General features: G+C 38.7%; 1 protein-coding gene across 10 annotated transcripts; it reads right to left on the bottom strand.

Moving 5' to 3' along the window:
* Positions 1–2,231: 2,231 nt before the first annotated feature.
* On the bottom strand, positions 2,232–94,450 carry Slc4a7 (solute carrier family 4 member 7). 10 transcript variants are annotated; one of them, XM_027389363.2, is made up of 26 exons: positions 94,225–94,450; positions 67,642–67,723; positions 63,352–63,498; positions 52,736–52,874; positions 51,880–52,040; positions 49,505–49,693; positions 46,493–46,888; positions 43,086–43,201; positions 40,838–40,995; positions 38,309–38,396; positions 36,188–36,334; positions 33,269–33,375; positions 31,169–31,343; positions 28,097–28,230; positions 26,728–26,973; positions 24,901–25,006; positions 23,420–23,581; positions 22,808–22,921; positions 21,442–21,603; positions 21,040–21,291; positions 17,576–17,644; positions 16,132–16,305; positions 12,958–13,089; positions 10,047–10,123; positions 7,773–7,880; positions 2,232–6,244 (listed from the first exon to the last, which is right to left on the bottom strand). In XM_027389363.2, the coding sequence occupies exons 1-26, from the start codon at positions 94,270–94,272 to the stop codon at positions 6,163–6,165; spliced, it is 3,771 nt and encodes a 1,256-aa protein (XP_027245164.1). In that variant the 5' UTR covers positions 94,273–94,450; the 3' UTR covers positions 2,232–6,162. The 10 variants fall into 10 exon arrangements, with proteins under 10 accessions (XP_027245164.1, XP_027245166.1, XP_027245165.1 ...); XM_027389365.2 differs by having other exon boundaries at positions 49,544–49,693; XM_027389364.2 differs by having other exon boundaries at positions 46,520–46,888; positions 94,225–94,449.
* Between the last annotated feature and the right edge of the window lie 27,446 nt (positions 94,451–121,896).

The raw sequence follows: 121,896 nt of genomic DNA, 5'->3' as shown, positions 1-121,896 counted from the left end.
AGGGTCAAAACACAAGCATGTGACCTTGACAGTGCCCTTCAGTATAGGACCCTACCAACTTAAGTATTGAATTACTGGGGTTTGGGTAACACAGCAAGAGCATCAGGAGTTTGCAGCCAGCCTGGGTTACATCAGACACTGCCTCAAAAAACTACATCAAAACAATATTCAACATACAAAAATTTAAAAGTACAGTTCTACACTGGAAATGAAAGCTATAGAGAGGAAATGCAAAGCAAGGCAAACACAGCACTAAACTTCAGGACATGAAACCCTCAGGGCTGATTCTACCAAATAAAAGCCAAAAGGGTCTAGGGGCTGTAAGGCTGGGGTATAATAGAAAGTATTGTAAGTTACTAATTACCAAACAGGGAATCAAAGTGACTAGCTGAAGATTGACTTGTCTTTAGTGGGATACCAAATGTGCTTCCTTGTCATTCTACTTCCCCGTAAGTGTGAAAGAATATTTTGACTTTCCCTGATGATTCATCAATGTTTGCCCAAACTCTGTGATAGTCCATGACCCCAAAGGCTAAGGCCAAGGACAGGTGAGGGCCCTGGAAGGACCCAGGCTGTGTGATGTGGATCCATGATTCCATAGGTCCAAGCCTGACGTATTGTGTATTTTGTTACACAGCTGAATCCTAGGACACTTACCCATTTTTTGTTGTTCTTTCTTTCCTTTACCATCTTGAAGTGAATGTCTAAACTACATAAAGTAAAAGGTATTGAGTCCTAGTTATAGCCTAAAATATGCAGGCTGAAGAGAGGGCTCAGTGGTTAAGAACTCTTGCTGCTCTCTCAGAGAATGAGAGTTCAGTTCCCAGCATCGTCCAGCATGGATGTCAGACAGTTTACAACTGCCTGTAATTCCAGCTCAGGGAGATCTGACACTCTCTCTTCTGGTCACAGTGGGCACTTGCACACATGTGGCACACACAAACACACATAAATAAAACATGAAACCAAAAGAAAGGTAAATTAAACCTACACCAAGATATTTAGGATCAATTCGAGACAAAATTGTATCATAAAATTTCTGAAAATATCAGGTGTGTCCAATCTGTGGCCCACAGGACACAAGCACTACAGGATTGACATCAATGCAGCCCAATACAAAATAGTAAACTTACATTATGAAAAGAAACTTTTGTATTTTTTGGTGAAGGGTGGGGGAGGTAACTTGATACTTGACTGTATGGTCCCCAAGTATGTACTTAGTAGATAATATAGTGTCCCAATATCAAATGGTTGAACATACTTTCAACACCCTGGGCCTATTAAAAGCTCTCTCTCTCTCTCTCTCTCTCTCTCTCTCTCTCTCTCTCTCTCTCTCTCTCTCTCACACACACACACACACACACATACATACATACATCTGGCTTAACAAATTTACAATGAGACACAAGAAGGGTCTATATGTGGAAAACAGGAGCAAAGTGTTACATGCATCGGGAAAACAATCAAAATCAAAATAAAATTAGACAAAAGAGAAACAGGCCTTGAGCAGAGAGGTCAGCGTTATCACGATAATGATAACAGAACACACAGGACAAGTATCCAGGTTGAAAACAGAAGGGAAACTTGGACCAGCTTCGGAAAGGAACTTTACCTTCAACATTTCCTAACTATAAAAATATCATTATAAAATCATTGTGCTTTTCCTTCTCCTCTTCTTGTCTTTCTCTTCTTCTACACGAAGGACTGGGAAGCAGGAAGCAGAAGCCACTCACTTCCCTTCTTCCTTGTCTCAGTTTAAGGAGAGAAAGACTTGTAGTTCTCATGTTCCCATCCCCTTGCCTCTCTCCTACCCAGCCCCCTCCCACAGTTTACCCAGGAGATCCTGACTATTTTCCTTTCCTGGGGCCCTCCATGCATCCCTCTTAGGGTCCTCCTTTTTTACTTAGCTTCTCTGGGGTTGTGGATTGTAGCTGGGTACATGAACTGGCTTTTTGGAGCTCACTCCCTATGGAGGATTACCTTGCTCAGCCGGGATGCAGGGCCGAGAGGCTTGGCTCTGCTTCAACTTGATATAGCAGACTTTGTTGACTCCCCAAGGGAGACCCTGCACCCTCTGAGGACTAGATGGCAGGTGGGATGGGGGGAGGTGGAAAGGAAGTAGAAAGGGAGGGAGGGAAAATTGGGGCTAGTATGTAAAATGAAAAAAAAATTAAATAAAAAAAAGACTTGTAATTCTCCTAATAACAGAGTAAAAACAACAGCCAACAACATGCTATGTAGACTTTTATTGCTCTTTCAACTTTCAATAACATCTATAAAAAATAGTTTTCTCTAATAATTAGGAAACAAATGTGAAAGGCAGGAAGGTTCACATTATAGACTCTGGATGAGACTTGTACTTCAGGTAAATGAAAAATATCAAGTCTACAATTTGTTTAATTGACTTTGGATTTTATTACAAAAGAAAATACCATTGCAATTATAAACACCATAAAAAATTGTAACTGTATTGGGAAATCACACCAAGGTATCAAATATTATATAAACGGACAATAAATCTTAATTTTAATTTAAGCCTAATATAGTAAACAATGGAAGACACCTTACCCCTACAAAGCCAAAAATTTAGAATAAACAAAGGAACAAAAAGAAAAGCTACACAGAAGCAATCAATGTGCAAAAAATATGATTAAAAACCACAGAACTGGGGCTTAAACTCTAAGTATAGGTTAAAAATTTAAAATACTCTTTACATGATTTTATTTGAAAATTTACTTTCCAGAAAGTTAAAAGAGACCTTACAATTAAAATGATCAGATCTTGTGATTTGAAAATTTGAGCATAGTTTAGTCTTTAAATTTACTTTCTAAAAATAAATAATTGTTGGACTAAACAAAGACAGTTCACATGTTTGCACTACAAATGAAACGAATGTTGAAACCTACATGAATAAATTTCAGACATTAAACACAGCTGAATTAAAACGATGTACTGATGGCTCAGGTATGGCAACCAGAGCCTTTCATGGGAACGCAGATTCTGAGCTGCTGAACTGGCAAACTCATGAAATTTAAAACAGGAAGCTCTGGTGTGACACCGCACTGTCAGAGACCATTCTTTCTGCAGAACTGTGAACCTGCCTTTGTAAAAGGAAAGCCAGAACGCTTATATACTCAGGCCACAACTTTCAGTGTATGGAAGAAACAAACACTTTGGGGAATGGAGAAACAAGAGATAGTGATTCTCAGCAGTAAACAAATCATTATAAATACATGCATTAGCACACAAAAAACATTTCATCCTACATGTCTTATAGAAAGCTTGGCAAGTCTGAACATTGGTATGTACGCCACAAGTTTAAAAAAAGTTGAGAGTTAAGAGTGTTTTCATACACATACACGAAAACTCACACAATGTTTAAAGACCTTGGACTTCACTTTTGCATATCTATTATTAAAATATATATGTATATATATATATATAGAATCACCCCTTTAGCATCATGAAGCTAGTTGACTGTTTTCTCAAAAGCTCCTACTTTAGATTGAAACAGCAATAAAAAGGAAGTAAATTTCAGATAGGTAACACCAGGATTTATTATAGTCTCTGTAAACACACATCTATAAATAAATAAAATATGGTGGAGGGAAGAGTATCCTGAGGTGGCTCCATGGCCATGGTGTTCAGTAGCACTAAGCTCTACTATGAAAATCAAGGCATCTAAGAAAGTGCAGGACTTTTCTCTGAATTTATTTTGTGAATGGATATGTACAAGTTTAATTATTTTGCACCTTGAGGTAAATCAGTACACAGCAATTACTACTGCTCATATACACCTATTTAAGGCAGCATTTAAGAATCAATATATATAGTAAATTATCTCTCTTGCTGTCTTGCAATGAGTGTTATTCATGATTGTTATTTCCAAAAATAGCATGTGTAATGTAACCATCTGAAAGAAGCAGTTAATTCCCTCTGCTCTTCAGAGGAGTAGTCATATCAGATCACTTTGTAAGTCAAGTAGTCAAAAGAAAGGAGAAGCCATTAATAACCAAAACCACAGTGAAACACTTAGATGCAAAGGATTTTTTTATGTCATTTTTTTTCTTCCTGGCACTAGATAATATATACATACACATACATGTTTATGTATACATATAAAATTATATAAATCACAGGAAGATTATGATACCAGGTAGTTTCAGTTTAAATTTTAAAATCACTTCCTGTAAAATAAATTAACGCTTTGATGTCCAGACAAAGGAAATGATATGAGGAAATTTTCTTGTTTGGGCACATCAGGGGGGTTATAATTAGCAGCAAATGGGGACTTTGGAAATCACTACACTGCTGAGTGAAGAGGAAATCACTAAAATGGAGGTCACTAATGACCACAAGCACCATGGCAACACTCCCCATCATAGATTAAGGGAGTCCAACAGAACTCCTCAGATAGTACCAGATGGTGCGAGCTACTATTTTAACTAGAATCCAACATGTGATTTCTGATGAGAGAATTATACTAAATGATACATAGTTTAGAATGAATTGAAACTACTTGCTAGAAATATTTGCTTTGGGCAATTCTATTCATTTCTTCATATTTTTGTATGAAATGACTAGGGAACATCAGAATTTCCTTAAAACATTTGTCCTAATTTTCATGTCCTCATCCCCTTCAGTGATCCTGGGTCTTCTCACTGTTTCTGTGTATTATTTATCCTCCTGTCCTATCATTTTCATAGCCCCAATCATTTCATCCCACAGGCTGAAACAGTATTTATTTATTCTGTGGGGAGCTAAGAGTATATAAAAGATGACAATTTGCTACATGTTTAAAAGGCAGGTCAGAAACACTGGAACCCCAATGCCATCATAGAACAGGAACAATGCCATAGATCTGAACTGCACAGAAAATACTTCCAACTTCCTTTTAAAATGTAAATATGGCAGTGCTTTATATCCAAGATGTAAGTTAGTCACTGATTTCAGGTAATAAACAGAATAGAATGCAAGTGAGCACCAGATACCTACAATAGGAACAATTGACTCTGTATTTGTTACTGTCTCAAATATTTATATAATATGCAAGTATCACATCAATTAGAATAAATAAAATATCTTAAAAGGAAATTGTGGCTACTAACCTATTAAATATATTGCATACAATAGAAAGAATAACAACAGATAATGAAAGGTAATTCTCATAAAGGGTCACTGATTACACGCCCATTTAAAAGGATGCTGACTCTTTATTACTACTTACAACAGAAAGATATCTGAACCTGATGTCACTAGACCCCTTTAAGTAAAAGACAGCAAAGACAGGGAACAGTGGGACTCTGGGTTTCTAGAAAAGTATGAATACTGGAAAAGCCTTGCTACAAAGGTAACAAAATTTAACTACTACAAATGGGAACTTTATAGCTTCTAAAACTCAAAACATTATGAATGGTGTGGGTGTTAAATTAGAAGTCACATATATTTTGTTTATTTGTCCATCAGAATGGAAGCCCAGATAAGTTTTAAACTTTAAAAGTAACTCCTAAGACATAACGTTCCTACCTAGAAAGTCTCCAGTAATTTATAATCACCTCTATGTTCATCACCTGCGAAATATGATGGACAGCTACATGAAGGAAGCTCAAAGAGAAGCCAGGACACATGTCATTTTCCCACAACAAGGGCAGACTCCTTATTCTACCTATAAAACACTACCAAAAGGGAAATAATAATCTTTCAAAATTCAGGTCAAAATTATAAATATATAATCTAAGTATGTATTACTTAAGATTGATATGATTGCCACTGACAAAGAGATTTAAGAAAATCAGATTGAATACAGTTTTCCACATATTTCTATTGCATAACAGAAAGGCTTTACCCCCAAGAAAATAAATATCTGAAGAGTAAAAACCATGTACCTCGCTTCTAAGAGACCATTTCATCAATACAGTCTCCATGGTGCTCACAACAAACATCAGATGCTGCTTCAAAGAGCCCCACTGTCACGCAAAAACGGCGTGACATGCAGTACTGTTATACACAATAGCATGGCACATGTGCATTATATATATACATATACATATATATGTGTGCATGTGTATATATATATATACATATACATACATATGTATATATATACATATATACACACAGACAGACAGGCATATATCTCTATATATTCCTTTTGGTTTGACTTTACAATGAAGTCTCGGCATCCATGTATTTTTTTGATGGTTCATCTTCGAAATTTATTGTCACACTCACAGGCTTTTCAGGGCTGTTTAAAACAAACAATGAGAAAAAAAATTATTTTTAAAAAAATCAATCCTAAATTCTCAAATGGTCAACAAGGAATATCTACAATATATATATGAGCTGCTTGCTAGCACCAGCTTACAACTTGCTATTACATCCTGGCTACTTTTGCTTCTTCGGCAATCTCATATATGAATATAATGTAGTTTGATCATACTCCTCTCACTCTTTGAACACTTGTTCCCACTCTTGTTCCCAATAAGTTACTTTTGTAGCATGAGTAAAGCCAGGATGTTGTCTTTACTCTAATGTGATTTTGAATAGATGATGAACCCACACTACAAGTTTAATATAAAACATGTACTAATATTACTATATGGCCTTTATTTTCACCATAATACTATTAATCTGAGTCAAGGGTGCTGGCAGAATGTGAATAGGAACTCAGCGTGAAGTTTAAAGAACTAAAGTCCTAGAGGCTAAAGACAGAAAATGAAGGAACATTGAACCTTAGAATTAGAACTCAAAAAACAAAGATCAAATATATGATGAAGTGTTGGGCATGGGGCATACAGCATTTGGGAGGCAGAGGCAGAGGCAGAGAGGCAGAGAGGCAGAGAGGCAGAGAGGCAGAGAGGCAGAGAGGCAGAGAGGCAGAGAGGCAGAGAGGCAGAGAGGCAGAGAGGCAGAGAGGCAGAGAGGCAGAGGCAGGTAGATAGATATCTGTTATTTCCAGGACAGACAGAGCTACATAGTGAGTTCTAGAAGAACCAGGGCTACATAGTAAGACCCTATGTCAAATAACCAAAATGAAAAGAAAGAAAAGATGACAGTTAAGTAGAATACAGGTTTTATAGAAGGAAAAGGAATAATTAAACACTTATCACAAGGTAGAAATCAGCCAAAAGAAAGCACAAATTTATTTATTTATTTATTTATTTATTTATTTATTTATGTATTTGCCTGCTTACCTACCTACCTACCTATCTATCTACACCAAAAGAAAGTATGATTTATTTATTTAGGCCAGAATCTTGTTTGTAACCCAGGCTGGCCTGGAGCTCACTACATAGACTACATCAAGCCTCAAACTTGGGTTCCTCCTCCTGCCTACCTCCTGAGGACTGTAATTACAGGTGTGAGCCACAATGCCTGGCAGCATTAATTCTTAGTAATTATCTTTCTTTTTACATATTTTTCTTTTCATTTGAATATAAAAAATTATACTCAATTGAACCATTAATTATGAATATATTCAATTTATGAATATAATTACACTCACAAAAATATATATGCAGTTTTGTAGAATATATTTTTATTATAAAATAGTAAAAATCCTTTTCTGAAATACACCATTGTAAATTTAAAAATAATAAAACATAATCACAGGAAAAACAATCACAACCTGCATCAGAACACAATTCAGACAGTAGAGCAGATGGAAGCTGGGAGTGGATTGGTTTTGTCCAATACATTAGGTACATTAGGTAAATTAATATGAATGAGTGAAAACTGGCAACAGTTACAAAGGCATAAACAGTTATAACTACCTCGTGTTAGGTCTGGTTACTTTGGCATTCTCAGTATTCATGGAAAGTGCCTTCCACTGGGCAGTTTTGGCCATTTCATCTGATATGTTAACAACTGAAGGGTCAATACTGAAGAACAAATACACTTTGTGGTTAGTATTCAGTACTTGCAAAAGCATTAATGTTGTCATTTTTATTAGCATCATATAATTTCTTGTTTTCATCAATTCAAAATTGAGAAAACATTTGCCATGCACTTAAATTATGATCTAACAAAGTATTATAAACTTAGAATTCTATCAAGTCTTCACAGAAAACTCCAAGTTCCTTTACAATCAAAATTAAGCAGGACTGATTATGTTAGCAAAATCTACTTCAGTTTGTAGTTAGATAGTTCTTTATCAGTATTCTAGACACAACACCCTCTGATCATCTAGGCTGTATCACTGAGATACCATAAAAGCCAATTATTGTGTCTAAAACCCTAAAAATAGACTTAGTCAAAAACTTTTCCAATTTGCACTCTCATAAAGTGAAACTACATTATATAACAACAACAGTCATTTTTCTTTTGCAAATCATTTTTTATGCTAAAAAACACAACTGAAAATGAAGCTCTGAACGTAGCAAAGATAGCACAAAAATGATTCTACCAATTTTAGCTAGATATTCTCAAAGTTTTAATGTCAAGGTGTTATTTCATCAGATGTATCAAAATCAGAGAATAACACTATATTTTCTATAAAAGTCAAATGTAACATTTCTACATTTTTATGAAATACTGTAAAATGACTCCAGAACCTCAATCCAATAATGGTTATATCCACAAATAATGTGGGCTCAATGTTATTGGTCACAAATAGTATGAACATTTCATAGATAAAACTGCAATGTATCTATTAGCGCCTACCTACTTTTTAACCAAAACCATTCATGCAAACAAGTTACAAACATGAAGATCATACTGGATTACATGAGTGAGGTGGGCAATGCAAGCATTTAGTCACAGCTATCAGGAGGCAGAGACTGAAGCAGTAGACCATAGTAAGCCTGAAGGCAGTTGGCAACTCACTATGATCCTATCTCAGAATAAACAATAAAAAGTGGGTTGGGAACTGGGCAGCAGTGGCGCACGCCTTTAGTCCCAGCAGAGGGAAGCAGAGGCAGGTAGATCTCTGTGAGTTTGAGACCAGCCTGGTCTACAAGAGTTAGTTCCAGGACAGCCTCCAAAGCCACAGAGAAACCCTGTCTCAAAAAAAAAAAAAAAACAAGAAAAAAAAAAAGTGGGTTGTTGTGCTTGCAAGTTTATGCCAACTTGACACAGCTAGAGTCATTTGAGGGGAGGACACCTCAGTTGAGACAACATCTCCATAAAAATCATCTGTAGGCAAGCCTGTAGCCTGTATATGAGGCATTTTCTTACTTAGTGACTGATGGGGAAGGACCCTACCTTTTGTGGTGTGGCCATCCCTGGGAAGGTGGTTCTGGTGCTCTAAGAAATTTGCATACTGAATAAGTTATAAGGAGAACAAGCTCTGCATCAGCTCCTGCCTTCAGTTTCCTGCCCTGACTGCCTTGAACAGTAATATGGAAAAGTAAGCAAAATAAACCCTTCCCCCTCCAAGTTGCATTTGATCATCATGTTTGATCACAGCAATAGTCACCCTGAGTAAAAAAGTTGGAGAAGTATCTCAGTGGGGGATGGCTAGCTAAGTATGCAGTGAATAAAAAAGTTGGAGAAGTATCTCAGTGGGGGATGGCTAGCCAAGTATGCAGTTTCCAAGTTCAATACCAGATACTACAAGAAGGACTTAAATTACATTAAAATAACAGTGTAATAGTAGGCTATGTTCAAGTGACTAATACCAGTTGCTTAAAAAAAGTTCCACCTCTGTTCACACTTTAATCATGTTTAAGTTAAGAATGCAGCTGGTCATGGTAGCACACACCTTTATTCCCAGCACTCTGGAGGTAGAGGCAGACAGATCTCTGTGAATTGGAGGCCAAACTGGTCTACACAATGAATTCTAGGCCAATCAGGGCTAATAGTGAAATCCTGCTCAAACAACCAAGCACAGGCCATTAAGATACAGTGGTATGACAAAGTCAATGCAAAGTCTTGGAATGGTTACTAGATTTTCACCATGTAAGCCAAATGTCCAAGCCTTCCAACCTGCCCTTTTGTTTACCCTAAGAAAACATTTACTCACCATTATTTCAAAGAAATATTAATGCTTTATCTATACTCTTGACACATGTAAAAACTGCACTGTACAAAATAAAGCTGTATCTTACCTGTACTTTAGGAGACTTCCTCTTTCGAATGGAAGGTGCACAGTATCCCCATCATCCTGAAGCATTCGCTCAGCTTCCTTTAGAATACAGACAATAAGAGATTACTTTCTCCAGAATATCCCCAGGAGGGTCTGTTACCAAGAATACCTTAAAGACTTGGAAAGCCAAACTGACAGCATGAATTAAAAGAACTACTAGTAGAAATTTATTCCCCAAGGTATAACCTCTATTTCTGAAAATGAATAATTAATGCTGTCTAAAAACAGTATGACCTAAGTCTGAGTACTAGTTATATACAGCAAAGAGGAACAAATTGACATCCCATGTCTCATCACAGGACATAGTAAAAGCTCGCCTATATAGGAATAGTTTGTCAGCCTCAGCAACACCAACAGAGCATACATCATTGTGTTAGGGGAAGATCTGTGGACACAGGACATTTCTCAAGTCCAAATGTAACTTGTGCTAGTAGCAAGCCCCTCCAGGTGACAAAAAGGTGTCTCTGACACTGAAGATGTCCCTTGGAAAGGACATCACCCTGGGCTGAAAACCATCTCAACAACAACAACAACAAATGGACTAAAATTATGACCCATTAATTATCTTTGTGTCTGGAGGCAGACACAAAGAAATGTAAGAGTATTCAAGTTCATCTCATCTCCCTATTATCAAAAATCCCATCATTTACTACTGACAATGCACCCAGATTTAAAACTGCTACACTAATTTCCCAGCATTTCTTTGCACCTCAATGGGGAGACCTTGAATAAGCAACTTACTGACAGTTTTAGAAAGAAGCCTGAAAACAGAATAATGTTCATTTTGCCATCTGTGTTTCCCCCCCTGCTTCTGTTTTATCATGATAGCTGGGGTTAATTGGCTATTCTTTTCCACAGGGTGAATCTGAAAATGGAGACTATATGCTTGGAACAGTAACATGGAATCCCTGATGACTCTATAGAATCACAACATAGATGACTTAATTCCAAGAGTTTTTCAGAAAAAAAAAAAAAAAAGATTCCTGGACTTTTAAAATGCATTTTCACCCTTGTTCTTTATATTTATATGCTTCTGGACCAACTAATACAAAAAGTAAGCAATCTGACCTGCTTATTTTGTGTTTTGCAGATAAATATCTTACACGAAGAAAAACCACCAAAAGCTTAGATGTTTATGCATGCATTATTAAAGAGAACAAAACCTTTTTATTTTAAAATTAGAACCTGATTCAAATAATTACAATGACTATCCTCGTTATAATTCTGGTTGAGAAATACACCTATCCTATCTATATTTAAGTAAGACTATGACATTTAAAAATGAGTAGCCAGGTATGGTACACAGATGCATCCCAAGCACTCAAGAGTAGAGAAGGCTAAAGAAGAACAGGCACAAGTTCTAGGATAGACTCAGCTATATAGTGAGGCCCACCTCAAAAACAAAACTGTGAAGCTCTAATGCCTGATTTTCAAACAAAATTCTGAACAGGAATTGTGCCAGCTAGTTCTTTAGAGTCATCAGAGAGAAGAGGCCTCCATTGAGAAAATGTCTCTATAAAAACCCAGCTGTAAGCAAGTCTATAGGGCATTTTTAAATTAGTGATTGATGGGGGAGGGCCCAGCCATTGTAGGTGGTGCCATTCATGGGCTGGTGGTCCTGGGTTCTATAAGGAAGCAGGATCAGCAAATCATGGGAAGCAAGCCAGTTAAGCAGCTCACCTCCAAGGCCTCTGCATTATCTCCTGCCCTGTGTGAGTTCCTGCCCTCATTGCTTTTGGTAATAAAGTTCCTGCCCTCATTGCTTTTGGTAATGAACTGTGAATGAAATAAACCCTTTCCTCCCTAAACTGCTTTGGTCATGGTGTTTCATCACAGCCATAGTAATTAAGGCAGGAATACAACCAACAAGACCATATTTAGTTTCTACTTCCTATTCAGTAAAAGCACAAATGTAGTTAAAAAACAACATCAAAGCCAGAATAAAGTTTTTGAAATACTCCTCATATATTGCTTTATTCATTTACTTATTTATTTTTGGTTTTCCAAGAGAGGGTTTCTCTGTAGCTTTTGAAGCCTGTCCTGGAACTGGAACTCACTCTGTAGACCAGGCTGGCCACAAACTCACAGAGATCTGTCTGTCTCTGCCTCCTGAGCACTGGGATTAAAGGTGTGCACCAACACTGCCCAGCCATTTATTGCTTTTATACAGCTGTGCTCTCTCACTGAATCTGGGGCTAGGCTTCCTGTCTAGCGGTGATCACAGGTACAAATAGCTACACCCAGCTTTTTAAATGGGTGCTAAGGGCTGTGAACTCAGGTCCTCATGCCTGTGCAGCAAATGCTTTTACTTAATGAACCATTTCCCAGGTTCCTAATAGAGTTTTAAACATATTTAAACTTCATTAGTGTGTATGTCAGACCACTAAAATACTGTTATTGTGCTACACGCTAACACACCCAGTATATTTAAAGTTAAATCAGACATAATATTATTGTGTCATGTTTTAGTACTGTTAGAAACTTCAATTCTTAGTTTTTAGTTCATAAAATATGCATTTTTCTTTTCTTGATTTTCTGAGGCAGGGTTTCCCTGTGTAACAGGCCTGGAACTTACTCTGTAGACCAGACTGGCATGAACCTCACAGAGATCTGCTTGCCTCTGCTTTCTGAGTGCTGGGATTAAAGGCTCAAGATACTACCACCTAGCCAGAATATGCAATTTTTAAAAAGTTTTGTGTCAGAGAGAAGCAGTACTTTGGGTATGGTTACCTATTCCTCTGCCTCATCTCAGTACAACAGAATAGTTAGCAGTACTTGTGCTTTATAATGTTGCTGAAGGATTAAAATACAGTAATGGTAACAGTATCTTTGAGATGGTACAAAAATCATTAAACAAAGGATTGTCTTTTTACCTCTTTTTCTTTTTTCTTTTTGTCATCTTCTTTCTTTTTCTTACTTTCTGGCATGAGATCATCAAGCCAACTGAGTTCTCTCTTTGTGAAACACAGATCCATAAGCTTACGCACAAAGACTAGTGCAAGAACCTGAAGAAGATGAGTGAGAGAAACATAATACATACACTGAAAGAGGAAAGCAAGCGTTTGCTAAAACTTATACATAATAGGAAATGCTGCATTCATTTTGTTTAAAAATTAGTTTAGCAGTAGAACGGAACAGAGTTACTTATTTGCATCTTCCAATTGTATACTCAAAACAAAAACAGCACATAGGAATACAATAAAAAAAAAAGCCATTCTGCCCCTCAATAAAGATTTTTACATCATATAAATCCCTATCATGAAAACAGCTCTGCAACTCTTAGATAGTTCATTAGAATAGCTGATCCCAGGTCTGAGCTTCAGTTTTTCAATGAGCTGAGAGGAAAGGGTGTATGTGAACTTGCTATCCTATGATAGCTGACAAGAATGTGCATGCTTGCTGAGCCTGACTGGCTTTCCATTACTGTTGCTTGCTTTTTTTTTTTTTTTTTCTTTCTCTTTTACTGATTTCCCCTCATTTTAAAATTAACTTTTAACTTCGTAGTGTACTACTTAGTTTAGTAGAAACCTTCCATTACTTTGTGTCTCACATATATTTTCTTCTGATTCACAACTCTATTTAAAATGCCTGCTATCATGAAAACACTTCACATGGCTAAATAAATTTACCCTTCTTTTACCAGTAAGTTTTCCCATGTTCTTTAAAAGGTCTATCTAACCACTGGGATGGAGATACATACCTAACCTTTTTCCTACAACTTCATTTTACCTCTCAAATTTTGAGTTCACTTAGGATTTCTTCCTTATTAAGATGTTACATAGTAGTTAATTCTTTCAACTCCATATACTAAACTTTCTGATGAATGAAATGACCACCTTTAATGAAATAATCTGCCCATGGTATTCCACTTGCAATACAGTTATATATAAAGACAATCTCTGGTCCCATTAGTCTATTTCTCTGGTTTCCTCATTCATTGCTATGCCAGTTCCATATTGTATGGACCTCACAGTAGTTTGCAAACTTGGTTGCCCAGAGAGAATGATGTAAGCACAGAAAAGTTAAGTAGTCAGCAAAACTCCATTCCTAATTATACTTAACTAACTTCTCATTTTCTGTAACTTGCAAGTCTTGATTTTTAACAAAAATATAATTTACGTATAGTAGAGCAGGAAACAGTTGGATGCACATAACAATTATACACATGTAACCCACACTCACAAGATACACAACATTTTTTGTGAACCACGTTTTTACTGATTTATCGGGTTTACAATGATACCACCTCCATCCTGAAACACACATCTACAATACTTGGACTGATGTCCTTATAAAATGATTGTGCCATGTGCAAACACAGGCACAGGAAGAACATGCTGGGACAATTTAGACTGTAGCTATGAAGCTGGAGGGAAAGAAACAAGACAAGCAGCTAGGAAGAGGGACTCCCTGCAGATATCAGAAGGCCTTCCTGTGGCCACAATCTCATTTCACACTTTTAGTCTCCAGAATTTGTAATAATTTTTGTAGTTTTAAGTCACACATATTGTGAAACTTTATAAAAGAGCTGCAAGTAATTGCAAGTACTATTACAAAGCTTTTTTCTTTAAAAAAAAAATCTGTTTACCTTTTTATTACAGTTTACCCTTAGACATTTTCTTGATTTTGGCCACTACTGTACAATTTTTATTTTCCAACACTACTTTTGAGGTAGATATTATCTACTACTTCTGAACAGAGTATCTGTTTTTATCCAGATACTCTTAATTCCTTTTGATGCTAAAGTATCATTATTTGCTTTACTATGATATATGATGCTAAGAAATAATGTTGAGCATACATATTAGCATTTTAAGCTGATTGTATTTAATCGTACGAAAACACCATAGGTCTTCACAATTTCAATCGGTTTTGGTGCTGAGATTTTACTAGTGTTTCTTGGATTTGGAATCACAATCAGTGTCTTGAGCTTTAAAAGTTCTTTAACCTGAGCCTGGCACTCTCAGATACTTAGCCCTTTTGCTTGGGCTACTTGTGAAAATTCATACACAGAATGATAATAATCCACTTCCTGTAAATGAGGAAGTGGCAACTCATAGGTCCTAAGTCAAACTTGGGCCACCAGACATTTTTGTAGAGCTCATGAACCAAGAATGGTTTTTATAGACAACTTTTGGAATAATACAGAGAATAAAGGTTTGCTTGCTTTTTCCTTCTTTATTTTCAGTGCTAAGAATCAAACTCAGTCTTTACACATTCTAGGCAACACTACTACTGAGTTACACCCCTAGTCTTAGTAATAAATGTAGTGTTGACCTTGAACCTGAACTGAGTGAAATGTCCCCTAAGTAAAGGAAACACTTTTCTTCTCATTAGCAGGCCTGAATTTTTTTTAAAAAAGTACTATTTCTTAAGTTCATTGAACATCTATAACACAAGGGCCAATAAGTATTTTCCTGTAAAAGGCCAGTTAGTAAATACTTTAGGCTTTGTAGGTCAGGAGAATATTCTGAGGGTACTTGAATAATCCAAGAGAGAAATACATTTCTTTGTGGTAAAATTATAGTCCATTTGGATCTTTTGTGCATCCATGGCTACATGTCTTTTCTTCTTAAGCTTTCTAAATACTTTATGCAAAAATAGCAATACTAAATGATGATTTAATGAATTATATGGATTGTGTCCTATTAAAATCCTCTATGCATGTTGTAAGTTCTCAACTTCTTCATCTGTCAGTGTCTAGAAAAGACACACCGCAACATCTCATGTCAAAATCAAGATGTTTTGTGGTTGCTTCACTTTATACATCTCCCTATCACATTTGTTCTATGACTGTCCTAAGTTCTGTAGTTACACAGTATTGCAAAATAGAGCCCTATAGTCCAAGGAATAAAATATTAAAAATAAGCAACTTCACAATACAAGATACCCAGATGCAAAGTACTAGTTATAGCTAGAAACAGTTCATCTACATTTTAAAATACTTTAGTTAAAGGAGTTATTTTTTCCTCAAAGTCAATTACAAATATTATCATGAAAATGATAATTATATTATGAATTAGTAACAAAATAAACTGAAAATTTACCATCATGGGGAAAACTACTGCAGCAGCAGAGGCTTTGATTACCCACAGTAGGACGAGGCAGGTCAGCTGGATGACAGTGAACACGTGCACCTTCCACAGAGGGACATAGCGGAGGTAGATCAGGTCTGGCTGGTGCTTGGCAGGCATTCCAAATAGTTTGATACGGTCAAAAAACTACAAATGTAATGAAGGAACAGAGCAGAACTTATCAACAAAAACCATTTTTGCTATGTAAGAAATTATAATTTTTAGGATTTGTGTATGTGTGTTAAATGAAATTCTAAGTTCTTTGGTATGTTCTGATAACACAGAAGAATGTTTCGAGAAAAAGTCTCTAAATCCAAAAAGAAAGGAGGGGTGGTCTATACTGGTAATCCTACCATTTGGGAGACTGAGGCAGGAAACAACTGTTCAAGCCAGCCTAGGAGGCTTGCCCTGTCTCAAAAACAAAGAAAATATTTTACTTTGTATGATCAAATTCCAAATACACATAATCTCTTTGAACTGCTTCCATTACGCACAATTAACTACTAACAGTATTCTGAGGTTTCTTCAAGTTTAACACCGCTAAGGCTATGAAGGTAAATCCCCAATTCATTCATTGGATATTTCTGAACTTAATTTCCTCATTTATAAACTAGAAGTAAAATCAACCTACCCATCTCACAAAACTGCTATAAAAAGTCAAGTGAGTGAGATAGTATCATTTCTTCACCATGGGAGACATGATTTAAAAAAAAAAAAAAAAAAAAAAAAAAAAAGATGGCTTTGGGAAGTGCTGCCACCTCTGTTACCACCAGTGACTATGGACACATTGTGTGTGTGTGTGTGTGTGTGTGTGTGTGTGTGTGTGTGTGTGTGTGTGTGTGTGTGTGTGTGTGTGTGTGTGACAAGAGGTAGCCACTATGGGGCTGGCTCCCTGTGCTATCTACACATTTTCTACTCAGGTCTGTCTGTCTAATACTGAGTACATTTTAGCAGAATGTTTGCACAGAGCACAGCAAGCACTGACTCCTGCTTCCTTAGCACAGAAGCCCGACTGTCTCAGAGTACTGGTTTATAAAGCAGGAAAAGGCTCCTCCTCCCCTCCATCAGCCAGCATTTTAAGACTTAGAGAAAACAACTGATGTACTAGGCCTCATTATGACAACACTTTTGTATAACCTTTCTTTCTTAATGCTCAAAGTGGTCTCCACTTGAGATAAAGATCTTCCCATTCTGACCCCTGGATCCTCCCCCCTCACTATACTAGCCTTTCCTGAGCAGGGATGTGACATTTCATTGGGTTTAAGTCAAAGTAGGTGAATTAATCATCTCATTCTTTAAAGTAAAAACAGAGTGAGCAATGATCACTCAGTAAATGTGGATTTGATATAACCAGGCAAAAAATAGTCACAAGTACAACTTCTGCAATTTTTAAATAGTCCCATTATTAAATACTTGCCTGAATTCCTTTCAATGATGAAACTCCCATATAAAGGAAAACACCATATAGAACTGGCATTGGGATAAACTGTAAATAAAATTAGTACAATTAGAACTCATTGTACTGAAATAATTTTACAATAATAAGTATACAGAACATGGATGTATGGTGACAGAATTGAAAGTTCTCTTGTGATAAGGATTGGACCAACATTCTACAGGAAGGAAGAAGACAGGTATATTGTTTATACATTTGAGAGTCTGTTGATCTCAACATTGTTCATAGATAGTACACTCAAGTATGAAGAGCAAAGGGCAACAGCTTAGTTTAAAATCTACTTAACTTTTTAAACAACACAGTCTTTCGTGCTTCAGCACAGCCATCAGCTTGCTGTGTAATTAAATTTCTTTAAATACAGAACATTCAACAAAGTAGCTGACAGACTGCCAGTCAGTAAAGTGTCAAGTTACTTTTGGCAGTACCAATGCAGCAGAACCACATTTACTAATAAAGTCCTTAAAACTTTGAAGGATGGAGATAACAAACACCCATCCTAGCAGGATTTCTAGCAGAAATCCTGGCTTTGTGTGTAAAATTAAAAGATATTTTAAATAGCTATTATCAGTTTTAAAATGACAGCCATAATACAATACAATACAACTACAATAAGTTGGCATAAAGAACAGTATTTGTGTGGAGGTACGCTTATCTATGTATACGTGGATGTGAGCTGTGTGGTGTTTTCCTCTAACATGTTCTACCTTAAAAAAAAATAACAAAGACAGGGTCCCTTACTAAATCTAGAGTTCACCCATTAGGCAAAAAGAGCTGGCCAACAAGCTCAGAGGATATACGTGTCCGGGGTGATAGCATGACAGGATCTTTAACCATGGGTGCTGGAGATCTGAACTCAGGATTTACACGTGTACAATAAGCACTTTACCAACCGAGCCATGCCCAAGAACACATTTCTACGACAGATTACTATTTCTAAAACAAAGTGAAATTCAAGACAAGCACTGCTGTACATTTCTGTAAATATCTTCAGTGGTTGCTTAAGAGGAATCAAGGCGTCCTGAGTTTTTCAACATGCTACAATATCCTTTTCTGAATGACATACATGAAAAAACCCTGCCTTTTGCAGTATGTAGCCTTTGTAATGGAAGGCCCAGGTAATGCCAAGGACTACAAAAAGTTCATGGAGTAGACTTTGAATATCTCTGTTCTAGGGAAAAAAAAAAAAAAAAAAAAAAAAGTCGCTATAAACATAAGTGTAAAAATATAATTATAACTACATTCAAGATTCATCCCTTCCTTCCTTCCCTTCCCCTACTTCCCTTCCCTGTGTGTGAATGCACATGTGTACTCAAGCACACATATGGAGGTCAAAAGCAAGACCATGTGGGTTCTGGGAATGAAACTCCATTTTCAAACCTGGCATTGGCACATGCACTTGCTAACTGATCCATCTTGCCAGCCATTTAACTGTGATGCAGACTCAAACTGAGCCCAACTTGGCCCAGAGGCTCACTATGTAGTCCAAGCTATCCTCTAACTTACAACAATTCTTTATTAGCCCTACTCCCACCTTATCTCTGACCAAATGCTAGGACTATAGACAAGAACCATCATACCCAAATACTACCAGAGTAAGTTAAACAACAAAGCTAAGCTCAGTAAGTCAAAGCACTTGCTACGCAAGCCAAACAACCTAAATATGGTTTGGAACCCATCACAGAAGGACAAAAACTGACAAAAGTTGTTCTCTGACCTTTACCATCACTACACATGTGCACCTGTATTTGTGTACATACACACACAATTTTTAAAAAATTTAAATCACAAAGTTGAAAAGAATTGTCTCTGAAGAGTTGCTTTTGAAAAATGAAAAACAAATGTTGAGATTGTTTCATTTTAGGGTTCTCTGAATGTTTGAGTTGAATTTTTCTATTTATGTGCAGTATTTAACTCATTAGATATTTAGAAACTATAGGGCTGGGCGCTGGTGGCACACACCTTTAATTCGAGCACTCGGGAGGCAGAGGCAGGCGGATCTCTGTGAGTTCGAGGCCAGCCTGGTCTCCAGAGCGAGTGCCAGGACAGGCTCCAAAGCACACAGAGAAACCCTGTCTTAAAAAACAAAAAACAAAACAAAAAGAAACTATAATAAGACTTAAAGGGCAATTTTCAAAGAGATGCAATGAGCCGTCACCCCCAGAAGACTACAAAAAACACTTCTCTTATCTCCAAATTCCTTTAAAATACATTCAGCACTATACAACTGCCCATTTACCTATCAATTTTATTGGCAGAGTGTGGAGTCTCACAGGAAGATAATACTATACTCTATTTATTGCTATCCCCTGTGTCAAAGGGCACTGAAAGCATCCACAGACTCTTGGTACTTTAAACTTGCTACTAAAAAGTCCACGAAATAAGCCCAAGGAATTCCAACAATAAAAAAATATCATTTTAAAGCTAATACACATAGGTTTCTTCTAGTTTACAGTGGTGACAACTTTTATTCACCCATTTTCTTTATAACAAAAATAACCAAAACAGCAAAAACAAACATGGAGTTGGGTTTTTACACAATAAACAAACAGTTTCAGATTAGATATTATGCCACATAATTATTTTCTAAGGGCTATATTTTGCAGGGTATACATCGGTAAAATATGGATGTGAGAAAAATGTGTTCAACTTTGGTAATCTGATGGAAGAAGTCCTTCTATGTATATGTTTGTCTTATTGGTTGATAGATAAAGCACTGTTGGCCAATAGGAAAGCAAGATAGGTGGAACTAGGAGTCGAGGAGGATTCTGGGAAATGTAGTAGAGAAGGAGTTGCCATGTGATCCCCAGGGAGACAGGACACATAAGGCTGGCATCCTTGATAAGTCTTTATAAAATATATAGATTAATAATTATGGTTGATAATGAAGACTAAACTAGCAGATAAGAATTCCTTGTCATTGGCCTGCAGCATTGTAACTAACATAAGACTCTGTGTGTTACTTGGGAGCCATAATGTGGTAGGGAAAATCAGGCAGCTGCTGGAAAGATTTATCATTACAGTAATCTTGTTTTTATTTTTTTCTAGTATTTACTTACTACTTTTATTTCATGTGCTATATCAAGAAAAAATATAATAAATTCAATAACAGTACTTTAAAGAAACCAAAACATTTTTCTCGTATTGTTTCCAATTACTTCCTGTACTATGTTCTAACCACATGTTGATTAACTCCTTCCAACTGTAGGCTGTAACTGATGGATCCACAGGCCAAAATTCATTAATCTACATGTTTCCAATAAAAAAAAAAAACATTGCCAAATGATATTTCTAAATTTGTATGGCTATGAAGTTACAGGGGGAAAACTGATTTTATATATTCTATAAATATTTCAATGTTTTATTTCTATGCAATTAAGTACGAATGTTAAGGAAGATTTTTAGAATGCTACCACAAAGGGTTTTACCTTTAGAACTGAAGTCATGAACACAGAGAGGCCCATCAGGATAAAAATCATCAGCCCTGTAACCCGCTGTTCACGAATCCCCAGAAACTTGGGCTGTTCCCCTGGAGCAGAACATTCGGACTCTACTTTTAAGCTGTTGACATGACTTATAGACAACACTGTCGCAGCCACAAACCATGGCAGGCCCATGATAGAGCAGACTCCCAACATGACACCAACCATGAGCAAGTCAAGGTGATAGCCAGCTCCTTTCTAAAGAGGGAAATGAAGACTGTTAAGTCTAGATTGTTCCTTTATATTAAAATTCCAAGTTAATTATAAAGAAGAAAATAAACTAATTTTCAAATAGTCTTGTTATTACAGAAAAGACCCCAAGCTCTTAAAGAAATCTGTGAGAATTACCTTGAGTTTGTGTTCTTTTCTATTGATGATTACAGCTGTAATCTGTTGATCCATAAAGATGAGAATGGTACAAAGGAGAGCTGGAACAGCTGCAATTAGTAATGTCCACCAAGGGTTATCTCCCAGGGGGCTTATGATCCAGCCCCTACTTGGATCAGTAGGCTATTAAAGTTTAAAAATAAAGAAAAATGTTTTATTCGATGAAATGCCAAGGTTCAGAAAAGAAGCTGAATTAGGATGTGTGGCAAAGTATTTGCTGACAGTCACAGAAACTTCATCCTGTGTCTACAAGCATGCCCTTGCCCTGGGACCGGCCCATTCTTCATGTGGAGCAGCACCTATCCCCTCTTCTTCAACTCAAGACCATTTTGTAACTTATACACAAAGACCAAAGTGACTTGACAGTCGGGACTTCAAGAAGCCCTGAAGTTTCCTTGACTCCCCGCTAAAGTTCTAAGATGACTGTGTTGCTGAATAAGCTTTCTGGAGAGAAATATACAAAACAGAAGCAGGAAAGAGAAAGACCACCGCTCCAACTGTTTCAGGCCCCTAAGCTGAGTCTCCAGGTCAGGAAATGAAGCTAGATTGTTCCCACCAAACCACTAGATGACTAGACATGTGAAAAGTGTGAGACCTGCTGAGCAGATCACACCTCACCTGGGCAAGCCCAACTGCTGAAGAATTATAAACAGAGGGTTACTGTTTAGAGACTAGCAGTTTGGGGTTTTTGTTTGTTTGAATTTCTTTATTATGGATAGACGAGGCATTGCTAAGTAGCCTATACTGGCCTGGAATGTAGTCCAGTCAGCCTCAAACTCACAAGCCTCCTGTTTCAACATCCTCAGTTTGAGATTAAAGGCATGAACCACAGTGCCCATCTTAGAGACTGTGTTTTGATGAGGTTTTGGCATACAGATACAGGACAAGTAAACTAGAATGACATTTTAACATGAACCTATATACATCACAAATGGTGAAATATACTCTCTTGTATCAATTCCTAAAGCACCTTGGGTTAGATTCCTGAAACCAGTGGTCATAGCAAGGTTGGTACTGAGTCACAATTAGCACAAAGCAATTACGGACAATAATACAGCACTTTATCAGATTCAAACACATTTCAGTGATGGAATATCACACTGATTTTTAGAGCAAACACTGTAAACATGAATTAGAGAATTTAGTACTCTGGAAGGTAGAAGGTACTAAAATTTAATTTTATATTTGTCAATGCAAAAGGTAAATTGAGAACTGCAGTTCATGAGAGCTCTTGCCTAATTAGTACAAGGTCCTATGTTCAAGCTCTTTCCTCACTAAGTGGTTTGGTATTTCCAAAAAACCAATAACCACTTGTTTTAACACTTACCTCAAACTTTTCAGGAACGTTAAGTTTAGGAGATGGAATTCCTACAAGGTAGTCAATTGCAACCATTATTACTATTGTGAGAAACACAGCAAAGTCACTGATTGTTGATCGTACCTACAGTAAAGAAATTATATTAACATAAACACAGAATTACTCTTGTACTTTCTAAATAATTCATGTACTTTCTTCATAAAACATGTCCCCAATACATGGATGAGGCTTTTAACAATAGTTTAATATATGTCTACATTCACTTAATCCCAAAAACATAAGAAAAAAGTCACAACTAACTTACACTTTCTCACAGTACTATCTTCCTCCTGTGTGCTCAGATATGCAATATATATATATATATATATATAGTTTTGTTTTTGTTTTGGTTTTTGAGGCAGGGTTTCTCTGTGTAACAGTCCTGACCATCCTAGAACTCATTCTAAAGACCAGGCTGGCCTTGAACTCACAGAGATCATCTGTGTCTGCCTCTGATATATTTTTTTTGCTGAAAAGAATTTATTTTATAGCATAAAACATTAACTTTAAATAAAAAATACTGCTTTGAAATAAGCCAAAAGAAATGAAAACATAAATATTACCAAAATTCACCCCAGTTACCTTGGTAGGAAAATAACGCTTGGTCTTGAACTGCTTGAGAAATGAAGACAGAAAGAACGTCGTGAAAAAAAGGACAACACACCAGAAGAGCACATCAGGAACATAAGGCCCATGAGGACCACAGGCTGATCCCACAAACATTCCATGGAAGGCCTTACACTCCTGGAGGGGTAGGAGAGGGAAGGAGATGGAGATTTTCAAGTATCCAAAAGAGTATTCATGAACATGGTTCAATGTAAGATATCAATTTTATGCTCTACTCAGAAAGCTAGCTACTGCTAAGCTAACCACACCACATCATCAATTAGAGATTATGATATTCCCATCAAAGTCACCACAGAGTATTACACCAAGGTTCCCCTTCCTTTCAACTGAGAGAAAAGCTCACAATGAGTGCTAACTGTGAAATGTTTCCTCTGAATCCCTACAGTCCACAACTGCACTATCCTACAGATGGGTGAAATAAAAGCAGCAGACAGAAAATCACTTGTGCAGTTTTGATAAATGCTGAATGGAGCATGGACAGAACACTGCCTTATGCCTTAAAAGAAAACTGGAGCTGTGCATGGTGGCATACATCTTTAACCCTTATCTCTTTCAAAGGGAAGCTGAAGGACGGGGAACTCAAGGCCAGCCTCTGCTATTTATAATTAGATGGCAACCTGGGATAAATGAAACTTTACCACTCACCCTCCCCTAGAAAAAGCAGGAAAAATTAATGACAACCAACTTAGCTCTGACTGGATACCTGGGATTAAAACATGGCCTTTCATGAGCAGTAAAGTGCTCATTTTAAAAGTTTAGTGAAAACACCACACTCTGGTCTGGTGCTGTAGCTCAGCAGTAAAGCACTTGCCTAGCAGGTGTGAAGCCCTGGGTCTAGGGCAGTGGTTCTCAACCTGAGGGTTGATACCCCACAGATGTACAGATCACAGCCTGCATATCAGATGTTTACATTATCACTCCTAACAGTAGCAAAGTAACAGTTATGAAGAAGCAATGAAATAATTTTATGATTGGGGTTGCCAACTGTGTTAAAATGTAGAAGCAGCATTAGGGAGGTTGAGAAGCACTGGTCTGAGGCTTTACACATCACTTAAAAATCAAACAACAGGCTGCAGAGACAGCTCAGAGGTTAAGAGCACATTTACTCCAAGGGATGTGACATCTTCTGGCCTTTGTGGGTGCCTGTACTCATGCACACACCCACACAGATACACATAAATAAAAAATAACAAAACAACATATTCTGAAAACAATCTACATATTCATTCTCAAGAAAAAAAGTTAAGTACGATTACAAAAGACTAAAAAAAGCTGGACATGGAAGTTCACATCTTGACTCCTAGCACAGGGGAGGCTGAAAGAGGAGGACTGCTATAAATCCTAGGTTGCAGCGTGAAACTACTAAAATAAACAAGACGAGATAATATCCAGGTTCCCATGGACCTAAAATATTGTTCAATCCCTAATATACTTACGGATACAGTGAGGTTTCCCCAGAGAATACTGTCTGCTGTCACATTCTTTCTTTTCCACAGTTCTATAGTTTCATTGCTAGGGTTAGACGGCTCAGCACATATACATCTGAGAATTCAGAGCAAGATAAATTGTTAAAAATCTTACATTTAACTTTTTTTTTTTTCAAGTCAACTGCACAAGTTTGTAGCTTTTAACATCTCAGCATTTTTTCCATGTAGCAAGAGTAGGGAGTAGCAAGTAAAACAGCAAGCAGAAGCAGGGTACCCCAAGTCCTAAGCCATGGTAGTGTTTCACAGAGTGTTCCTTGTCTTAAAAAACAAAACAAAACAATGTGTTTGTGTTGGGAAGGGAACATCTGTAAGGGCAGTGGAGCTGGGAGGGGGATAAAGGTGAAAAAAGAGGGGGAGAGGAGAAAGTGAAAATATGTCACAACCAACCAAATGGAGTAATGTTTGGGTGACATTAGAACTAATACAACTGTCCGTGACACATTTGCTTAATAAGACTAGTTGGATATAATATTTGGGAAGGATAAAAAGACACCACCATGTTTACAGTAAGACCATTTACCACTAAGTCTTATCCCCTTGGCCTCCACAGCACTTAACTGCTGTCTCTTGATGCCCCAACAAGACCCACAGGACCACTGTACTAATGCTCAATTTTTATGATCTTAAAACTCATTCTAAGGATGGATGGTAGCACAAACTACAATCCCAGCACACTGGAGGTAGAGGTAGAAGGAATAGGAGTTCAAGGTTATCCTTGACTCGTTAGGCATCCTGAACAAAAGAAAAGGAACCCTTCCCCCCTTGTGGTGCTAGGATTGGAACCCAGAACCTTGGCATGATAGGCTATCAGTAACTACATTCTCAGGTGTAAGACTCATTCTTCAACAAATAAAATAGTTTTCATGGGGAAGAGATAGGAGATGCTTAAGATCAGAGAGTTAAATCCAAGTCTAGAACTATTTCAACTACCCACTTGTAAATGTCAAAACATTACCATTTAAAAGCAAAGATACTACACGATATTGGGCATCAAAGTGTCTAGCATTTTCAAGTAGGCCAGGGTCACAAGGTCATTTCAGATACCTTCCTACTTTGTCCATCAAGCTAAGACAGTACAAAAAAGGTAACAAGGGGCTTTAGGCAAGGATTGAGGCAAGGGAAGAAAATAGGGATCTGTGGGTTAGGGCCAAGAAGGATGGCCTATCTGTCTTTTGTTGTTGTTTATTTTGGGTTTATCTGCCTCTTTGTAGCCCAGCCTGCAATCAAACTTACTCAAGGTTTACCTACATGAGCCACCACACCCAGATTGCCCTTTCTGTGTTTTTGTTTGTTTTGAATGCTATTACATTTATTTATTATGGGGAAACAGGGCATGCCACCACACTTCTATAGTGGTCAAAGGACAATTTTTAGAAATCAGTTCTCTACTTCCACCATATGAGTCCTACAAATTGAAATCAGCACTCGGGAAGCAGACCTCTGTGAGTTTGAGGCCAGCCTGGTCTATAGAGCAAGTCCCAGGATAGGCTCCAAAGCTACAGCTACAAGCTGTCTCAATCAAACAAACAAACAAACAAACAAACACAAGATTGCAGAAATAAGAAAGATAAAAGCCCAGAAGGAAAAGATAGAAGGGTTAATTTAAGAAAAGAAAATCTGGCTAGAAACAAGCCAAGCTAAGGTCGGGCATTCATAATAAGACCCCATGTGTGATTTATTTGGGAGCTGGGTGGAGGACCCCCAAAAGAGAAAAAAAAAAAGCCAAAAGACTAAAAAACATCACATAACACATAAAGAAGAAATAGAAGCACTTACGTGTAACTAGTCAGTTCATCCAAGTTGTTGTGCATATTAAATGCATATATTTCCCCTAAATGAAAGAGTTTCTCCAAAGCTTCATAGATGAATATGATACAAATGAGAGCCGCAAAAGCTTCTTCTGTAAACCGAGTAATGTAACACACAAGGCTGCTTGCATCTGTTGCAACCAATACAATGCACAAGAAAGAAGTCCACAGACCAATACTGGTTCTTAATGATAGATAGGAAAGCTGATAATCTCTGTTTAGAAATATAGATAGGGACATGATCACCACAGACATACAGAACAGCATTTGTACCTAAAGTTTTCATAACAAGCAGTAAGAACACAAGCAATACAGGATTCCTTTAAAAATATCAATTACCAAATCGCTAAAATACTGATTAGATTAAGTTCTTTGTTTTTCTGCTTCAACTGGAGACTTGGTTATTATATTAAAGTTTACAGTAAAAATATGCCAAGCAGTAAAGGTATAAAGCCATTAGACTGTACATTAGCAATCAGCTATATCAAACAAATGACTGGTTAAAAACAACTATGGCTGACTTTCTCTGAAGATGAAGAATCCACATGTGTCAGAAAGGTAAAGGCATTGGCCACCCCAATATCTTGCCATCACTATTTCTCCTTTACCTACCACTATCCCTACAAAAAAGTAGTTTCTTATTTTTAATTTCAAGTAGGGGATACTTTAAGTCATTTCATTCCCTACTTAATAGTCAATGGAGCATGCCATATCAGAATTAGAACCAGCTTAGTCAATGAGCAGAGAATCAGAGCGAGAGAATTACAACAATCAAATATTCAAATGGCTATGTTGTTTCAAATTAAAATATTCAACTGCACATTTGTCATATAGGGAATGGTATTGTTGATGTTGAACTCAAAGTCTATTGGCTACAGTATGCCCATACCGAGAACAGCCTAGCCATAGCTACTAAAGCTGTACTCTGATAGCTTTGAGACCTTATTTCTTTACACAAGACTACCTGGCAAAGCCAGCCTGGGTTTTCAAGATCTACTTCACTCTATCCTGTATAAATAAGATCTACATTTCCCCCAACAAACAGTTCAGATAAACATTTTGCTGGTTTAATTTTGCTAGCACTAAGTATTTTTATTGCTTCTCAAATGATTTGCTTCTCAATACTTAAATCCATTAAATGAGTATTGATAGGTAATCTTATTTTGCCTCATTTCCACATTACTGAGGAGTAGTAGGAGCCTTGGTAGGACAACCATATAAAGTACCAAAAGATACTGAAAAATACACACACTGTTAACAAAGCTAAATGTAGTTCATAAACTGTACAATATAACATATAATTGACAGGTATGCAAAACAGGATAATTGTTACTTACCTACAGAATTTAAATAAAATCTTTTCAAACACTAGGACTGGACCTGTGCTCCCCAGTATTGTTAGAGGTTGCCCAGCAAACAATGAATAGGCAATCCCAGTTAATGATGCTCCAAAAAGAGACTCTATTGCACTCTGTTCAAGGGAAAATGAATAGAGGCAACACATCAAAAAATGATCTCTAACATACTACAGCATCTGGAAAACATAGACACTAGCCAAGGAGTTACAAATGTATCAAGTACATCAAGAAAATGGCTTTTTTTGCATACTTAATTGAACTTTTGGCAATCATCCTTAAGTGAACATTCAATAACATAAGACACAAGGCTCAAAGGGAAAAAAAAAACAGGACTTCAATTTCATCTGTGGTGTTTTATTTCTAAGCTTGGGCAAGCAGAAAAGCATGTGTGTTATTTTTACTATTTATATGACTGAAATAAGTATTTCTCATTCTAAAAATAAAAAGCACATTAAATATTCAATATGGTGATTTAAACAGAATCTCCAAATAAGTAAAACTCTGTTTTCTAAACAAAAGCAACTTTCTATTTTTTGAAAATTAATCTAAAATGACAGTCTTAATTGATTTACTCTAAAATGATATAGGTAACATAAAGTAGTGGGGGGGCATTCTGCAAAAAATTCACAGAAATAATGAGTATTTTATTTTTAAAGTTCACCAGAATGAGAATAATGGAAAAACAAAAGCCTCAGAGGAGCTCTTAGTAAGATACAGTAAAGTTTTATTTCACTATCAGCATTATAGCCTAGCTAATGAGGTTAGATGGTGAAGCAATGACAATGCACAATGCCACTAGACAAAGAGTAGGATCAGAGAGAAAGGAAAAGAATTTACCATTCTTAAGCATCAAGGCCAACTGGGGTGTGCTATTCAGAAAGGAGAAAGCCCAGGATTGGTAAAGGAAGACAAGAAGTTGTAAGAAACAAAGCCCCTGAAACAAGAGACAGCACAACAGCTGGCAAGGACAGGGCTGCCCTGGAAGTCTGGCCAGTACCTGGAATGCAACCCTGAGCAACTTGGTAGTCTATGAGCTCTCATTTTTAAATTGGGGTGATGATAATTAGGAGAACCCCACTAGTGTTTATGAAGGCACTCACTAACCCTGTCTGTTACCTAGGGCATATCACACAAAGTTAGCATTTCTCACCATCAACCCTAAAGGCGTCTTCCAAAACAGAATCATAAAGTAACAAAATAAAACATAATTGAATCAATGGCAACATGAAAAAACAAGCATCCATATTAATAATGTATATTAATCATAAAGAATAAATTTGTTTTCTCTCTGAAAAATAGGGCTTCACTACAAAACACTGGTATGCTATCACCAGCTCCTTAGTTATATTAAAAGATGTGCATTTTAAGACTGAATTTATGATGAGCTTGAGTTAAAGGTAAAAGCATATAAGTGAAATTAGGGAGGGTAAGGGGGAAGCACAAAAACTGAAAAGAGGGACATCACAAACTCAAATGGAGCAGGTGAACACAAACTATAGATCTCTCCCCAAGTTGTGGGTTAAAAATGTGGACACTGCCACCAGAAACTCTTTTACCACTCCCACACCTACAGCCATAAAGCCCCCAAACTACCTTTCCCTACTATGGAAGGCTTACATCCATACTCTTCATTCTAAGTCTCCCACTAACTTGCTGGACCACTTTACTCCTTCTATTTAATAAATCAGCTGAGTTTCCACCTTTCCTATGCTCCCTATAACTAAATGGCAATTTCATCCTCATTGGCATATGAATGGTCTCCTGCAGCTCTGAAAGTAAGCTCCTAAGAAGTCCATTTCTATAGAGTCAATGGAAACACACACCTCTGTAAAATGCTTGTTTCCACTATTTCTGTCTCTTCAATTCCCCAGCTGTCCTTTCTCATTTAAACAGTCTAGGGAACATGAGCTACCATTTCCTATCTATCTTTCTGGTTAGGCTCCCTCTGCTACATTTGTCTCTCTTCCTACTCCAGTGCAAAACACATTATCTCAGGTACATGCTGTCAAAGGGCAGAAGAAGACAGGAAGTGACAGTCCATGAGTCAAGCAGCAGTATTTCCAAGAGGTAATAGCTAAATCAAATTTCCACAGTGGCCAGCAGAGTTACACGTACTATTTTTGGCAGCATAGCAACTGAAAACATGTATGAACAATGACAAAAGGAAAAGGTAAAAAGGAATCTAAGTGGTAAAAAACAATTTCAGAATTAGAAATTTTCATTTGTTCAGAAAAAGATAATGACTTTATAAATGAAATGTCACCACTTAGATTTAGCTATTGTTTTAACCTTTTATCTGTAAAAATAGAAAATTTCTTTCAAGAGTAAATTAAAGCAAACTTCAGAAATCAAGAATTATAAATCATGTCACTTAAATGCCATTAAAATATACTTATACTTCCCATAAAATGACATTCAAGATGTTATGAAGCACCAGTTCCTACCACATTATTAGCAAGTACAGCAAACAGGACTCTACATTCACATGGGGAAAGGGAATCAGCACCCAATTACAAATAAAAGCTTTGGCGACTTTTGCATAGATTAAATGGCAAAATGAAAATAAACATAACTTCAAAATTCTATCCTGTCTACAACGTTTGCTGCTTCAAATGATCTCAGTTCAGTCACCAGCTGGGGCTGAGGAGTTAAATATAGCCATAACTCTAACCCTATGGTAACTAACAGGGGAGGATCCCCATGGGTAAATTTCCCACCCTAACCCACCCAGAGAAGTTAATCTCCCCATAACCCACCCACTACCCCAGAAGACAATGGAAGTCTTACTCAAGTTTATAACCATTTCATCAAGCAAGGTAGGATAAACTGTTTGTTTCTTTGTTTGTTTTTACCTCAACTGTGCATCTTCTCCTGTTCAAATGGCTTCCCCATGTTTTCCACAGCAATTACCTTTGGGGGAAGTCTGCTTTGGGACAGGTTAATGCTGTGGGGAGATTCTTCAAATACAAGCACGAATATCGAGACAAATGCATACAGACACTTGCCTCTGAGGAGCTGGGAGCCTGGCCACTACCAATCTTTTGTACTCACTATTCTGCCTTCTGTAGCTTCTCCAAGCAGCCCTCCAAAAGTGATTACAGGAGACATACAGGCACAGTATAGGAAAAGAATCGAGGCCAGGCACTGCAGACTTAATGCATCCTTGAAGTCACTCAAGAAAAAAGGTGCTTTCCTTTTGATGTCAAGTATCAAACCACCAAAAAGCCTAAATAGGTGAGATGAAACTCGTCAAGCTGTAGACTAGAGGATTCTAACTAATTCAAACTAAATCTATTGGCTACATAAAATTGTAGGTGCTTACTGTTTTGCCAATAAAAATTTAAATCATGGTATAACTTATAGAAGATACACTCATTGACTCTAATGAAATGATGTCAGAGGAAAGATAGATCTCATTAAGTTAATGGAAACATAATATATCATGGATTATATGCTCAAAGGTTGCAAATGACTTTATAGGGGTAATTGTAACTTTGAAGGAATATATACAAGTAAATATACAATGTACAAAACCTAACCAGCCATTCATGTAAATGTGCAACTGCAAGTCTATTCTTTGTCTGTAATATAGATCTGAAAGGCAATGGACAGAAATACAGAGAAAGCAATTATATCCTACACAGTCCTTAGAGTGAATGTAGTAGGCTAAGCTTTAATATAGAAGTCAACTAATAACTATTTTTAACTCTTTGATTTATTTATTTGAGTACTTCTGTCCAGGTGGGGGGGGGAACCCTTAAAAGCTATTTCAGTATATATATATATATATATATATATATATATATATATATGTATGTATATATATATATATATCACATGTATATTAATAAAACTAAGAGGGTTTAGTGGGAATAAAAATCTATATTTACAGTAAAACATCAAAATGATACCATTTTAATTTTTAAAATTAGGCTTTTAGATATATTTAATTTGAAAATATTCCAATAAAATATAAGCACACCATGCTTCCAGTTAGCAGAATCCTACCTGTTATACAGAAGGTACCAAATAAATACTGCTGAACTGAAAATTCAGAACAATCTTATGACTCAGGAAGTGGGTGATTATGTATATACCATATGCAAGAAAATAAATATTAAACTTAAGCTTTTGAGGGTTTGAATGCTTCAAGCTTTACCATTCTAATTTTTTAAGCTAAATACTAAAATAAATCCTAAAGGTATGTTGATAATAGAAGTGATTCTATAATCTGCCATAAAAGCAATCAGCTTTTGATTATAAAGCTACCAATGACAATGTAGAAAATAAATCCCCAACATCAAATAAAACAACCGATTACTTAATAGGTGGCAAAGGAGGCTCTCAGGTGCTTGAGATGGATAGGCATCTAACTAGGTACTTCTATCTCTAAAGTACTAAAGAAATGGTTACAGCCCATAGGAGACTAGCACTACTGGCACTATTCACAAAGGCTCCTACATTTCACTAGTCATTGGTTGTGAATTTAAGCTCCTCTAAAGTCTGTGTAAATATAGTGTCTGTTTTTTTTATCAGAGATTTGACTCCGGGTCCTTCAGTTCCACATGACTACCAGTAACCCATGCAATACCAATAGCTTTACTTCAATACGGTATGTAAATGCTGCCACAATCATCTATTACAAAGGATTTTAAACATATTTTATTACATTTTACCTGGCAACATTTCTATCCTTTACTCTAGAAATTAACTTGCTGATTTCTCCATCTAATTTTACAGTATTTAAAAGGTAATGTTCACATAAGTTTTAAATCCATGCACAATGTATAAAAATCATCCACTGTATTTCCTCTCTCAACTCATAATTCTTTAACTAGGAAAAGAATCTGTTTTTTTTCTTCAGAACTTTTTGTAAAAGTCACCAAAAACCCACATACTATAACATCTACAATTTTGAATAAATGTCCCACTATTTTCATTTTAAGGTAACGATTGGTATATGTTATTAAACTATTCTTAAAGCACATGAAAATTAATGTCAGACATCTTACAGAAAATGCATTTTTACAAAACCTAGAAGAAATAATGTATAAGATTCAGTTCCAAATATCTGAGGAGTTAAAAGAGAAGTCTGTTGATGCCTTTCCATCAAATCAATGCCTAATCCCCCAAAGTAACATCTGTACCTACCGTCCAGTCCTCTGCAGCTCAGGCCCAGCATGATGAGCAGCCTCGTTAGGAGGCTCAGTAGACACAGGAGCAGATCCATTAGGAAACACAGGAATCTTCCTCTTTTCCTGAATTCCACAAAAATATACTTTCAGAATTCAATTTTCAGAAAATTGACAAGGTATCTGAGATAGTTTGAGGGAGTATTACAGCTCATGACGACTTTACACAAGCATGCTTGGGAAAAATGTTTCCTAGTATAACCTAACATTTAATAACATTCAAAAATAAGATGTAATTTAGAATTTACCATCAATTTCTGTTTAAAATTTAAATTTACAATGAGCTTTCTGTACCTTCTAACATCAGTGTACTATAAGATATACTCATATATACCATTTCAAATTCCTGTTCTGCAATAACTATTGTTTTATTTTAGTTAAAATTTCCACTTCTGTGATAAAACACCATAACTAAAAACAAATTGGGGAAGAAAGGTTCAGTTCATATGTCCTGATCGTAGTCCTTCATGAAGAGAAGTCAGGACCAGGAACTTAAGAGTAACAACTGGAGAAGAGACAACGGAGGAACACTGTTTACTGGCTTGCACCTCATGGCTTCCTTAGCCTGCTTGCTTGCTTTCTTTCTTTCTTTCTTTCTTTCTTTCTTTCTTTCTTTCTTTGTTTTTTTTTTTTTTTTTTTTTTTTGGTTTTTGGAGACAGGGCTTCTCTGTGTACAGTCTGCTCCAAGACCACCCAGCTAAGGTGTGGCACTACCCACAGTGAGCTACACCATCACACATCAAGTATCAATCAAGAACATGCCTTACAGACTAGCCTATGGAAGTACTTTGCCATGTAAGATTCCCTCTTTCCTGCATAACTCAAGCTTGTGGTAAGCTGACACCAGCCAGCCCAGCTAGGAAAATAGACATTCTCCCAAAGAAGCATATTTTTCACCAAAATATTTACAATAATACAGATAACTACCAAAGAACCAATTTTACATTAATTTCAAAGATAGTACTTTCTCCACACACCTGCACTGCCAGCTCTCAAGAGGCTGAGGCAGAAAGCCTGAGTTCAAGATCAACCAGGGCTATGTAAAGATCCTATACTTCAACAAAAAGGGGGTGGGGGGACCAGCAACATTTTCCCTACACTAACAATTTCCTTAGAAAAATAATACAGGAATTCCTTCAGTGTCCTCATATGTTATTAAAAAATCAATAAAACCATTTCTAAGATATAGGACCATCTCCTCCATGTAAAAATAAAAGGAGTATTTCACAGGTTACCTCAAGAGAGACCTGGCTAAAGAAATACCCATGTGTAGACATGTAGACAAGCACATAATGGAAAGAGGAATGGAATAAGCAGAGAGCAAAAGACAGACACACTAGACATGTGTGGTTCTAAGTGCTCCCCTGAAGTCTAAGGCTCCCATGGACCCAATACACAACACTTTATTAACATAGAGTAGCTAAACTTAGATTAAAAAAAGTAAGATCACCACTTGAAAATGTCAAAGCTAAAACCAACGCAAAAGGGGAAACACAAAACATTATAGAAGCACAAGAATATAAGAACAAAAGACTATACTACATTATCATCAGGCAATGGCTCTTTCTTACATAAGATTCTAGTATTTGAGACACTATGGCAGGAGGATCACTACAAGTTTAAGTTAGTCTTGTCTACATACAGGGTTCCAGGCTACCTACTCAAAGCCATACAATAAAACATTGTCCCAAAACAAAAAGCAAAAAACCAAAACAAAACAAAATTTCTTTAATTTTTTTTAAACAACAAAATTTAAAGGATGGGGCAGAAGAGATAGCTCAGCAGTTGAAAGCACTGGCTGCTCTTCAAAGGATCTGTGTCCAGTTCCCTGTATTAACATGGTGGCTCACAATTATGCATAACTCCACTTTTGGGTTACTTGATCCTGGATACCAGTCATGCATGTGATGCATTTATATGCAGGCAAAATGTAAAAAAGGAAAACTTTAAAAGGAAAATAATTAAATATGTTAGGCAAAGAAGGAGAAAATAAATCTTTACTGAAGGATAGTGGAAGTAAAATAAATCAGATAAAATACAGCAGTAAAAAACCCACATTTAAAAAAATATAAAATAATTTTGGAACTACTCTTCAAAAAATGTAAGAAATAATTTATCTATTAGGCAAACCCAAGATATGTCAGGATGTAACTCCACAAACCAAGAAAAGTTTAACAGATAAACTTTCCAAGAAATTTTAAAATCTGGGCAAAATGAATGATATACCAGGCAAACTGAATCAGAACTGACCTGAGAAAGAAGAAAAGCTCACATGAGTCAACTTTCATAAAAGAACGAAGCAACTTGCTCAAGTCCACACTGGGCAAGAGATGTAGCTCAAAAATGTATACCAGAAATTTCCCAAACTTGCAAAAACAAATTATTCCATATTATTTAAAGCACTCAAGAACCATCACCCCAAATTCATTAATTTTTTGTGTTTGAAACAAATGTACTAATAACAGCACGTGAAGAGAGATTTAAAAAAAAAAGTGTGTACATATTGATCAACTTAAAATTATGGAAATAACCAAAAAGCAGGCAGAGTATTAACATTCACATGTCCAGGTACAGATAATTATCAGACTGACCACAAAGCTGACAGGAGACAAACATCTTTTTGGGATAAGAGCACATAAAGGACATACTAACACAGGGACATCCTCTCTGATCTACCTCTCATTTCTACTGCTTTCACTTTCAGTGCCAGGATTCAAATCTGGGGACTCAGGCATGCTGACAAAATATACCCACCAAGTCACATCCACTGTAAATAGTTATGACTTTTGAGTCATAAAAATGTATAACTTACATTTTTTTAATACAAGTTTTTAACTTAAAAAAGAAAACAACTCCAGAAGCATATCTAGATTCTTACCTGAGAAGGAACACTTTTTGGTGGTTCTATGCGTATGGAAGGATCCCACTCTCCTGGAGGAAGGACAGTTACTTGATCTAAAAATTCATCAATTCCAGATAAGAGGTCATTTCGATCTTTTGCTTTATAAGCTACATCATGAAAAATCTAAGGAAAAGAAGATACTGGGCATAAGGATTTCACAGTGGAAAGGAAGATATACCTGTATTAAAATTCACTTTAGACACAGAAATACTGGGCTAGAGTAATACTGTTACCGTGGTTAACAGCAAGCATGCAAGCAGAGGGCACACTCTCAGTTTCCAGAAAACACTGCTGGTGACTCAAAACTGTCCATAACTTCAGTTCTGAGGGATATGACACAACCTTGTGGACACCATGGGACCTGCCCCCACATGTGCACATACCTGCCTCTGGTGTGCACATGTACATACAATGTAAAATAAATAATAAAAGTAACACAAAATCTCATCAGCTGCAGGCATTCACCTCACCTAGCAAGAGTTAGCCCATCATTAGTATTAACATATCAATCAACAATAAACAACCAAAGAAAATGATACATTGACATAAAGAGAAATAGAAATTCATTACAAAGATAAAAATCAATTCACTACAAATTAATTCATTACAATAATATCAGGTCATTCTATTTCTGTCATTAAAGTGTTATTTACCCTGAAGGAATAATTATAGACAAAGAAGTTACTTTGTTTAATAAATATAAATATTTATTGGTTATCTATGGTTTGCTAGGCACAAAGCTGTGTACTAGAAAAAAAAAAAAAAAAAAAAAAAAAAAAGACACCTTTCCAGGCAGAACAGAGAGTTAAGTAATTACACAGAATGACAAACTTCCAAGAGGGAAAAAAAAATGTTCAAACAAGGAAAAAATTAAGCAAAGTACAGAGTGGAAAGCTGACAAGAGAAAGACAGGCAGCCAAACAAAAATGTTGCTGAGAAGTCTAATAACCCCAGCAACATAAAGCATAAGGAGGAGATGTGAGTTTGAACATAGTCCAGGCTACACATCAAGACTTTGTCCAAGAAAAGCTAACAAACCAACCAAACAAAAACAAAACAGAAGTGATATCTGAAAGGAAATCACAGCACAGGTAGAGTGGTTAGGGTGGATGGTGAATCAGTACTTAGGAAGATGAACTCATAGTTGTAATGTACAGGGGTACAAACAGCAAAAGTTATCAGAGAAACAGAAAGGAAGCTGCTTTAGCCAAAGCAAAGTGAAGGATAGGCAGTATCAGGATGCAAGCTTGGAGAAGTGTGTAAGGTCCACTGACAATACCAGGAAAGGGTTTGAATCTGAACTTAAAGCAAATGTGGTGCTTCATGCCTTTATACCAGCACTTGAGAGACTAAGCTAAGAAGACTGCCAAGAGCTAGGCTAACCTGAGCTATGTAGCCAGTATGAAGAATGTGTGGGGTTATATACAAAAAAAAAAACCTTTAAGTAATGAGGCTATGGATACATTTTGGATAGGGAGATGTTAGACCTGTATGTACATATGTACATGTTATTACTGTCAATATAAGGAAGAAACTCCAAAGATAAAAATCCATTAAATCAACTGCCACAGTAAAGGTCAGAGTCTAAGCCAGAGAAATGGCAGTGATTATAGAAATCTATGAGTAGCTGACACAGATCAGATTCAGATTTACAGGGTTTCTGGTGCCCGACATAGATGTGTTGGAATGTCCAGCAAGCACTGCTAGAAGCTAAAGCGGAAGTCCTCATAACTAAAGAGTTTACAGCCAAACATGATATCACAAAACCGAGAGAGAGAAGTAAGGAGAAAGAGCAGAATTTCCAAGGAAACCTAAAGAAGCAACATCCTGAAATCTAGGACCTAATAAATTTCAAAATGTCAATGTAGTCAATGAGGTCAAAGTAAAGAATAGCAACAAAATAGATGAAAAACTACCCACTATTCCTGAGAAATAGGTATTAAAACCCTCAACAAATAGATGTGTTGTAAGAGTAAATATGAAATAAAACAGCACATACATCAAAGATAATTTTATAAGCTCTACTATGAGAAAAAGAAGGACTATAATTGTATATTCACTGTCTAGCGCAAAGGGATTTGACTGTATTTTAATTACCTCATCAGTCATGAGAGTGGCTATGGATCTGCCAATTTCATGGTATTGTGAGGCCTTCCCTGCTGGGCCCAGTAACAGAAACAAAAACCTAAGAAAAGATTAAAATATGCAGATTTTAAAACAAACAACATATATACACAAATACAGGAAACTTTTAAAAATGATTCTATTATAAACACAGAAACAACACTCAGACCTTTGGTATTACCCAAAAGAATCAAGAAAATAATGACAATTCTATTCAAAACAGATCTTAACTGAGTGTGGTGGGCAAGCCTGCTATTCCAACACTTGAAAGGGGGAGGCAAAGGGGATCTGAGTTCAAAGTCATCCTCTCAGCTCAAGCTACAGGAGATCCTATTTTCAAAAACCAAACCAAAACAAACAAAATTCAGATCATAAAAGGCATTCACAGTTAACTCTACCAACTTATCCCTTTCCCAGCTTCCTTAGTGCAAAACAGTTACTAAGGAAATGTTTTTCATTCAACTTTCCATCTTTTATATCTTTCTGGATTAAACAACTAACTCTGGACTAAACTGACAACAAAAGCAAAGTTGAAACGATCTTATTAACAAGTCTCCCAAGGTCACCCAGGCTGACCTCAAACTCTTTGATCAGTCTTCCGAGTGTTGGGTTACAGATTTGCAGCACCACACTGATTTCTTTTTTGAGGATTATGTATCCCAAACTGATCTGGAACTTACCATATAGCCACAGGTAACCTTGAACTTTGGATCCTCCTGCCTCCCGGGTGGTGGTGGTGGTGGTGGTTGGTGGTGGTGGTGGTGGTGGTGGTGGTGGTGGTGTGGTGGTGGTGGTGGTGGTGGTGGTGAAGCACACCTTTAATCCCAGCACTCAGGAGGCAGAGGCAGGCAGATCTCTGTGAGTTCCAGACTAGCCTGGTCTAAAAAAGCTAGTTCCAGGACAGCCTCCAAAACCACAGAGAAACTCTGCCTTGGAAAACCCAAACAACAACAACAACAACAACAACAACAAAAAATAGATCCTTCTGCCTCCACTGCAACCTCCTCCACCCAAGTGATGGGATTATAAGTGTGTCCTACCACACCTGGTTTATGTAGTGCTGGGAATTGAACTAGGGCTTTGTGTATGCTAAGCAATCTCTCTACCAACTGAGCCACATCCCTTGTCCTACACTGATTTCTTGAGAGTAAGGTTGAATCAAATAATTCAGAATATACACACAAAAAATATGCAGTCTGAAACTATTTTGGATCAAAGTGTTAACACTATAAATATGGCATCTAGTCAAGTAACCTTTCTGGGAGGAAAAAGGATTTGCAACTTCAATATCAGACCTGTTACTATTTTGGTGTTAAATAAAAAGTACTTAGTTGTATCTTGTTAACACTAGAGCATATTAATATTTTAACTATCTTTGTAGGTTAACATACAAAATAATGGGTTTCATCATTATCTCCTCAACCTTATCTAAAAATTAATATCCTTATCTAAATACTTATCCTCCTGCTTTATGAAAATTTACATATGAAGTAATCAAATACTTTTCCTCACTTATCAACACTGTATCATTAGTGAAAATGAAGTAAATATATACAAAATAAGTATACCTCCATCAAATTCCTATTAATTCTTATCTTAATTACTGAATCAGTCATGAGAATACATTATCAACCACACCTCTTCATGGTACTGTGGAGCCTCCCTGCTGAAAAATTCCCCTAGAATGGTGCACATGCCTGAAGCTCAGCACTCAGGAGGCTGAGGCAGAAGGATTGCCAATGATAGGAAGTCAACCTTTGCCACACAAGTGACTTTATATCTAAAACAAAACAAAACAAAAAACCTTCAAACAAAAATACAGTTACTGTCAAAACAAGTCACATTTGCAGTTAAGCTTCTGATACTAATGACCTGCAGAGATGTCCTTTTCATGGCTCATAAGCTGATTAACACAGCTTGTAATTATTCTTTATGGTCTCAATCCAGATTAATTTGTACACTCAATGTATATGAATGGAAAATCTCCATCAGGCCAGAACAAAGAATTTTGCATGTATACACAAAGGATGGGCATGTCTAAAATGACAAACTGGGGCTTAGAGCATAGCTCAGGACAGAATGAGAACTGAACATGAACAAGCTCCCTTCTGAGTCCCCAGCACAAAAATGAATCTCAATGACTGGCTTTGTAAAACAAAAACTCATAAAATAAACTTCTTATAAAGATACAAATAAACAGCTATTTTCACACAATATTATTACAGTGGGAGAAGGTGACTCATAGCTACGTTCTCATCATTTGGGAGTGTAAGGAGGAATCAGAGACCAGCCTGGGCTACATAGTAAGTTCCACGTCAGCTGCAGAATGAAAGGAGGTAAGAGCTAGAGGAGGGAGGGTAATTTACACTCTAATACTCAAAAACATTTTGGCACAATGACTGAATATCAGTAATCAGTAATTAAACAGTGCCTCTATTACACAAAGCAAGTATTCTTTCAGTGGGTCCATATGAACAGTTATGAAGGAGAACTGCTTTTTACCTAGTGGGCACAGGGACCTCTGTCAACCCGGAAAGGAGAACTGCAGGAGCCAGTCTCACAAATGCAATGATAGGTCTCTCCAAAAAGTCCACTTCTCCTACCAAAACATTGGAAGCCTCAGCTCCTGTGGGAATTTTCCTCATGAAATTCATGTCAACCTATTGATAAATGAGTAATTTAGAAATATGATTACTTAGAGATGAATGAAAGAATAACTTTAAAACTACTACTGCCAACCAAACCTTGTGATCCAAAAGATGTATAAATGCCAAAATTCCCACAGATATAAAGAATGGAGTAGACAAATACAAAAAGTACAGGCAAAATTCGTCATCTATTGTTTTAACTACTACAATCTTTATTACTATATTATCAAACAAACTTGAAAGCTTTTCAATGAATAGACTATTCATTAAAAACTGGTGAGGACATACAGTGAACAAACTAACAATGGCTCATGAAATTATACACAGTGCTACAACATATTCATTGAATGCTTTTCCATTATTAAGTCTTATTGTTTCATATGTCTTCATAAATTCTCCTTCAAAAAAAAAACCTACCATTTCCTAGTATTTTCCTTAAATGGAAAAAATGTTATTTTCAATGAAAATCTTGATTAGTTCAGACAATGTGCAAGGGAAACTCAGCTGCCTGTGTATAATTACAAAACAGTTACAAACATGACACCAGAGTAGGTGAAGCTCTCATTTATACACAGGTTCACACAAGTTACTAAACGACCACTAACAAGACTATCTATTAAAAGATAAAACCAGCACTTACAGAGGGCCTCTTGAGTCCCACTCCCAGTGTGCCACAACTACAGTGCCAGGAGGCAGACTCCTGCCCAACAAGAGACAGGGAGGGTATACAAGAACAGGCCAAGTAAAAAAGTGAAACTGACAGAGGAACAAAGATCAACTGCAACTGCCATGCCTAGACAAGATCCACAATGCAAATTATATTTACTTATTCAGCCACAAAGAATAAATTCCAATTTAGCTAGGAACACTTTCTGATGATCTGAAACAGAGCACTAATGAAAAGAAGATAAGTTAGAAAAGACAACTGTAACGGCCTTGAATTGTTTGTTTTTAAAGACAAGACTTTGCTATTTAGTTGAGGGTATTCTAGATCTCACTATGTAAGCCAGGCTAGCCACAAACTTGAGATCCTCTTGCCTTGGCCTCTGGTTAACTAGGATTATAGGCATATGCCATCATTCCTAAATGAACACTTTTTCCAAATAGTCAAAATCCCTAATGGCCAGTCTTTCTATAATGTGAGAATACAAAGCTCCACAAAACTACAAATCACTTAAGCTTTTTTTTTTTTTTTTCAGTAAAGTGTGCATGATTTGTGGACACACTATGAAATAGAATAAAAAGCTTAAAAAAAAAAAAAAAATGGATCCTGGCCGGGTATTTGTGGCACATGTCTTTAATTCCAGCAATTGAGAGGCAGAGGCAGGCGGATCTCTGTGAGTTTGAGGCCAGCCTGGTCTCCAGAGTGAGTGCCAGGATAGGCTCCAAATCTCCACAGAGAAACCCTTTCTCGAAAAACCAAAAAAAAAAAAAAAAAAAAAAAGATCGTGTTTGATACTTAGAACAAAGCCTTAGAAATAAGATGTAGAAATGTTAATGTTCCTTGCATTAATAGTAAAGTAACAGGCAGCAAACTAGTGTACTTCCTTTCCGAATGCAGCTGTCACTCGAGCTTAGTGCTTAAAAACAAGGGGTCTTTTTGTGTTGTTTCTGTTTTCATCTTTATTTCAATGAATTACTCATTAAACAAAATAAATTCATAGGAGTTTGTTGGTTTTGATGTTTAAACCACGCCTCTATCTACCCATATTTCCCAGTAGCATTCCAGAAGGTCCTAACTCCATTAGTCAGTAATTCTGGGATGCGGTACAACCCAGGAGAAGGCTCTGTCAGTGCTGCAATGCTGCTCCCAGTAAAACCTCTTCAAAGAGACCCAAGTTTCAGGGTATCTATGATAAGGTACAAAGACAAATTCATCCTGTTTACAGTGTTTTCATCTCAACTGCTAAAACTGAAACTCTAAGCATGTAGTTACGAACTAGGAGCCTATCCCAGTTTACGTCCTTAACACCTCACAGGCATCCTATGCCATGTGTAAACACAGTCTACTAAACAATTACTGTAAGTGATAGCCAAAGCAACACATTACTAGTTATTTTCTCAGTGGGAAAGCTACTGAAAATTTACAATTAATGAATTACCTTGCTAAAGTCAACAGTACTATTTTCTCGGCTTCCTCCACTTCCATTACCTTTCATTTCACCACTTTTACTATTGTCCAAGTTCCCAGGAGCAGACTGTGGAGAAGCCAAAATCCCTGTATTTAAGAAAATACAAAACCCAAATTAGCAAGGAGAAAATCCACTGTGTAGCCTGATTCTGCTCATGTCCTTAAAGCGATGGTTTATTATGAAAGCAAATGTGAGGTTAAAAAGTGCCAGATGTTAGCTTCATACCAGCAACATGAATTAGAACACATGAACAGGATAAAGTTATGTATCTTAATATTTACAGCATTATAGAATATACACAGTAGCCATTTAAAAAGAAGTGAGTCAGTGTGGAACTACAGAAGATTTGAACTAAGACCAGTCTTATGACTACAAATTCTTCTAGGTAACACACTTTGTGAGTATCTCTAGCTCTTGTGAATTGTATTGAACTTAGTGAGGTTTAACTTCACCTAAAACACTCAGATCAGTACCAATATGAATTCTTTGATAAATTACAAGTATAATTCAGAAAATTTAAAAGCTACTTTTAATCTTCCTTAATCATGTTCCCTTAAGAATTTTGATTTTTCTTCAGGAGTACTTATATCTAATTTCTACTGTCATTCTTCCTAAGAAACCTAAGGCATAAACAAGTTTTCCCAGTACAAAGATTAATAGTACATAATCAAAGAATTAGGGCTAAATAATACTCATCTCTTATTGTAGCCAAGTGATTGAATAATTCACTCAACCTCCATGGTTCCGACAAGTCTATAAATTAGCATGTGACTAACATGGTTGTTGTTTGCAATATAAATGATGCATGTTCATGTTGGTTTTCACTTCAGGTGACATTCAACAACAGCATTTCATAGTAAGACAGCTTAAAAGCATCACCTTAGACTAATCTATCTTTACCACTAAAAGTTCTATAAAAAGCTCAAATCTCAAAAACTTTAAATCCAAGTTTTATCATACAGAGATATCTACCACTAAATAGATCTCATTTTTCCTTAGAAGATTAAAAAAAAAAAAAAAAACCTTCTAGTACAAGAATGTAAACTAATTAATGTTAAGAACACTGAACATTTTAAGAGGAAGAGACTACAATATAATCTACTGTTTTATAGAAATTCAGTTAGTATTTGTCAGTATCAGTCATTTGTTAATTAGTAACCATTTCTGCAATGTCAAGCATATCAGATATACTTGATACATCCAACCATGTTTATTCTTCTAGTATAGAGTAATTATAACTAATGAACACAAAATTAAGGCATTGGGCTCATTGCTTCAACTCTGCATTCAAGTCCTCTATGATATTAACTTCTCTGGTCAACAAACTGGGGTATCAATGTAAGTGAAAAACATAAAAAGCACTGCACTTGATTCAGCCATGTAATTCTCAAATTAAGGAATTCTGAAATAAAAAGTATTTCCTAAAATAAATACTTTTGTAAATGTTGATTTAACATGGAATCGTTATTAAGATTCCTCATCTTTAACCTTTGTCCCTATGCTTTCTAAACTAGTGGATTTTCTTTGCCCAAGGAGGCTAGGAGGAATTATCCTTATCAGTGGCTTCAACACAATCACTACAAGAAAATGAAGAAGCATAGTATTAAAATCCTGGTGACAACTCTGACTGAGTACTAGAAACTACTGACTGTTCAAAAGTACTCTACGGATAATCAAAAGAACATACTGCAGTTTCTAGAATGACTTAGCCACTGGATTTGAGAGCTAAGAACAAAGAGGTTTGTAGAGCTGGGGAAGGGGAAAGTCAGTAGAAATGGAAAAAAAATAAATAAAGTAAAATTCAATGGTGGCAAAGGTAGAAATTAGTTGAAGTTACTTGGCTATGCTGATCATCTTCAACCTGTCCTTGCTTTCAAATGGCCAGTGCATGTTAAGAACATCTCACCTGCCAAGCATGGTGGCACATTCCTGTTAACACAATCACTTGGAAGGTAGAGACAGAGGATCAGAAGCTCAATGCTAGCTTGAAACCTTGTTCTTAGAAAAGAAACTAAAAGCATTCTACCATGATTCTCAGAGTACTCTTTCTAAGCCTCAGCTAAGTTAAAACAGTTTCCTGGTTCCTGATACTAATTCTGCTGACTCAGAATCAAATCAGCAGAAAATGAAGCTTCCTACCATTGCCCAGCTCTGTCAAGTTCTAGAAGTCCTCCTCTACATAGCATCAGCTTCCACAGAGTTCTGCTAGAAATGGCTACATATTCTTAATGCAAACGGCAGTTCTAAAGGAAGTGATGACAACTGGTCCTATGGCTTTTCTCAGTAATTATGAGTTTTATTTTGTCTTCAAAAATCCAACCATTTTAATTTCATCTATTCAGAAAAACTGATCTTTTTATAAAAATTCATAGTATTAAAAAATATACGTACCTCAATTCTCAACTAACAAAACCCTTTACTGCCTTAGAAGTTCTCTCTCTCAATTTTATATTTATTTGTATGTGTGTGTTGTGAGCATGTGCACTAGTGGTCTGAAGAGACCAGCAGAGGGCATCAGATCCCCTGGAGCAAGATTATAGACAGCTGAGATCCACCTGACAAGGGTGCTAGAAATCAGTCAGGTCCTCGGCAAGAGCAATATGCAGTCTTACCCAGAGTGACCTCTGCAGTACCATAAGCAAGTTTTGTAATCCATTTACAAAACTATATCCTCAGCCTGAGTACAGAGCCTGCAGATCTGATTCTCACCCTGAGTCTACAACCTGTAGTTCTGATCCTCACCTCATGTATAGAGTCCGAAGTTCTGGTCCACATCCTGAGTCTAAAGCCTGCAGTTCTGATACTCACCCCGTGTATAGAGCCTGCAGTTCTGAAAACCACCGGGGAAACTTGGACTAATACATAATCATAAATAAAAGACAACTAAAGTCTGTGCTATGCTATACCACTCCTCCTGAAACAGTGACTCCCATCAATTATTAGGTAATTTCAGTTTTGTCAGAGAGAGAATGGGATAAACAACATGGCATCCTATCATATTAGGAAGGCTAAACTGCAGTGCACTCTTTGAAGAAAAGCATCAGACAAATGAAGGGCACCTCATTCCATTACTATCATGTGTTCCTCACAAGTAAACTGCACAATCCACCCTTCTAAGAGTCACATCAAAAATATGTTTGCTAAGCCACCCAAATATTGTGATCTCTAAAAATATATATAATCATGGGCTTGACTTATGTACAGCCTTCTTCATACTATTTTTATAACCTAAGTTTTAATAACTTTATTCTTTCCTGTGATACACTGTAAAGAACAAAAACATGCAGAAGTCAAATCATAAGCATTATCTACATATGCTGCTCAAGCTATGTGCTGACAGGCATTGTCAGTGCAAGTGACCCAGAGGCAGAAAGCACCACATGTGGAGAACTCTGCACAGTTGCCTGGAGTGAAGTCAACATTTTCCTCAGTCTTCTGCTCTTGGCCTTTGAGTGCTTCTATGTCTTCCTCAGGCGGATGAATTACTACTCTGGGAATATCATCCCTGTTGGGTGACACCAGTAGCTCTGGGGCCTGAGGCTGACTCTGTTGGGAACTTCTGGAGGCCAGGCGACTTAAGCCAGGGCTGGAAGGAGGACTGCTCTGGGGAGTGGGCACTGGGGTGGTACACCTCGAGCCTGCAGGGGTTCCAGCTCTCGAAGAAGGAAGAAGATGACTGAGAAGAAGAGATAAAGGCGATTCTCCTCTCAAGGAAAGATTTGAGGCAGACAGACCTGTTCGCAAGGAGTGGCGGGAGGCTGACAGGCCTTCGCCTGAGATAAAACAAGTAAGTAAAAAATGATATTCATTGCATTAAGTAAATAGAAAACACAAAACTCAACTCAAACCACAAATCACAAGCTTCAAATTCCTCTGTGAGGGTTATCAAGTCAGTCAGATTCTTAGCTGTTATAGTGTCACTAAAAAGTTAGTTAACTGAAATCAGTTCTGTAACTGCATGTGTATTTAAAAAATATTTTTCCTAAATATGAACATTTATAGACAATTATCTCTCACAAGATTCCACATTAGCATTACCTAATAATTAACTTAAAACTGAAATTAAATGTTTGTCAGGGGCTGGTCAGTGCTCTTAAGCAAAGTTTAAAAGTATAAGACAAATTATAAGAATTATTTTTCAATAGAATTATAGCCAGGTGTGGCGAATCTCTTAGTTTCAAGACTAGCCTGGTCTACAAAGCAAGTTTCAAGCCAGCCAGGATTACACAGTAAGGCCCTGTCTCAAAAAAAAAAAAAAAAAAAAAAAAAAAAAAAGGAAAGAAAACATCATCAATTAAATCATTAAATCATTATTCCAAATTAAATTAAATTATTATTCCAAAGCACGTCTTACTTCTACCATAGTACAGTCAGTTAATCAACTATTTACAATCGTTGCATTAGCCAGATAAAAACAAAGCATTTTAGCATTTTACCAAGAGCAACAGGAAAGTAACTCTAGAATATTTCAAAAGCACAGGAATACTTAATATTTAAATTCTGGTACTACTAGTAAGTGTGGCTTAACAGAAAAATATTCTTTCTCCCGTAGCTTTTAAAAACAAAATGGTAGTTGTATAAGAAATGTAACTAAACAATCTCTTGTGGCCTAAGGAGTCTAAGCTACATGATCAGGAGATCCAAATGGAACAAAAATAAATGTGATAAATGCAACTAAATTAAATTAATAGAAACAACTGTTAATACATAAACAGCTATCACTTAGTTTTTAAAGAGATACATGCAAAAGAGCTTATTAATTATAATTAATATAACAAAATTAACATAATAAAAATGCATTCAAAAGAAAACAGCCATTGTCTTCTATGAAAAGAAATTAAACTACAAAGAGTAAAGAGAAAACACTGACTGCATGTGGGGAGTAAAAGTTTAGTAGAGCCCTTGAGGTAAATAAATTTACTTCACCCACTGGAAAATACACAATAAATGAAAGCAGAAACATGTACAACTTGCTTCTAAGTTAAACTTAGGTCCCTTAAACGTACCACATCATAATTTTAAACAGATTAGAAGACTCCTTAGTAACCAACTAAAATATCTTAGACTGAGCTACAAGTAATTGCTGCTGTCAACTTCTATTACGTCAAGGCCTTGAACATATGGCTGATGATTTAGATGACCACTTAAGAGCCATTCAGGGACAGAAAAAGAGCAGAAAGCTACTGTGTCCCATACTCTATTTCTCACAACTTGCAATCCTCCTAAGCTTCCTGTAATGACACAGTTAGAGGCAGTAAGGACCCTCATCAGCTTCTGCATCTGGTCTTCCCAGGTTCTACTATCACAGCTCTGTTTTAAGTCAAGTGAGAGCCATACGATAAGGAAACGCAAATGTTCAACGTGCTTTAATCCTAAGAAACTGACAGCTTCCTGGCTATTTAAGGTTGGGGAGGAAAAGAGAGATGGCTCAGCAGTTAAGAGTCCTGCTGCTCTTCCAAAGAAACCGGGTTTGCTTCTGGCACCCCATGGTGACTCACAACCATCTTTAACTCCAGTTCCAGGGGATCCAATGTCCTCTTCTGACCTCCTGAGGCACCAGGCACTCAATTGGTCCACATACATATATGTAGGCAAAGCATGCATACATAATATAAAAGTAAAATTTAAAAAACAAAAATACTGTTTCCCCCAAGTCCTACATAATACATAATATGCCACCATCCTCTGAAAGGGAGGGTACAACTGGGTCTGAGCCCTTTTCAATGGATTAAAAGAACCAACTTGTCTGCAATTTGTGTAAGACAGACCTATCATGAAACCTTCTACAAAGTATATAAATATCCAAAACCAGCTCCCAAAACACTTGTTTATGATAAGTACTTCTAGTATATTTAGGAGGGAAAAAAATCTCCAAAAAATCTGATAAGCCATAAAGTTCAAACATATTTAGAACTAAAAACATTAAAATTAAAGATCATAATTTATGCTTTTAAAATAATTTACAAAAGAAACCTCAAATCAAAACAAAAAAGCAGATGTGATAGTAACTGGACTTATAGATTGCTTAAGGAAAATTTGTGACATTTTAGTAACAGTAAATGCTTTTTTCTTCAGTCAAGTGATTTCTACCTCACATTGGTCTTGTTGGTACAGGCCTACAATTCTAGCACTTGGGAGGCTAAAGAAGAGAAACCAAGTTCAAGGCCAGCAAAGACTACACAGTGTTTCAGGTCAGCCTATGTTAGATACTCTCTCAAAGAAACAAAACCAAGCAAACAAAAAAGAAACATTGTAAAAGTGATAACTTAGAATAAATGAAAATGGTAACTGGAAATACCACACTTTTCTTGAAGCATATATTAATTATAATATATTGCAATGCCATTAAAGAAATGTTAGCAAAAACTGGACACCACAACTTATCTCACCATTCCTTTCAAGCAAGTGAGGGTCAGAATGTTTCTTGCCTATATCTGCAAAAGATCGAACCAGGGGAATCCGACTGGTGAATCTTTTCTCATTTTGATGATGATGTCTCTTCAGGAGAGCTTCTCGGACATTTTCCCTTATGGAGTCATCTAACTGGCCAGAGGCTATCATGTTGTCTAACACCATATCTATTCAATGAAAAAAAAGGTTATTTTTACTACATAAAACTATTTAAGCATATGCATAAAGATAAACATGAACATTATCAATCCAACAAAAAATATAGTTAGCAAGACCTTATTTTACTAAGTAGTATTTTTTAAAGAGGCAGCTTTCTCAAATGGACATAGTAAATCTAGCTAAAAGTAGTTCATTCTATTTAGCTAAATATTCAATGGCACGGTCTTCCAATGATTTCCTCCTATTCTTTGTGCTGTGCTAGAAGCAGGGCAGTAAAGAAGTGTACAGAACAATAAAGTCGAGAAAAATCTCAGACAAAGTATTCTGACGAGAAATAAAAGGAATGCGAGAATGAAAGGACTGATGCTAGTGCCATCCTATGCACTACTGTGCATACTTTCAAGGTGCTATTTTCAATGTACAAAAATATGGATAAAGTTTTAAAAATGCATTTATTTATTTTACAAATTTGTGTCCATTCCTGATGTGCATCATGTGCTTGCAGAAGCATGTAGAAATTAGAAGAGGGCATCAGATCCCTGGAACTGGAGTCACAGACAGTTGAGAGCTGCCAGGTGAGTACTGGAAATCAAGTCCAAGTCCTTTGCAAGAACAACAAATGCCCTTAACAGATTTTTAAACAATGGCACCAAGAATCTGGTAGAGTGGCTCTCTTTGTTGTTGCTTTTTTTCTGTTAGGGATGGAACCCTTGTATGCACTAAGCAAATGTTCTACCACTGAATTAATTCCCCTACCCTGTTAGAGATCATATTAAGTCAAATTTTCAAACCCATAATAAAATTACCCTAAAAGAAAAATGGAAAAGCCAACCTAATTGGTAATTCTTAATGCTAGCATAATCACAGTTCATCACACAAGTGATGAACTCTGTCAAAGTATCACATTGAGATACTCTGGAGAATGGTAGCACACCCACACCCATCAGACAGCACCAAGTAGATTCAGTGGGCCATAACAAAATAAAGACAAGGAAGAAGTCAGAGGAGGTGTATTAGGGGGACTGAGTGAGTAGATATGGTGGTAGAAATTATCAAGATACATTATAGGCATGAAACTGTCTAAGAGTAAGTACTAATACTCTTTTTTAAAAAATAAAAGTTCTATTTTGTGACAGCTACAAAATGAAAGGGAGACTCATCTGTCCATACACAATATTCCTAATTCTGACTCAGTTTTTCAGTCATTCATACAAGAATGGGACTTGACAATTTAAAGATTTGGAGCACATAGTCAAATCTAAATCAGTAAAATTCAAATTATTTATAGCCCAAAAATTACAGTTAAGTTTGTGTCTTTCTTAACAAATCAAAATACTCAATCAGTTGTTTTCTGTGTGAGCAATCTTCAATGACTACCCAGTATTGTGCTTATATAAAACAGACATGATTTTAGTGTTGAGCATCTGTAGACCAAAGTCGTCAAATACTCACAACTTTCTGCACTTTTCCTCTCTCCCTCTGTATAACCCTTCAAGTCCATCCACCACTATATCTAACATTTGCCTCACTAACGTACACAACTCCAAGGCAATATAGCTGGACTTCTTGTTTCAATCATCATCTCATTTCAGTCACCCTGCATTTTCTGACCAGGATAATCTTCTGAAAGCATGTCAGGATCACTCCTTTCCCAACTTAATCATCATAACTGCCCCAATGCTCACCATATAAAATCAGTGCTTCAGCCCAGAAACTCAAGGAGTACCATAATCTATTCCTTTTTTGGGCAAGGGGAGAAATTAGTCTAGGGCCTCATACATGCTAGGTGAGCACTGTGCACACAGAGCTAAACTCTCAGCCCTCTATCTTTCCCAAGTCCCACTGTCTACACCTCAATGGAATTTCCTTCTTACTCACACTCCTCCATAAACACTGTCTTTTCTCTTATATACCTGCTTCTTATGTCCATGTGCTCTGATTTGAGAGGCAGATATTTAATATTCTCACTGGACTTTCACTATGAAAGGCTTTCCTCTGAACTCCCAGAGGGCAGACCACATATGTGCTGATGGCCATGGTCATACTTCTAATTTAACCCATTAGTCTCTACACGAACCTACATTGCTCCTGAAAAAATAATTCCCATATATAGCTGTTAAATGAATATCTTAAAATCACACCTTATTATCTCAGTTTAATTATCTTAAACGTAAAAGTCAGTTTACTATATAACCTGCTATTTCATCAAGAGTGCTTGCTCTCATATCCAGCATGACTGTTCCATTTAGGATACAACTTCTCAATTCAAAGAGACTGTGCAAGGAGAGAGTTGCCACATAGGGTTTACTCCATCGGTCACCACCATCTTCAACATCCTCTTCAAATTTCAGCCACCTAAATGAATAATATAGAAAAACTGAAAAAACAATGGATATTCCATTTGTTTATTTTAATGCCATCAACATAAACTTGATTAAAAAAAAAAAAAAGAAATCACTCTACTGGAACAAAATACTGCCTCAGATACATTTCCACAAACTCGGCCAATGGTATATATATTGTCTGTAGCCATCAAAACCTGACACCTACATCACACAGCACTCTTGCAGTTTAACAATATAAAAATAGGTCATCATAGTTTGTCCCATTGTTGACAAATGAAATTTATATTTAAAGTAATAAGACTACAAAACAAAAACTGCAGCATTTCACAGTGTAAGATTTCAGCTTCAAATGTGTTCAAAGACATCTGAATACCAGCCATACAAACCATTTTATAATATACTAAATGAGCACATTCAAGGAAATAAATTGTGAGCAAAGAACAAAAGAAAATTTCCAGTTATTAACAAGTAAATCCTCAAATTTAAAGCACCAGAAAGGTGACTCATTCTTACAATCCCAGCACTATGTAGGTAGAAAGAGGAGAACTGCTACAAGTCTGTGACCAGCCTGGGCTACATCCTAAATTCCAGACCAGCCAGTGTTATAAAACAAGACCCTACCTCAATAAATAAGTAAACGAAGAAACAAATCACCAACTCTGTCTTGTAATTTCAATTCATGAAACTGAGAGTGAACAATGTTACCTGGCAGTCTCCTTCCATTCATACTCTTCTCCATCTCTGTAGCAGAGCTCATCCATCTCTGTGAAGAGGTCGTGGGGAATATGCTCCTCATCATCGTCCTCAGTCCCAAGGATGAATTGCACCCTCTGTGACGGTGTGTCTTACAAAAACAGAACATACCTTTAGGGTAAGCTTTGAAACTGAAACACTTCTGTCACATAAAATAGATTTTGGTGTGGTGTGGTGGTTCACAATTACAATTCTAGGCCTCAGACAACTGAGGCAAGAAGATCATTTCAAGTTCTAGGCCAGCGTAGTCCACACAGGAAGTTCCAGTCAAGACAGGATTATACAAATCTTACTTCCAAAATCCAAACTAAATATAGCATATATATTCAAGCCATATAGTATAGATGGAAGTATTAGATAAAATGGTTAAGAGAGGTAAGTTAATGAATAAAAAGAAGAGGAAGTCTTCAGATTTTAGAAACGGATATGAAACTTCAAGCTGTCAACAAATGCAAGTCAGCTTTCCTGCCACTTTAGAGATATGCAACTGTCAGATGGGGTTTCCGCCAGAGCCACTGCAGGACACACTAGTAGAATAGATACTACCTCTTCAATAGTAGAAAACCACCCTGCTGTAAATGAGAAATGAGTTCACACTGAAATTGACACCTATGTAAACAATCCTCCAGTACCCTATGGATGCAACAAACAAAACCCTTGAAGAGGACAGTTAAAAAGAGATGTGAAAAGAAATGGCAGACACAAGGAAATGACACAGAATGAAAAATGAAGAAAACAGAAAATTAAGTGATATGGAGACCAAAGGAGGAAGGTCCAGCAGGAACCCTCCAGAAAAATGAAAATATAAGAACTGGGAGAGTTGATATAAAAAAAAATGTGAAAAATTTCTACAGGTGTTGTGCTGAATGAATGCCAGAGGCCAAAGCAATATTACTATGGTCAACTGCTCCTGCATGTTACATGGTTTTTAATGGATTTATTACTTAAGAACTGTTTTTAGTGCTACTGTAAGCAGTATTTTTAATTTCCACTTCAAGTATTCATTGCTACTAGTGAGAAAGGGTTGATTTTCTACTGTGACCAATTCACTTACTCTTATAGTTTTGCAGACTGTTGAGATTTACTACGTTATGGCCCACATCTGCAGAGACTTTTCTTCCTTCATTGCAGTACATGTGTGTGTGTGTCATGTACACTCGACTCCCCTTCCTTCTACCTCCCTCCCCCACTGGTTAGGTGTTATAGGACAATGCTGTATAAGGGTGATAAGACATGTGGCCAAGGACATCTGTGAATGTGGCCCCAAACAAAAATTGTAAATTTACTTAAAACATTGAGATTGTTTTTAAGCACAATCGAGTAGTTCTTAAGCATGAGGTGTACAGATCACATGTGTTGCAAAGGCAGAACATGGACATAAGGGCTGGGGAAAATTCAGACAAAAACTTGCAGAGCAAGCATGAGACCCTCAGATCAAATCCCAAGTGCCCACATAAAAAGCCAGGCACAGCCATTCATACCAATAACCCCAGCACAGGACTAGGAAAGAGACAGAACAACCCTGAGAGCTGACAAAACCTGCCTTGGAACAATAAAGCAGAGAGAGATGAAGACACAAAGTCACAGAGATCCACATTTCTCTTTCTCTCAGGGCTGGTAATAAAAGGTATGCATCACCATGCCCAGTTTTTAATTGTGTGTGGGGGGGGGGGCGCGTGCGCACATGCGCACGCACAAGCACTCACATGCGCACCTATGTGGTGTTTATGTGCATGTATATAGTGCCTGCGGAGGCCAGAAAAAGGTGCGGATGGATCCCTTGTAGCTGGATTTACAGGTAATACAGGCAGTTGTGAGCTGCCTGAGGTGAGTGGTGGGAATTAAATGCATTTCCTCTAAAAGAGCAACAAGCTCTCTTCACTGAGCCATCTTTCCATTTTTGGTTTCTGTTCCTTTCCTTGAGCTTAATGTGCTTTACCTTTTCCTTTAGTCTCTTGAGTGAACATGGTATCACTGACTCCCTTTCCTTCTTTCTAACACACAAGGATCAAAATGGCCTAAGTCTCTAAGCACTACATTACTTTCACCTGACAATTTTTGGTAAAATCTGGATTACACAGTCCTGCCCTATATGAAACCTGTGTTATTAGTCATACCTATGTTGTGCAAGACTCTACCTCTATTCCCTATACTGTTCTCACTATCAACAAGACTGAAACACTTCACTGCTTTTGGATTCTTCTTTAACCCAGATTCCTGAGAGTTGGCCAGGCCCCACCTTGTGTTACCACACCAGAAAACAGTTCCTGAGCAGTCAGTTCAGGCAAGCACTAGACACTTAATCCTTCTTGCCTCTTCTCACAATTCAGAGCCTGTGCTTTGTGTTATCCAGAGACCAAACTATCATTTTGCAAGTTCTGTCCAACTGGAGAACAGTTTCAAAATACAAATACAAGGTGAGTTAAAATTAATGTATGGTATAACTGCAACTTGCTCAAAGAGTGAGTATACCCTAAACCTTCACACACAAACACCTTAATTAACATAATTTAGGAATCACTGCACAACATACATATCATGTTATTGACAAACTATGTACAATTGTTAGCAGCACTGAGGCTGTAAACATGTGCCATCACCCAGCTCTTATGTGGGTGCTGGAAATCAAACTCAGGTCCTCCTGCTTGAACAGCTGGTATTTCATCCACTGGGATATCTCCATAGCCCATGAGTGTGTACAACTGCTGATCTCCTTTTTGAACAGAGAAAGGAAAGCTGGATGTGGCAGTGCCTACCTGTAAGCACACCCACCACTAAGGAAGTGGAAGCAGGAGAATCAGAAGTTTAAGAAGACCAGAATCTGCTATGCAGCAGAGTTTGAACTCAGTCTGTGCTACAGAAGATTCAACCAACAAACAAAGCAACAACAAAAAGCATGGATGCACTTTCTTGCTGAGGTCTGGAAAAAGAGAAGGGAGAAAAAGAAGGGTCGTTTTGCCATCAACAACTTGATGACCCAAGAATACAATGCCAATGTGTGTATTCACAAGAATACACAAGTGCTTCAATGAAGTGGGTTTTGAAACGCCTGTCCCTCAGGCACTCAAATACAGAAACGTGCCATGAAGGACATGGGGTCTGTAGATGTACATTGATGCCAGGCTCAACACAGCTATCTGAGCCAAGGAAAACTGTGTACATTTGTACAGAAAACATAGTAAGGAGGAGGACTGTACCAGGGTTTTTCCTTTGGGCCACCAATGAACTCCCAAGTCATGACTCAGAGATTAATTACTTATGAATGCCTGGCCTACCTTAGGCTCTTTTGAACTTAACCTGTTTCTCTTTATCTACCATTTATCTTGGGGCTTTCTACTTTTTATACTTTTTGTTGTCTCTATGTCTGGCTGGATGATAGCTGACTGACAGCTTCACCTACCTCTCTCCTGCCTAGCTATTGGCCATTCAGCTTTTTATTAGAACAATCAGATGCCTTAGGCAGGAAAGGTGAAACAAATACAACACATCTTTATTAAACACATCTAATGAAACAAATGCAGCATAAACAAAAGTAACACAACTTTATACAGTTAAAGTAATATTGCACAGAAAAACAAATATAACACACTTTTACACAGTTCAAATAATATTCTACAATAGAGGACTCACTAAAAAAGCTCTATACTTTGGTAACCTATGTCCCACATTCAAAATCCTACAGACAATGTGGATAAGAACTAACTGCAAAACAAAAAAGCTATAAAACTTCTCTCTCTCTCTCTCTCTCTCTCTCTCTCTCTCTCTCTCTCTCTCTCTCTCTCTCACACACACACACAAGGATTTTGCTCTAGGGGAACCCTCATACACTGCTAATGAAAATAAAATAGAAATAAACTAGTGCAACCACTTTGAAAGTCAATCTAGAGTTTTCTCCAAAAAAATAAAACTAAAATTAAAAACAAAACTACTATGTGACCCAGAATACCACTCCTGGGTATATACTCAAAATACTCTATATTATGCTAGAGAGATGCTTGCCATCTTTGTTCATTGCTTGTCTAGTCACAATAAGTAGTAAATGAACCTTGATGTCCATTAACAGATGAATGGGTAAGAAAAATATATGGGTAAGGAATATTATTCAGCTATAAAGAAAAAATTAAATTTTCAAGTAAAAGGATAGAACTGGAAAATACTATATTGAGCAATGTCATCCAGATCCAGAAAAACAAATGCCACATGCTCTCACTTATGTATGAAGCCTAGCTTCAAAAATTTTGGGGGAAGTGGAGATATGTTTATCTTGGAATAAATGCAGAAGCCAACTAACCAGAGATAGGCTATTGTGGTACAGCAGAGGGAAGGCAAATTAAGAGAGAGGGGATAGTATAGGCAATATGGAAGCTGAGAGGAAGAACGTTGGAAGTGGGAAGTAGGGAGTCAGATTGGGCATGAGGAAGCAGGGAGCTAGAGAAGGGTCAACTAAGATGAACAGAGTGTAAAAAATACTACATGGAAACCTATGACCTTGCAACCCAGTAAGAGGATACAAGAAAAGGCATGTTTATGAAAGAACAAATAGCTTGAATAGAATTATTGAATAGAAGCAGAGAATGGGAAAAAAAAGTAGAATGGGGAGTGAGCTAAACAAAACTAAGGATGTATGAGGAAGTCTTAAGAAGACACCTAGTTTTAAGATAATATATACATATTTATATACAAACATATAATACATATATGTATGTATATATTTTAAAAAGCTTCAACAGTTTCCCTGCATGAGTAGATAATGCATAAATTATCTCCCTTTAAAGTTATTGGCCAGAAAGCCTCAGGAGTACCCAAACAAGACAGGCTACTGTAACTACTCTTGGCTATCCACCATAACTAGAACAGAAAATTTTATCACTGAAGACACCACAATCTTTGATTATGGGACATAGTGAAATCAATCTTGAACTGACCAGGAACCTCTCTCTCTCTCTCTCTCTCTCTCTCTCTCTCTCTCTCTCTCTCTCTCTCTCTCTCTCCCTCTCCCTCTCCCTCTCTCTCTCTACCTCCCTCCCTCCTCCCTCCCCCCTCTCTCCCCTTCTCTCTCTCCTAGCTACCTTACCCATATTGGATGCTGAATGCTGTAATATGCATCTACCAGGAAAGATAGACTCACTATTGCAACAGTGGCATGATTAATACAGGGTTATATAGGGGGTGAGTGAGTGTGTATTATTGACAGTAGCAAAGTCACATCAAGCACCCTAATGCCTCAGCCCCAGGAGAGTGGCAAAGCTGAGTGCCAATGTTGAAAGTATGCAGAAAATACCCACTGTAGCCTTCTGCCATCTCCAGAAGTTCACCATCAAAACCTGCTCCCCTACAAGATACTGCTCCTACCCAGCTTAGCCAAATGTGCCTTCTTGTTTAGTTGTATGCAATAACCTTGCTTCCCAGGGATGCAAGGATGGTTCAACATACAAAAATCCATCAATGTAATCCACCATATAAACAGACTAAGAAAGAAAACCACATGAACATCTCACTAGATGCTGCAAAAGCCTTTGACAACACCCCTTCATGATACAGGTTTAGGGATAACAAAAACATACCTAAACAAAATAAAAGCAATATACAGCAAATCAACAGCCAACATCAAACTAAATGGACAGAAACTCAAAGTGATTCCCCTAAAATCAGGAACAAGACAATGCTGTCCACTCTCTCCATACCTCTTCAATATTGTCCTTGAAGCTCTAGCTAGAGCAATAAGACAACTAAAGGAGAGCAAGGGGACACAAATTAGAAAGGAAGAAGTCAAACTCTCACTATTTGCAGATGATATGATAGTCTTCATAAATGACCTGAAAAACTCTACCAGGGAACTCCTACAGCTGAAAAACACCTTCAGCAAAGTGGCAAGATACAAGACTAACTCAAAAAAAAAAAAAAATCAATAGCCCTACAATATACAGATGATAAACACACTGAGAAAGAAATCAGAGGAACATCACCCTTTACAATTGCCAAAAACAACATAAAAAATACCTTGGTGTAACGCTAACCGAAAAAGTAAAAGACCTGTATCATAAGAATTTTGAGTCTTTAAAGAAAGAAATTGGGCTGGAGAGATGGCTCAGCGGTTAAGAGCACTGACTGTTCTTCCAGAGGTCCCGAGTTCAATTCCCAGCAACCTCGTGGTGGCTCACAACGACCTTAAATGAGATCTGGTGCCCTCTGCTGGCATGCAGGCAGAAGACTATACAAAATAAATAAAACCTAAAAAAAAGAAAGAAAGAATGAAAGAAATTAAGAAGATGCCAGAAAAATGGAAGGATATCCCATGTTCTTGGATAGGTAGGATAAACATAGTAAAAATAACAATTTTACCAAAAGCAATCTACAGATGTAATGCAATCCCCATCAAAATCCCACAATTCTTCACAGACATTGAAAGAACAATTCTCAATTTTATATAGAAAAACAAAGACCCAGGATAGCCAAAACAACCCTGTACAATAAAAGAACTTCTGGAGGCATCACCATCCCTGGCTTCAAGCTCTATTACAGAGCTATAGTCCTGAAAACAGCTTGGTAATGGCACAAAAATGGACAGGTAGACCAATGGAATCAAACTGAAAACCCTGATATTAACCCACACACCTACGAACACCTGATTTTTGACAAAGAAGCTAAAGTTATACAGTGGAAAAAAGAAAGCATCTTCAACAAATGGTGCTGGCATAACTGGATGCTGGCATGTAGAAGACTGCAGGTAGATCCATGTTTATTGCCATGCATAAAACTTAAGTCTAAATGGGTGAAAGACCGCAAAATAAATCCAGCTACACTGAACCTCTTAGAAGAGAAGGTAGATGGTACCCTGGAATGAATTGGTACAGGAGACCACTTCCTGAATATAACACCAGTAGCACAGACACTGAAAACAACAATTAATAAATGGGACCTTCTGAAACTGAGAAGCTTCTGTAAGGCAAAGGACACAATCAAGACAAAATGGCAGCCCACAGAATAGGAAAAGATATTCACCAACCCTACATCTAACAGAGGGATGATTTACAAAATATAAAAAGAACTCAAGAAGCTAGTCTCCAAAACACCAACTAATCCAATTAAAAAGTGGGGTACAGAACTAAATAGACAATTATCACTAGAGGAATCTAAAATGGCTGAAAGACACTTGAGAAAGTGCTCAACATCCTTAGCCATCAGGGAAATGCAAATCAAAACAACTCTGAGATACCATCTAACTCCTGTCAGAATGGCTAAAATGAAAACACCAATGACAGTTTATGCTGCAGGAGATATGGAGAAAGGGGAACACTCCTCCACAGCTGGTGGGAGTGCCAACTTGTACAGCCACTTTGGAAATCAGGATGGTGGTTCCTCAGGAAAATGGGAATCAGTCTGCCACAAGATCCAGCAATTCCACTCTTAGGCATATAACCAAAATATGCACATTCATAGGACAAGGACATATGTTCAACCATGTTCATAGCAGCATTATTTGTAATAGCCAGAAAGTAGAAGCAACCTAGATGCCCCTCAACTGAGGAATGAGTGGAGAAAATGTGGTACATTTACACAATGGAGTACTACTCAGTGGAAACAAACAAGGAATCTTGAAATTCGCAGGCAAATGGATGGAACTAGAAGAAACCATCCTGAGTGAGGTAACCCAGTCGCAACAAAAACAAAAATGAATATGGATTTTAGATCTAGAGTAAAGTAGCAGCAACCTACAATCCACACCACCAGAGAAGGAAACAAGGAGGAACCTAAGAGAGACACACATGATCCCCAAGAGAAGGGGAAAGGGACAAGATCTTCTAAGCTAATTGGGAGCATGGGGGGAGGGGAGGGGAGAGGGAGTTAGAAGAAAGAGAAGGGGAAAAAGGAGGGGAAGAAGGACATGAAGAAGCAGGAAGATCTAGTCAGGTGAAGAATAGAGGAGAGCAATAAAAGAGATACCATCATAGAGGGAGCCATTATAGGTTTAAAGAGAAATCTGGCACTAGCAAATGTCCAGAGACCTACAAGGTTGACCCCAACTAACAATCTAAGCAATAGTGGAGAGGCTACTTTAAAAGTCCTTCTCTAATAACGAAATTGATGACTACCTTATATGCCATCCTAGTGACGCAGACAGCCACAGCTAAACACTGAGCTGAACTTTGGAATCCAGTTGCAGAGAGGGAGGAGTGATGAGCAAAAGGGTCAAGACCAGGCTGGAGAAACCCACATAAACAGCTGACCTGAACAAGGGGTTGTTCATGGACCCCAGACTGATAACTGGGAAATCAGCATAGGACTGTTCCAGACCCCTGAAGGAGGATGTCAGTTTGGATATCTGGACAATCTATGGGGCCACTGGTAGTGTATCAGTATTTACCCCTAGTACACAAATGAACTTTGGGAGCCCTCTCCACATAGAGGGATACTCTCTCAACCTAGACACACTGGGGAGGGTCTAGGTCCTGTTCCAAATGATATGACAGATTTTGAAGATTTCCCCCATAGAAGGCCTCACTCTCCCTGGGGAGCAGAAAGGGGTTAAGATGAGGGGCCAGTGGGGGTAAGGGTATGAGGGGAGGGAGAGGGAACTGAGATTGACATGTAAAAGAAGCTTGTTTCTAATTTAAATAAATAAAAAAATTAGTGGGTTCAATTCCTAGAAACAACAAAAAAAGCAGGGGGAAGCTGAGAGATTAAAGAGTGCATATCAATATTCAGCAAGCCATCAGTATTGGCTTCATGAGCATATACACAGCAGTTTTCATCCATACTTCATACTTTTTTAGTATAGCACACAAGAACCTAAAGTTCAAGACAGATGTGGCTGGGACACAGCTGTAATCCCAGATGCCAGGAGGACTGGCACAAGCTCAAGGACAGCCAGACTTATAGTGAGCCCCAGGCCAGCCTAGGCTTCAAAGACAATGCTACAGCTCATGCAGCCTTCTCAAAACGCACTCACTAGACACCAGTGATATCTCACATGTCATCTAAGTCTTCCTTGGAATACACTGAATCTCAGGATCACTCAACTCTGTCTTTATACAGTGGAAATATATGTTTCTCTGTCCTCTGCCCATTTATAAATACCTTTTGCTTTCTAAATTCCATTGGCACTGTGCTTTTAAATAACATAAAAACCTGACCTTCTAAAGCCAGATGTGGTGGTGCACATCTTTAATCCCAATTCTTGGGAAGCATATACAGGAGGATTTTTGTAAATTCAAGGTCAGCCTGATCTACATACATAATGAGTACCAGAATAGTCAAGACTACATAGAGAGAACCCCCCCCCCATCTCAAAAAACAAAACAGAAGGAAGAAAAGGGGGAAAGGAAGGAAGGAAGGTAGGAAGGAAGGAAGGAAGGAAGGAAGGAAGGAAGGAAGGAAGGAAGGAAGGAAAGAAAAACTCTTGTCCTTCTAAATATACAATACTGACAAATCAGACCACTATTTCTTCCTTAGGTAACCAGGTAATCAAGGGATTAAAATCTTCTAGCCAAAAACATAGCTTAATAAGAAACAAGAAAGTCAGGTATGATGACACACATCTGTAATCTTAGCACTGGGAGTCAGAAGAAGGAAGGAAGACAGCTGCAAGTTCAAAGCCATGCTTGTCTACATAGTAAGTAAGTTTCAAGCCCAAAAGGGCTACAGAGTGAAACCCTGTCTCAAAAGAGCAAAGAACTCAAAGTAAAAGGTACAGTGCTCTCTCTCCAGGAGCTTTGGTACTACAGATGTCTGCCTAATGTGTAGTCAAGTAGTGAAGTATATGGCAGAGTAAAAGGATATAAAACATTAACTTGAAAGTTGAATAACAAGAACCAATTTTTTTTATTCAAAGTCTTAAAAAGAAAACAAGGGTCCCACTACCCCCATTTATATCAATGAAATCTTACACTACTGGCCAATACTCTTCTTATAGGAGGAGGAGGAGGAGGAGGAGGAGGAGGAGGAGGAGGAGGAGGAGGAGGAGAGAGGGAAGAAGAGGAGGAGGAAGAGAGGAGGAGGAAGAGGAGGAGGAGGAGGAGGAGGAGGAAGGAGGAGAAGAAGAAGAAGAAGAAGAAGAAGAAGAAGAAGAAGAAGAAGAAGAAGAAGAAGAAGAAGAAGAAGAAGAAGAAGAAGAAGCAGCAGCAGCAGCAGCTGCAGCGCCTATGGGATGAGGAAATAGTCCAGTGGTAGTATGCTTACCTCGAATAAATGAGGCCCTGGATTTAATTATCCAGCAGGCAGAAAGAAGGAATGGAAGAGCAGAGGGAAGGAAAGGAAAAGGGTCAGGAAGGGACAGTGAAGAGATAAGATGAAGAGGACAGGGAACAGAAGAGGAGGGGAGGAAGAGATGAGACGAGACAAAAAGATGAGAAAAAACAATTTGGTGGGGCATGGTAGCACACACCTATAGTGCCTGCATTCAGAAGACTAAAAAGTCTGAAGCCAGCTGGGCTACTCAGAGATGCCTTATTGGCCTCCTCCCAATGTGCCCAAATTACTGCAGATACACAGTTAACAAAGGAATGAAGTGAAAAACATATTTCTTAGAAATAAGTTTAAGGCATCAGTGGAGAGCAACTTCTTCCTACCATAAGAAGGAGATTCCCGTCCATCTTCTTTATCTGAGTCTTTGTCTTTTCTTCTCCGGTGGTGATGCTTATGCCCTCGATGCTTGTGTCGCCGACGACTCTCTTTACTAAATGGTACATGAACACCGACATACACAGCTCGGTGGCCTGTTAAAAGTTTGGAAAGTATATTACTGGTTTTGCCAAAGTATGACATTCAAGAAAGCACATCACACTTTAGAAACAAAGAATTACATGTAAACTCATGACATCAACAATGGTGGTCTTCAGTTATTTAAAGTGCTACATGTTATGGTAGAGCTTTGTACTACTGATAATTAACCTAGCCACTGCTGTAAGTATCAGTTTGTCATCTTAGGTCAATAAAGAAAAGCTAGATTTACCATACAATATAGAGATAAGTTTATTCTACCTTAAAAGGGAGTGGTAACATATATACCTATAATCCCAGAATTCAGGAAGTTAAGGCAGGAAGATTTAGATTTCATGGTAAACCTGGGCTTTAAAGAGATAAGAAGCAAACAAAACAAGCTATATACTTACAAAACATATAAACAAAAATACCTAAGTGTTTATGTATGCACATACACACACACACAAACAGACATATATACACATCTATTCTACGTACATTCAGTTAGTAGACAATCTTAATATATATCGTAAGGGTTATTAAGTAACTCATATATCATAATATACTAACATTTAAATAAATGTTTGTTCACTATTTTTTCATTGTTTCAAAGATTTTTTTTAAAATTAGAATTAGAACAAAATTCAAAAATAAATAATTTTAAAACATCAGTTAGGGTTGGAAAGATGATTCAGTGGTCAAAAGTACTTGTTTCTCTTCCAGAGTTTCCAGGTTTATTCCCAGTACCTACATGGCAGCTCAAAACCATCTGCAACTCCAGTTCTAGGGGATTCAAAACCTCTTCTAACTTCTGTAGGCACCAGTATACACATGATGCATATACATACATAAAGGCAAAACACATAAAGAGCCAAATATATCTTTAAAATATATATACAGAGTAGCAGATAAGATTTTATAACACCATTACTGTGTGCTTTTAGAATAAGAAAATATTATCCTTTGTATTCTAATCCTCCAAAGCAACACAAAAGGTAATTTACACTTTGTCCACTAAAAGAAATGGACTATTTCTTTTATAGTTATACAGAGTTAGCAACACTGTGTCTACTACTAAGGCAACAACTGATTTCTTCAAATAGTTTAAACAGTTCACTATTGAAGTTGTATTGTTTTGTTAAATACAAAGAGATGTGACTACAAATTCAAAAAACAGGCAATTTTGGGGAGGGAGCCTCTTGACAAAGAGTTGCTTTTTGCCTTTACATATAAATAAAGAAATAATATGCTGAAATATTAGGCTAATGGTACTCTATTCACAAAAAAAAAAATTCCTAAGGTAGTCAGGAAATAAATCCTTCAAAAGAAACTCTTTATCATTAGATGAGATTTTTCTGTCCTCATTTTAGCTTTTGAGACAGGGTCTTGCTAGTCTAGCACTAAACCCAGAACCCTCCTGCCTTTGCCTACAAGTGGGGATTACAGTAATGTACCACCATGCCTGGCCTCTTAGATGAAATTTAAAAGTGCACTTGGTCCTTATCAACTACATTTGATGCTAAGCATATCTATTCCCTACTTGCAAATCTGCTGACTCCATAAAATTTTAATTTCCAAGCCAATACTGTTGTTATGTGTCAACTGTCAAAATATTCATGTCAATCAAGTAAATGTACCTGGGCCTGGTGGCACAGCCTATCATCCCAGCACTTGGGAGTCTGAAGCTGGACTGTAAGTTCAAGGCCAGCCTGGTATATTAGCTATTTTTCTCATGTTACCTTTTTGGAGCTGAGATCCAATACATGACCAGCAACTTTAAAAAGGAGAACTGATTTCACCTTAGTCTGAGGGGTATATAAGTCCATCAGATCCAGTAAGGCATGACAGCAGACACATCAGACTCTTACTCAGATCTTGAGAGATCAGGAAGCAAAGACAGGATTCAAAAACTCTGCCAGCATTCTCCTTTTTCCTTGCCACCCTGCTGTTTTTCCTTTTTCCCTTACTTTCAGTCTGGGATTCCAGGCCATGGGACAGTATCACTCACATTAGAGGTAGGTTTTTTCTTCGGCTAAAACGCTCTAGAAATACCTTCACAGACATGCTCAAAGGTGTGGATCCAAGTGATTCTAACTCTAGTAAGTTGACAATGAAGACTAACCATCAGACCTGGGCTATATGGTGAGTTCCTGGGCAAAATGAGCTACACAGCAAGGCCTTGTCTAAAAAAGACAGACACATTAAGTAACTGGGCGATTTTTAAAGTAAAAGTGACCAGACTTATGGAAAAACACCTGTGAAAATATCTCCTGGTCCCTAAGCAATCTACCTAGCATACTAATAACTTGATACATCTCTACAGAAATTAAAACTCAATTATTAGAAAAATGATACTAGAAATTACACAATTAAAACTTAATTATTTATGGTTTCTTCAGGGATGACAGGTATGTTTTGGAACTAAAACTTTGAAAGTTGTATGGCAATAACATGTAAACACTGAACTGAATACATTCAAGTGGTTTACTGTGCTGTGAATTATATCTCACTAAAGTAGTAACTCTAAGTGAACTCAATTGACTTTCAATTGTATTTTAATGAAACTGTAACTTAAAGAGTCAACTCCCATCACTGTATCCTAAGACTACAATCAATCCCATGGGTCCAACTAGCACTAACATACCAAGGTAAAAATAAATTCTATGAGTTCATTGCAGAAAGGCTAGAAAAAGTAACAATATACTAAAACTCGTGGATCTGAAGATGGTCTTACTGTTTCTTCTGCATTTGTCTTTAGTATCTTGTTATACATTACATATGGCATTCTTAATAGACTTTTAAGTCAATTTTAATCAGGCTCATGCAGAGGTAAGTCTAGCACTCAGGAGGCAGAGGCAGAAAATTCAGGATAAAATGCAGAGGACTCCATCTCTTTCTTAACAGCAACAGATTAAGAGTTGATATAGGACTGGTATATTTTAACATAAGTCCCTAAAATATCTATGAAAACATTCCCATGAACACCAGTTTAGCCAAATGCTCCACAGTAACTCACCAATAACACATGGTATCATACCCACAGACATATTGCACAGAGATGGGTACTTACTGCAAACAGAGGACCACTGTACAAAGTGCAAACCTACTCAGTACTCCTGTACTGTCACTGCCATGAAAACTAGGTCAGAGGCTGGGCGATGGTGGCGTACACCTTTAGTCCCAGCACTCTGGAGGCAGAGGCAGGCAGATCTCTGTGAGTTTGAGACCAGCCTGGTCTACAACAGCTAGTTCCAGGACAGCCTCCAAAGCCACAGAGAAACCCTGTCTTGAAAAACAAAATAAATAAATAAATAAAATAATAAAAATAAAAATAAAAAAAGAAAGAAAACTAGGTCAGAATGAGAAACCCATACCCACATAGATTATAGGAGACCAGGGAGACATGACTAAAGGTGCTACAGATTTTACACTGTGTCAACTGGGTCCTTGGAACAGAAAAGGCCATTAGTAGAAAAACCAGTGGATTCCAAATATAAGCTGTAGTTTAGGAAACTATAAGTAAACCATATTCTAGTTATCCTTTGTTAACTTCTGTATTTTCACAAATGGTATGATTTCACAATAAATATTCTTAACATTAGATGAATCTCTGTAAGGTACACACAGAAATGTTCTGTACTATGTACACTGACATTCTATAACTCTAAAAATAAAAGGAAGAAAAAAAAAAAAAACACTAACAGGATTTCTTCCCATCTCATTTGATCCACTATTCTAAGTGGTAGTTACTGTAGCACCATGAAATGAGCAACTGATGACAACTAGTGACACTGTGGGACTTGAAATCTGGTACACTGGCCAATCTATCAAAAGTGTGAGAAAGGAAAACATTTTGTAATCATTAACTATCATTTTCCCAAGTCATAACAAGTATCAATGAAGTAGGAAAGACTTTCTGAAATCTATCTATGCCAACAATTCAACAAAGAATAAATAATCAGGAGACAGTTTGACCATAGATAAGAGTATCTTCTACATTATTATTCATTGTACTACACAAGTATTCAGTAGTCTTATAAACAAACACTAACCAAACAATATTTCCAGAAGCAGTAAGGAAAACTTAAGAAAACACTGACAGACATCAGTTAGTCATTTCTCTGCTAAACATAAGAAATTATTTTAAATGAACTTACTTTCTAGTTCTTCTTTTTCAAACTTGGTGTTCACGGTTGAGCTAGTTTTGCCAAGATCTACAACGGCTTCTTCATCAGGACCCTAGAAACAAGGCATTCTCCTTTACTATCAACCAATGCACATGAAGACCTCTTCTAGATTATTTCAAAGAACCAAAAGCAGATACCTTCTCACAAAGTAAAGGTTTGAGAGCAACTGCATCTTTTCAAAAGTGTTTATAGGAACTTTTTAAATCTACAATTATAATTCTCATGGTAAGAATGAAATCAGCAAAGTGCTGTAAACCATTTTTAAAAAAAAAAATACTAAATTTATCCTCAATAAAATACACCCTGAGCCAGGCGCTGAGCCCACCTTTAATCCCAGCCCTTGGGAGGCAGAAGAAGGTGGATTTCTGTGAGTTTGAGGCCAGCCTGGTCTATAGAGCGAGTGCCAGGATAGGCTCCAAAGCTACACAGAGAAACCCTATCTTGAACAAAACAAACAAAAAATGTATGTCAGAATGGAATGCTTGTTTTGACATTTGCTCCAAAATCATAAAGGAAAACAATTAGTGCCATGCACTACAGATAAACACAAAATTGTCAAGAATAAGTAGTGATGGGGCTGGAGATATGGCTCAGTGGTTAACAGCACTGGCTCCTCTTCCAAAGGTCCTGAGTTCAATTCCCAACAACTACATGGTGGCTCACAACCATTGGTAATGAGATCTAGTGCCCTCCTCTGACGTGCAGGCATACATGCAGGCAGAACACTATATATATAAATAAATAAATAAATCTTTTTTGAAAAGTGATTAGCTCAACATGTAGTACCATTATTACTTGTAAGTAATGTAGTGAAATATAGTCAAAGTTAGAATGTTTAATTCCCCTACAAAGGAAAAGCCAAAGTTGTAACCTCTAGGGAAATCAAGTGCAAGTTTCATACTGTTCCCATCCCCAGCTCTACAAAAATATATTCCATAAGCATTTTTATACAAAATAGCTTGTACCATTTTAAAAGAAGCTTGTAGTTTATGCTTCCTTTCTCAAGTCCTACCAACTTTAAAAGCCATCATCTACACAGTACAAATGTATTTGCATAACTCTATCAACATATGCAAACAGGCAGCATAGCCCCATCTCTCAAAGCCTAGTTATAGGTTTGAGCAGAACCTATACAGCTCTCTGGACCCTGCATAGGCTGTTGTGCTGGGAAAGGTTTGCATAACCTTTATCAGCACTGGCCTACAATGTAAGGCTTTTCCATATACCCATAATAAATTAACAAGTTGTTTATTAGATCTCCCTAAATTCTCATCATGTACACTCAGGAATAATTCAAGGAAGTTAAATAACTTGGTAGGGCTCTACACTTCAACAGGAACTGAGGGAAAAAAAAGACCAGTTTGTCCGTTAGTATAAGTTCTCCAGACTTCCTGAGTAATAGGGCCAAAGTCAGAAACAGAACTAGGTCCTAAAACAGCTCAAGTGAGAAACTACAAATCCCAATAGAACATCTCATCACTAAATGAAACTTCCAGTTGCAGGAAAGGGTAAAATCTAACTGAGTTTTTGGCCAAAGGGGACCCAAGGACATCCTCACACAACCCAGCATATTGCCAAGGTTTTTGGTTGCTCCCCACAAACTGATGGTAAGGCCCCATTGTTGAAGACAGCACTTGCACACCTTATTGAACAGGGAGAAGTTGAGCTGGTGCCTAAGAGTCTTCATCTCTACTATAGGGTTCATGATACTGGAAGGTACTCTGCATGCTACCAGAGGAGAATGGGAAACACCACCCCAGTCATAAACCCTTCCATTGACAACAGTGAACTGCTTACAAGATGCACTGGAGTAATTGTGGCACAAAGCTTGTAGGAGTAATCAAGTAATATCTGATAGGATTTAAGACCCTACATAAGATGGAATCCATGTGTGACACTGCTTGAGTAGACAAGAACCTGAGAGGACAGGGATCTAGGTGAAATCCAAATACCACTGTTCTGCTAAAGGAATAAAATAGCTCCTAATGATATTCTGCTATATTCATAGATCAGTGCCTTGTTCAGCCATCATTGTTCTTGCAGCAGATGGGAACAAATACAGAGACCCACAGCTAGACTGGGTGTAGAGTGAGAGACGTCAGAACACTCAGTCCTAAGAGGGAAGTCTCCATCAAATGCCTCCTTTCAGGGCTCAGGAAACACCGCAAAAGGAGGCAGAAAGTGTATAAGAGCCAAAAGGGATGGAGTACACCAAGGAAACAAAGCCTTCCAAACACAGCAGGGTTGAGCATTATGAGACAAAGATCTTCCAGAAATGCCATTGAGTTTGTTTTGTGTTAGTCATCGACTGCTGGGCATGGGATCTGTCCTTAATAGTGGTTTGTATACTCAGTAAGACTTCACTGGAGAAAATTTATTTTTCCTTTGTGAGAGGTTATCAATTGGAGATACTGGGATAGGTTTAGGGCTTGTGTCAACTTCCCCCTCTCAGTGCTGAGGCTCCATCTGACTTAGACCAACCCTGTGGATGCTGCCAGTCTTTGTGAGTTCATATATGCACAATCCTGCAACTGACAAGCTCTCTCCTAAACCCAAGAGGCCAAGGTTGTGTCCTAAGAGGAAACATGCTGTCCACACTAAAGGGATTAACTGCTCTCATCCAAGCTTTCATTTAGCCTGTACAACTGCCAGGATAAGAAACAATACAACTAACTCTTGGCTTCAAACAAACAACACAGCTCTATTTACACGTTCAGATGTACTAACAAGCTAATCAGCTTCCACTAAAATTGCCCTTAGTCCGGTATCTTCCATTTACTTTATATTTATACAACACCTATTTTATTTCTACACTGAGTTAAAATATACATACTCTACCATTTAAAATATTTGTCAGAGAGAAGTACTTCCACCTTGCAAAACACAGATGCCTCAGATGATGAAGGTGGACACCCCTTACTGATCTACTCAGCCTATTCCTGGGAGACTATATTCTAAAATTCCCTTCCATTCTTAATGTAATAAGTTCTTTGTGTTAGACAAGGTCTCACTAGGTAACCCTGGTTGGCCTGGAACTCTATATAGAGTAGGCTGATCTTGACTTCAAAAAGACCTGACTGCCTCTGCCTCCTGTACCACACCAGGCCTAGAATTTCTACTTATAAAGAAAAAAAGAAAAGAAACAAAAACAGGCCATTTATATTTCTTAAACTAAGAAATACATTAAACAGTTTGGGGAAAACAACTCATAGGCTAGGATTGTAGCTCTTGTAGGGGGATACTTACCTAACATGCACAGGCTCTGGGTTTGACATACACATGGGCGGAGATGGGGTCAGGGGTAAAACCTAAAAACTAGAAGTAGGTTTTAGGGTAGCAAAGATCTCTAATACCAACCAACTCTTGGGAGGCAGAAACAGACTCTTGGAAGGACTTTAGGATACAAACTGAGTTCAAGTCTACCCTGGGCTACAAAACCAACAAACAAACCTGAAAGTAGATCTAAATACATAGTTAGGAAAGATCAAGGATATATTATTTAGTGAAAAAGCAATTTACAGTTATAAATAAAATCACATACACATTAAAATCAATTAAACAAGTTTTTTTGCCAAATGTATGTTTCCATGTGTGTTTATTTCTGTTTAGTAATAAGCAAAAAGAAGAGTTTGATGGAATCTGCACCAAGCATTAACTGCTCAGAAAAAAATGTGTCTGAAGGAAAACTAAGTTCAAATATCATTTAGTTGCTATTACAGTTCTCAAATGTAACTAGCATAACAAAATAAAATTAGTTTTATTATTAAGTTTTTGACAGTTCTGAGGACTGAACCTAGGATCTTATATATGTTAGGCAATTGTTCCAGCCCTAAAATTTAAAGGGGAGGCTGTTGAACTCTGCAACCCAAACTAGCTTTGAACTAATGATAATCCTCAAACTCCCAAGTGCTAGAATTAAAGTTATAAGCCACCAAAACTGGCTTAAAGTTAAAATCTTTTAAATATAAAAATATTACAGACACAGGGCTAGGTATGTGGCTCAGGCATCAGTGTGATTAGCTAGCATGAACACAATACTGGGTTCAGTTCCCAGCACTGAACACACTAGATGTAGTTCCAGTTTGGAAGGTAGAGGTAGGAGAATCAGAAGTTCAAGGGTCATCTAAAGCTGCATAGGGAGTTCAAGGCCTGCCTGGGCTACATGGGACCCTATCTTTAAAACAAACAAAAATTTACAGCACTAACAGACCAAAGGAGGACAGGAAACAAATACATTTCTCTTTCCTCATTTTTTTCATCTGTGAACACGAGTAGTAAAGACAACATCTGCTGTAACTGCCAGTGTTGTATAGGCTGTTTCAACTGGCCATCTGGCTGTATGGGAGAAAATACAGCAAAAGTACACAGGGCACATGTAACCACAGACTGAAAGCCCAGAACAAAGGCATTAGTTATTTGAAAGAAGTAAAAATTTCTCCTAAATGCATGGCTTTTAGATGTGATACACAGGAAATCAATACTCCATGCAAAAGGTATGTTCTTTTTAAAAGCTGAAATGAAAATCCACGTGCATAGTAAATGTTTATAATGTGCAACATGAAATTGCTCACTGAGGACACACTCACTAATGAGCAGAGCCCAGCAGTCCTAGTAACATTTCATCTCTTGTATAACATTTTTAAATATTAACACTTTACTATCAATTATTTTAATTTTCACATAGAAAATACCCTTCCAACATTTTTACCTCTAAGAACATAGTACTAAAGACAACAGTAACTAAGAATAACACTAACATAATATAATTTGCAACATCCACCTAAGTAAATAATGCCATGTCACAAGAAAAACCAAAAACACCAAAGAATAAAAAAGAATTCAAATTATATCTATTCAAGTCAGGCTCAATTTCATCTTAACTTAATTCAGCTCTGGTGTTAAATTTTTTTTAATTCATAAATACCACTGTGGTACAACATAAAATATAATATTAATTATTTATAAGACACACAGCTATCTTATTCCAGAAGGAGATTAAATGATCTGTACATGAAGTAACAGGTATCCAAGGTCATTTATTACAACAGTGCTTGTACTAGGAAAAGGCTGAAAACAACTTAAGATTCCTTGAGGAAAGGAATGTCCCAATAAAGTATGTTACACAATATAGAAATAGGGTATAATAATCTCTTCAGGAGTAGAAGGAATTAAACCTGAATACTGATATAATTTGGGTTCCTTTTTCTTCCCCCATGTTTTTCATGTCTGTTTTGATACAGGACCTCAATCTATACCCCAGGCTGGACTGGAATTCATATGCAGCCCAGGAAATCTTTCTATCTTAGCCTCCTGGGTGCTGGGAAGCAGGTACGACCCACAACACCTGACTTGTTCATCTATGTATCTGACTTTTCTTATACCATGACATTATGCTAGAATAAAATTAAAATTTGAATTTTAACTAAAGACAATCCAAATCTGAACAAAAAGTCTCTAAGAGAAATAAAAGTAAATGTAAGGAAATAGAAATTATGAGGACAGAAAAACTGGAGTAAGAATGAGGCAAACACCGGCAAGAAAAAGCCCTCAGCAAAAATGAGAGTTTAGGCATGGGACACAGGATTACTGTCACAAGCCAGTTCAAAAACTCACTTGGATTCTGTGTGAAATTTTAAACTCTAAAGATTTCACTATTTTTACAAGGAGATATACTCGCTCCAAGATTTAACAAATACAGACTTGCCAAGACACAGGAATACCTTAGGAGTCAAATTAACAGAGACAAAAATTTTTAATTTTTTTTTTAAACTACTGACATTAGCCTAGAATAATGGCTCATGTCTAATTCTAGCATGAGCAGCCAAGACCAACCATTATCACAAGTTCCACCCTGGGCTATATAGTATATTCCAGGACAGTCTGGGATACAAAAAGAAATACAGTAGTACATTCCTATAATTCCATCAGACAGAAGGGAGAGAACTGTCACAAAATTTGAGGCCAGCCTGGTCTTCTAGTCAGCCAGGTATATATAGTGAGATCTTGTATCACACAACACACTCACAACACACACACACACACACACACACACACACACACACACACACAGACACACACACACCAAAACAAAACACAAAAAACAAAACACAAAACCTTGTATAACTACTCTTCATTATTGAAAACCAGAGTGGGATGTGAGAAGGTCTACAAAGATTGAATGAATGGTTTTCAAGGTGCCACAAACCAGATGTGATGGCCCTAAACTGCAATCCCTAAAACTGGGAGACTGAGATAACTGGACTGCTAGAGTTCCAACCCAGATTTGGCTATAGTATGAGGTCATGTCTCAAAAACATGGAGGGGAGGGGGTGGGAGGGAGGGAGAATAAACCTCATTTCCTTACTCAGGAATGATTTAAGTATTACACCAAAAACAGGGGCAAGTGTCAGTGAGTGAAAACTGGCAACTTAATTCTCCAATTTATTAGTTTAGTTAACATGACTCTCCAGGAAAGAAAATCTGGATGCAAAGGAATTATCTTTTGAAACCCTGACGAATGAGACCATACAGGGATCTACATGGAATATGCTTTTTCCAATTTAATTTTCTTTTTTTGTTGTTGTTTTTAATGAGAACTTCATGTGTATTATAAACAATCATCAAATCTGATTTTAAAATGGTAAAAGAAGTGTGTTCATATATGTTTGGCACAAAGCTATATATGAGTAAAGGATATATATATTATTATTGACTAATAATCACATAATAAGAAGATGAGTCATCTTCACTGTTTTTGAAAGAAACCTCTGAACATAAATAAATGCATTTATGGTAGATCTTGAAACCTAATCTGATATAAGGTATCTTTTGCAGACTCCAATTCAATTTTCGTTCTTTCTTTTAATATAAAAGATGAAAGAAATTCACAAAGTTTAAGTGGTTTGTTCAATCATACTGCAGTAACAGAACTACAATAAAAAGCCAAGACTCCTGAATGCCATTTATGTGAAATCTTGATTCACTAAACTACAGATCAAGGTCACTTGCCATACATACAGCATTTCCTACTTAATAACAAATCCATAGAATCACTTAATTATCTTTCAGGCTGAAGAATAAATTACCAAAGGCAGTAACCATATTAGGTTTGTTCTTCACAATATCAGGCAGGAAAGTTCTTTCTTTAATGTGCCAAATGTTCAATTTGTCTCAAGGTATAAGTCACAATTAAAAATGTAAAAAAATTTTAAAAACTTAAAAGATTCCTTCGGGGGGGGGGGGGGGGCAACTGGAGATACAGCTCAGGGCTGTTCTTCCAGAGGTCCTGGGTTCAATTTCCAGAGCCCATTTGACAGTTCACAACTATGTATAACTTAAGTTCCAGGGAATCCAACAGTTTTACACAGATATACATGCAGGCAAAATACCAAAGCACATAAATTTTTTTTAATCCCTTCTGGGGAATAGAGAGGAAGTTTAGCAGTTAAGGGCACTTACTGCTCTCCCAGAGGACCATATGGGGGCTAACAACCACTTCGAAACTGTAGCTCCACAGAAACTGATACAGGTACCTGCACTCACATGTACACAACCATATGTAGACACACACACACACCTACAAAAAATAATAATAAATCTTTTAGAAGATCCCTTCTAGCCGGGCATTGGTGGCACATGCCTTTAATCCCAGCACTTGGGAGGCAGAGGCAGGTGGATGGATCTCTGTGAGTTCGAGTCCAGCCTGGTCTCCACAGTGAGTGCCAGGATAGGCTCCAAAGAGAAACCCTGTCTCAAAAAAACAAAAAGATCCCTTCTAAACATTATACTTAAAAATGTAACAGATCAATTTATATTTTAAGAACCCAGAATCAGTACAAAGTCAAAATGCAATTCACAGATAAGAACCCAAGTGCCCCCCCAAAAAAATAAAATCTTTTTACTAAAATTACATGCTATAACTAAAGTTTCTCTTAGTCATTTCTCTTGCCTGAAAAAGCAACATTTACAACATATACCTTACTTGGTCAAATTGTCAGAATATGGGACTTATATTACAAGGCATAGCATGAAGAATATCATGTTGTCAAAATTACTTAAAATGTACCATAAAGCTAGTATAAGAGCTTTTGACATCAAAGTTTGCAAAATCCAGTATTAAAATAGACATAAGAGCGCACCATTAGAAATGCATTTTCTATCATAACCCAAAAGTAAGACCTCTCATAGTTTCTGATTATTGAACATGTAATTTTAGTTACCAAATATTTTAACTCCCATGATGTGATTTCTTTCCAACTATCTTAGCCACATAACTGTTTTGAATTATTTCTTTTAGTTTTTGAGATTATAGTATAATTACATCATCCCTCTTCCCTTTTCCTCCCTCCAAGCCTCCCATATGCCCTTCCTTGAAAAGAACTTTTGTAGAGTGGGAAGATGCTGCCAATTTTCCTAACTTTACATAGGCATTACTCTTCAGCAAACAAGTTCCACAGCCAAGGACAGAGAAGATGATCATATTCTAAGCCAGTGTTGATTGAGCCCCACATTTCTCCAGGATACATTATTAAGCTTAGAAAGATTAAAGTTTACCTGTAAATAAAACACAAATCTAACTAATACCTAACATGTAATACCTACATGTAACTTCCTCGCCAGCCGAAATCTTTCCATAGTAATACTGACAGGATACACCTTGTTTTTGACAGTGCAGTAAATCCCCAGAAGAGTCCAGGGACAGTGAGGGCACATCTGATTTAGGTCACTGTGCTTTATACAGATGAACTCCTCTAAGTTGCTTTTATGGCACAGCCAATCACTGTCTTGTATGTTACCTAATCTTCCAAGCTGATAACTACAACTTAGAAAGGGTCAGGTCACTAACCAAATCTGGAGTGTAACAAACACATTTAGAAATACTGAAAGAAACCAGGTATTTCTGCAATCTCTGCACTTGGGAGATGATGGCAAGAAGATCAAGAATTCAAGGCCAGCATCTACTACAGAGTGAGTTTACGGCTAGCTAGGGAGGGTACCATGAAACTTTATCTTTAAAACAAAGTGTAGGGAAGAGAAAGGGAAGGAAGCAAGAAAAGGAAAGATGAACTAAAAGAATACAGCAACCAATTTAAAAGAAGTCTCTCAACAACATTAGAACAAAGAGAGCATATCCTAAGTATCCTGTGTGTGGATATTTAAGTGTATGTGTGTACCTTACTGTACTTGTGTATGTATTCTTGTCTTTTTTGTTCTGGTGTACATGTCTATAAGCTGTGACCAGGAAGCTCGTCACTTAATTTCAGCAAAACCTAAATGCTTTTATTCAGAGAGAACTTGTTTTTGAGGACCACTAAATTTATACCAAATTACCTCCAACTATATTACTAATAGAATTGACAGTCATATTATAATCTCTAACAACTTGAAGAAAGACAAAAGCCAGCAGCACAGGCCCAGTATCTGGACCTTCCATAATACTCTTGTTACTGGAGACTTCAACAGGCTTTTGTTACTAAGAGTTACATGTTCTTTTACCACAGTACAATTAAAACTCAAAAAGTAAAGTGTTTATTTAGAAAACAATAAATGCATGGCAACTTATGTGACACATTAATGAAAATAAGTATATCAAAGCAATCCAAATTTCAGTGAGGATAAGTGTGTTTTTGATTGAAACTAGTTCTCCCTATGTAGTCCAGGCTGGCCTCAAACTTGTAATCCTCCTGCCTCAGTCTCCCAAATGCTGGGAATGATAATAGTACGCCATAATACAGAACAAATATTGTTCAATTAACAGTGGAAACTCCTCTTTATTACTAATTCAACTCAAGTCATTTCTGAAAAGTTAGTTGCATTGCAAAATCTGAAACAATTTCATGTGAATGTTCTACATACAGTTATCAAAACCCACTTGTGTATGTACATATTCTTGTCTTGTTTTTCTGTTTTGGTATATGTGTCTATAAGCGGTGGGGAAACAAATTCCCTCATTAAAAGGGGTTTGCCATTTTGTATAGAGTGGATGGACAGTGACCTGCCAAAGATCTGGCCATCTCTGGACACCAGCACAAGAGTCACAGGTAAACACCAGCTTTGTTTTTATGTGGGTGCAGGGGACCCAAACTCAGGTCTTCATGTTTGCACATCATTCATGTTACCCATTGAACAATCTCCCCAACCAATTTTCAGTTTTTGAAACAAGGTATTCTATAGACTAGAATGTTAGAAGCACAGAAATCTTCCTTACTCAACTTCCCAAGTGCCTCCTCTCTGGTTTTGTAATTTGAATAGGTATCACATTGAATATTAGTGTCTTTCTAAATGCCAGGTTTCATGTCATAGTAAGAAAAATAAAAACCCAGGTTTGTCAATAAAGCCATCACCATGTGTGGTTAACACCAAGTACTGAGAGATATTAAGTGTCAGGCTGGTAGAACCAAATTTAAAATCCCTTTTGCCTGAAAGCCCAGATTATTACTGCTGGTTAAAAACAATACAAAACAAACAAACAAAAAAATACCATCAATTGTCTTACTGGAAGTAAAAGGTTCTTTTAATTTATATTTGAGGAAACATCTACCATATGCCACATTGTCAGCTGTACGAGTGAAAACAATAAAAGAAGTGATCAGCATATATAAAGGCCCCATGTTCAGTTCTCAGACCCAAGTAAACAAATTCACTCACTGAATCCATATATCCATTTAAGAAACCATGTCCTACCTCCAGAAACTACTCATTCTTTGATGGACTACTCAAACATTCTCATTTCACAAGAGTTCTTTAGGTACTCAGTAACTATTCAAATCAAGGACTAGCCAATGTCGAAGCCACAGTGTTCCAACACATCACCTACAATCCTCAAAGTAACTATCTGTCCTACATAATGCTATTTCCTCATAAATCTCTTGGGAGAATTCTCAGAAAATAAATTATTCAACCACAAAAATGTTCAATTATTTTTCAATACTTCAAATCTACTAGTAATTAGGGGCTGGAGAGATGGCTCAGAGGTTAAAAGCACTGACTGCTCTTCCAGAGGTCCTGAGTTCAATTCCCAGCAACCACATGGTGGCTCACAACCATCCGTTATAAGATCTGGTGCCCTCTTCTGGTGTGCAGATATACATGGAAGCAGAATGTTGTATACATAATAAATAAAATCTTTAAAAGAATCTACTAGTAATTAGTAACAGCTAATAATATTAAAAGTATTACCATAAAAAGCAAAAATGATAACACAGTAGTAGGTCAACATAAATATAATAAGCATGGATTTTGGTCTTAATTTGATTTCTACATATAAATCAGAAAGGAAATGGTTAGAGAAAAAAAAAAATCCATGTAAACCAAATGAAGACTTGCTTCATTTACAACACACTTCAATAAGCACAAGGCCAGACCACATTCTCCACACTGCTTCCTTTACATGGCTTAATTTAGGTAACCATTTCAGTTTCACTACCACCAAAATTCAGACCTCACCATAAGACAATCTCCTAATGGTTTTGATTAGAAATAGGAAATTATCTTCCTATGCTGTATATAGGTTAAAGACAAATCCCCAAGGCCATTTTTAAAGTTGTATCAAATGTCCATAGCATTTCAAGAATTTTGTTTATAACTATATTTTGACATATGTACAAGTGAGTATACCACCATACACCATATCTGGCTATTTTTTTCTTAAAAGTAAGGTTGGGGTGCTGACTAACATTCCGAAGGCCCTGGGTTCAAACCTCGGCACTGCAAATACAAAAATAATATTATTACATACTTAAATGTCAAAGACAAAAATAATACAAATTCAATTTGCATTTGCTTTGAGAAATGTCAATTTAATTACAGTGTTTATAGTATTTGTCTAATAGTTGTTTCCTCAGAATTGAAAGAAATTTACAGGCTCAGGAAGTAAACCAAACCTATAGGTCTCATCAAGCAGTTCAAAGTAATAAGAATCACCAGGCCCATCATCAAGGTTAATCCAGATTGCTAGGTTGGCTAAGCTGCCTACAAATTGAAGAGGGAGCTCCTGGGGTATAAATTTTGTCCTTTCTCAGTGATTCAGCTGCTGTGAGTGATACATCACCTATAGCTCTGAAAGTAACCCCAATACATTCACTGGTTCACTAACCTAGACTTGGTAGAATAATGTCTTTGGTCTGTCATCCATGTCCTACCTGAAGTAGACATTTGTTCACATCACCCCAAGAAAAGTCACACAGCAATATTTAATCATAAAGATGCAGTTATCATATTGGGCTACACTTAGGTAGAAAATTTTACATAAGAAATTAAAAGGTAACCTGGTAAAGACAAACTCAAACTCATTTAAATATAATTTTAATAACTTAAACTAGGGGATACAAATGGTTCAGGAGTTAAGAGCACTTTGGTCCACTTCCAGAGAACCAAAGTTCAAATCCCAGCACTCATGTTGGGTGGTTTATAGCCTGTAACTATAACTCCAAGAGATGATGCCTTCTTCTGATCTCTTCAGACACACATCCCCCAACACACATGCATACATACATATACACATACACACACACACACATACAAGTTTAAAATGTCAAACTAGACCTGCACAACAGCAAGTTAATTAGTATTCCAGCATGGATGAAGAGGGTTCATGAGATTCAACCCCTAGCTGAGGAACAGGAGAGGGAGAGTCATTTTTCTTCTGGAATGTTGCCGATGCTCAAGTGGAAAGCCCCACACTCGTGTACTGACAGGCAGCACTAATTAGACTCAATGGTTATAAAAGGAAAAAACAAAAAGAAGAAAGAACTAGGACATGAAGGTGAAAGGAAGGAAGAAGTGTTAGGAAGGTCCAGAGAAAGTTGGAGGGGAGCTGGTATTAAAATACATTGTATATATGTATGAAATTGCCAAAGAATAAATAAAACATTATAAAAATAGAGGTCAAAGGGGATTAGAGAGGTAACTTAATGGTTCACTGGTTAAAAACACTTGGTAAGCAAGCCCAAGGACCAGAGTTCAGATACCAGCAACCACATAACAAGCCAGATGTTCAATGCATCCTTGAGGCCCCAATACCAAGAAGGGTGGGTGAAGAAAGGATGATCACTGGGGCTTGCTGGCTTCCAACCTAGAAGCTGTGGCTGAGAGTGTGTGCATGACATACAGCTCCAGGTTCAGGGAATGAAAAAGTAAACTCAATGTCACCTTCCTCTGCCTTCCATGTACACACACAAGCACAAACACATAAGCATACCCCATATTCAGACACATACACACAAAATAACAACAACAACAAAGTCAAAATACAGGTTGGGGAGACAACTTAGTGAATAGTGTGCTTTTTGCAAAAGTGTGAAGCCCTGAGTTTAAATTCCAAGAGCTATATAAAGCCAGGCAGACATAGCAGCTGCCTGCAATTCCAGTAGTGGAGAGAGGAAGTGATAGGGGATCTGGGAGACAAGCTGGGTAGCCAGACTAGTCACAAAGGCAACTGGGGTTTAGCAAAAGACTTTGCCTCAATAAAGAAACTGGAGAGCAATCAAGGAAGACATCTGACATCAACTTTGGGTCTCTGCATGCACACCCATTATACACATGTACACATATACATACATACACATACAGACACACACATGTAAAAAAAAATGTCAAAATATGGTTGGGCATGGTGATGTATGTTTATCACCCCCACATGTAAGACAGCAACATGCTCAAGACCAACTTGGGCTATAGATGTGTGTGTATACGTGTGTGGCTTAATATAGCAAACAGAGTTAGACTTACTCTGTCCTCCCTCTTTTGACACTTTTGTTCTCTTGGCTCTATGACTCTTGAATCAAATCCTTTGGAACAGAGATAATAAATCTCAGCATTGATGATATTTTGGTCTACACATTACTTTGCTTTAGCAGGCCATACAACTGGTAGGCCATCACATATTTAGTCTTAACTGATGTCAAAAGCATGCACACACACACACACACACACACACACACACACAAACACACACACACACACACACACCAAGTTAGGATAAGCTAAAATATCTGCAAATGCTGCCACATGTCCACTGGAAAGTAAAAAGATACCTTAAGTCCACCAACAATGAAATTCACTGCTTTGGAAATAACCATGAGGTAATATTAATTTTAAAGAACTTGAAGGAAAAAAAATTTGAATCTATGTGGTTCTTCTTCAGCAACAGTATGAAGAGGTATATAATCCAATGTAAAGCAAAGCCTCCATCCTTTCACAAAAACTTACCTAAACACATCTTGAACTTAAAGAGTTTTACTAAATATATTTGTTTTCCAGGGCACAGAAATACACATGCACATAAATGCTATTCTGTATTCCTCTCGTTATTTTAATAAAATACATTTTAATAAACTACATATTTAATAAAATACGTAAAAGTAGGCTGAAAAACTTTTATCTATGTGTTTCCAAATGGTACATAACAAGTGTTCGGGCTTTAGTCTAATGAACTTTCACATATGAAAACGGCTGTCAAGACCAAAGCACTTCTAGAGTAATCCACACAGACCTATTAAACATACTGTAAAGTTATCAGCTCTTGTCTCTGCACTCTTCCTTGTTTTGGGTTTGAGACAGAGTCTTGCAATGCAACTCATGCAGAACTCAAAGTGCTAAGTTTTGTTTAAGATACACTGAATCCTAAGACAGGAGTGCATTTATATAATCCTAACACTATGGGAGCTGAAGCAGGAGAACCAGTGCTAATTAAAAGTCATTAAAAGTACCAGGACAGGTCGGAAGTTGGTGGCACACGCCTTTAATCCTAGCACTCAGGAGGCAAAGGTAGGCAGATCTCTGTGAGTTTGAGGCCAGCCTGATCTACAGAGAGAGTTCCAGGACAGGCTCCAAAGCAATACAGAGAAACTCTGTCTTGAAAAACAAAAAGTACCAAGATAGCCAGGGCTACATAGGGAAGATCCTGTCTCAAAACAACAAAAGATTAACTATTATGAGGCCTAGAAAATCATCTTAAACTCAACCTAAATGACATTCTCTTCTCTGCATTTACCTTGGTAAATAAGACACTCTCATTTGGCTGCTTAGCATAAATATGACCATTGCCCAATGCTTTTCTATTATTTCAGCCAAGTGACAAATCCAGTGGATTCAGCTGCCTAAGGAGCTTAAGGCAACCTGCTTCTCCTTTTACTTTTTCTAATCATCATAGCTCTCTTCACTGGCCTGGAAAATGTGGTAACTTTCTCATTGGATTCCAGCTTCCATGAAATTGTCTCTAGAACTGTGTGAGGAAACTTTACTGACTGTTCCCCCATTTAACATCCACAGCTCTTGAGAAAGAACCCAAGTCAAAGATCTACCTTACTCCCCTTCTCCAACACTGCCTGTCGTCTACTTTGCTATTTATTTGTGTGTATGCATGTTTTACCTACATGTTATATCTGTGCACCACATGCATGCCTGGATCCCAGGTAGGCCAGAAGAGGCATCAGATCCCTGAGAACAGAAGTTACAGGGGGCTGATAGCTGCCATGAATGGGCTTAGAGCAACATCGAGTGACTGAGCCCTCTTTTCAGCCCCCTGTTGTATGCTTTTCCTTGCTGTCCAATACCTCAATCATTCTCAACTTATTTTAGAGACTTGAACATCTTAAACTTGAACATACTAAACTAACAACTAGGACTTGGAATATTTTATGTCTGCTCCTTGATAAATGTTGTTAGATAATTGATTGAAAAGGGGAATAAAGTTTGACGTTGAATAAAATTAATTCTATTCATTACTTCTTAGAAATAGGCACCTGTTTTATAGTTCCTGTTTTTCTAAATGAGTAACCTCACCTACATTCACATCTCCCAAAGATTTTATAAAATTCCCCTTTATTATACCATTCTTCCATTTTATTCTTTATGTATTCTTTTGAGATAGAGACTAATTATATAGCCCAGATTGGCCTCAAGCTGGCAATCTTCCTGGCTCTGTTTCCTTTCTTATTCTTTAACTTTGTCTGTTTAGTCTCATAAAATTTGCCATTATGAACAAATATAAGGAGGTGCAAGAAATCACCCAGACCCTTATCTCTGGTCCAATGACCTCCAGCTTGGTTTTTTGTTTTGTTTAATCTCATTTCCTCTAAGTATTAATTTTGTTACTATCATTAGGGCCCCACACATGCTAGGAAAGACTAGTCCTGAGCTATAGCCCTGACTCCTTTTTACTTTTTGTTATGAGATGGGGTAATCAATCAGTTGTCCAGAGTGGCCTTGAACTCACTCTGGATCCCAGGTGGGGATTCAACTTGTGATGTTTAGCCTCCCAATAGCTGGGATTACAGGTCTATGCTACTAGACTCAGCCAGTGCCTCAGCTTCCCAATATTTGGGATTATAGGTCTACGCCACCAGACCCAGTCAGCAGGCACTTATTTTTATCTACAAAAAATATGTATTGCTAGAGAATATGGGAAATACAGGAAATTATGTTTGGGATCTCTGCACTTTGGAGGATGTTAAATAAAATATCTTACCAAGTATTTGTTAAAATTAATAAATGCACTTGAAAGTTTAGTTTATATTCTGTTCAGCGTGAAGACTGTTGTATTATGAAGTATTTCATTTGAATATGAGTTGTTGAAATAAATATCCAATGCAGGCAACAAACATTTGCTATAATTGGTAAAGACCGGCTAGTTGACCTCAATTTGGTAATGCTTTAATGTGAAGTTTTATATTACTACTTCATAATTGGTATTTCTCATCCCAGTAAGAAAACAGAAATTCTGTGAGGTTATGAAGCAGGCTTCTCTTGGTTTCTGTATCAAAACCTTGTTTAAACTTCCCAGACTTCTGAAAGCACTAAAGTTCTTTGTGGGATCCAAGAAATGATGACCAAACACTCCTGGACAACTGGAAAAGGGCTCAGGGAAGAGCTACCTCTAACTTTCTCATGTCTGACATGTGTTTCTTTCTCCGGTCCACCAGAAATCACTGTCTGTACTGGCTCTAGTTTCCTGCTTTCTCAGCGGAGTCTGTACTCTGGATCCTTCTGCATACAGTTAAGACTATAGCTTTTAATTAAAAAGATTAGTCAAAACACTGCATTGTTGTAGAATGCAAACAACCAGCAACCAGCAACGTGCCTGTAATCCAGCACGTAAAGTTGCAGCAGGCAGGAGGATACAAGGGTGTGTTGGGAGCCATCTGCTGGTAGGAAGACTGTCTGAAACTGTGAATGTGATGCCTGGATTGTGCTGCCTCTGAATTTTGTCTTATTTTGAAAAAGTTTGTAAGAATTTGTGATCATGATCATTTCTCAAATTCCCTATTTAAACAGCTAGATAAAATAATAAGTTGAATGAGCACTATATTTATTCTGAAAAAAATACCAAATTCTTAATAAAAGGGAGACCAAGTCTTCCAAATGCAAAAATAATCCCAAGGAAAACTATCCTGTAGGTAGGACATGTGCAAAAATACCTGAGACAGGTCCTCCTGACAACTGGGAGTAGATAAGAGCACTCACTCGTCCTAAAAGGCCCCACTGAGGTGTACACTATGAGGCTAGATGGCAATTGCAGTCACAAAGAGTGTTCACAAATCCCAAATCACAAATAAAAGTAAAAGCAGAGGAACATCAAAGGTTCCTACTGTATAGTAACTCTAAAGATAGAAACAGCACAATTTCAGCATTTCCAGAACAACGGAACAGTCGTCATCTAATCTGAGCTTGTAAATCCTTCTTGTCATTAGTTATTTTATAATTATGTACAAGAAAAAACCATGCTTTCCATAAAACAAAAACCACAGAAGGAGTAGCAAACAAGTAAAATTCATAGTTTCCAAAAATTTATAAACATCTAAAACTAGTGAAAATTGATTTGTTTTCCTGGTGTTCAATACTTATCATCTACTTAAAGCCTTACCTCTCAAGTTAAACTAAGGACAGTGCTCAAGTGGCCATACTGTAATCCCAACATTAAGAAGGCAGAAGTACTGAATTCCTGAATAGTCTGGGCACTTACTATTATCCCAACACTCAATGAGGTTATGTACAAGTTCAAGGCCAGCCTAGGCTACAAAACAAGTCACTATCTCAAAAATAACAAAAAAGAACCTTTAGTGGGTTTGTTATTTTATCTAAAGGGTTATATAATCTCTGAACACACTAAGGCTTATATTCAAATACAAACAAAAATACTTTAATGCAAAGAAAATAACTTCAAGAGATGGAAAAAAATGATCTTCTTTTTCCTAAATGTTAAGTTTTAAAACTTAATTTAATAAAAATCATTTTCATAGGCTGAGTTCTAATTCCCTTTTTAGGAAGTAATAGATGCTACAACACATGGTGTGTATAATACATAAAGGACACATGATTCAGATTACTAGGGAGTTCAAGGTAAATGGTGCCCTCTGTAGGAAAATCAAGAACATAGTGTGACCAGTGTTCCCCACAACTGTGACATTGTAATTTCAGCAAACCTGGATTAATTTTTTGTTGTTGTTGAGTTTATTTTTCAGGATGTTGGAGAACTAATTGCAGGCCCTTCAGCATCTGAGGTGTTTTTTCCACTGAGTCACATATATCCCTAGCCCTTTAACTTAAAAATATTATGAATATTTTATTCATAATTTAAACAACATAAAACATTTAATAACTTAAAATATTAAGAATAACCTAAAACATTATAAATTTCAATAGAAAGTTAAGTATCTCACAAGGGGAAAATCTAGGTTTAAGAAAGTGTATACACCAGCTCAGCATGGTAGCACACCTGTAATTACAGCATTCGGGAGTCAGAAAAGACCATCTAAGGGTTAAGGTCAGCCTCTTAAAAAAAGAAAGGAAGAGAGTTTTAGTTATACATCACTGTCTTAGCTTGCTTTCTCTTGTGATTAAAAACCATGACCAAAACAGCTTAGAGAGAATAGAGTTTACTTTAGCTTACAGTCATCAAGAGAAACACAGGCAGGCCCCTGCAGTCAAGAACTGAAACAGAGGCCATGGAGATGCCACTTGGCTTACTCTCCATGGTTTGCTCAACTTACTTTTTATACAACCCAGGACCACCTAACCATGGGTGACACTGCCTACAGTGAGCTGAACCCTACCACAGAAATCATTAGTCAAGAAAATGCCTCACAGACAAGTCTACAATCCAAAGAACCACCCCCACTCGTCAGTCACTCTTCAGCAACCATCAGATGGCATACAGTGGATATCCCAGAATTTACTCTACCTATGCCATACAAGGAGGTTGCTTCCGAAATATTTTTGTTTTTGTTTTTAAGATGGTATATTCTTATGTAGCCCAAATCACAGAAATTGGCTTGCCTCAGTTTCCCAGATGGCAGGATTGCAAGACTAAGCCACAACATCTGACTTAAAAAGCAACTTTTAAAGTGGTACATCTTTCAATCTTTCCTATACAGTAACTAAAACAGAAAAGTCTATCTTATACAGGTTTACATACCTGGTGTCACAGGACCTGCTTTTTTAAAGGTCTGTCATACATTAGTGATCTGGTGCTCGTGTTCTCTAAAAACCACTAAATGTGGCTGCATTCTTTCAAAGTTTAATATATTTATTTCTTACAGCATGTCTCAAGAGCTTTTAATATATTGTTATATATTATGAATTTCTGAAAAGTATGTGTGACATTGCTCAAACTCATTTGGCTACAAATAGTTCTTTGACAGAATCTCCAACAGACCTCACATCCTGAGAAACAAATTGAAAGTGAATGTTACAGGGTGGATGCAAAATTTTCTAACTTTTTTTTTTTTTTTTTTTTTTTTTTTTTTTTTTTTTTCGAGACAGGATTTCTCTGTGGCACTCGCTCTGGAGACAAGGCTGGCCTGGAACTCACAGAGATCCGCCTGCCTCTGCCTCCTGAGTGCTGGGATTAAAGGTGTGTGCTACCAACGCCCAGCTCTAACAACTATTTAAGCAAACTATAAGCCTATGAGCTTTTAAAGACATGTACTCAAACTGAGTTAATTTTTAGGACATGTTCTTTATCAGTCTTCTGGACTCCTTTGAGATGTCAATGTAAGCTATTTCTATCTCTCCCAGAAAAAAAAAAATAGAAACAAGTTTTGTTTTTTTTGGGGGGGGTGATTCATGAATTCCCCAATGCCACACCAGTCACCTCTATTTTAAATCAATTTTAAAAACAGTGCTGTACTATAATGCACCAGTAATCAGAGAGGTTTCTTTTTTCATATTTTAAATAAATTACATTCTCACAAAGTAAAAATTTGATCTTTATAATTTATTTCATAGTATATAAAAATCAAGGTTTTTTTGTTTTTTGTTTTTTGTTTTTAAATAGGCTTTACTACCTGCGATAACCTTGGACTCTTGGATTAAAGCAACCCCTCAGACTCCCAGGTAGCTAGCTAAGTGCAATACAAGTTTGCATAAGAACCCAACTTCTAGTTCTTAGAATGCAATAAATTTCACATTTGATAGGAGTCACTGCTAGAAAAACTAGTTCTGCATCTAATCTAAATGGGGAAATGTGAACACCAAGGAGAAAAGAAATCTAGTTTTAAATGTACATCAAAGCAGAGACATGTGGTAATGCCAGTACTCTGGAGGCAGGGTTAAGATCAATGGAAGTTCAAGGCCAGCCTGTTCTCCAGATGCACCAAGAATACATAGCAAGATCCTGGGGGACAGAGGATGGGTGGGACGAGGGACAGAGGGGGAGAGTGTCCAAGTGTGAAGGATGGTGAGGATTGCTGAAACCCAACCCCAATGGGCTCCACTCCTGATTTACCACATCTGCCTAAAGGTGTTCACAGGAATTTATATCCTCTAGTCTATTGACACTTGTCTTCTCCCTCACTTCCCTGCTCTCCTCTTTGCCCAAACTCCAGCCAACCATACCAATACTTAAAACTGCTAGTTTTGAAAGATATTTTCCAAACCAAAATAACATCTTCATGGCAAAGTATAAAATTATTCCATAAAAAAATTGTTTCTACTGGGCATGGTGATACATGCCTTTAATCAGGAGGCAGAGGACCTGTGTGAGTTGAAGGACAGCATGGTCCATACAGGCCAAATGGGGTTACAGAGTAAGACCCTTTAATTCCTAGCTTCCTAGAAAAAAAAAAGCATCTGCAGTTCTACCAGAAAGACCCAAGAGAAAGAGACTCTACATGCATTTAATTCGTTTTCTTATTGAATATAATGATTTTTAAAGCAAAAGAGATTCTGCATACCTTTAGCATTTTCCCAAAATTAAGAATACCAGTAAGTTAATGTACTGACACACACTTGTAATCTCAGCACTCTGAAGGCAGAGGCAAGAGGGAGACAAAAATTTCAAGGCCAGCCTGAGCTGAAGAGTGAGTACCAAGTAATCCTGGATTACATAGCAAGACTTGTCTCAAAGAGAACATTTTAAAAATAAATATTATTAGGTAGGGAAATCATATATACAATAGTATACACAGCACAAACACACCAAGTTATTGTGTTCTAGAAGGTTGCAAAGAAAAAATTTCTAGCACCCTCCCATTTACTCATTCTGGCTTTAGAAACCATTCAGCACTCCTTCCTAATGAAATGTGCATCTTATGAATGTGACTCTACTTTCAAAGATACATCCTTAAGTTCCTCATCAGAAGTGATATACAATTAACTTCTCAGACTAGGCAATCTAGTAGAAAATAAGTAATACAATCTTGGAATCCACAGGCCAAGTAAGATCTCCAGAGATATGAACAGAATGGGAAGCAAATGGCATTAGTCCATATGACACTCTCTGCCCAAAAGAGAAAAGATATTTAAAACACTAATGCATTTTGTGAAAATGTGCTATAACTTCACTTCTATACTGTGGGGGTAAAAAAAAAAAAAAAGAAGGTGCTTCATTAAATGCATTAAAATTCAAATAGTATCAGCTCCAGACAAAATGCAAACCTGTATCATAACCACAAAATTTCCTAATCCAATCTAGCAGTCATAGGCCAACCTAGCATTTCTCTAGTTTTCCAGCCCTCAGGACTGCTAAAGCCTGTATCTCAATGCCAATTGAAGCCCCACTTGGTGGTTTAGCATCATCAAAAACACAACAACTCTAAACTTTCCCAAATCCTTAAAATCTCAACAAAATGTGATACTGTCTAGTAAATAAAGAAGGTATATATTTTATTAATAAAAATTATAGTAATTTTCTTACTGATACACGATACTTCAGAACTGAAAATTACTAAATGTACACAAGAATGGTAACTGCAGGAGGGCAAAATAGTGTATGTCTTTATTACCCCAGCTGTATGGAGGTTGAAACAGAGGATGGTAAGTTGGAACTGACTTCCACACCAGAAACTGACCTCCAAGTGTTCTCTCCCTCTCTCTCTTACATACACAAACACACACACACACACACACACACACACACACACACACACACACACACACACACACAAACACACCAAAAAGAATAACTAACCCATAGCATTAACCTTAATAAACAACCCATAAACTCCATTACATAAACAGCCCTTTGTATAGCTGCAAATCCTATCTGCTTTAAGATCTTATTTGTGGTAAGATAGAGTAAGAAAGAAGAGAGAAAGAGGAAGAAAAACAACCCATTACAGGATGTTGACAAGTAACTACCAAAACTTAAATGTATATTGGCTAGCACAACACACACCACTAAAATGGTATACTAGGTTCCTCCAAGGGTACCTTGGCTTTCAATTTTAACCTATTCAACTAGTAAGAGTTTAGTATAAGATCCACGCTAGTTTATCAAAAGAAAAGCTGTGTTGGCTCCTCCCTTAAAGACATCGCCTGGTCTTAGTATCAGACACAATGATCTTCCAATCCAAGTCTCGTTTCACTTGGACAGGTGACAGGTGTACTGCCTCTCCCTTTACGGTTACAAACCCATGAACTATAGCCTCAAATTACCAAAAGTAAGCCAAAAAAGGTTAATGGGAGTTCTGGTGATATGCCTGAGGTGCCATATACCTAAAATTTTTGATAGCAACCCAGTTCCCCAAAATGATGCTATTTACAGACTCACAAAAGCTAGGTTATTGGAGTTTTACTCCATTTAGCTTAATATCTATGTTTCAAGAACTATCTCTAACAGAATCATGAAATCTTTTAACTGGCATTCACGAATGGAATGTAAAGGCTACCACTGTGTTCTCCCAACATGCCAAAAATAAACTCACTGAAGGCAGGACTCCATCTACCTTGTATTTCTATTTTCCCAGTACCCAGTATCCATGAGACACTTAATATCTATGAAATGAAGCTGGGTGAGGTGAAATATGCCTATAATCCCAGGGTCTGAGGCTGAGACAGGAGGTTTCTGCACTTTGAGGCCAGTCCTGGCTATATGGTGAATTGAAGATAAGTCTCAGGGAAACAAAACAACAAAAAAAAAAGCCAGGTGGGTAAGGCACACTCCTTTGATCCAAGGACTAGGGAGGCAGAGAAAGGAGATCTGTGTGAGATCAAGGCCCACTTGGTCTACAAAGTGAGATCTAGGACAGCCAGTGCTTTTTTGCAGAGCTGTAACAGCTGTGTCAAAAAACAAACAGCCAGGTGTTGGTGTCTTGCGCCTTTAATTCCAGTACTCTGGGGGTAGTGATGGAGTAGATCTTTGTGAGTTCAAGGACAGCCTGACCTAATAAAAGTTCTAGGCTTGATGGGGCTACACAGTAAAGCCTGTCTCAAAAAACAGAAAACAGCCAGGCATTGGTGGCTCACACCTTTAATCCGAGCACTCCGGAGGCAGAGGCAACTGGATCTCTGTGAGTTCGAGACCAGCCTGGTCTACAAGAGCTAGTTCCAAGACAGCCTCCAAAGACACAGAGAAACCCTGTCTGGGGGAGGGGGGATAACCTTTTCATGGGACATTTAGCTTATTTGCTAAAACTAGAGAAACAGTAGCCTACACTAGAAAATATGACTAACAAATTACCCTACACTAAAAAATAAGACTTTGATAAATTTTAAGTGATACCTACAATTGTGACATTTTTATTAAAGTGAAACAAAAGTTGCAAAGCAAGACATGGTGGCAAAAGCCTAGCACTTTTGAGCTTTCCCTCACCCAGTTCAAACCCTCAAAACAAGAGATAATGTGAAATATTATCCTCCCCATGGATGTCAATAAGGAGGCCTCTGCACTCCAGGGAGCCTCTGGTGGTGGATTAGTATTTTTCCCTAGTGCAAGAAGGAACTTTGAGAGCCCATCCCACGTGAAGGGTTACACTCTGGCTCTGGACACATGGGGAAGGGCCCAGGACCAGCACAGGAAGATTTGGTGGACGTTGCAGAGCCCCGGTTGAGGGCCCTACCCTGCCTGGGGAGTGGTGGGTGGATGAAGTGGAGGGGGTAGGCTGGGGGTGGGGGAGGAGGGTTGGGGTTGAGGGGAGGGAGAAGGGACTTACATGTGAAACAAGCTTGTTCCCTAACTAGAACTAATAAATAAATAAATAAAAAGTTTTCCTCCCAATGCTATGATCAGTGAAAATCATAATTCTAGAAGAAATCTTAGATACTAATTTATAAAAGGGATGAATCTCATTTTCAGAGTAATATAAATGACCACCAACTTAATGACCACTCAATTTTTTGCATAATTATAAACTTAAGGTGGTACATAAATATCAATTTTAGTATACTCTTTTGCCTAGCTCAAACAGTCTGCTGTGAGCAAAAAGTTATAACTGAGAGTTTTTTGGTTTTTTTTTTTTTTTTTTTTTTTTTTTTTTTTTTGGTTTTTCGAGACAGGGTTTCTCTGTGTAGCTTTGGAGCCTATCCTGGCACTCGCTCTGGCCTTGAATTCACAGAGATCCGCCTGCCTCTGCCTCTGCCTCCCCCGTGCTGGGATTAAAGGCTGACGCCACCAACACCCAACTATAACTGAGAGTTGGGCATGGTAGCTCATGCCTGTGATCCTAGCTCCAGTGTGGCTGAGACAGAAGCATTGTAGCAAATTTGAGGCCTGCCTGAGGGACAATGTGGTCCCTGTCTCAAGAAAAAAAAAAGTTGCAATTGTCAAACATCAGAGTATTTCACTTTTATTACTTTCACTTATCAAAGCATAGACAGCTCTAACTTTGTCAGTGTTCCACTTTTCAAAAAGCAAAGTGCCCACCACCATTTCAGCCCATTTTCACTGCTTCTTTTGGACTGGAAGCTTGCTGAATTTTATTTCTATTATCACTTTCTGTAAATTTACTATTGCGGTTTTATTCTCTCAAAGACTTAGGGAGTATGATTTTCCTAAATACACTCCTATCCTGCCACTAATACCAGAACAGAGTTCATTGCCATCTGTTTGTCCTGTCCTGTCCTTCATTGAAGACACACCCACACTCCTTCGAATGAAGCTTCTATTAGGAAAAAGCTGGCTCTACTCTGGACACTACAGAATAATTTTAGTAACTTACTGCACAGAATGAATGAATGAATGAATGAATGAATGAATGAATGAATGAATGAGTGAGTGAATGAGTGAATGAATGGCAATGGCCTTTCGACAGTGTTTGAGAACACACCATTGTTGCCCAGCTTTCTGAAAACTGATACTGTTTACTGTTCCGCTGAAAATGTGCAAATAAGGGTAAGAACTAGCAACAGTGTATTTGACAGACACTCTTGGACAAAGTGCTGTTTAACAGTTCATTCAAAAACCATAAAAAGAATCTTAAGTTTCCAGTTCGCCATCACTGTGACCCATCATACCCATCCTTAACCACTGAGGAGGAAACTTAGTGTCTTCACACTCAAGTTCCCCTTTATATTTAAAGAACTTGTATGTGAATATGGTGAAGTGATGCAGGACCACTGCTTGTGGCCTCCACAATAATCTTAAAGTTAACGTAAGAAGGGGAACCTTAAGAAAAATTCTACTTTAAAAAAAGAAAGTGAAAAGCTGTTTTCCTTGCTGTTAAAAGACTGGAAAAATTTATCTGTGCAACCTTCCCTCCCCTTTCGCTGGTCAAAGTAAAAACTGCAAGTAGGAAAATTAATACCACCCCATCCTTTGAGTCATAGCCTATGAAAGAAGTCAGTCTCCACTGTGAGGCACATACGCACCCCTGTTTCTTGAGAAAGGGCCACTTGTCCCCCGTCTAAATGAAAACGCCACTTTTGCAAGCCCACCCCTACCCAAGTTGCTTGCTAGAGTCACCGGGAAAGCGGGGTCTGCTGGGCTGGTGACGCGATCCTTTCTCTTTCTATGGGGCCCGGAGGAGGACACGCGTGTCACACGGTCCTTCTCCTGGGCCTGCGACCCAACCCTCCACAAAGCGCTGGCACCGACGGTCCGCCCGAGGCTGCCGGGCGAGGGAAGAGCAGCCTGGGCTGAAGGACCGCGGCATCCACGCGGCGGGAGAACACCGCGACCGCGCCGCGAGGCTGAGAGCCGGGCGCTGCGGCTGGCGGACACGCGCGTCCTCGGGAGAGGCGTCCGCGAGGGAGGGCTGCAGGCCGGCCTCGGGCTGCTACCCCCCGCGACCCCCGCCACACAAAGGCAACGGCGGCGCGCGGCCGCCGACAGAGGCCGCCGGCAGCCCCGCCGCGCCGCCGCCTTTGTCTGCGGGCCTCGGCCTCCCCGCTCCTTACCCTCGTGAGTAGCGGTCTCATCTGCTCGCCGGCTCCGTCTGCCTCCATGGCCCGCCCGGGGGCACGGTGAGGCCGCGGCCGACACAGGCACGCGGCGGCCGACCCTGTGAGGAGCGCTGGCCGCGGAGAGCGGCGCCGGCGGCGGCGCCGGGAACGGGCTGCGGGCGCGAGGCGTCCTCAGGCAGAGAGGCAACGGCGTGCGGCGAGGACTGAGGGAGCCAGAGGACGCGGCGCGGAGGAGGCAGCCGCGCCGGGCCGGGGCGGGTCGGAGGCGGGCGGGGGCGGGGCTGGCGGGCGGGGGCGGGGCGCGCCCCGGCACGCCCCCTAGGGGCAAGCCCCCTGCCTGTTTGGCACTATGGCCAGCGTCTAGCGACCGCCTCCAGTGGCTAGGCTGCTCGGAGATGGGGCGGAGGGAGAAGTGGACAGACATTCGTGTTAGCCAATCAGAGACTCAAGAGGTTCTGTTCGCCCCCGCCCCCACGGTCAGTTTCCCAGAGGCCCCGCCCCTCTTTGTAAAGGCTTAATTGACCGAGGCTGGGAGTGGAACTCAGTTTTTTAGATCGGAAGTTCTACAGACTTTTGAAGTGGAGTGGGGTCACCACCCCTGCGGACTCCTCACCACGTGTTTTACAGGCAGAAGGGAAACAGGACGACGCCCGATTCATTCTCCTCTGCAAGTTTTTCTCCTAGACGTAACTTTATCATGGGCCCTGTGAAAGGGGCCACTTGCCTCCAGTGCTCTCTGCACTAGCCTAGTACCATGGCCCTTCCCCTATTGGGTCCACCCTATAGGGCACCTGACAAGTTTCCAAGTGATGAAGGTCTCTACCACACTAGGTCGTTGAAGGATTAAGTACATTTGTCCCTCTGTGAAGGTGCTTGGCATGTGGTGTGCTTCTTATCATTATTAACAGGGTTCTCAGGATAGAAATAAAGACAATAAAGGGTTGAGTTGCGAAATGCTGAATCCGGCTATGGAAGGAAATATTTATCAGCAGGTCAGGAGCACACCTCCTGCCCATCCTTAACAGGATGTTAGTTAAAACCCATTGTCAACAATAAATAGCAAAGTGTACTGGATGGCTGTTCCTGCTTTGAGTCCTAGACCCCCTTTTGTTCTAAATTTCCCAGAGAGGTGCGGGTAGGCAGGCACATGACTGTGACTAATGTGTCCAAGAGCAGATGTGCTTCCATTAATAAGTACCATTTGAAGAGACATACAATTACAGATGGTGACATTTTGCAAATATGTTTCATCTCTAAATCTCATATTACTACAAAGTATGTTTGCTGTGTTTTGACTGTGTCCCCCCCAAAAGCTATATTGGAAACTTAATCCCCAATGCAATGGTGTTAAGAGATGGGGTATTTAGGACTTAAGACTTCAGGAGTTCATGAGCAGATCAATGTTTATAGCCCATGGGTTTGTAACTGCAAATGCAGTCTTTGCTTTTTCATAAATGCCATTAGCCCTTCTGCTTTCAGATTCAGGTTGACACAGGAAGAAGTCTCTCTCACCAAATGCAGCCCTCCCCCCCTTAAACTCCACCGCTCCAGAACTGTGAGAAATACTGCTTTTCTTTATAGATGACTCAGATTGCCTCATTCTGTATAACCACACCAAACAGAGCAGGTTAGTGTTGTGTCCCCATTTTACAGATGAGGAAGTGGAGACTAGCAGAAATAACTAGGAATTCTAGTAAGTAGAAGACTTCTTTTGTACCATCCTAATGCCTAAGTACAATTCAAACATGTTTCAATAAAGGAATAAAGAGAAATGAAAACAAAGAAAAGAAATAATTGATTAACTGGTTGATCAATGATTTTTTTTTTCCAAGACAGGGTTTCTCTGTGTAGCTTTGGAGCCTATCCTGGCACTCACTCTGGAGAACAGGCTGGCCGGGAACTCACAGAGATCCACCTGCCTCTGCCTCCCGAGTGCTGGGATTAAAGGCATGCACCACCATTGCCGGGTGATTAATGGTTTTTTTTTCTTTTCTTTCTTTTTTTTTTTTAATGTACTGGGAATTTAAACTAGGTCTCACTCCTTCTAGGCAAGTATTCTACACTGAGCAGCATCCCCCAGCCTCTGAATGCACTTTATATTGAAGAAGGGTAGATGCCTTGCTGGAGAAAGCATATGCCCAGCAAGCATGAGAACCAAGTTCAGATCCCTACAACTTGCAGAATATTCAGGCAGCTACTGTAGTGACCTGTCATCTCAGTATTTGGGAGTCAGAAACTAGTGATCTCCCAACCAAGCTAACTAGCTAGACTAGCCCATTGTATGGTCTGGGTCCAAGTGAGAAGAAACGCAGCCTCAACTAATAAAAGTAGAGAGTCTTTAAGGAAAACATCAACTCACCCACTTGCACACACATATACATATCTATCTGCTCATACAAGTTCCCACAAAAATACAAACATGCATACACACACCAAAAAATAAAAATTTATTCTTAACTCTCATATAGAAAAATATATAATATCAAAGTTGAACGAAACAAGCTAATAGAAAGAAAAGAACCCAAGAAAAGCACAAGAACCCTAGACCCACTCCTTCACACTCGAATGAATTTCATCATGCTGTTTCAGTCTCTATGAGTTCATATGAGTTTTGATCATGCTGATTTATTGGGCCTTGTTTTTTTGGTGTCCTCCATGATGTCTGGTTCTTATACTCTTTCCCAGCTCTGAGAGGAAGGATTTGATGGAGATATCCCATTTATGGCTGAGTGTTCCAAGGTTTCTCATTCTCTGAATAATACCTGGCTGTGGGTCTCTGTGTTTGTTCCTATGTGCTACAGGAGGAAATTTCTCTGGTGGTTGAGCAGGGCACTGCTCTATGAGTATAGCAGAATATCACTAGGAGTCATTTCATCACTTCTCCTCCTCCAGCTCTTTCTCCTCCTCCTTCCTCTTTCTCTCCTCCTCCTTCTTTTCTTCTTCTTCAGTAGTATTTGGTTTTACCATAGGTCCCTGGGCAGTCTAGTCTCTAGTTTTCTTGGTATTGGTTGGTTACTCACACAAGCTTTGTGCCACCATTGTGCTAGCATATCTTGTAGGTAAGACACCATTGTAGATCAATGGGTTTGTGGCTGACTTGGTGCTTAAGTTTCTCTTTTGGTAGTATGCAAAGTACCTTCCTGTACAAAAGACCCTAGAACAAATGGGTGAAGGCTCTATGTAGGCACCAGCTCAACTTCTCCATGTTCAATCAGTTGTGTTGGTAGTATCTTCAGTAGTGGAGTCTAGCTGTTGTTTGTGGACAGCAACCTATTGCCTTAGCAACAGCCTTCCTTGTTTGGAGATTCCAATGGGAGCTCTTTGCCCAACAACTCAATTAGATGTTCCCCAATTCTGGTACTGGAAGCCTCTTTGGTGGCAAGAAATGACCACTTGGGACTCTGTCTCCCCTGTTATGGCAATTTCATGGTCGAGCAAATGTCTTTGTGGTAGGATAAAGTGTCCTTAGGGTATATGCCCAAAAGTGGTATAGTTGGGTCTTGAGGTAGATCTATTGCCATCTTCCAGAGGAAATGCCATACTTACTTCCACAGTGGCTGTACAAATTTGCCCTCCCACCAGCAATGGAAGAGTATTCCTCTTAACTCCACATCCTTGCCTGCATGAGCTGTCACTTCTTTTGTTGATCTTAGCCATTCTGAAAGGCATAAGATAAAATCTCAAAATAGTTTTGATTTGCATTTCTCTGATAGCTAAAAATCCTGAACATATCTTCAAGAGTTTCTGCCAGTTGAGTTTCCTCTATTGAGAATTCTCTGTTTAGATCTGTACCCCATTTTTACACCAGGTTATTTTTTCCTGATAATTCAGGTTTTTTTAGTTCTTTATATATGTTGGATATTAGCGCTCAATTGGATGTATAGTTGGGAAAAAAAAACTTTTCCCATCCTATAGACTGCCACTTTATCCAAATGACAGTGTCATTATCTGTTCAGAAGATTTTCAGTTTTATGAAGCCCCACTTATTAATTGTTGATCTTAGTGCCTGTGTTAATGGTGTTCTGTTCAGAAAGTCTTCTCCTGTGCCAATGTGTTCAAGGCTATCCCCCATTTTCTCTTCTGTCAGGCTCAGTGTATCTGGTTTTTTGTTGAAGTCTTTGATCTGTTTGGAGTTGAGTTTTTTGCATGGAGAAAACTATAGGTCTATTTGCATTCTTCTACATGCAGACATGCAGTTTGAACAACACCATTTGCTGGAGATACTATATTTCTTCCAGTATATATTTCTGGCCTCATTATCAAAATTCAGGTGTCCATAGGTGTATGGTTTTATATCTGTGTCTTCCATTTGATTCCATTGATCAACGTGTCTATTTTTGAGCCAGTAACATGTTGTTTGTTACTATAGCTTTGTGTAGTACAACTTGTAATTGGGAATGGTGATATGGCCAGTAGATCTTTTATTATTGAGGATTGTTTTAACTATCTTGGAATTTTGGGGTTTCCATATGAAGGCTGAAAATTGTCCTTTCAAGATCTGTCAAGAATTGTGTTGGAATATTGATGGGGAGTTTCATTGAATTATTTTTTATTGCTTTTGGTAGAATGGTCATTTTTACTGTTAATTCTACTGGTTTATGAGTGTGGGATATCTTTTTATCTTCTAATATCAACAACTTGAAGTTTTTATTATACTTGGTTAGAGTTACTGCATTTTATATAATTTGACACTATTGTGAATGTTGTTATTTCCCTGATTTCTTTCTCAGTCTGTCATTTGTATATAGCATGGCTACTGATTTTTGTGACTTAATTTTGAATCTAGCTACTTAGCTAAAAGTGTTTATCAGTTGTAGGAATTTCCTGGAGGAATTTTTAGCATCATTTATGTTTACAATCATATCGTCTGAAAATACAAAGCTTCTACTTCTTCCCTTCTGACTTGTATCCCATTGATCTCTTTAAGTTGTCTTATTGTTCTAGCTAAGACTTCATTCAAGTACTATATATAAAAAATAGGTATAGAGACTGTGGACATCCTTGGTCGGGTGTTGGTGGCACATGCCTTTAATCCCAGCACTCGGGAGGCAGAGGCAAGAGGATTTCTGTGAACTTAAGGCCAGCCTGATCTACAGAGTGAGTTCCAGGACAACCTCCAAAGCAATACAGAGAAACCCTGTCTTGAAAACCCAGAGAGAGAGAGAGAGAGAGAGAGAGAGAGAGAGAGAGAGAGAGAGGACATCCTTGTCTTGTTCCTAATTTTTGTGGAATTGCTTCACATTTCTCTCCCATTTTAATTAATGTTGGCTGTGGGATTGCTACAAGGTATGTCCTTTGTATCCCTAATCTCTCCAGGACTTTTATCATGGACAGGGTATTAGATTCTGTCAAAGGATATATATATATATATATATATATATATATATATATATATAGAGAGAGAGAGAGAGAGAGAGAGAGAGAGAGAGAGAGAGAGAGAGAGAGATGATCAGTTTGTTTATATGGTGGACTACAAGTATTGAGGATTACATTTATTGATTTATGTATGTTGAACCATTCCTGCATCTCTGGATTGAAGCCTACTTGATTATGGTGGGTAATCATTTTTATGGGTTCTTTTTTTTGGGGAGATGGGTTTTGAGACAGGGTCTCTCTCTGGCTTTGCAGGCTGTCTTGGAACTAGGTCTCTTGTAGACCAGGCTGATCTCGAACTCACAGAGATCCACCTGCCTCTGCCTCCTTAGTGCTGGCATCAAAGGTGTGTGCCACCACCACACGGCTTGATAGGTTCTTGAATTTGTTTTGCAAGTATTTTATTGAAAAATTTTATATCTATGTTCATACAGGTAATTGGTCTGTAATTCTCTTTCTTTGTTGGATCTTTATGTAGTTTGGCTATCTGACCTCATAAAATGAATTGGCAATATTTCTTCTGTTTCTATTTTGTGGAATAATTTAAGGAGTATTGGCATTAACTCTTCTTTGAAATTCTGGTAGAAGTCTGGACTATAACCTGCCCCTGAGCTATCTGGGGGTGGTTGGAAGGCTCCCTCCAACCCCCGAACTACCCCATTGGTTTAGTTTTTGAGACCAGGTTTCTCTGTATAACAATGCTAGCTTCCCTGGAACTTGCTTTGTAGACCAGGTTGGCCTTGAACTCACAGAGATCCACCTGCCTCTGCCTTCTAAATGTTGTGATTAAAGGTGTGTATCACCATGCCCAACATTGATAAGGAGACTTTTTTATTAATTTTTAATTTATTTTACATCCCTGCCACAGTTTCCCCTTCCTCCTCTCTTCATGTTGTCTCCTCACTTTCCTTGTGCCCTCCCCATCCACTCTTTGTCTGTTTCTGTTAAGAAAGGGGCAAATCTCCCATGGATGTCAACAAAGCATGACATATCAAGGTGAAGTAGGACTAAGTTCCTCCCTTTGTATTAAGGCTAAGTGAGTCAACCCCATATTTGGAATAGGTTCCCAAAAGCCAACCCAAGAGTTAGGGACAGGCCCTGATCCCACTGTTAGGAGTCCCATAAATAGACCAAGCTATACAACTGTCACACATATGTAGAGGGCCTAGGTCAGTCCCATGCAGGCTCCCTAGCTGTCAATCCAGAGTCTGTGACCTCCTTTGAGCCCAGATTCATTGTTCAGGTGGGGTCCATTGTGATGACCTTGACCCCTGCCCCCCTTGGTTCTGACAATCCTTCCTCCCTCTCTTCAACAGGACTCCTGGAGCTTGGCCCAATGCTTGACTGTGGATCTCTGAATCTGTTTCCATCAGTTATTGGGTGAATGCTCTCTGATGACAATTAGGGTAGTCACCAATCTGATTACAGGGGAAGGCCAGTTCAAGCTACCTGTCCACTATTGCTAAGAGTCTTAACTGGGGTCATCCTTGTGGATTCCTGGGAGTTTCCCTGGCACCAGATTTGACCCTAACTCCAAAATGCATCCCTTGTCAAGACATCTCTTTCATTACTCTTACCCTTTGTCCTGCCTCCAACCCACCCAACCCAATCCCTCATGTTCCCATCCACACTCTCCCACCCCCTCCCCAAGTTTATGCAGGAGATCTCTTCTATTTTCCCTGCCCAGGGAAATCCATGGGTCCTTCTTTGGGCCCTCTTTGTTACCTAGCCTCTCTAGGACTGTGGATTGTAGCATGGTTATGATTGAGAGGCTTTTAATAACTGCTTCTATTTCATTAAGGGATTATAAGCCTTTTTAAAGTGCTTAGCTGATAATGATTTAACTTTGGTATGTGGTATGTATCAAGAAAATCATTCATTTTTTAGAGTTTTATACTGTTTTTTTACAGTATGTCCTTATGATTCTCTGATTCCCTCTCTACCTGTTGTTCTGTACCCCTTCTCATTTCCATTTTATTAATTTGGATATTCTCCCACTACCTTTTAGTTAATTTGGATAAGGGTTTGTCAATCTTACTGAATTTCTCAATGAACCAATTCTTTGTTTCATTGATTCTTTGGGGTTTTTGTTGTCATCATTGTTTCTATTTTATTGGATTTAGCCCTGAATTTGATTATTTCTTGTTATCTACTCCTTTTGGTTATGATTTCTTCTTTTTTTTCTAGAGCTTTTAGGTGTACTGTTAAGCTGCTTGTATGGGCTGAGACTCCTGAGAAGGTGAAAGTTGGGGAACTGATAGAGATACAAGAGTCTCTGTATGATGACAAACCATCCTTGCTGGAGGCCAAACTAAAGAAGCCAGAGAGTCAGGCTGCAGGATCAGCATTGCACAATAGAGTTGAGTCTGGCTGCAGAGGGACAGAACTGGACCTAGACAAACAATCAAGAGGACTGCAGGTCCTACGAATCAAACAGGAGGACCAGCAGATGGCAATTTAAATAGGCAGAATCAACAGGGGGAACCAAGCCAAGCTGAAACCTCCGGGAAAGTCAGCAGTTCTATGTCTGTTGGTCCTTAATCTATGCTGGATGGTCAGATGACAGATGTGGGACAGGCTTCACCATTGTTGTACTAGGTACTCATCTCTTTACAGAATTCAGGCAAGGGAATTGTACTCTTTCCTTGGTCTGGTGTGCCCAAAATTCTCAGTCCTGTTTCCTTGATACTATTTTAATATACCTGTGTGCCCCTATGGTCTCAATTCGCCTCAATAAAATATACAGGTGATAGCATTTCTGCTCGTAGGAATAAGTCATTTATTAGTCTATGCCACTTGTGTGATGCCAGATAGCTGGTGCTTCTCACACATCCACCTAAATGTCCTCATGCTGAAAATGGAGCCCAAAGGTAGTTATTAATAGAGTCTCCTGGAGCTAGGCACAGTCTGGAAAAACAGTTTCAAACAAAACAAAGTAACTTAGGTCAGGGCACAGCCTGATCTCAACAGGAGAAGGATAACAGCAAGATCATTGATAAAGCTTGCCAAATTTGGGTGGGACAGCTGAGAGCTGATTATCTCTGGGCTCATAATTGAGACTTTAGGTGACTTACCTCCTTTAATAACTTTTTGGAAGCTCTTTTAGAAATAAATGTAGTATCTGCCTTATGGACTTGCAGTAATGGTTGGTTAAGTGCAACAATTAACTGTAGTGGCTACAGTAAGAACAGGTCCTCATTAGATTGGAAGTCACATGGGGGGAGAGGTGGGTGCAAAGTCACATAAAGGAGGGACCTTGTGACTCAGGCTCCTGAGGAAGTAACTTGGGCTCTTCCTTCCCTGTGCCCTCCAGCCAACTAATCCTCCAAGTATGACTGAGTTCCCCTCCCTTGGGCATGACATTATAAACACCAAAGAGAAGCCCTACCTAAGTTATTAAAATGTTAAGTGGGAAATAATCCTTCAGACGCACAGTGCCTAGAACCTCTAGTAATCTTTGTACTGCCCTTCCGTAATCTAATTACGTAAAAAAACAAATACATTTGTTTTTAAGGAAAGTGCCTAGTGTGGTGCCTGTAGTTCCAACACTCATGACAGAGGCAATAGAATAGCCACACGTTCAAGGGTAGCTTGGTCTACATGGAGAGTACAAGCTAGCCAGGGTTATAAATGAATCAGGAAAAAAAAAATAGGCAAAATGGAGAGTGTGATAGCATACACCCATAATCCCAGCCTACAGGAGGATCACATCAGTATACACTAAATACATATTTAAAAGAAAAACACTAGTGGGATGAGCTACAGGAGGTGGAATATGTTGGGGAAACACATTTACAAACTGACGTTTATAAAAAAACATTGACTCCTCACTTGTGCCACAAGAAAGCTAAAAGCAGGACAATCTGGAGTCTCCTCCTTTGTTTTGTTGCAGGGTATCCAACAGAGAAGACCACTTGGAGGTTTAAACCAATAGAAAGTCTTTGTTGGCTAGCCAGTAACTACATTGGGTGTTTGGAATCCCAGAATTGCTTGAGCCTTTGTCAGGTGAGCTTTTAGGCACAAAAAAAAAAAAAAAAAAAAAAAAAAAAAAAAAAAAAAAAAAAAAAAAAAAAAAACATGTCCTGGTTTGATATAATTTCATTAGCAAGAACAGCTGGCCAGAAGCTGAACTGCAGAAGTAAAAAAGAAAGGTTATTCATTTGCAGACTGTCCTAGAACTTATAGAGTCTGAGAGATTGGGCTTTGTTTTCCTTCTGTCAAGTGGCACTGGCTGTTCCACAGCACGAGTGGTACTTGCATCGTAGAGTCAGCGTGCTAAGGTCTGGGGGCCAGTTACAGTTCAGACTGTGTCCTTTACTTCATCAGACTCCTGCTTGGCTCTGCCACTTAACCCATCTCTACCCCTTTGTTGCAAAAGACAGAAAGAAAAGTTATTGTCCTACACCTGTGGTCATCTTGGACTCAAAAAACAAAAATCTCATAGGACAGACCAATACCCTCTATCCCACCCCACCCCACTTCCCTCCAGCCACCCCATCCTCCTCCCCTCACCACACACACACAACCATGGGTGATCTGCACCCTGGATCAAATGTAGGAACCTGATTGGTCACCTAAGACAATGATAGTGATTAACAAACTCCAAACTGTGCTACGGACTTGCTGAATCCAAAGTAAGAAAAACGATGGTCAGACCAGGACTACTTAATGATGTATATACGTTTTTCTGGTTTGTTTGTTTTGTTTTTTTGTTGTTTTTGTTTTGGTTTGGTTTTTAGGGTTTTGAGACAGAGTTTCTCTGTAGCTTTGGAGCCTGTCGTGGAACTTACACTGTAGACCATCCACCTGCCTCTGCCTCCCAAGTGCTTGGATTAAAGGCTTTGCATGACCACCACCCTGCTTGGTTTTTTTGGGGGGGGAGGGCGTTCAAGGCAGGGTTTCTCTGTGGCTATGGAGGCTGTCCTGGAACTAGCTTTTATAGACCAGGTTGGTCTTGAACTCACAGAGATCTGCCTGCCTCTACCTCCCGAGTGCTGGGATTAAAGGTGTGTGCCACCAACGCCTTGTTTTTTGAGACAAGGTTTTTGTAAAGCCCTGGCTGTCCTGGAACTGGCTCTGTAGATCAGGCTGGCCTTGAATTCAGATCTCTCCTTGCCTTCTGAATTCTGGGATTAAAGATTCACACTACCATGCCCAGCTGTTGATCTTGTCCTCTGTTTAAACCTAAACCTCATGTCAGAATCTAAGGCTGGATGTAGAGTAAGGATTCAGGCATTATGCTGGCCTGCCCCTGTCACCTGGTAGAATACACTCAGGCCGTACCCCTTTAAAAGAAAGACCCTCACCCACTTACACTCTTTCTTTCCCGCTGCTTCCCTGTCTCCCTATTCTCTTCTGTCCTTTTTCTGTCTCTGTGTCTCTTTACCTCTTTTCTCTTTCCTTTCCCCTCCCTCCCCTTTCTAATAAAATTTCTCACTTAAGCTCTGTCTGCCTGGCATGTTTGTCCCTGGCCTTGGTTATCCTCACCTGCCATGGAATCCGCCAACGTTCCCCTCTCCATTTATCATAACATGTAAGTCATAAGAGTCCTTTATCTCTTCCTCCTCCCAGTGTGAACACTCGAATAAATTTTTTTACCATCACTTGGCTCTTTAGTGTATTAGAACCAGTGGCCTAGCCTGTTGGGAAGGTTCAAACCAGAGCTTGTTTTATTGTTTTTTTGTTTTTGAGACAGAGTTTCTCTATGTAGCATTGGCTGTCCTGGAACTTACTCTGTAGACCAAGCTGGCCTCAAACTCACAGGGATCAACCGTCCTTTGCTTCCTTTGTGCTGGGATTAAAGGCGAGCTTTTGTTTTAAAACCTCAGTTTCATAGTGATGTCCCAAACACTTGAGATTGGGGATCAGGGAAAAGGCGATATGTCCCAGATGACTTGTTGAAAGATACTACCCTCTTCAGCAGTGAGCCTTCCTAGTGTCTACTTTCCCTCTCTAGAACAGCCTTGGTGTTCCTGAGCCTTGGAAGATGGCGCTTCCAAGTTTGAGCCTTTCTGTCTTCTCCAGATTGCCAGCCGTTCAATAAACCTGACTTCATAATGCCAACTCTGGTCTCCAAATTATTGATCTTCCAGAGGCAAACCATCTGGACCTTAACACATGACACAAAGGAAATTTTTTCTCCTCTCTCTCCCATGGACAAACTTGGAGGTGATGGACCATGCCTATAATACCAGCATTCAAAAGGCTGAGACAAGAGAATCATCAGTTCATAGCCACCCTGGGCTGTATTGAAGACACTGTTAAAACCAGAAACCCAATAAACAAAAATCTTAGCAACCATGAGTACATCCATCATCGACAGAAATTCTCTAAATATATTTTAGAACTCCAAATGATGAAACGCAATTCCCTTGCTGCCAAGCCCGGCTCCATCTCTGGAACCCAAAGGGTGGAAAGAGAGAACTGATTCCTACAAGATGTCTTCTTGCCTCCATACTTGCACTGTGCCATGCTCCATGACCCCTAATAAATAAAAATAAAATGTAATTTTTTAAAAATTAGAATCAGCTAGGCATGATGGTGCACACCTTTAATCCCAACACACTGGAGGCTAAGGTAGGAGGATTAGGAGGAGTTCAAGCTCATCCTCACACCCTGCTTAAAGTACAAACACATACATGTTGTTCCACAGCAGGCAGTGCTGTTTGGGGAGGTTGCAGAAACTTTAGGAGGTAGGACAGATAGTAAAAGTAGCTCACAAGTACCTGGTCTTTACAGGTTGTAGCCCTACCCCTGGTTCCAGCCCTATGCTCTTCCCAGCCATGATATTCTGTAAATTGTTGGTGAAAGACCCCCGAAGAGGTACTTTCATAGAAGGAGACCCGTACCCAGGAATCAGCGAGACCACGAACTTGGATGCAAACTGCAAGAGGCTTTATTGGAGACACGGGTACCCGGGGCGACTTAGCTTCTGTGAGGCCAAGCGCGCCGAGCCAAGGGAAAGGGGTCCTTATATAGGGAAAAAGGCGCAAGCTAGAAGCAGGGATTCTATTGGATAATTCTAATGAGGCATTGTACAGAGCTATTCCCATTGGTCAATGTAAATGAGGCGCTATACAGGGTTATTCAAATGAGGTGAAACACACAGTCTTTCAAATGAGGCGAAATACAGAATCATTTCTATTGGATGGTTCAAATGAGACACAGAGCCATTCCAGATCAGCATATTCTCAAGGTCTGGTGTCTGGTACAACAGATTCAATTCCCTCCGCGTCCGGATAGCTGACCTTGGGACGGAGGGTGGGGGTGTGGGGGCGGGGCCCCGGGCCGGCCTAACTGGTGCTCTCGCCCTCGGGCCAACGCACCTGGTGCTCGCCCTCGGGCCGGCCCACCTGGTGCTCGTTGCTCGGCCCCAGCCCCGAGGCGCGGTGCCAGGCGGGGCGGGCCGGGGGCGCGAGCCCTGCCGGGGTGAAGGCTTGGGAGGCCCCCGTGTCCTTGGCCTTGGAGGCGGCTCCCCGCTCGCAGCTCCTGGACAAGCAGCACCGCTGCTCTCCCAGCTCAAGTTCCCCTTCCAGGCGCCGCCCGCGCTGCATTCTCCAGCCCCTGGCCGAACCCTGGCCCTGCCCTGCTCAGTCCCCGCCGCGCTGCCCTCAGTCATCTGCTCCTCCCGCCTGCTCCAGAGAGAACACCCAGCACCGGCACAGGCGGGGAAGACAGAGGGGCAGGGGGCATGTAGAAGCATTCCGAGCGGGTCTTTCATTGGAGGCCAAGTAACCATGAACTGAACTCTCTGAAACTGTGAACCAAAAGAAATCATTTGTCTCTTTATTTGTTTTCACCAGCTATCACAGTAGCATTAAAGTAACTAATACTGAAGGGAGCAGGCAAAAGCACTGTGACTGAGTATAGCCATTTTGACTTAAGACTCCATTTGACCTACAGTGTGAAATAAAGTTCAGATTTCCAAACCCTTGGGGAGCTGAGAACTTTCCAATGGCTGAGCAACCTCCTCCTTAAACCATAGAAATAGTCGTTATGCATCTTTAGTTCTCTAGAAACATTATGGCTGTTCCTAACAACATAAAGAACAAATGAATCTTATTGGATGGACTGAAAGCCTTGCATTGTATGTCATTGACAATGGTGGAACACACAAGGAAAGTCCCTAATTTTTGGTTCCTGATTGGTGAAAATTGTAATTGTAACTTGGCAACAAATGTTTGTGATTTTTGTGCTTATAAGCCCTGCTTCTTACCCCTGTTCAGGGCTGCCAGGAGAAATGAAGTCCCTGAGTCTTTGTCCTGTAGCTCTGATGGATCAATGACCCTGTTTATGTGGTGATTTTATTAAAATCCTTGGAACCCATAAGTGTTGTCTCTCTCTTTCCTTATGGACATAACAGCCTGGGGATAACAGTGCAATATTGTATATTAGTGGATGAAGTCTATGGAAATGCCTCAACTAACCTAATTGATAAGCAAAAGAAGTGTATTCCTGGGACTGGAAAGATGGCTCAGCACTTAAGAGCACTGGCTGCTCTCCCAGAGGAGCCTGGTTCAATTCCCAGCACCTGTGTGGCAACTCAACTGTCTAACTCTAGTTCTAGGGATCTGGCACTCACAGACATACATGTAGGCAAAACACTAATGCACAAAAAATAAATAACTCTTCAAGAAAAAAAAGAAGAAGCACATGTACAATTAATACATCTATTCTGCCATCTGGGATAGGCGGATTGCTCATCCAGTCACATGATTTTTACCTATCTGTATAGTTCGACAGCAGTTTTATTATGCTGTGCTCTGAAAGAGTATATCACAGCATAATAAAATATAAAATTCTATCAACTATAAGATAATTGTAATTTCAGTTGTCACCTCTCAGTTATTTTAGGATTTGTTGTTGTTGCTTTGTTTGAGGCCAAATATCAAGAGGGTGGCCTTGAACTCCTGATCCTATTGCCTCCACTTCCCAAGTGCTGAGATGATACAGATACAGGTGTTCTGCCTCATTCGGCAGGTTTTTGTCAACTATGTATCTTTCTAATTTCTGTTTACACATACACATTCAGAAAGAACTGCATTTATTAAAACTGAAGGCTGGAAGCACTTGTATAGTTAAATAGCATAGTGAGTTAGATAGGGTCCCTGTTCAGGCTAGTTTCCCACTGTTTCTTTTGTAATTCTGATTTAGTTACAATCAGTTCAAAGCCATTGATCTCCTAGATGTCCCAGCAGTCAGCAGTCAGGCTTGAATGTTGTACTGTACCTTTGAGTAATGGGTGGGGAGTGCAGAAATGTGTGTGTTGATCCACTCCCAAGAAGAACATCCAAGATGTTCCAGCGGACTTCTTTTTAAAGGTGTCACGTGTTTTGATTTAGGCAATATTGTTTTTTAAAGGGTCTATTTTGGTCACACCTAAGTATACCTAGGTGTGGTTTATGAGCTGAATACTTTCAGGTATGGCGATGGAATCATTAGATAGATCCTTGTTATTCAATTTACATAAGGAATACCACTCTTTCCATACAGCAAAACTTTCATCAGTAACCATCAGAAAGTCTATGAAGTGGGATGCAACAAGCTCAGGAAAAACACCCCTGCTTAAGGGAAATCTAATTTACTAAGGCCCCATTTTGAGAAGCAATAAGATGTAATAGACTTTTAGGGAACCAGAAATCATTAAGATGTCTTACCGTGGAATTAAAATTCTCAAAACATAGGTATAGTGTAAATTGCTTGAAGCTGGACATAATCAGGATATGGAGGTGGTAAATCAAAATTTGGGAAGCTGTTGTGGTTTAAAAGAAAACGGCTCCCAAAATGGAGTGGCACTATTAGGAGGTGTGGCCTTGTTGGAGGAAGTGTGTCACTGTGAGAACGGGCTTTGAGGTAGCTTTTCTCAAGCTTCACTCAGTGTGACTGTAACTTTCTGCTGTCTCTGGTCAAGATGTAGCCAGCCATGTCTGCCTGCACTCCATTATGCTCCCCATCATGATGATGATGGACTGAACCTCTGAACTGTAAGCTGCCTCCTCAATTAATTAACTCGATTACAAACAACTCTTTCTTTGTAAGAGTTGCCTGGGTCATTGTGTCTCTTCACTACAATAGTAACCCTAACTAAGACAGACTCTGATCACCATGGACTAATAGGGAGACACTATGTTTAAAAAAATAAAAAGCCAGGCATGGTGGTATAGGCCTGTAATACCAGTTATTCGGTATTGATCAGCCTGGACTACAGAGTGAGTCAAAAAAAAAATGATAGTGGTTTTTTGTTTTTTTTAAAAAGACTATGGAAATGGCTCAATGATAGAACACTTGCCTGCCATACTGTAGGTCCTAGATTCAATCACTACAATCTAAAACTTTCAAAGGAGAGTTAGGAGTGGTGGTGCATGCTTTAATCCCAGAACTCAAGGATGTCTGTGAGTTTAAAGTCAGCCTGATCTATATACTGAGTGAGTTCTGAGTCAGCCAGAGCTACATACTGAGAGCCTGTGTCAAAAAGACAAACAAGAACGACTCAGAAGAGAGGAGACGAGCATTACATGTCACTTGAGGAATGGAAATAGTGTGGCAGCCCACAATCTGTTCTCATCTTCAAAGTCCACACAACTTTGAAAGTTACCACCTCCTTTACCCCCATGCTGGAGTTGGCTCCCAGGGCCTCCACATGCCAGGCAAGCTGGGGTGGACCCAGCCTCACACAATATTCTATGTAAGCCAAGACGGGAAATCTTGGCCTACCAGAATTTCAGACAAAGAAGGAAACCCTAGCTTGTAACCAGCTGGTAATCTTAGGAGCCTTCATTCTAAAGGCTTGTTTGGGAAGTTTTTGAAGATTGCTTGCAAGAGTTGGTGGGAATCTTTTCCCATTCAAATTTGTGTTTGACAAAATTAATGACCTGTGGATTTACATGTTTGTGGAACTCTCCATTGCCAGGCAGTGGCTGCTACCAATTGGGTTTTGTTTCCTAGACATAACACTTTCTGAAAGTCCTCCAGTTCTATTTGTCCCAGTGTTCTTTTTACTTCCCCTATCAAGAAAAGATGTCACAGGAAGTATCTGCTCTCTGCCCTAAGAACTTCACATTCTTCTTTAAGATTCACGGCATACACCATAGATCTTAAGAAAGCTTGTGTTTTACCCACTCAGCTTTGCCTTAGCCTCAAGTAGAAAAGGCCTTATTAGCAAGTCATGTGTAGCCATCTTTGCACTGCAGTTGCACTTTTTTGTTGTTTGTTTTGTTTTGTTTTTTGAGACAGTGTTTCTCTGTGTAGCTTTGGAGCCTATCCTGGCACCTGCTCTGGAGACCAGGCTGGCCTAACTCACAGAGATCCACCTGCCTCTGCCTCCTGAGTGCTGGGATTAAAGGCATGGGCCACCAATGCCCTGCTGCAGTTGCACTTTTAAAAATTGAATTTATTTTTTGAAATTTTTGTATGTGCATATAATATATTCTGATCATATCCTCATTTCTCCCTTTTTTTTTTTTTTTTTTTTTGGGTTTTTGAGACAGGGTTTCTCTGTGTAGCTTTGGAGCCTATCCTGGCACTCGCTCTGGAGACCAGGCTGGCTTCAAACTCACAGAGATCTGCCTGCCTCTGCCTCCCGAGTGCTGGGATTAAAGGCGTGTGCCACCAACGCCCGGCTTCATTCCTCCCTTTCAACTCCACCCAGAACCCTCAGTACATCTCCCTCCCAACTTCATGTTCTTCTTTTAGAATCCATTCATTTATCCTTTAACCCACTGTGTCCAATTGATGATATCTATATGCACATGGGCATGGACTCCTTCACTGGGACATGAACAAGCTTTCATTGACCACACTTCTAAAGAAAAGTGATAACTCCTCCTCCAGAAGGTATCAACTGCCAATAGCTCCTGAGCTAGGGGTGGGACCTTGAGAGCCCCATCCTCCAGTCTGGAATTAACTGGCTGGATCTTGAACACGTCTTGTATTAATAACATTGCTGCTGTGAGCTCAGCTGTGTAACAACCATGTCATATCTAGAAGACAGTATTTCACAGCATACTCCCCATCCTCTGGTTCTTACATTCTTTGTACCCCCTTTTCTATGATGCAATTATACTTTTTATAAAAACATACACTTCATTTTATTATTATTTCTTACATACTATTAATCACGAACTTGTATTGATCCTCCTGCCTCTGCCTCTCAAGTCCTGAGATTATTGGCATGCACTACAATCCTGGCTTCGTTTTACTTTTATTTTGAGACAGGGTCTTACTTAGTTGCTCAAACTGGTCTTGAACTTTCTATCCTACTGCTCTGTGTATCTGAGATTACTTACAAACTTGTCCTCCTAGGACTGGCTTATAATGAAATTACTTTTTTTTTAGCTTTCATTATTAATAATGTGCTTAGCATTGTAACTTTTTAAAAAAAACTTATGTGGAAAGTTTATTGGGGGAAGGGAAGGGAAGGAAAAGGAGAGAGAGAGAGAGAGAGAGAGAGAGAGAGAGAGAGCATTTTTGTAACTTTTTAAAACAGGGTGTCTCGTTATGTAGCACATCTGGAGCCCATGTCTCTTTATATAGCACACCTGGAGCCCATGTCTCCTTATGGAGCACATCTGGAGTCCATATCTCTTTTTGAAGCACATCTGGAGCCAGTGTCACATTATGTAGCACATCTGGAGACAGTGTCTCATGTAGCACATCTGGAGACAGTGTCTCATTATGTAGCACATCTGGTTTACATCTGCAGCTATCCTCCTCAGTGTACCAAGCACTGGAGTCAGAAGCACGAGCCATTGTACCTGCCTTTCACTTTTCTTCTGGGTAGAATCAACTGTGACTGTCAATGATCACTTAAAGGTAATATATGAAAAACTTAACAACTAAAAAAATGGAAAGTAGACTAATGTGCTTTACACTTTTTTTGGATTGATTTCTTGGAACAATCAATCATTCTTTGGTCCAGTGTAATAAAAGGCACTTTATGTCTGGATCCCTCTAAAGATGGGAGGAAAAACTCTGCCTCTGGATACTGTGTGCTCTGGTGTGGGTCCTGTGTTGCCTGAAAGGAGGGTTGCAGAACCCTGGGAGAGTATGGCAAAAGAGAACATAGCACATGGAGGCATTAAGTTCACAGAGAAAACAAACATCCTGTCCATATTTATCTGCTTATCTATTACCCAGGCAAGCACATTTTGTGGAGATCTGATAGGAGACAAAAGAGGTAAGGCTTCAATTCCTTGCTCCTTTGAAGCCAGCCCTTTGGGAAGTGACTGCAGATCTGGTTAGGGTCCAGTTGAACTGAACAGGATAACAGCACCTACTAATATTCAGCTCACCACAAGTTATAAAGGCAAAGAATGTTATAGAAATCTGGCCACCACAACCCACTAAAACCTCTCCCTAGTTTTAAAAGATGAAATGAGAGATAATGACTATTCGGTGTCTAAAAATACCAAATGTATAGACCTATAGCATATGCAATAGCTCTGCTGTGGACATGAAGTAACTTTCATAGACAAAAGTTCTGGATAAATATTCATAGAAAGGTCAATTAATCAACATCTGGCTATTTAAGTATGATTTATATATTTCTCTCTCTCTTTTTTTTGAGACAATATCTCAACGTATTAATTCTAGAACTTCCACATGTAAATTATACTCTATTCACTTTCAAGTATTCTATATAAAGGATCCCAGACCTTAGAACAACTGACTCTATGATGGAAATACCATTCATGCCATAAAACTCAGCATGTAGACAGCACCACCTGTCAAAACAAAACAAAGACCTAATCCATCAAATTCCCGAGTTCCAGGAAAGTTTCTAAATATATTAAATATATGCATTTTGGCTTCTGTAGTTCTGCTTCTGGCTAACTGTTCTTAGTAATTGAAGTATGTCAACCAGGATATGGTTTTTGTGCTTAAAAGATACATTGGGATCTAGAACACCCAGTGTAGTTGCCAGTTGGCTAATAAACACTTTCTATTGTCTTAAACAGTCTTTCCTGGTGGATACCCCACAGCATTATCCAATTATTAGATTCCATTTGAGGATATATATATATATATATATATATATATATATATATATATGGAAATTATCTTCAAACCTAGTTCACCATGAGAAATAAAAGTTTGCAGGGCATGGTGTCTGTTCTAATTTGTTTCTCTGTTGTTATGATACAACATTGACTACAAACAACTTTGGTTTATTTGACTTACACAGTCCATCACTGAGCGAAGCACTTAGGACTTAAGCTGGGATATCAGTGCAGAAGCCAATAGAAAAACATTGCTTACTGGCTTGCTCCCTATAGTTTGCTCAGTTACTTTTCTTATACAGCCCAGCCTAGGGATGGCACAACACACACTGGACAGGGCCCTCCTACATCAAATATCAATGATTTTTTTTAAAGCCCTACCAGAGAGAATAGACAAGAAAATAAGAAAACATATTAGATATGGCAGCACACTACTGTTGTCTCAGTGCTCAGGAATTTGAGCCAGAAAGATTGGAAGGTAGAGATCAGCCTGAGCAACTTAGTGAGTTCCTGCCTCAAAATAAAACACAAAGAGCTGAAGGCATAATTCAATGATGGCTTGCCTACCACGAGGAAGGTCTTGGGTTCAGTCCTCAGTACTAGGAAGAGAAAGGAAATTAAGGCAGCAATCACACACATGGAGACCTCTAGAAAGACAAGTATACAGAGGAACAAAACCAGAGACAATCTTCAGATGGAAGAAACAGCATTGGGAGAAATGGGTATAGAACATGGGGCATTCCAGAAACAAACAAAAAGGCTGGCTATAGTAGAGCCACATATCAAGGACAGTAACTGGATTCAAGTTTCTGCATTTTGTTAGTGAACTCCAACATCTGAGGCAATGGGGAGCCACTTGGAGGCAGCTGACAGTTACTCAGAGCAGACATGGGTATGGAGAAACCATTCAAGTTGCCACTAAGAAAAAAAAGTGCCAGGCTTAGCATGGGAGTTGGAAAACGAAGATGGCCAGGTCAAGGCAGGAGAAGCAGAGCTAGTTTAGAGATGTGCAAGAGGCACCAGACAAATACCTAGAGCATCTCATGTTGTGAAAAGAAAGAAACAATATCGACCCAATACATGTAACTCTACATGTAATATTTGATCAGTAGATGGGGTCCAATATACCAAAGAGTGGGCAGCCTCAGGTGATTGTACTTCTTTGGGAGGAGAAGGCCAACCTAACAGCAGGCTTGCGCCACTCACTGCTCTGGGTCATCACAGCAGCAAGGATCAATAGTTATTCTTGAATATGTGACTTTTGCTATGTAGCTCTAGCTGATCTGGAAATCACCAAAATATTCCTGCTCCTGCTTTGTAAGTGCCAAGACTGCAAGAGCGAACCACCACGCTTACTCAGGTTCTCTCTGTCTCTCTGTCTCTGTCCCCCTTCTCTCTCTCTCTCTCTCTCTCTCTCTCTCTCTCTCTCTCTCTCTCTGTGTGTGTGTGTGTGTGTGTGTGTGTGTGTGTGTGTGTGTGTGTGTGTGTGTTTGATGCATGCAGAAACCAAAAGAATATTTTGGGTGTCCTGTTCTACATGTTCTATCACGCTTTACATCACCCCTTTTTTGTTTGTTTTTTGTTTTTCTTTTGTTTTTGTTTTTTTTTTTTCAAGACAGGGTTTCTCTGTAGCTTTGGTGACTGTCCTGAAATTCAATTTGTAGACCAGACTGGCCTTTACCTCACAGAGATCCAACTGCCTCTGTCTCCTGAGTGCTGGGATTAAAGGTGTGTGCCACCACCACCAGGCTCTACCTCATTCTTTTGAGGCAGAGTCTCTCACTAAACCTGGAGCTAGGCTGGCAGTCAGCAGACTCTAGTGCTCCTCTTGTCTCTGCCCCACATAGCATGGGCTTACAGGCTTGTACAAGGCCATGCTTGGCTTAAAATAAGAAAACAATTATTTATGTTTATGTGAATGGATGTTTGTGGACCAGGTTCATGCAGTGACTGTGGAGGCCAGATGTCGGCATCAGAATTAGAGTTACAGAGGCTGTGAACCACCACGTGAGTGCTGGGAACAGAACTGGGGTCCTTAGGAAGAGCAGTCAGTACTCTTTCGTAAAGCTGAATCATCTCACCATCCGTGACTTACATTTTTTTATTAAAATTTTATTTGTGTGTTTAGGTGTGTATGTGTGTGCGCTCATGTGTGTGTGTCACAGCATGCCTGTGGAGGTCAAAGGACAAATTGCAAGAGTCAGTTCTCAAGTCATCAAACTTGGCAAAAGACATCTTCACCTGCTGAGGCTTCTCCCCAGTTCTATGCCTGGCTTTTTATGTGGGTGAATCCGAGTCTAGGTGATCATGTTTGTGTAATGAGCAGTCTTACCCACTGAACCATCTTTCCTAGATGGTTTAGATGGTTTGTTGTTGTTGCTTTGTTTTAGTTTTTTTTGGGGGGGGCAGTTTCAAGACAGGATTTCTCTGTGGCTTTGGAAGCTGTCCTGGCACTTGATCTGTAGACCAGGCTGGTCTTGAACTCACAGAGATCTGCCTGCCTCTGCCTCCCCAGGGCTGGGATTAAAGGTGTGTGTCACCACCTCCCAGCTTTGTTTTAGAATTTTTATACAATATTTTAATCAAGTTTCTCTTCTCCCAATTCCTCTCAGATCATCCCCACCTCCTTACCCACCCAATTTTATGTTCTCTGTCTTTCAAAAAAAAAAAAAAAAAAAAGGAGAAGTAGGAGGAGGAGGAGGAAGAGGAAGAGGAGGAGAAGACCTCCACAAAACCACAAAAATAAGATCAAAACAACCAGGCAAAAGACCGATAAGACAAAATAATCCAAAACAAATCAAAATGAAACAAAAGTATACACACACACACACACACACACACACACACACACACACACACACACACAGCATTGAGTACATTTTGTCTTGGTTAATTACTCTTGGGCCTTACCCTGGAGTGTGGTTGATATACCCAGTGATACTCTTTTGAAGAAAACTGGGGTTTCCTTGGCTGGAGTATATCAATTTCAAGTAGATTCTTGGTTAGGAGCAGGCACCATGTTCACTTTCCCCTGTCCAGTTTGGGGACCCTGTTTGACTTGAACCTGTGCAGATCTTGTGTGTTTTGCCACACCCAAGACATTTAAGTCAGCACATATAAATTGTACAAAATATTGGGTTTCCTTACACGTCCGTACATATATGCCACGCACTTTGGTCATCTTCACTCATCTGTTACCCTCTCTCATCACCCCTCTTTTCCCTCTCCTCCCTTCTGTCTTCTACTTTCATCTTCTTTTTCAAAACCACTTTACATAGCAGAGAAATTTACTTTCTGCCCTTTATATGCAGAAAGAAGTCTGTGTTTCCGAGCAGGGGATATTATACTAGACACGATCTCCAGTCCCATCAGTTACCAGCAACTGATCATTTCCTTGTTCCATTGTGTACATGTAACACATTTTCTTCTCCCACCTGTTGATGAACATGCAGGCTGGTTCCATAACCTGACTGTCGTGAAAAGTGCCACAATAAATATGAGTCACTCCCCTCTCTATAAAAGAACGTACTCTGCAAAGCAAATATAATAACCCCAAGGAAGTATTAACTGAACAAAATCTTTGGACAGTTTAGCAGTCAAACTTACATTTCCCTTTAAAAAGGCAAGATCTTGGTGCTCGTGTTTCCTCTTCAGCTCTGTGGGTGGAATAGCTCTGAGGGGCAGTAAATGCTTGGGAGATAGTATTGTGACATATTCAGTTTTCTGTGCAGCATGAAGGATCCACTGAATTTTAACAAGTTCTTAGTAGACCTTTAAGTGCAATGGAAGTGACTGATAGTTTCAAAATTAATTTTGCAATAATGACTCTTCCGGTAATAGTTGAACAGTTGGCCAAAGAGTAATCTAGGGTTCCTAATGAAATAAAGATGGGGGCAAGTAATGCCCTGATCCTACATAAAAAGAATCTTAAAAAAAACAAACAATAATAGTAATAAATAAAAATTCATCCAGAACCACATACCAGAGAGGAAAGCACCTTATTTATTTCCTCAGCCAGCCTTCTGGGGGAGGGAGGAGGGACACGTGTGCCCAGACTGCACTGCTGTCATCTGAGTCAGGAGTGTGAAACAAACCCTTCAGGAAGTGAGCCGATTAAATTGTCATTTCCTCAGATACTGAAGTTCGTAAACAAAATTTAGCAAAAGACTTAAACAACACTTTAGATTCCTACAGTCTCTAAAGTAGAAGTGATTGAGGCCCGGGGATAAAAACTAACAAAGACCAGGGAAGTTCCTCTCATTTTCCCCTGGTGCGGTTGTTTCCTCTTGCATACCTTGTTAACATTGTGGCCCAAAGGCAGCAGAGGTCCTTATTCTGTCCCCTTTTGTTGAATGGTAAATGCCAGCTGGAGCTTCGTGAGTGCTGAATAACTCACTTGGCTGGAAGCCAGGTGGCTGCCACCTGGAAACTTTCCACTGGACCATTCCCTCCTCTTCAACATCTTGTGGTCCAAACGCCTGTCAAGAGGAAACTGCCTCTGTGGTCTCTCATGCATAGCCTTGGGTGCCTGGTGAAGCTAGCAACAACTTTCCATTTTCCCCTGTCCTTTCTCCAGAAAGACCGTGTGCTTAATCACAGAATGGGTTCTTCTTGTTCCTCAGCATTCATGTGGCATTCTCAGAGGATACAAGCCAGTCTCAGCGCCAAAACAAGCAAGACACACTTATCTTTGTTAAGATTCGAGAGGAAATAGTGGCAGGTCTTCGCTTGCACCTCCCAGCTCCCACAAGCAAGCTTCAAACTCATACGTCTGTCAGAAAACTCTTCCCTAAACTCCTAAACTCCACAGACTTCCCTTCCTGTGCTCAAAGCAGGCTTGAAATTTAGGAAATGCACCCAACCTTGGCCACTGTCATGACAGAAAATTCTTACGATGGATTCAAAGCCAAATCCACTGAGATCCCAAGATCACTAGGGTGATGCAAAACTGCCCATTCTTGGCTAGGGATGTTCCTGTGGAAGACAGCCACAGAGTTTAACCCTCAGTTTCTCCCTCCTCTCCTCCCCCCCCCAACGCCCCTTCTCCTTTCTCCCCCTTTTTTCTCCCTCCCTCTCCCCCCTCCCTGTCAGTCACACAATAATTCATGGGCACACATACAGAGGTTAGGAATTCACTAATAAGCTAAGACTCAGATTTGCTAAATGCAGTATTTTCTCAGCATCAGTATTCTCTTTATTGCATCCCCATGCTCTGGACTTGTACACTGGAGCATATGAGCTCTGCTAGTAAATAGCTTTAATGAATGAGTCTCCAATCATTTTAATGCACTTTGAAGGTTACAGCCTAAGACTCTGAGTTCACAGGTTTTCTGTAACTAACCATGGTGTAGCAGGTGTGACCTTGACTACTTTAATCCCTTTATTCAATTAGGATGCACAATGTGAAACTCTGGCCCAGGATTAAGAAACAGAAATGATTTTGTTTGTTTGTTTGTTTTTGACATGGGCCTCACTCTAAAGCTAACCTCAAACTCATAACAATCTTTCTGCCTTGGCCCCAGAGTGGTTATGATTATGTCACCACACCACTGTGTGTAAGTTTTAGTTAACTTTCATTCTTTATTCTATATTTTCTCCTTGTTTACAATGTTTTTCTTTCTCTTTCCTGGAATTTTTCTGTTTATTTCTTCCTTTTTGTGACACAATATCCTGCTGAAAAGATATAAAATGAATGTTATGCCCTTTCTTAGTCCCAAGTAGACCAAGGGACTTCCTTTGCTTAATGGCTCACAACCCAGTTCCTTTCCAGAAACTGTCTGGAGCTGGAGGAAGCCACCTTGCCAAAGATCACAGAATTACCAGGAACAACAGTAACTCTAGAGGCCTGGGCCTTCCTCACTGTGTGGATTTCTGAAGGGCTGTCCTGGCTCCCCGGCTGCAGTGTCCTAGCTTATCATCGGGCTGCTTCTGAGGGCTCACCCGATGGATGGAACATCTGCAGAAAAAACTGACTCAGTTCCCAGGAACTTCCCCAGAACTTCTAAATGGAATTGGATGACCAAGAAAGGTAAAGTTTGTTGAGATGAGATCCTGGCTTAGTGCCACAGCTCCTGCTTAGCATTTTCAAGGCCCTGGGTTCCATCCCTGGCACCGCACAGGTAGGAAACAAACAAACAAACAAACAAACAAAAACCCAGGAAAATGAAAACAAAAATATGTATCCATCTTTTCCTGGAGATATAACTCAGAGGTAGAGTATAAGTTGTATTTACTTAGTGTGCCTGAGATTCTAGGTTTGATCCCCAACATCACAAAAACAATATTTGTTTTAATGTACTGTCAACTCTGTTACTTGTCTAGTGGTATGCAAAAAATGGTGTTATAAAAACTGCATACATTTGTCTATTATACTAACTGAAACTTATGGGAGAAATAAAATATATATTTGTTTGACTCACAAAATAATATAATAGCACCTAATGTATGAAAGGAAATTCACAGGTATTTCCTGAATTTTTGTCTCACTTTCTTACAATAAAGTACAGTTTACACTCATCTCATAATTTAATGATTATGTTCCCTTGTTTTGAACATTTCTTTTTTTTTTAATTTTGTTTTATTTTTTTTTTTTGAGACCGGGTTTCTCTGTGTAACAGATTATGATGCTTTTTATTTATAAATAATTGTGAAGAGTTTTTGGACTACCAATTTTCGTGTGTGTGTGTGTGTGTGTGTGTGTGTGTGTGTGTGTGTGTGTGTGTGTGTGTGTTTACATCTGTGTACATGCATGTGGAGGCCAGAGGTCAATGTCACTTTTTTTTTTCTTTCAGAGACAGGGTTTCTCTATAGCTTTGGAGCCTGTCCTGGAACTCTGTAGACCAGGCTGGTCTCTAACTCACAGAGACCTTCCTGGGATTAAAGGCATGCACCACCACCGCCCTTCACAATGTCACTTTCTCAATGACTAACTATTCACCTTTTTTTTTTTTTTCCTGGATATGTTCTCTCACTGAACCTGAAAGTCACTGATTAAGGTAGGCTGTCTGACTGGAATGCTCCCGGGATCCTTCTATTTCTACCCTCCCCCCAACCCTGGAACTGAGATTATAGATTCACATACCACAATGACCAGCTTCTGTCTGTGGATTCTGGGGACCCACAGATCCTCATGTGAGCACAACAAACACTCAACCAACAGAGCCATCTCTGCAGCCCCCACATATGCAGCCCCTATCTCTGCAGCCTCCACATATACAGCCCCATCTCTGCAACCCCCAACTCTGAAGCCCCTGTATTGTAATCCTGTCCTGGAACTCACTCTGTAGACCAGTTTATCTTTGAACTTACAGAGATCTGCCTGACTCTGCCTTCCGAGTGCTGGGGTTAAATAAAGGCATGCACCACCACTGCCCAGCCTCATATTGTAATCTTACCTAGGCTTTTAAAAAATTGAAAAGAAACTTTTTTGTGTTGCTATTGTTTTTTGAGACAGGGTCTTAATTTGTAGCCCTGGATGGCCTAGGAGTTACTTTGACCTTGAACTTGTGCTAATCATCTTGCCTCTGTCTATTCAATGCTGAGATTACAGGTTTGACGGGCCATGCCTGCCTTGTCTGACAGTTTCAAACAATCTATCGTTACCCCATGGCACAACCATTCCTCCCTCACCTCGGTGATGAAAAGAAGCCAAATTCCTTGAACATGCTAGGTCTTTCTAACTACTTCAAGTCTTATTGCCTGCTCACTTTCATCCTTGGAAATTTTATGCAGTTAATTCTTACTAACTTTCTGCAAACTCAGTCAAAGTAAATGAATACACAATGAGGGGATAAAGTTTCTGTTGTTTATTTTGAGGCAAATTCTTGTTATATGGCCCAGGCTGGCCTCAAATTTATAAGCTTCCTGCCTCCAATTCCTACGTACTGATGTGTGCGGCTACACCTGGCAAGCAGGGGCAAGGGGAAAGTTTTGGAGAAGAGACAAAATTATTAATGAGAACTTTTAAACATGAAATATATAAAAGGTCTAGGGTAAAGGAAGTCTGATCTGAAAACAAGGAAGAAAATGGCAAACATGTTGGTGTACACCTCCAATCCCAGCACTCAGGAGGTTGAGGCAGGAGTGCCACCAGGTGGGCTACTCTATTCCAGAACACAAATGAATGACAAAAGGGCCATGGCAGTGCTAGGCCTTTACTAGGCTCTTGGGAGGGGACATTGTCCTTTAGTTGCTGTCTGCTCCTATCATGCTATAGTATGCTGGCCTGAATGTATTGTGTCTTCTTCTACTCCCAAATTCACATGTTGAAATTCTAGATTTCGAGGTGAAGGTGTGG

This window comes from Cricetulus griseus (assembly GCF_003668045.3).
Source record: "Cricetulus griseus strain 17A/GY chromosome 1 unlocalized genomic scaffold, alternate assembly CriGri-PICRH-1.0 chr1_1, whole genome shotgun sequence".
Classification (NCBI taxonomy): Eukaryota; Metazoa; Chordata; class Mammalia; order Rodentia; family Cricetidae; genus Cricetulus; species Cricetulus griseus.
This window is presented reverse-complemented; position numbering and strand designations above follow the sequence as displayed.

Coding starts and splice junctions, on each gene's coding strand:
- Slc4a7 (XM_027389363.2), bottom strand. CDS start 94,272: ATGGAGGCAGACGGAGCCGGCGAGCAGATGAGACCGCTACTCACGAGG. Junction 33,376..36,187: donor CAAAAAGTGTTCCTTCTCAG/GTAAGAATCTAG, acceptor TGTGGAATTCAG/GAAAAGAGGAAGATTCCTGT. Junction 25,007..26,727: donor GATGAACTGACTAGTTACAC/GTAAGTGCTTCT, acceptor CTGAATTCTCAG/ATGTATATGTGCTGAGCCGT.